The following is a 144,179-nucleotide window of genomic DNA, read 5'->3' as shown; positions in this document are numbered from 1 at the left end:
AGATACAAAAATATTAGAAATGTAACATATTTTAGTAAAGTTAATGTATTAAATTTAAACATATTTCTCCAAACAGGAGCTTTTTTATTTACTTCTGATTGAACTTGCATCTTGTGGTTTCATCAATACCTCACTTCCAACCTCAGAAATATGAATTCATCCTTCATTCAAAAGGACTCAGTAGAGTACTGCTATGAAAATGTTAGCAGATCCTGCATTAAACTGTCCAGATCGGTTGGTGAAAGAGCAGCTATGTACTTTGTGTTTGTTCCTTCAGTGCTAATCACAGTTGGTGGCAATCTGGTTGTGATTATTTCCATCTCTCATTTCAAGCAGCTTCATTCACCAAATAATCTGTTGGTTCTTTCTCTAGCAATTGCTGATTTTTTCCTCGGGCTTTTTGTTCTGCCATTCAGCATGATCAGAATGGCTGAAAATTGTTGGTATATGGGATCATTCTATTGCAATCTTCATGTATACATTGAAGTTATGTTTGGCAATACTTCAGTTTTTCACTTGTGTTTAATTGCTATTGACCGCTACTATGCAGTGTGTGAGCCTCTTCGTTATGCAAACAAAATCAATATCAGAGTAGCCTGGATTTTTATAAGTCTTGCATGGGTATTGTCAGCATTATATAACTTTGCAATGTATTTCTCCTCATCCAATGACAAACGTTTTCAGGAACTGGTTGTACAATTATCATGTGAGGGTGCCTGTGTATTTATCTATAGTAAGATGTGGATACACCTGGATGTACTAACTTTTTTTGTTCCCTGTTTTGTCATGATTGGGATATATGCGCGCATTTACACTGTTGCCAGAAACCAAGCAAGACTGATAAAAATAATGGAAGACAGAACATTTACACTTGAAGACAGTAGAAGAAGAGCACAGCGCAACAGAGAACAAAAAGCTGCTAAAACACTAGGAATAGTAATGGGTGTCTTTATAGGTTGCTACCTCCCTTACTACATACGTATCATGCTTTACCTCTATTTCAATGTTATGATTCCAGGCAATGTACACGATGCTTTTTTATGTTTAGTTTATATTAATTCCGCATTTAATCCTCTAATTTATGCTTTTTTCTATCCATGGTTTCAAAAAGCAGTGAAGCTCATTGTTACTTTCAAAATATATCACCCTAATTCCTCTAGAACGAAACTGTACACAGAATAAAACAAATGTATAAATATAAACTATATATAGTGCTGCAAAGTTACATGTTATAACACATTGTGCTTATTTTAAAACTTTTTTTGAAATGTTACCATTTGCTTGCAAGTATATCTGTGGTATATCTGTCTTTTGTTAATGAGGATTGACAACCAATCTATATAATATATTCAAAATTGTACACTTTTGTGTTTACATTAATGTAGTAGTGTAAAACCTAAAGGGTTTTATTTTTATTTTTGTTCATGAACTTCCTCATTGATCTCTGTTTATTTCATAGAACTATATGGAAATGCAATTAATAAAGGGATTGCAATAATTAAATAGATAATTTGTTCATAAACCAATCAAAAGAAAAATAATAATCTTTGTATGTCATTTTATTACCAAGAATAACAAGTTAGTACACAATGAGAGGAGTTATTCACATTTTCATAATTCACAAATATGATTAATAATCTTTTGAACTGATTATATAAAAATAAGGCAATATCAATGTGTAGTGTTGATATCTTTGTCAATGTCTTCATTGAAAGGGTTGGTATTTCAGAATACAAAGTTACGAGAATGAATCTGGAGTCATTCTCTATACAACACACAGGGTTTCACAGTTTTAATGGTATTCCCTCAGCTAACGTCTATCAGCAAGGAACATAAATTCTCAATATTAAATATGTAGTTCAAACCATCTTATGTCAGATTTGAAATAAATAAGAATAAGAAATAATTGGCCAAAGTAAGGCAAACCTTTCCAAATTATTCATTTTTTGTCTTTTGTAATGACATGAAACCTCAGATCTATATAAACACTACTTACACACTATCCAGCTTTTCAGTTGTTTTGTAAAGAATTAATGAATAATTCAGTAGGGCACACATTTCATACTAATATTATTTATTGTAAATCGCATTTTAAAATTGAACATTCAACCAAAAAGCTGACTTTTATGTGCGTGGAATGTGTACCTTTTATGTGCAATTATGCTTGAAAAAGCAGAAGTAGAAGACAGGTAAAAATAAAATAAATGTCACAGATGTAGTCGTCTACACCACCTAGTTTTGAATAAGAGGGCTAGGACCTCTCTAGCAGGCTTTACTGCACTTCTTTCCTTTTACCCCACTGTCAGGTTTCTTGGATCACTGGTTCTGGCACACACAACACAGACAGGAAGCCCCAGTTATAATCTAATATTTATTAACTGACCACATTGGGACAGGGAGGATCTCCACAACAATATTCCATATAAAAAACAGACTTAACTAAAACCCAGTAACATTATACAATTTCCATGAAAGGAAATCTATTCCCTCCCCAACACAAACAATCCCAGAAATAGAAGCCAAAAAGAAATGGAAATGGAAATGAAATGGAACTTATTTTATGTATCTAACACAATAATCCAGTTTATACATACAACCTATAGTGCAATTCTAAATGTAGTGATACATTCCTGTCTGACGTTCCTCTTTTTCCCCCTACTGTTTGTAGTTTTACATTATGAAGAGTTTAACGGTATATTAAATGATGCATATAGTAAATAAAGCTCCCCTACTGAAATGGGCCTTGGCCTGTGATACAACCTAAAGGCTGCTTGCTCTGCCCTCTGCAGGGGGTTTCATCAGTCGCTACCCTCTTAGCTGACTGGTTATCTTTGAAGTCAGAAACACTGCCCAAGGGGGAGGGGTTTCTGCGCTCTTCCTTAGGAACCTGATCTAAACGTGACTCTATCAAAGCTGCCATTGGCTCCTGTGCCCGTCACTCAAACACGTCCATTTCCACTTCCTGTTTGTATAAAAGATGACATCTGCATAGGATCTTTCTTTTTTGCCTGTTCACTGGACTCCAAAACATGAGCTCTCTGTGTCTGTGTGTTTGTAATAGTCCCTTACAGCCTCGGTTTTAGTCCCGCTTCGGCTGGTGGCCTACTACCCTCAGCCCCTGGACCCCAGACCCACGTCACCTAGTGTCCCTGGAAACCCCGGCACACACGGTGTGACAATGTATCTGCATACACGACTGCATTCTGTCCGGCAACAGCAAGGTTGTGTGCGGTTTGGTGTTACAGTATCCCCATGTCCACTAGTGTGTCCAGGTGGAGACACACTTACAGTGGCCAGTCCCACTAGGTGCTCCATTTGTTGTGGCGGTGTCCCAGTTGCTCAGTTGCTGTGTGCCCCCTGGTACTCACACTGACCGCTGTACACTTCTGATAAATGCATGTGTGTGCACTCAACAAGATTTAGAGACCCCCTCCTCTTCTCGCCCCCACCGCTGTGCCGCTTGTGGCCACGGCACCCTCACTGCCTGGAGTGGGGAGGTCCTCTGCACTGTCTATCTGGGCACTGACTGCGGGGGCAACCAGACTGTGACTTCTGGCCCCCGCTACGGCGTGCCTGGAGGTGTGCCACCAAGGAAAACGCTATGTCTGGTGCAAACCCAACTTCCAGAGAACACCATTCCAGTGAAGCATGGTGGTGGCAGTATCATGCTGAGTGGATGTTTTTCAGCGGCAGGGACTGGAAAACTGGTCAGAATTGAAGGAATGATGGATGGCGCTAAATGCAGGGAAATTCTTGAGGAAAACCTGATTCAGTTTTACAGAGATTTGAGACTGGGACGAAGGTTCACCTTCCAGCAGGACAATGACCCTAAGCATACTGCTAAAGCAACACTCAAGTGGTTTAAGGGGAAACCTTTAAATGTCTTGGAATTGAGAATCTTTGGTATGACTTAAAAATTGCTGTACACCAGCGGAACCCGTCCAACTTGATGGAGCTAGAGCAGTTTTGACTTGAAGAATAGGCAAAAATCCCAGTGGCTAGATGTGCCAAGCTTATAGAGATGAACCCCAAGAGATTTGCAGCTGTAATTGCTGCAAAAGGTGGCTCTACAAAGTATTGACCTTGGGGCGGTGAATAGTTATGCATGCTCAAGTTTTTTGTTTTTTTGACTTATTTCTTGTTTGTTTCACAATAAAAACATATTTTGCATCTTCAAAGTGTTGGCATGTTGTGTAAATCAAATGATACAAACTCCCAAAAATTCCATTTAAATTACAAGGCAACAAAATAGGAAAAATGCAAAGGAGGGTGAATACTTTTGCAATGCACTGTAAGAGCGACCTGGGACCATCCGGCAATGGCCCCGCCCAGGCTTGGGGAGGCCTATGCCAGGACCCAGGGTGTGGCTGAAGTGGGCCTGGTCGACTTCCCTCACGTAAACTCCGTCATCACCGCGCTGGTCTCCTTACCTCCGCTGTCCACAGAGCCTCGTGACTTGGCCTGTCCCAACAGGCAGTGTCAGGCAGTGTGGCAGTGTGTTATGGAGACCCTGCTTGCCTACGTAACACATAAAGCCTGCTGGCCCTTTACCTGGCCCAGCTGGCTGAGCCCTTGGAAGCAGCTGACACATCACCAACCCCACTCCACATCGTGGAGATAATGGCAGCGGCTGACCTGGTCACTGTGACTGTCATGGGGCAAGGGTGATTAGGCAATCCTTGGCAGCCATTGTGGTGGCATGCCACCAGTTCTGGCTGTCGCAGACAAGGAGGGTTTCTGAGATGGCCAGGACCTACCTCACGGACGACCCTATTTCACCGAGCTTCACTTCTGCACCCTTTGAGGAGGAGATGCCTCCACCTCACCTGCCGCGGCAGCTGCGCCCCTCCTGCCTGCAGTGCCTGCGGTGTGCACCGATACGGCTGCGTGTGCCCCCCCACATGTGCACGTGACCGACAAGGAAGAGTGGCGGAGTGGCGTCCCTAGGCACCCTCCCCCTCTTCGGTGTAATCCCTCGCCTCCTCCCCATCACGCCATCGCCAACGGAGGTCTGGCTCTGAGGACAGGAAGTGCGATCAGGCCATCCTGGCTTTAAATAGTAGGATGGACCAGATCTGTGCTCTCCTGGTCGCGCAGGCAGTGCAGGCAGCGTAAAAGGTGCCTCCCTCCCCACACCATGACGCTCCACCGTTGGTTCACACCACGCCAGTGGAGACTGAGGGGAGTCTATCTGCCCCAACCCAGGACGAGGGCAGTGGACGGGCCACCTGGGAGGAGGACTGCCTGTCTCTGGGTCCCCACGAGGAGCCAAAGGCAGTTGGAGCCAAAGAGCCAACGCAGGCCGTCTGCGGCAGCTCGCCGACGGTGAGGCCCCCCAACTGCAGCTCCCAGGCCACAGCCCAGGCCACAAGCCAGTCCACAGCCCAGTTCACAGCCCTGCCCCTAGCAGCCCACGGCAGCTCGTTGTAGGAGGGGTCCGCATCCTCAACTATCTAGACGACTGGCTGGTTTCGAGGCCTTCGGGTTAATCGAGAGAAGAGCTGCCTGAGGCCAACTCAACAGTCACAGTTACTCTGACTGCACCTCGATTCCGTTGCTATGCTCACCACACTGGCGCAAGAGAGAGTTGCCTCCATACGCACGTGTCTCTCCCTCTTCCGAATGAGAGCTCGTGTCAGGGTGTCCTTTTGCCATAACCTGCTGGGCCTCCTAGCGGCTGCATCACACACCCTCCCCATCGGCCTCCTTCAGTTGAGGCCGCTGCAGTGGTGGTTCAGGTCTCTCAGGATGCATACTCGCCACGATTGAGCACGCCGGGTCACAGTTACTCCGGCGTGCTGGCAGGCGCTCTGTTGGTGGCGCAGCCCTCACAATTTAACCCTCGGTGTGCCCCTGGGGCCAGTCTACCACCGAGCAGTCATGACGACAGACGCCTCCAAGCAGGGTTGGGGAGCAGTCTGCGACAGATGTGGAGTCCGAGGCAGGTTGACGGAGCCAGCATGGGCCCTCCATATCAATGTCCTGGAGCTACAGGCCATACTCCTTGGACTGTCTAATTTACTGCCGGTCCTGCGGGACAGACATGTGCTGGTTCGGACGGATAACACAGTGGTGGTCGCCTATATCAACAGGCAAGGAGGTCTCCAGTCATGCAGGCTGTACTGTCTAGTGCGCCGTCTGCGTCCGTGGGCGGAGCCACGGTTCCGCTCCATCAGAGCAGTTCACCTCCCAGGCAACACGGCGACGGACCTCCTCTCTCGGGGAGGCTCCACGGTCTCGGAATGGTGCCTCCACCCGTTTGTGATACAGCAACTGTGGAGCCGGTTCGGCAGGACGGACTTGGATCTCTTTGCCTCGGCAGAGTCCACACACTGCCCAGTATGGTTCTCCATCCAGGAACCCTAGGGATCGACGCGCTAGCCCACACATGACCGCGCTGTCTCCTTTACGTGTTCCCACCGTTCCCCCTTCTCCGGTGTTCCTGGAGAAAGTCAGGAGAGAACGAGCAATAGTTCTGCTGATAGCCCCTCGGTGGCCTTGCAGATTCTGGTTCGCAGACCTGATCGCCTCCTCCATGGAGAGCCTTGGCAGCTTCCTGTGAGAGAGGACTTGTTGTCTCAGGTGCTTTGGCACCCCAATCCAGGCCTCTGGGCCTGGCCCCTGAGTGGGAGCGATTGATTGCCTGGGGTCTGTCAGATGCCGTAGTAGCCACTATTTAGTTGGCAAGAGCTCCCTCTACGAGGTTTGTAGTTTTCCTACCGCTGGCAAGACATTTAGCACCTGGTGCCAAGACAGCAGTCAAGACCCAATTAACTGCCCCATTGGGGTCATATTACAATTTCTACAGGAGCTGTTGGACCAGGGCAAGTCCCCATCCATGCTCAAAGTGTATCTGGTGGCCATCTCCGCATGTCATGTCCAGATTGATGGTGAGCCCCTTGGGTCTCATTTCTTGGCTTTGCAGTTTCTAAAGGGAGCTCGACGGCTGTGGCCTCCTCACACCTGGCAATCACCTCTGCAAAACGCGTGAGGGAGTTACATGCCCTGTCCGTATACTCGTGTGTCCATTTTGCAGGAGATGGTTCCAGTTCCAGGCTTTTCATCCTCCTCCCATTGCTTCAGAGCAAGAGAGTCGGCTTCACCTGCTCTACCCTGTGTGGGCCCTCAGGTGCTATTTGGAATGCACTAAGGTCATTTGGCGCTGAGACCAATTATTTTATTTTTAAAGTGATGATTTAACACTTTTGTGGTGGTTCCCATATACAGTGTTGGGGTCGTTACTCACAAAAAGTAATATATTACATTGTACTCTTTACTCATATAAAAAGTAAGTAAATACTTTACATATTACTCCCTGGGGAAAGTAATTCATTACTTTACTTTTAGATTACTTTGCATTACACCCCAAATGTTGCGTGACCTCATTAACAATTACAAAGTTACACCAACACAAGCAGTCGAATAGTGACAGAAACATACTGATATATTTTGTTGTTTTAATAAAGCACCACAGGAAAGTTGTATTGCCACATATCTCTTTAAACATTAGCATCAAGGCCCAAGTCCAACTACACATCTCCTTTCTAAAATTAAATATTAAATAAACATTAAATAGTTTCCTTTCAGTCTCGTATTTCTTACCTCCCATTTCCCTTTCCTACAATCATAGTCAGATATCTTACATGGGGTTGCTCTCTGAAGTGCTGGTATTAATGTTTTGTAATAACTATATGTTTTATATTAATACTAGCATTAGAAATAGCTTGTATACAGACTGAACAAATTAGATTTATCAGGCTAAGCAACAGTCAACAATGTACATTTGTTAGAAATTCCTGTTAATAAGAAAAAGATCACATTGCAGAGAAATAGCCCACAGCTGTTTGTTAAAAGTCTGTTTGTGGACTTAATTGCTTCCCCCAGATTGACAGGAACTGTCTTTGATAATGATTGAGGGACAATTGTAAAAGATGACCATGGGACCGGACCTCTGGATCTTCTTCTAGATGAAAGAATGCCACCTCTCCCCGGATCCAACATCTCCCCCCGGGAAAACAGATGATAAATGGATTCGGGCTTGCACCTTTTGATTGGATGAACGGCCACAACATTCTACAATTTTCAACAACAAGGTGCTGAAAGCATTCTTTAGAAATGTTGGCCCATATTGATAGGATAGCATCTTGCAGTTGATGGAGATTTGTGGGATGCACATCCAGGGCACGAAGCTCCCGTTCCACCACATCCCAAAGATGCTCTATTGGGTTGAGATCTGGTGACTGTGGGGGCCAGTTTAGTACAGTGAACTCATTGTCATGTTCAAGAAACCAATTTTAAATGATTCGACCTTTGTGACATGGTGCATTATCCTGCTGGAAGTAGCCATCAGAGGATGGGTACATGGTGGTCATAAAGGGATGGACATGGTCAGAAACAATGCACAGGTAGGCCGTGGCATTTAAACGATGCCCAATTGGCACTAAGGGGCCTAAAGTGTGCCAAGAAAACATCCCCCACACCATTACACCACCACCACCAGCCTGCACAGTGGTAACAAGGCATGATGGATCCATGTTCTCATTCTGTTTACGCCAAATTCTGACTCTACCATCTGAATGTCTCAACAGAAATCGAGACTCATCAGACCAGGCAACATTTTTCCAGTCTTCAACTGTCCAATTTTGGTGAGCTTGTGCAAATTGTAGCCTCTTTTTCCTATTTGTAATGGAGATGAGTGGTACCCGGTGGGGTCTTCTGCTGTTGTAGCCCATCCGCCTCAAGGTTGTACGTGTTGTGGCTTCACAAATGCTCTGCTGCATACCTCGGTTGTAACGAGTGGTTATTTCAGTCAAAGTTGCTCTTCTATCAGCTTGAATCAGTCGGCCCATTCTCCTCTGACCTCTAGCATCAACAAGGCATTTTCGCCCACAGGACTGCCGCATACTGGATGTTTTTCCCTTTTCACACCATTCTTTGTAAACCCTAGAAATGGTTGTGCGTGAAAATCCCAGTAACTGAGCAGATTGTGAAATACTCAGACCGGCCCGTCTGGTACCAACAACCATGCCACGCTCAAAATTGCTTAAATCACCTTTCTTTCCCATTCAGACATTCAGTTTGGAGTTCAGGAGATTGTCTTGACCAGGACCACACCCCTAAATGCATTGAAGCAACTGCCATGTGATTGGTTGGTTAGATAATTGCATTAATGAGAAATTGAACAGGTGTTCCTAATAATCCTTTAGGTGAGTGTATATTATATAAAGCAATATGCAAACATGTATCAGCAGTTAATCAGATTTGTATTTTAGTTTTAAATCTTATCGTGTGGAATTTACATTGTTTTGGCTTAATCTGAATACATTTTCGTTGTTTCTTCTCAGATCGGAATCAATATGTTTTCGATTATTATTGTATTGAACATGTGTGTTTTGAATAAAACCAAAGTATATTAAACTCTCTACATGTCCAGTACTCTGAATTGAAACAAGTTTTGACACTTTTGACCCGGCAGCAGTGCTGTGTGGGGGATGGGTTTAGCCTTGTGGCACAGCGTCTCTTCATTAGAATCCCTGTGTAAACAGACTGACTCTGGCAAAAATACTCAAAAATTTTCTGGCACACCTCTTATTGTCACGCTTATAACTGCCAAGTCCCAACCGATTTGCGTAAAAGAACTACAGATACGTAATACAGAAAGCACTTGAATATATCATGTGTTGGCTATGCGCAGATTGATTTACCTGTTTTAAACATGAGGTAAATGGAATAAATGGAATAAATGTGTTTTTTTATTTATTCATATTGGGCCGTTTCAATAGTGCATTCAGACCCATATTGGTGAAATCCTCTGCTTTAAATTGATATGCAGTTTATTTGTCAAATCATACTTCTAGTAGTGGGACTTTTCCCTTAAAGGAGGGGTGTGATGGGTGGACGAAATGGCTACTGCAGACACATTTCAGTCTGTTCAGTAGTAATTTTATTTACCAGACATTGAGTATATTGATGTATCAGTCATGAACGATTGATTTAATAGCAAGTTATGATAATCGGAGAGTGTAATATACATGTTTAGTTCTCCCATTGAGGAAGAAATGTGCATAGGTGTGTTTCTTTTTCAAAGCTGCAGTATTGATACAGTAGCATCTGCTTGATGAGCGCATCAGCATGGAGTACGTCAAGATATTTTGCCATATCGATTTTTTGAGCACAGTCCTAATATATATATATTAGGGCTGACAGATGCACGGCAGTACTTAATGAAGCTGGGGGCCACACCAGATACTGACTGTTACTTTTGATTTTGAACCCCCATTTTTTCAGGGACACATTATTCCATTTCTGTTAGTCACATATCTGTGAAACTTCTCAAGTTTATGTTTTGTTGTTGAATCTTTGTTTGTTCATACACAGTCAATGTTAAGTTTGCTGAAAATAAAAGCAGTTGAAAGTGAGAGGACATTTCTTTATTTGCTGAGTATACTTGATAACAAAAAAATAAAAAATAGGAATGTATATTTTAAAAAACACCAAATCATTAATCAGCAAACAAAATTATAATTGCTACAGTGATGGAAAAAAGTATTTGATCCCCTGGTGATTTTGTATTTGTGCCCACTGACAAATAAATGATCAGTCTATAATTTAATGTATTTTAACAGTGAGGGACAGAATAACAACAAAAAAATCCAGAACAACGCATTTCAAAAAAGTTATAAATTGATTTGCATGTTAATGAGTGAAATAAGTATTTGACCCCTTCGACTTAGTACTTGGTGGCAAAACCCTTGTTGGCAATCACAGAGGTCAGACGTTTCTTGTAGTTGGCCACCAGGTTTGCACACATCTCAGGATGCATTTTTTCCCACTCCTCTTTGCAGATCCTCTCCAAGTCATTAAGGTTTCGAGGCTGATGTTTGGCAACTCGAACCTTCAGCTCCCTCCACAGATTTTCTATGGGATTAAGGTCTGGAGACTGGCTAGGCCACTCCAGGACCTTAATGTGCTTCTTCTTGAGCCACTCCTTTGTTGCCTTGGCTGTGTGTTTTGGGTCATTGTCATGCTGGAATACCCATCCACGACCCATTTCAATGCCCTGGCTGAGGGAAGGAGGTTCTCACCCAAGATTTGACGGTACATGGCCCCGTCCATCGTCCCTTTGATGCGGAGCAGTTGTCCTGTCCCATTAGCAGAAAAACACCCCCAAAGCATAATGTTTCCACCTCCATGTTTGACGGTGGGGATGGTGTTCTTGGGGCCATAGGCAGCATTCCTCCTCCTCCAAACACGGCGAGTTGAGTTGATGCCAAAGAGCTCGATTGTGGTCTCATCTGACCACAACACTTTCACCCAGTTCTCCTCTGAATCATTCAGATATTCATTGGCAAACTTCAGATGGGCCTGTACATGTGCTTTCTTGAGCAGGGGGACCTTGCGGGCCCTGCAGGATTTCAGTCCTTCACCGCGTAGTGTGTTACCAATTGTTTTCTTGGTGACTATGGTCCCAGCTGCCTCATTAACAAGATCCTCCCGTGTAGTTCTGGGCTGATTCCTTACCTCCTTGGCCTCCTCCTGCTGTCACAATGTAGGATTGTGGTGTGTCCCCTATGTTGGTGACAACCGCAGGCTTCCATTTCCCATTAATGTGGTCCTGAAAACGTACAGAAAGCACTTCACCTCTCCTCAGTGGTGGTAGGTCTTTTGCTCCTCGGTCGAAGTAGGCTTTTTGTTGTCTGTTCTGCGCATTGAGAGCACTTCTAATCTCCTGTGGTGTTTTGTGAATTTTAGGCACGAGGAGTTTCTCAGTGCATGGTGGCAGAGACTTTAGCCGTCTGTTCATCAGCATTTGTGCTGGGGAGCCACATTCTCCAATGGGCATGTTACGATACTCCAGGAATCCAATGTAGGGGTCTGACCCTTCCATGTCATCTTTGTCCAGTATTCAAAAGAATTCTCTGTATTCTTGGTGACGTGCTGCTAAGTGGTTTTTTGAATATTGAGACCAGTGGTTTGTGGTCGGTCTCTATTTTTGTCTCTTTTCCGTATATGAACTGGCTGAATTTCTGACATCCAAATACTATGGCAAGTGTTTCCTTTTCTACCTGTGCGTAATTTCAGCTTTGGTTAGAGCTTTTGACGCATATGCCACTGCTTCTCCATTTTGAATTAGAACAGCCCCAAGACCTGCTTTGGAAGCATCCACTGACAGCTTCACAGGTTGTTTGACATTTGTGCTCTACTCACTAGTGTCTTAATGTTCACTCCATCTTCATTTTGCTCTTTCCAGTGTCATGCAATGTCTTTTTGTAGTAGCCCTCTGAGAGGTTCTGTGAGTGTGGAGAGGTGTGGAATGAACTTCGCTAGGTATGTAATAATACCCAGAAACCTCTCCAGTCCTTCTATATCCTTTGGAGTTTCCATCTCTGCTACTGCTTGGACTTTGTTGGGGTCTGGTTTGAGTCTGTCTTGACTAAGTGTGTGACCAAGATATTTCACTTCTCTTATGCCTATTTTGCTTTTTTCCTTGTTGAATTTCAAGTTCACATTCCTGGCCCTCTCCAGGATCTGTTTTAGTCTGTTGTCATGTTGTTTTTTGTCTTTAGCAAAGATCAATAGGTCATCAGTGTATGTGACCACGCCCCCTATATCCTCAAAAAACTGTGACATCCATTTGTGAAACACCTCTTGTGCACTGTTAATGTCAAATGGCAAGCGGAGATACCTGTACCTTCCAAACAGCGTATTGAAAGTGGTGAGGTATGATGATTTGTCTGTGAGTGGTATTTGCCAGGAACCACAACTAGCATCGAGTGTACAGAACAACAAGGCACCTGCCAGCTTGCTCATTATCTCATCAATGGTAGGTATTTGAAAGTGGTGCCTGTAGATGGCAGTGTTGAGCTCCTTTGGGTCCAGACACAGCTGTAGGCTGCCATTGGGCTTCTCAAAGATGACCATGGAGTTAACCCATTCTGTTGGTCTGTCCACCTTGGTGATTACTTGTAGTTTCTCCATCCTCCACAGCTCCTCTTTTAGTTTGATGGTGAGCGTCACAGGCAATTTCCGTAGTGCATGAACAACAGGGGTGACATCAGGTTTTGTTTGAATGTGATACAGTTCCTCAAGACAACCTAAGCCCTTGAAAACATCTTGGTAGTTTTCTATGAGGGGCCATACAAGCCATTATTCATTCTGGCCCTCTCACGTATATACATTCTCCTTTCACATACATATATTTTCACTCTCACATACATACATTCTCCTTTCACATACATATATTTTACACTCAAACACACACATACATTCTCCTTTCACATACATACACTCACCTAAAGGATTATTAGGAACACCATACTAATACTGTGTTTGACCCCCTTTCGCCTTCAGAACTGCCTTAATTCTACGTGGCATTGATTCAACAAGGTGCTGAAAGCATTCTTTAGAAATGTTGGCCCATATTGATAGGATAGCATCTTGCGGTTGATGGAGATTTGTGGGATGCACATCCAGGGCACGAAGCTCCCGTTCCACCACATCCCAAAGATGCTCTATTGGGTTGAGATCTGGTGACTGTGGGGGCCAGTTTAGTACAGTGAACTCATTGTCATGTTCAAGAAACCAATTTTAAATGATTTGACCTTTGTGACATGGTGCATTATCCTGCTGGAAGTAGCCATCAGAGGATGGGTACATGGTGGTCATAAAGGGATGGACATGGTCAGAAACAATGCTCAGGTAGGCTGTGGCATTTAAACGGTGCCCAATTGGCACTAAGGGGCCTAAAGTGTGCCAAGAAAACATCCCCCACACCATTACACCACCACCACCAGCCTGCACAGTGGTAACAAGGCATGATGGATCCATGTTCTCATTCTGTTTACGCCAAATTCTGACTCTACCATCTGAATTACTCAACAGAAATCTAGACTCATCAGACCAGGCAACATTTCTCCAGTCTTCAACTGTCCAATTTTGGTGAGCTTGTGCAAATTGTAGCCTCTTTTTCCTATTTGTAGTGGAGATGAGTGGTACCCGGTGGGGTCTTCTGCTGTTGTAGCCCATCCGCCTCAAGGTTGTACGTGTTGTGGCTTCACAAATGCTTTGCTGCATACCTCAGTTGTAACGAGTGGTTATTTCAGTCAAAGTTGCTCTTCTATCAGCTTGAATCAGTCGGCCCATTCTCCTCTGACCTCTAGCATCAACAAGGCATTTTCGCCCACAGGACTGCCGCATACTGGATGTTTTTCCCTTTTCACACCATTCTTTGTAAACCCTAGAAATGGTTGTGCGTGAAAATCCCAGTAACTGAGCAGATTGTGAAATACTCAGACCGGCCCGTCTGGCACCAACAACCGTGCCACGCTCAAAATTGCTTAAATCACCTTTCTTTCCCATTCAGACATTCAGTTTGGAGTTCAGGAGATTGTCTTGACCAGGACCACACCCCTAAATGCATTGAAGCAACTGCCATGTGATTGGTTGGTTAGATAATTGCATTAATGAGAAATTGAACAGGTGTTCCTAATAATCCTTTAGGTGAGTGTATATTGTCACTTTCACATACATATGTACTGTATATACTTGACGTGCAAGTATTTTGTCTCATCTTTTTTTGTATCCATTACTTTCACTGACACAGGAAGTTCCTACTTAAGCAGGAAGTCGCTCTCTAACCAGGACATATATGTGCAAGACTTGCTCAGCTTATCCTAACATGATGTTATTCAAAGTCATCCTATCAAGTTCAGTTTTTCATTTTGGTAGTAAGTAGCAATGAAAATGAAATTCGATTTTTTTAAATAATGTCTAAGAATATACTGAACAAATTCAAAGAGAAGCTACAGATTATTTCATTCATGAGAGGCTGTATGGAGAACTTTGTGATCACATTCAAACCATATCTGGATTTCTGTCAATCTCAAGATTTGTTGAAGATTCAAGAAATAGAGAAGCAGTCAATACATTAGAGTCCTTGTACAGATGTCTTTGTTTTTTGCTGTCTGCTTATGAAACCAGACAAAGAACCAGGTCTGAGAAAAGTTATGTCTTGTTCCCTCCACCTGTCATGACTGGACATCAAGGCAGACCTCAATACAGCATTTCAGGCGAGCAAATATCTAATTTACTATTCCTTGGAATGAACTGGCAAAGCATTACAACATGCTTAGGGGTAAGCTGTCAGACTCTCTACAGGCACAGACAGCGGCTTGGCATTCAGCCACTGACATATTCAACACTATCAAATGACAACCTGAACAGAGTTGTTAATGAAATTCTTCAGTCTACCACAAATGCAGGTGAACGATATGTGCATGGGAGCTTGAGGTCACGTGACGTGTTAGACAGAGTCTGCAAGAAATTGACCCTATTGGACGGTCCTTCAGAAGACGCTATGCAATATATTGATGAATTTACAGTGTTCCAATCTCCAATCAATCATGGTGAGTAAATAGCACAAACTCAGTAGTCAGTTTCTTTGATTTACTCCGATTTCCATTTCTCTTAGGCACATTATGGAAGCTGAGGAGTGCAAAAGCAAATCAAACTTGTTAACAGGACGTTGCAGCAACCACAGAAGAAAAAGGGCTGGTAACATTTGAAAAACGTCAGCAGCATTCAGAAAAAGGCGTTGCTGCAACCAGGAGAGAGAGGGGACGGTAACTTTGAAAAAACGTCAGCAATCAGTGGAGAGAAAGGAGTGGTAACATCTGAAACATGTCAGCTGCATTGAAAACAGCACCGACACATCCCAGAGAAAACAGCAGTGACATTTAGAAAACGCGTGGTGGAAATAGGATTGTGTGGCGGAAATAGGATTGTGTGGAACGTCCTATGATTTGTGGAGCCATTGTGACCCTAAACATAGCAGAAATTGTCCACAAACACCGAGAACGATGTGTCAAAATGGCAGAAATGGGAAACTAGACGAGGGTCTTGGAAAATGTCTTTTCTGCCACAGAATCCTATTTCCGCCACAGAATCCTATTTCTGCCACACAATCCTATTTCCGCCTCAGCTATTTCCGTCACAGGACCCTGTTTCCGCCACGCATTTTCTAAATATCGCTGCTGTTTTCTCTGGGATGTGTCGGTGTTGTTTTCAATGCCGTTGTCATTTTTCAGATGTTTCCACCCCTTTCTCTCCACTGGTTGCTGACGTTTTTTCAAAGTTACCACCCCCTCTCTCTCATGGTTGCAGCAATGCCTTTTTCTGAATGCTACCAGCCCTTTCTCTTCTGTGGTTGCTGCAATGTCCCGTTAACGAGTTTGATTTGCTTTTGCATTTCTCAGCTTCCGTAGCACATAGCTGGAAACCACAAACTCATGAGATGGAGATTTGTGTTCCACGGCTGTGTTGATGGTTTCAGTCAAACCATCATCTACCTTGCTTGCCTAGACAACAACAGAGCCTCTAGTGTTTTGTCACTGTTTATTGCTGGTGTTCAGAACTTTGGAATACCATCCAGAGTGAGATGCGATCATGGACTGGAAAACACTTGTGTTGCCCGTTTCATGCTTTACAGGAGAGGATTAAACAGACATAGTGTTATTACTCACAAGTCAGTGCATAATCAAAGAATTGAGAGAGTAATCGAGTAGTGTCATTTCATTTTGTTCATCTTTTCAACTTTATGGCACAGCATGGTGTCTTAGATTCACTTAATGAGCACCATTTATTTTGTCTTCATTATATTTATGTGGCACCTACCCTATTGTGGACAGGGGGAAATGTAGTACAACAACTGGTTTTCGTTATGTGGATTACACCCCAATAGACTACGCCACCCTTAATTTATATAGCGGTAAGGGACTTCTGAATCGTGACCAATAATATGGGTTCCCTCACACAAGTCCCTTCAATCAAATGAAAAGTCCTACAAAAATACAGTTTTGATTTTGCTTTTACAAACCAGTTTTATTAAATAAGTTAAAAGAGTACTAGTTCACTTTCACAATATCAGAATGAATCAAACAGATCTAAACTGCATTAATTTGAGCTACAACTGATGTTTAATAACCTGACCGTAAGTTAGAGGTTAAAACTAAAACAAAGAGACAACTACCCCACAGAATGCATGGAGGGCAGACTGTGAACAAGTAAGTAATATACAAGAAATAAATGAAAGTGAAAAACAAAATAAAATCAAAGCAAACCACAACAAGTGCAATAGTCATCTCAAACAATTAAAGTGATAAATCAATTCAAACCCCCGTATTCTATTAAAAACAGTGACCTAGTTATGAGTCTGCACAGTCCATGCAGACTGTGGGGAGGTTGTACTCTAATTATAGGTAAATGGTGCACCGTTTTATATTAACAAATAGCTTCCAATACTTAATACTTAATAGAAAAATAGACTAAGAGTACATTGACATTGAAAATGTCCACACAAGATAGTTACTCACTGTAGTTGTATAATCCAAAGACAAATGAAGAACACACTGCCAAACTTTATGGTAGTACAGCATTACACTTAAACATATTGTCATGTTCATGGTTGCAGTTTTCTTCCATTTCATGGATATTTGCTGTGTATGGGATGTTAAGACCTTTATCATTGTGTTTCTGTGACCTCAAGCATCCATGTTTACATTTTAAGTTTCTTACTTTAAATGTCCAAAATATAGTGAAACATGTTTGAAATCACATTTTATTGAACTTTTTGTTCTGGACAACCCAATAAATTGACTGAACTATTACATATTTTAACATATGATGTCCATTGTTGAATAGGATAACTAAAAATAAAACCATCAACATTAATACAGCGTCAGTGGAATCTGTAAGAAGTCAGGAGGAGCACAGGATGCAACACAAAGGCAGCACACAGAGAGCTACTGCCTACTTTAAATGTTCAAATTGTAACCAAAATATAGTGAAAACACATTTTATTGAACTTTTTGTTCTGGAGAACTCAATAAATTTACTGAACGTTTCAATGGTAATCACTTCAGTGACAATAAGGTTATGCAGCATTGACATTTTGGCCTGACAAGAGTAAAGTGAATGGATGCTCCAAAATAAAAGGGTGTGCCCTCAAGAGGGAAATAAAATGATGTAGACCATTCAAGGTGAATTTGATTTTTATACATCCTGCTTACATGTGTAAATCAGGGCCTGACCGTGGTTCTATAGGAAAATCATTGCAAATCATTCACTAAGTACTACAAATATACAATATTTGTAAATTCAGTTTGGTTTCAACATTCCTGGCAACCTAATCCTCGCTAAAAATACAGAGCCAAGTTCCAAACCCATTTTAAGCTTACTTCACAATCATAAGCTTACTCACAATACTTTCTGCATTAAAAGTTGTTGTTTTTTTGCCTTCATTCAACTTTCTGAATATCTGAACAATACTTAAGAAGGTGTTAGCACCTTTAAACAGAATACTGAGAAGGAGGCCTGCCCACCAATTAAGCTATGCCGAAACCATGGGTATTGCCCAATGCTAAGTCCATGTTTTCCTGAAACTCTCTGTAAGAGGTGTGCAGTGGTAACTTCAAACAATTGATGCAGGTGTTTGCAATGGGCAGTTTAGAGGTGGTTCCTGCGTCATGCTCTTGGTGAAGAAATTCAATTGAAGGTTGTGGAGAGAAGCCAATTGGTGGAACAGTATTGGCTCCAGTAGCAAAGGCGAGAATTGTCCCCAGCTTCTGTTTTCCCTCTTGATCTAGAGAAAAAGCAATACATCAGACATTAAAAACAAAATAAACACTGCACGCATCACTATAAACCCTGACACCACCATCACCAGGGGCAACGAAAGATTTTCGTGCAAAACACCATTTATGGAGATGATGTCCAAATTTAGTATGAGTTCAGCCTATTCGTGTGACACACCTACATAAAGCTAGGACGTCCAGCTAAAAGCTCATGCTAACCATTTTTACCTTAAGTTGCATTATTATCTGCAGGATCTTGGTTATAATGGTGATATTGCCTTTAGATTATATACTAGGCTAGGATAAAAATCTCATCTTTTCCTTTATTGCATCTCCATTAACTCTGGAATGGTGACATATTACTTACAATGGATCCATATTCTTTAGCTTCTGACCTATCAAAAGAGACCAGAAATATGCATATAGGCCTAATGGTTGAGGAGTTCATTTTGGGCATGTTATTTTAGGCTTTTTTTTCTGGGGATAGGGGCAGATAGGGGCAGTTTTAGACAGGTTACTGATATACAATGACAATGACAAGACACAGTGCATTATTAATTTCAAGTGAGAAAATATTTCAGTTCATACAATGCTTAAAACACTTCTACATTAACCTTCTGCATCTGTTAGGTAGTCTCTCCAGAAAGGAACAACAACTTCTTCAGCACGCCTTCTATTGCTGCCAACTGGAGATGGATGGTGAAGAGGCTGTCAACCAGGTCAGCTGTGAGGGTTGTAGGGGACCAGCATAGAAGAGGGCAAAAACTCTCTGGGTGAGCTTGGATTTTGTCCAGCACACCTAGCACACCTAGTGTTCTCAGCATTGACCAAATACTCTTCAAGTGGCTCTGTTGTTGCTAGCAGATCTTCAAATGATTCACACTCTGTGACCTTCCAGTAGATACAATAAACAACCAAATGTGTCACTAATGTAGAAACAGACATATATACACCACAAAATATTCTAAAACGGAGAACAAAATTTACCCTTTTAATTTTTTCGTGCAGGTCACTATCTGCAACATCTTCCAAAACTGGCTTAGCCAATTCTGGGCCATCAACAAGCAAGAGAAGAGAGTTGGGGACAGAAAGCCTGCAGGAGGACCACCATGTACAAGACTTACTGCGATGGCCCTGCCTGCAATGAAGTACCTGTCCTCTCTCATGGCTAGAGAAAATAAAAATATTTATTACAGTGCATGCGTACAAAGACTTGACAAATACCTGTACCATCATATAAAATGTAGTGATATAAATTAAATTAATTATTATCTGGCGTTCAGCATCTAAATTATGTGAGATTACAATCAATATATACCAATACTGTCAAGGGCCAAGTTCATTTTGCCTTCTTTTCCCTCAAACATGGGAGATTGGGGCAAAGCTTCCATTAGAAGTCATAGAAATTCTCTTCTTGGTCCACCCAAGTCCACAGCCTCTTCAGGTACTCCCATATCATCAGAAAACCTGACAGAAATAGTGTGACATGGATCGTATGTCCCTGGTTTAAAACCTCTGATGGCTTCATCCAGGATTGTGGATCGGTTAATCTTAAACTTGCATTTCTTCTGATGATTTATTTTTGTTGCAAGATCATGCAAAATATCTTTTGCTGGCACAGAGATTCCTGTGGTCCTTCTGAAACAAACAAGATGAATATAAGTTACACACACTAGTTTTAAAAGGGTGGCATTATGTGTGTGTTGTCCATGGTCATTGACAATTTTGAACTTCTACATAATTATTACGTACATAAGTATATCGGTAGGTATTTAGTATAGTACAAAATCAGGAGGTTGTGATATGTGGCACAATAAGCTAGCGAAGTTCTGTGAACTGCGTTCCCAAACATGCTCAGTGGCATCTGTCATTAAAGTAACTTCTGTCCTGACAGTAACAATCTTATCACTGTTATTAAGTCTTTGGTACAGTGGCCCTGAAGTGCTACTGCTGAAAAAATAAAACAGCTGCTGAAAAAATAAAGCAGGGGCTGTGAGATTTGCAGCCGCTGCGAGATTTAGAAGTGCTGAAAAAATAAAGCAGGGGCTGCGAGATTTGCAGTGGCTGTGAGATTTAGAAGTGCTGAAAAAATAAAACAGGGGCTGCGAGATTTAGAAGTGCTGAAAAAATAAAGCAGCTACTGCAGCATTTTCAGAAGCAATAACGGAAAGGGAGATACATTGTGAAATATATTTGAGTGATGCCATTGGACAGCAAGTAAGTCACGTCGGCCGAGCTGCTTCTCCAGAAGAGCCAACAGAATCTGAGAAACGGGCGCCAACTGCGCAGAGCACGAAGTATCATATTAATATTGTTGTGTCTTCTGCTCTCTATCCACTTTGTGGTGACATATTAACAGTTATAGGGCTGTCCTAAAATGTATTAGAAATTAATGAAAGCTTATGGAATCACTAATTAAAACATGTATATGTCCATATACAATTACAGTACTCAGCCTATATGTAAACTCTAAGAAGTGAAGGTTCTAATAAGAACCTTTTTGGATTCCCAGGGTTGATACTGTGGAGGATCCTTAAGGTTCTTATTAGAACCTTTTACCAAGGTTCCCTGCAAACAAGGATCCTTAAAGCACATTGAATGTGTGTTAAATCAATCACGATCATGATGAAAAGGGCTCTTAAATGCTCCCTTGTGTTTACCACGGAGCTCACGCTTCTTAAACTAACCCTTTAACTCACGAACAACCCAAAGGTTGGATAGAACCGCTGAAGAATCATATATTTTTAGAGTGAGTATGTACTCGGTTGGTGTTTTTTCTGTTACAGTTATTAATTTACTGTAGAAGCTTTATTTTCTGTTAACTGTATTTGAAAGATTTTACGTTTAAAAAGTAAAGTAGTCCTGATCCAATGTAAATTACAATGTCTGGTCACGCATAAGTGGGGCAGGCTAATTTGATAGCAATTCCAAAAGATAGAATAACACTCATTAATAATAATAATAATAATAATAATAATAATAATAATAATGATAATAATAATAATAATAATAATAATAATAATAATAATAATAAAAGATGTTGATGTTTATATCAATTAAATATACTTGTCTGTGTAAATGGGTTAATGTGTGTGTGTGTGTATATACATATATATATATATATATATATATATATATATACATATATATATACATATATATATATATATATACATATATATATACACTCACCTAAAGGATTATTAGGAACACCTGTTCAATTTCTCATTAATGCAATTATCTAACCAACCAATCACATGGCAGTTGCTTCAATGCATTTAGGGGTGTGGTCCTGGTCAAGACAATCTCCTGAACTCCAAACTGAATGTCTGAATGGGAAAGAAAGGTGATTTAAGCAATTTTGAGCGTGGCATGGTTGTTGGTGCCAGACGGGCCGGTCTGAGTATTTCACAATCTGCTCAGTTACTGGGATTTTCACGCACAACCATTTCTAGGGTTTACAAAGAATGGTGTGAAAAGGGAAAAACATCCAGTATGCGGCAGTCCTGTGGGCGAAAATGCCTTGTTGATGCTAGAGGTCAGAGGAGAATGGGCCGACTGATTCAAGCTGATAGAAGAGCAACTTTGACTGAAATAACCACTCGTTACAACCGAGGTATGCAGCAAAGCATTTGTGAAGCCACAACACGTACAACCTTGAGGCGGATGGGCTACAACAGCAGAAGACCCCACCGGGTACCACTCATCTCCACTACAAATAGGAAAAAGAGGCTACAATTTGCACAAGCTCACCAAAATTGGACAGTTGAAGACTGGAAAAATGTTGCCTGGTCTGATGAGTCTCGATTTCTGTTGAGACGTTCAGATGGTAGAGTCAGAATTTGGCGTAAACAGAATGAGAACATGGATCCATCATGCCTTGTTACCACTGTGCAGGCTGGTGGTGGTTGTGTAATGGTGTGGGGGATGTTTTCTTGGCACACTTTAGGCCCCTTAGTGCCAATTGGGCATCGTTTAAATGCCACGGCCTACCTGAGCATTGTTTCTGACCATGTCCATCCCTTTATGACCACCATGTACCCATCCTCTGATGGCTACTTCCAGCAGGATAATGCACCATGTCACAAAGGTCGAATCATTTCAAATTGGTTTCTTGAACATGACAATGAGTTCACTGTACTAAACTGGCCCCCACAGTCACCAGATCTCAACCCAATAGAGCATCTTTGGGATGTGGTGGAACGGGAGCTTCGTGCCCTGGATGTGCATCCCACAAATCCCCATCAACTGCAAGATGCTATCCTCTCAATATGGGCCAACATTTCTAAAGAATGCTTTCAGCACCTTGTTGAATCAATGCCACGTAGAATTAAGGCAGTTCTGAAGGCGAAAGGGGGTCAAACACAGTATTAGTATGGTGTTCCTAATAATCATTTAGGTGAGTGTATATATATATATATATATAGTTTGCTTTATAATATATATTGTGCAGGCACATTTGTAAATTGTTTATTTGAAGTAGACAGTACAACAAAGGTTAAGGTTCCCAACAGGTTTTGTACAGAACACTACAGACAGGACATGGTTTTAAAGCAGAAAAGTACATTCAGTATAAAACACATGTAGAATTAAGATAAGTTAGAGAGACAATGCAAAAGTCCTTAATAAAATAAAAATCCATCCATTTTCGAAGCTGCTTATCCTGGTCAGGGTTGTGGGGAAGCCGGAGCTGATCCCGGCAGGTGACGGGGTTCAGCAGGAATACAGGAACACACCCAGATGGAGTTTTGAAGCATGGAACATGGAAGCAGGTGTTTTCCTGTTGTGGCATACAAACTGCCCAATCTCACAGTTTTCTTTAACAATGAACAATGAGGTAATCAATCACTATAATGTAACATTTTCAGCCTTGAAAGAAGAACAGGAAACCCCAAACAAACACTAAGCAAACTGGTATCTGTAGGCTATTGATCTGTTTGGATGTTCCTCTTATCATAATGAACAGAAGTCAAAGTGGAGAGACCAATGTTCAGAGCATATCCTCTGGACAACTGCCTGTTGCTAGCTTGACAAATCTAATTTGCTCAGTCTGCATATTATTATTTCTAATATAAAACATAATACAGTTTATATAAAACATTAATAATGGCTCTACAGCTACAAAGCTGAAATTAAAAAGAGAACAGAGATTACAAAGGTCAGAGGTAACTGACAACATTTAATCTTCATGCATGCATGTTTATAAACTGATTATGGGTTGTTATTATTATTACAATGTTCTGTAGGTCAATTGAAGTATGATATAACATACCATAATTGTCTTTGAATGTTGGATGTATAGGGCTTTTGATTTATGTACTTTATGTATGAGTTTTTCAAGCAGCTCCTGTCCAGCCCACAGTTTGGGGCGAAATCAGTCTGTTGCAACATGCCATCAGAAACTCTGTACTGAAAAACAGTGGGTAAAATTGCAAAATTTTAAAAAAACAAATAAGTAAACAAACAAAATAAATTGTCCAAAAAGAAAGGATTGAGGACAAAAATGAACAAGAATGTCGGCGATACCACAAAATCCAATGTACTAGTATGAATAACTGGCTTAATAGTTTAGGTTTGGTCTATTGTATACATAATCTAATTTTATGCAACTTTCACCACTGGAAATAACAAGAGGTATCCTTTATATTTTTATTTTGAGTAGAATCATTATATCACAGTTTGGACTTGATGTAATAAAATAAAAGTGCTTAACTCACATCAGCAGAGAGTTTTTCTCCGAAGGCATCCCTTATTTGTTCAGTGACAGTCCTCTGGTCCCAGGATTTCTGGAATTCAAATCCATTCAATATACGTCCCTGTTCTAACTGTTGCTTTGCGCGGTGCTTGACGACAAGACCGCTTGATGGTCTCGGAAGAAGGATGACTTCTTTGTTGAAAGTATCATGATAACTTGTTTTGGTCCTACAAGACAAAGCAGACATTATATTTGATATTTATTCATCCTTAATTGCATTCTGTCCAATCCATAAAACATGGCAACATTTTGTATGTTGTGTTTTAAGAATCTTACCACAGCTCTTTTAAAAAAGTTGGCTCATTCATTTCATCATGCATGAACAGAACTAGAAAACAGAAAAGGCTATCCTACAACAAACTACAATAACACCATTTTTTACTTAAAATTAGGCATTGTCAATATCTTAAAATGGTTGCTAATGTTACTGTCACTTGGGGCTGAACAATGTGACAATGATCTGTAGTTGTGGTCTACATTGCATGGTCTACATAGTTCTGAAAATATTTTGACCCTGCTACTGCTTTAAGCTCTTCACTTTACCTGCTTGAGCTAGCGTTAACATTAGTCCACAGCCGACAGGACACCCGTGTGGACACACTAACTTTCACCTCTTTTTCAGCGCGATCTGTTTCTATCTGTTTCTATCTATCTATGATGTCTATGAACGTCTCATCCATATGTTTATGTAGTATTAGCATGCTATACGCTAACAGTCTGTACACAAACACCGTAAACACCTGTCCAGCCCAGTGCTAATAACCAGAAACACTGCAGGAATTGCCAGGTCTGAAAAGTTCTCTCATCTCACTTTCTGCCTTGCTATGAGTAACGTTAGGTGTAAATGAGCCTGTGCCCTGCCACTCAAGGGAAGAGGGCAAGTATGTGACAGTTTCAGGGGATGATAAAATATTTCTTAACACCCCAATGGCTTGCTGCAATACTCGCATCTCATCTTCCCCTTCCATGCTGATCATGAACTGAACATGACCCAGTACAAGCTTCTCAGCCAATCACAGCGCAATAAATGACCTGCCTTCCATTTCCACTATTCTCCTTCCATTTCTACTATACTCTGTCTCACACATGTAATAGTCTGGAGTAGAGAGAGAATCTCTCCATCCTTTTCCCTTTAACAAACAACTGTACCTGCTATGCTGCTATTATCCTCCAGGGTTTCCCTATAAAAAGGAGGGGGTAAAGGAATAGGGAGGAACTAAGAAGTAAGTGGAGATGGGAACTGGGGAACTTTTTCCCGGCTGGACTGTTTAGTTCATGGACATGCAGGCAAGAAGGTGAGGTGGCGTGGCTGTGGTATTTTGTCGGGAGTGTTTTTCCATTCTTTTCTTGGAGATGTGCTATTGTGTATGTTGCTAGCAGTGGACATTACTACTAGTCTTTCGAAGAGGATTGCGTATGTTGCTAGCAGTGGACATTACTACTAGTCTTTTGAAGAGAATTGCGCTGTGCTGTCTACAGCTGGAAGTGGACCGGAATTCTGGACTGGCTCCTGCTGCAGTTGGGTGACTGGTTTGATTTTTCCCTTTCTGTATTGTTTCCCTGACTGCCTCTACCATTCCTGGCACCCCATTCTCATTAGTGTTTATCATTGGCGGTTATTATGGTTATTGCTATTATCCTATTCCTTTGTTTCTTTTCTTGCTTGGTTTATTTTCTAGTTAGTATCACTATCCTTTAGTTTTGGGGAAGCTGGGCTCTTTTGGCTATTTTCTATTTCGTTTCGTCTTCCTTGTTTCTTGTTATAGTGCATATTCTACTTTCTAACTTATTTGTATTATTGTTTTATTATTTTGTTTGTATTCTTTGGAGTCCAGCTACTTTCTTTATTACTATACCCCAGAAGCTTAACTAGTTTTTATTTTTTCATTTTCTTCCCCAGCATTATCAATATTTTCTTTTGTGTAATCCTGATTCATTTTCATATTTACCAACTTTGTATGTCTTGTCTACAACGTTTTTTTTTTTCTTGTTGCTACTATTGCTAGTTGGTTAATCTTTTGTATGGGTTATTACAGTTTATGTTGAGCTCAACCAAGGGGAGAATAATATGTAAATGTATACCTAAACTGAAATTAAAGGTATTTGGTTATTGTGATCACTTTGTTTTGTTATTCCAACTATTTATCATTGAACATTTTTGTTTGTTTTTGCCGGGACATTTTTTGATAGGATGTTGATTTTCGGATATATTGTATTTATTGCATTTGTGTTTTTTCACTTAATTAATAGTTTGTTATACAGTGCATGTTGTGGACTTCACCTCTGTCTACAATTATTGACCCTGTGGGTCTTATGCTCTAGTTAGCTGGCACAGGGTCCAGGTTATGTGATCTTTACTCTATCTCTATTTTCTATGTCAGTGCTCTTACTACCTGTGCCCTGGTGACATTTCACCAGTTGGCTGTCATCCAGTTGGCTGTCATCTTTACTTATTTCTTTTTCGTTCGATCTTTTTTTTGGTGTGCTCTTTCCACACCTGGCGCCCATCCGATTGGAACCGTTACATAAAATAGCACCCAATGTGGGGCTGAGGTTCTGATCTATTCCCTCTTCTTTCTTCTTTTTGGTGCCTGCTTGCACACTTGCTTTGTTTGCGTTATTTCTATGTGCCTATCTTGTTTGGTATTGTCTCTTACACTGTTACTGTGTTTTTGTTTTCTGCATCTTTTTTTTTTAATAGCAATAATCAATAACGGCGGCAGGGAAGACTATTCCAGAAGTTCTAGGGTTGGGACAAGACTCCACATACTCCGGTCCTGGATCTCCAGCCAAGGAGGAGGAACTGTCACTGATTGATTTGGAAATACTTTCACCATTATGTCTACAGTTTCCAATCGAATACCTTCTCCTCTGCAGTTACTTCTTCGGCCCCTGCCTACTCCAGCTACCAATGTAGGTATGGCCATCCTGATCAGGAAAATGTATGCCATGGACAAGTCAGTGGCAGAAATGCAACAAACACAAATGGCCATGTACCAGGAACTCAGGCAGAAACTGCTTAAACCTGAAGAGGAGGATAGAGTCAAGCTCAGCACTTCTGCTTTGGACCAGCTGCAGGAAATGGTAACTACCTGGTATGAGAATGGTAGAACCGCTGTAATTCAAGCAATAAACTCCAAAGCACAAACTCAATCTACCCAGTTCAGAGAAGAGTTACAGTGGTCAATACAACAGCTACAGGCCAGGTTCCACCAAGAATTGGAGCAAAACCAACAAATGCGTCTAACACAAGTGAGCAAATTACAGAATGGTGTTTCAAACTGTTTACAACAAATGCAATCTACTAGTACTGAGTTATGTGCTATTAACCATAAGTTGGCCACAAAACAGGAGAAGGAAGACCTCACTGCTCCTGGGAAGCCATCTCTTGCATCCTATCCTCCATTCCTTACTTGGGGATGCAGTGGGGTAAGTGAACTACCACACTGACCAGATGCTTTTCTTCCAGAGTACTCCAGATTATCCGAAGGTTTGAGACATGTAAGATTGCAGTTTCCTACTTTTGGAGGGCCTACAGATGATGATGATCCTCTGATTTTTATGGAAAAATGTCATGATTTTGTCGCCCTTCTACCTCTTACAGACGTGGAGATTCTTGCTACACTCCGTACAGTTTTATATGGAACTGCTCGTGATTGGTGGGAAGACGCCAGAGAACATGTGAGTACTTGGCAAGAATTTGAAACACAGTTTTTAAATGCTTTTCTGTCAGAAGACTATGAAGATAAACTGCTGGAGACAATAAAAACCTGGGTTCAGGGAGATCAAGAGACAATCCGAGATTTAGCTTTTTTATATAGAGTTTTATGCCATCGATGGAAACAAATGATTGAAGAAAAACACATAGTGAAACTCATCTTGAAAACATTAACCCCTACCTTGCTAGTCAGTTACGTGGCAGAGTCACCACTGTGGAAGGGCTGGTTCAGTTAGGGCAACAGTTGGAAAAAGATCAGAAATGTCAGAGAGAATATGAGAAAAGGCATTCTCAGTGCTCGAGTGGTAGACCACCACCTGTCAAAATCAGACCTACAGGATCTGCACCCCACCCTGTCATGGAGCCAAACCTGTATTGTTGGCGATGTAAACGGCAACATGGGCCAGGATCATGTTCCTTTTTTAACCCCAAAAGTAGATATGCCGGAGGACAAGACCCTATGGAGAACTCAAAGGATAACCCTGACTTTGTTCAAGGCCTGAGTATGACTATTGTTACCCCAGGGTTGAATTCTATTCGGGACAACCAACAAGTGCAATCCTCTATATCTCAAACAAACACTTCCCATCCCCTCATTTCCATCCCACAGCAGCTAATGGTGCCGTTATTACTCTGTAACTGGTCTGGAAAAGCCATTTTAGACACCAGATCGACGTATACACTGTTACATGAGCAGCTCTGGCTTCAGTTAAAGCAACCGGAGGAGACATTGAAAACCTGGACAGGAGGACCATTGTTTTTAGCGAATGGATAGGAGACCCACCCCCTTGGTTGGATTGAGCTGGAATACACTGTTCACCACCATACCTGGACCATACCTACTGTAGTTCTTGCAGGTAACACTCTTGCATTTGCAGTTGTATTTGAACTGGACTTTTTAGTGGTGTGCAAAACCATGTGTACTGGTTCCCCAATGATGGCAATGTGAGGCATTCCTTCCAAGATGAAAGTGTGGATGTCAAGGTATAGACCTCTTCAATCCCCTTAATGCCTCCCAATCCATTGTTTAATGCTCTGATTACTGCGGTGAAGCCTGTGCTGAATTTTCTTCCTACAGCAAGCTCCCCTTTGGATCTTTCTACTGTCATTGATCATTCTGTGTTGGCATCTAGTGTGATGGGCGTCCAGAAAGAACAAATAAGGCGAATGCTGCAGGACAATGGCAATGTATGCACAAGGACAAGAGGATGCACAAAGGTACTATTTAATCAAATATACACTTCCTGTGAAGTGCTCATTAAGATGAAGCCGTATCATCTGTCTCCATTCTAACAGGCTATTGTTAAAGATCAGATTAATGAGATGCTGGCAGATGGGATAATTGAACCTTCTCATTCAGGTTGGGGGTTTCCCATCATGCTTATCCCTAAGAAAGGAGGGGGACACCGGTTCTACATCGACTACCGCAAGTTAAATGCCATCATGGTCAACTATGCATACCCACTGCCGACGATCACTGAAATCCTGGAATCTCTGTCAGGAGCTGCCATATTCATTACCCTGGACCTCAATAGTGGTTATTGGCAGGTGGAGATGTACCTGGCCGACAAGCCCAAAACTGTCTCACCCTATTGTCTCTTCCAATTCAGGGTGATGCCCTTTGGATTGAAGAATGCCCCAGCCACCTTCCAGAGGTTAATGGAGCTCGTTTTGGGTGATCTATGGAGACAGAACTGTTTTGTGTATTTAGATGATATTATTATCTATTCTTCAACCTTTCAGCAACATCAGATCAACCTTCAAAGTGTGTTTGACAAGCTGAGTGTTGCCGGACTTACACTGAACATGAAAAAATGAAAAAACTTCTTCCAGACTCGGATCCAATACTTGGGACATGTGGTCTCTGCTCAAGGGATTCAAGCGGAACCAGAGAAGAATAAAGCCATACAGCACTTTCCAGTCCCCACCACTCTCAAAGCTGTGCAAAGGTTTTTAGGTATGGCCGGGTGGTACCACCAGTTTGCCCCTCACTTCTCGCAGATTGCCGTTCCCCTTAACAACTTGAAGAAGAAGGGAACAAAGTTTATCTGGACTCCAGCATGCCAGCAAGCCTTGGATGAGTTGAAAGAAACTCTCATTACACCTCCCATTTTGGGTCATCCTAACTTCCAGCTACCCTTTGTGGTTTACACGGATGCAAGTGATGTGGGACTTGGAGCAGTGTTGGTACAAACTAGTCAGGCATCTGAAGAAGTACTGGCATATGCCAGCAGGACTCTGAAACACGTGGAACAGAACTATTCTGCCACGGAGAAGGAATGCATTGCAGAAATGGTGTTACTATTTCTAAGGACAGTTATTCACTGTAGTCACTGACCATTCTTCGCTGCTATGGGTTTTTAAAACACTCAAACCCAGCACTGAACTTATTCATTGAGATTTAAGACTACAAGAATTTTCCTTTAATGTGGAGTACCCTAAAGGCAAACTAAATCTCCTGCCTGATGCCTTATCCAGAGCTCTGGTGGATTTTAGTTCTTCACCTACTGTTCCCACTTGTGCTGCTGTCTTGGCAGATGGTGGATTTTCTCTGCTTTTCCCCATCACTGATTAAACTCTATGGAAAGCCCAGCAGGAAGATCCAGAGATCCAGAAAGTATATGAGACTCTTTGCTTGAACGATCAACCAGCTGAGGAGTCATCAGCTCACTTTGTTCTTACAGAGGACAAGGTATTTCAGAAAACTCAGCAGGGGAACAAGACCTACTACCAAATCTATGTTCCTCACTCCTTGCATGAGCAGGTCCTGGCAGCTTATCACAATGATCCTCTAAGTGGTCACTTTGGAAGATACAAGACCCTTAAATGTTCAAACCATTGCTTACTGGCCAGGAATGTGGAAGGAGGTCCAACGGTATGTTAAGTGTTGTATGGTGTGCCAGGTCCATAAACCTGAAACCAAAAAACCTGCAGGGAAGTTACAGCAAACTATCATTCAGAGACCCTGAGAAATGGTGGGCTTGGATCTGATGGGCCCTTTGCCTCGCAGTTCCCACCAAAATATATATCTTCTCGTGTTTGTTGACTACTTTACCCAGTGGGTTGAGCTTTACCCTCTACGGAAGGCCTCTGCTGCTGTCATCACATGGATCTTGGTTCAGGAAATGTTCACTCGATGGGGCACCACGGATTATCTACTGTCAGATCAAGTGTCTCAATTCATATCCTCAGTGTTCCAGGAAGTGTGTAATCAATGGCAGGTCTCCCGTAAGACTACCACTGCCTATCATCCCCAAACCAACTTGAGAGAGTTAACCATACCCATAAGTCCATGCTGTCATCCTATGTAGGAGTGAAGCATCAGAAATGGGATCAGTTTCTCCCGGAATTTCGGTTCGCGATTTTACCCCTGCAGAGCTCAACTTGGGTAGACGCCTCAGAAGACCCTTAGACTGCATTCTTGAAGGGCATTGCGTTACTCCTAAGTCTGGCAGTTACAAACTCCTCTCCACACTAAGCCAATTCCATGAACTAGCATCTGACAATTTGGAGAAAGCCCGGAAATGACAGCGGGACAATTACAACAAGCAACACCGTGAAGTGCAGTTTTTAGCCAAGGATCGCGTGTGGATCTGTCATTAGCATTTATCATTGGCGGTTATTATGGTTATTGCTATTATTCTATTACTTTGTTTCTATTCTTGTTTGGTTTATTTTCTAGTTAGTATTGCTATCATTTAGTTTTGGGGAAGCTGGACTCTTGGCTATTTTCTATTTCTTTTTGTCTTCCTTGTTTCTTGTTATAGTGCATATTCTACTTTCTAACTTGTTTGCAACTGAATTTCCTTTATTATTTTGTTTGTATTCTTTGGAGTCCAGCTACTTTCTTTATTACTATACCCCAGAAGCTTAACTAGTTTTGTTTTTTCTCTTTTCTTCCCCAGCATTATCAATATTTTATTTTGTGTAATCCTGATTTGTTTTCATATTTTCCAACTTTGTATGTCTTGTCTACAACGTTTTTTTTTTCTTGTTGCTACTATTGCTAGTTGGTTAATCTTTTGTATGGGTTATTATGGTTTATGTTGAGCTCAACCAAGGGAAGAATAATATGTAAATGTATACCTAAACTGAAATTAAAGGTATTTGGTTGTTGTGATCACTTTGTTTTGTTATTCCAACTATTTATCATTGAACATTTTTGTTTGTTTTTGCCGGGACATTTTTTGATAGGATGTTGATTTTCGGATATTGTATTTATTGCATTTGTGTTTTTTCACTTGATTAATTGTTTACATTATACAGTGCGTGTTGTGGACTTCACCTCTGTCTACAATTATTGACCCTGTGGGTCTTATGCTCTAGTTAGTGGCCACAGGGTCCAGGTTATGTGATCGTTACTCTTTATCTTTACTTTCTATGTCAGTGCTCTTACTACCTGTGCCCTGGTGACGTTTCACCAGTTGGCTGTCATCTTTACTTTTTTTTTTTTTTTGATTTGCTCTTTCCACACCTGGCGCCCAACCGAGTGGAACCGTTACACACATGCATACAATCTTCTCTCATCCATATATTTTCTTCTTACATCCATATATTATATATAATATTACATGTATACATTGACTGCATGTGCATGAGTGCAAAAGTATGTATGTGAGAGGGCCAGGATGAATAATGGCTTGTACGGCCCCTCATACAAACATGGCACTCGCACACTGCCTTCATTCATCCACCTGCAGTCTCCTGTTCTTTTAATGGAGTGGCTTATTAACATATGGCAATGACTCATTAATTGGAAACATGAGATGCAAATGTATTCCAGGCTGACATTAAACATGCGCAAAGCACAATCGAATTTGAATTGCATAAAAGCCTTAATTAGACTGAATATACCAGTTTTTGCACAATGTTAGCATGGCGCATTCATCCAATAACCGCACAAAACTCAAATGGTGGGGATAATAGCGCATTGTAGAGTGGTGCAGGTGGGTTTGCGCGGTGCAAACGGGCTTGCGCAACACAGGAAAACAATGCTATATTCCAATGTTGTGTAAAGATCTGCGCCATGTTTGAATATCTATCCTTTTTTGGCCAAGTCACGTTTTTCTTGTGCCGCACTCAGGTTGAGCGAAAATTGCATGAAGTTTGAATATTGGCCCGTGCTGTCCAGTCAGCTCCAGTTCCTTTCCATAAACTCTTTATTTAAAATAGATACTGAAGAGTTGATGAAATCCAGAGAGATATTTCCAAACAAAGGTTTTTATAATAAGCAACTACAAGGAAGAGGTTCAAGGGGCAATCTCAAGAACAGACACTTTTATGCAGACCAGACAGGAGAGAAAGATAACAGGACCCACATGTCTGTCCCTTGATGAATGCAAGTTCAGTTTCTGTCTGACAACTCATTAGGAAAACCCATATATGGTTAAACCAGGGAAAATGTAAGGCATATGTAATGTTCAATATAAGGGGGGCTTATTGAATATACCAAGCCCAAATGACTGGAGAAAACGGGTTCTTGTGCACAGTACCGTAGCACAGCAAGGCCACGAGACAGTGACCTTGTTCACACAGACACACAGGGAAAGAAATGCAGTTCATCAGTCCCTCCTGCCGGTCAATGCCCCCCCATGCTTTTTATTGTCTATCTCTATCCCTGTAGTCATAGGGTGTATATCAGTAAGGCTATGTGTATGCAGTTACCCGATATGGTTGGCAAAGTATAAGCAGGTGCTTGATTGGTGGTGATTAAAGTCCATCATATAATAATGGAAAATGTGTGTTTAAGGGTTATAATAAGGTGTGGTCATTATCTGTATTTCTGACAGTCTGGTATAACTGTCTGGATTATTGGTGCAGAGCAAACAAGACATTGTAAATAACAACATTGACAGTTAGCAGAAACTCCAGGAGAGACCAAGAGCAGAAGAACATGCAAACGGTGCTCCAACTAATTGGAGGTCTTTGACATGTGCAGATCCCAGCTGCCCCTCATATTGTCCATGCTATATTTCCATCCTGGTTTCGAGCAAGGAATCAGGAAGAGTCTGTAACGTGTCAGCAAGCAGTCTATGTGCCAGGGCCACAAGTGTAATGTTCGTCGCTAATAGCCCATGCTACAAGGTGTGGTCAGTAGACCGCAGGGTGTCATTCATTGTGTTTTGTAGGGCACATCAGAGGGCCGAACCTGTATGCGGGAAATGAAGTCCAGGAGCACGATTTGTGTAGAAGACACATGTTTAGCCTCCTTGCCATCCTGTGGATAAAGCGCAGTGATGACGGAAAAGGGTGTGTTGCCCTTGGAGAGTGGAACATGAACAAGCCATGAGAGACAGTTTAGTGCAACAGTCAGTTGTTGTAGTCATGAAGGCTGCCTGCAAATGACAACATGTGGCTAGGAGTTCCGAAGCAATACACAGCCATTGTTATACTGATCATGTGGGTTTAAACCTAAAGTGTTGGAAAGGTTTGGGGAGAAATCATAAATTATCACCAGTGGAATGGAAACGCAATGTAGCATCAGCAGAGCTAAGTGTTATTGGGGAATCCCTCCAACAGACTCTCCCAATAGAGGCCATAGGGCAGTTCTTCCAAACACGTAATTGATTACAGCAGTAATTCGGGTTACAAAATCCTAATAAGAAATCAAGTGGGTTACGTTCGGTTGAGCAAAGCTAGTTATCTCAAGAAATGAAAATATCCATAAAGAAATTAAAAACATGGCAGACTGGAAAGTCCTGAAGGACACAAAGCCTAATCAGCAGAGTACCATGTGTAAAAAAACAAACTCAGACAGTGAGATGGAGGAAGGAAAGAAAGAGAGGAAAGGCCGATAATATTACTGCCTTAGCATGAACATACACAGAGCATACTCAAACACCTAGTAACATTTAAAACAATAATTCTGGGCACTTTCAGTAACGGAAGAGTCACAAACATATATAAACCCCTACTAAAATATAGATCTGTCTTACAGGAGGAGCAAGGTACCTTTGCTAATCCTTGGAGATAAGTCTCTTTCACCCCTTCAGCAGGTAACCAGGAGCAGGCAGCTACAGAATATAAGTAAATGTGTGCATGTAAACCATGAAGTGTAGTTTTAAAATGCTTGTCCTAAACAGAAACACATGCCTATATTGATTATCAGTATATAGACAGTATATAGATGGAGTTATGATAGGGGGGGAATATATAGATTCCCATGATGAATTAATCCAGGAGGCTGGCAATGTAGACCTCCATGGAGGTACCATGTGACAAGGGATACAACACACCACTAGGCACTAGATGCCTCACAACTACTACAGCCCTACCCTCTCGTCATGAGGGAGACTCATGGCAGCAAATCAGCAGTGGGCATAAGTGTGACCCCCGTCTAACCAGGCATGCAACCTGGAGTTCTCGACTATACCCATATTGTGGGACTGAGCTGCTTCCAGTAGGGCACGGCACTAAACTGGGCCTCAGTGAGTGAAATGAGATTGTCTCTGGGGAAGAGGGAAAACGATGTTGAGTCATAGCGTATTGTTCTAGAAAGGTGAATAATATAATGCTGCACAATAGGATTGACCCTTCTGTAGTGTGGAGAGGCACAATCTCTCAGGTGCAGAACTAACAAGTAGATCTCAAGCTAATCCTCGACAGGCTCATGGTCAACTTGTCTCATGTAGTGATATATGATGTGAGCTAATGTGTATATTGTAGTGTGAGTGCATCTAATGTTTTATTTCTGCCTCTGCCAACTCACAGAATCCCAAATCTGAAGTGCATACTATCTGTTCTGCATACTCCCTCCTGTACCCATCCGCTGTGCTTGTGACTAATGACAATCTGCATTGAGCTGTACTTGATGGAATCGGTTCAGAACGCTCGCCAACCATTTGCACAGCGTCTGATGCATAAAACATGAAACATTCAAAGATTATAAACATTACACAGTTATTGCATTCATTATAAAGAACTTCTAAGATGAGGAGTGGTTTCTGAAGTGTAGTTGGGCCTGATCACGTCCACTGTGCCTGAGGCGGTGGAAGTGGCAGAAGGTTGAAAAGCTGTCCTTCCATAGGCATTGAGATGTGTTCACTATTGTACTGGCTGGGAGTCAGACATGGACACATAATAGCAGGTGAGAAGGTAATGGGGATTGGGGTCTGTATATTGTTATCAAGTTATGATCTGTCCATTGGGAAGAGAGGTCGCTAGCAGTCTCTGTATCCCAACTATAGTGCCCAAACCACACACTGTTTTATATACACATTCAATTACAGAATGTTTGCAATCCCTTCATTAATTGTATTTCCTTGGCTTGCTCTGTTTTTTTTTTTGATAAATAAACTGAACTCTTAAGTGAGAAAAGTCAAAAACAAAACACCCACTTTTACATTACATTAGCAGTCAATCTGCTTACTCTGAACAGTATATTAATGTAAACATAAAACTTGTTTTTACTTAAAACAAAAATGTTAATATGTATCACTGCAGCCATGTGTGCTTTATGTTTGTATATATGTATATGTGTGTGTGTGTTTTATTCTGTGTACAGTCTCATTCTAGAGGAATTAGGGCAAAATATTTTCAAAGTAAGAATTAGCTTAAGTGCCTTTCGAAACCATGGATAGAAAAAAGCATAAATCAGTGGATTCAATGTAGAATTAATGTAGCCCAACCATATGAAAGCATCAAACACAGCTGCTGGAGTTGCAAATTTTAGATAGACGTCAATCATGATATTTATGATAAAAGGGAGCCAGCAAATTAGAAAGACACCCATTACTATTCCTAGTGTTTTAGCAGCTTTTTGCTCCCTGTTTTGCTGTGCTCTTCTTGTACTGTCTTCCAGTGAAAATGTTCTGTCTTCCATTGTTTGGATGAGTCTTGCTTGGTTTCTAGCAACAGTGTAAATGCGTACGTATATCCCAATCATGCCAAAACAGGGAGCAAAAAAAAAAACTGCATTAAGTAATGCCCACAGCTTATTAAGAAGAAGTAAACAGCCTCCCTCACATGATAATATTTCAATCAATTCTTCTAGTCCTTGCTCATTGGATTTGGTAAAAATAATTCCAAAGCTATATATTGCTGGCAATACCCACCCAAGCGTTATAAAACTCCAGGACACTCTGATTGTGATTTTACTAGCATAATGAAGAGGCTCACACACTGCATAGTAGCGATCAATAGCAATAAGACACAAGTGAATAATTGAAGTAGTGCAAAACAAAATATCAATAGATGTGTGAAGTTTGCAGAAGAATGATCCCATATACCAACAAGTTTCAACACTTCTGATCATGCTGAATGGGAGAACAAAAAGCCCGAGGAGGAAATCAGCAATTGCTAGAGAAAGAACTAAGAGATTATTTGGTGAATGAAGCTGCTTGAAATGAGAGATGGCAATAATCACAAGAAGATTTCCACTAACTGTGATTAGCACTGAAGGAACAAACACAAAATACATAGCTGCTCTTTCACCAACTGATCTGGACAGTTTAATGCAGGATTTGGTGACATTTTCATAGCAGTACTGTACTGAGTCCATCTGAATAAAGGATGAATTCATCTTGCTGAGGTATGTGAGATGAAACCAAATATGCAAATCCAGTCTGAAGTAAATTTAAAATTATTCTGCTGGTAGAAAGATATTTAAATGTAATACTTAAATGTATTACTTTAATACAATAGCTGCAACATTTTTTTTAATCCATTCACATTAAAATGTAAATGCCTGCAATGTAATCCCCCAAAATATTGAATTATAACTGAAGTCTTTAGCTTGGGTTATTAACTCTCACAATATTGTAATTCCGTAAAAGGCATTGCAATTTAACTACCCTAAAATATGTATTTAAAATTCAAATATGACCTCCTCCTTTAGTGCACCCTGTAGTAAAATATCACCTGCAGGAAATACTTTACCTTATCACTTAACAAATTCTTCATTGCAAATCACCCCATATACACTTCCTACTCTCTGTATTCCCTGGAAGTGTCAAGTCCTGATTGTAAAGCAGACTTATATACAGTGTGAGAGCTTCCTGGAGTTCAGTAACATTTGGATATCTTGGAGAATAATGTAATGTGATTGGCTATGAAAACCTAGGTGCACTTATCAATTATATATCATTTTCATGTCTTACTGGGAGACTATAATGGAACAATGGGATATGGGGGATTGGTATATGCTATGTGGCAGATTATGTACGCACTACTTTACGATAAAGGACAATATGAAAATATGCATGATTAGAATACAAGAATGCCTCAATAAGGAATGTTCTTTAATTTTAGAGTTGCCTATTAAGTTGCATGATGTGACAAATGGACCAGTTTAGAAAAACAGTCAATTTAATCTTCTGTAGCATACTGTATGGGATTTAAAAGTACCACATAGAAGAACAGTTATGTAAATTGCTGTATTATGTAGTTTTTATTATTAAAACTACTGCCTAACAACTTCACAAGAATGCATTTTTTCATTGTCATGTCCCTGCTTTATGTATATATTGTCTTTTGTTTTGTAATATCAAGTTTAGAAAGTGTACATCATACTCAGAAAGAGCTATAAGATCCACTTTCCTTCTGTAGAAAAAATCTAATTCAGCAAATATACAAATTCAGTGTTTAGCAAAACGATAGGTTGCGTATGCAACCCTGGTTATCTGAACTTATCTGAACTGTCTGCAATCAGCATATACAAAGTGGCACTACAGAGTTAACTCTTACTCCCTCTGCTTACAAGAGCAAGGCCGGCTGCTCTACTAGTGCAGCTAGGAGTGAGGCCGAATCTACTTGCACAATGTCTGGTGCGGGCAATCAAGCACTTGTGCAGCCTCCGCGCAATATCATGGCAGTGGACCCCTGATCCAATAGGAGCGGAGCCACAGACCCAATGAGAAAAATACAATATAATACATAGCTGGCTAGTCAACAGAGTAGCCGAGCTGAACACTATACAATACGTACATATCGCGTGACAGCAAGACCTTCATGCTGTCAGCTCGCAGCACAAGAGCATCCAACTCAACTAAACAGTACAGAGTGGAAGAACTCCATTGTGCTGACAATTTAGATTTCGTACAAATGAACTATATACACCACGGGGCGCAGGAACGAACTCATGCGCCGCCCATGGAACACAGGAGCAGTTGACGCCTGCTGGTTAGACCGGCTAACGCAGGGCAACATTAGCTCTACTGTGTTAACAAAGGAATTATATACACAGTGGAACACGAGAGCTTGCTCACGTACTTACCGCTGAGGCCAGCAGCAGCGGACTCTTGCTCTATGGCACACGGCCAGAGCGGGCCACAGACCTGCTGACCAATATACAGAGCGGGGTACAGGCCAACGCATGCACCACTGCAACACAATTATAATGAACAAACTATATACAGGGTGGCCTCGTAAGGCAACATGCCTGTAGGCCGCATGACAAGCCCTGGGAACAAATCGACAGGCCTGTCTGTACATCCAGGAGCAGCTCGCGTGGGCAGACTGGGAGAGGAAAAGGCAGGAGCCAGAGCCCGTAGGCTACTGGGGCTCGACTGCAGCCAACACCGGGTTCCCAATGGAAGGGACTGGTTCCGTCGCATCCAATCTGTAGAACCGGGCAAATGTAAGCGGCAAGGCCCAACCTGCAGCCGCACAAATGTCTGCCAAGGGGGTACTTTGAAAAAGGGCCCACAATGTGGCAGCACCTCGAGTCGAGTGGGCCACCAGGTGATCAGGCACCGGGGCCCCGGTAGACTCGTAAGCCATGGTAATGGTGTCCACAATCCAATGCGAGAGGCGCTGCTTTGACAGCGCCTGGCCCTGTGACCGCGCTCCATAAGACACAAACAGTTGGTCTGATCACCGAATGTCCTTAGTGCGTTCCAAATAGCACCTGAGGGCCCGCACAGGGCAGAGCAGGTGAAGCCGACTCTCTTGCTCTGAAGCGAAGGGAGGAGGATGAAAAGCCATCAACTCAATAGGCCTGTTGACATTAAATGGAGACAGCACTTTCAGGAGGAACGCAAGGGTTAGGCCATAGTGTGACCCTGAGCCATCTCCCGCAAAACGGACACACGATGGGTTTATGGACAGGGCATGTAACTCGCTCACGCGTTTTGCAGAGGTGATTGCCGGCAAAAACACAGTCTTAAGTGACACCAACTTCAGCTCAGCTGAGTTCAGTGGCTCAAATGGGGCTTGGGAAAGTGCGTCCAGCACTACATCAAGGCGCCATGCGGGCAGTGAAAGGGTTCGAGGATGCCGTAGCCGTCGAGCTCCCTTTAGAAACTGCACAGCCAGAAAATGAGACCCAGGAGGCTCGCCATCAATCAGAACGTGAGAGATGTGGAGATGGCCGCCAGATACACTTTGAGCCTGGATGGGGACTTGCCCTGGTCCAACAGCTCTTGTAGAAATTGCAATATGACCCTGATGGGGCAATTAATTGGGTCTTGACCGCCGTCTTGGCACCAGGTGCTAAACGTCCGCCAGCGGTAGGAATACTGCGACCTCGTAGAGGGAGCTCTCGCCGACTGAATACTGGCAACTACCGCGTCTGACAGACCCCAGGCAATCAATCGCTCCCACTCGGGGGCCAGGCCCAGAGCTGGAGGAGGCCCAGATTTGGGTGCCAAAGCCTGCCCTGCACCTGGGACAACAAGTCTGCTCTCACTGGTGGCTGCCAAGGCTCTCCGTGGAGGAGGGCGATCAGGTCCACGAACCACAATCTGCGAAGCCACCGCGGGGCTACCAGCAGAACTGTCCCTCGTTCTCTCCTAACCTTTTCCAGGACCACCGCGAGAAGGGGGAACGGTGGGAACGCGTAAAGGAGACCGCACGGCCACTTGTGAGCTAGCACGTCGATCCCCAGGGTTCCTGAGCAGTCTTGGACGGAGAACCATAGTGGGCAGTGTGTGGACTCTGCCGAGGCAAAGAGATCCACGTCCGCCCTGCCGAACCGGCTCCACAGTTGTTGTACAACAAGCGGGTGGAGGCGCCATTCTGAGACCGGGGGGCCTCCCCGAGAGAGGAGGTCCACCGCCATGTTGGACAGGCCTGAGAGGTGAACTGCTCTGATGGAGTGGAACCGTGGTTGCGCCCACAGAAGCAGACGGCGTGCTAGTACAGTCTGCGCGACCGGAGACCTCCTTGCCTGTTGATATAGGCAACCACCGCTGTGTTGTCTGTCCGGACTAGCACGTGTCTGTCCCGCAGGACTGGCAGGAAATGAGACAGTCCAAGGAGTACTGCTTGTAACTCCAGGATGTTGATATGGAGGGCCCGTGCTGGCTCCGTCCACCTGCCTCGGACTCCACGTCTGTCGCAGACTGCTCCCCAGCCCTGCTTGGAGGCGTCTGTCATCTTGACTGCTCGGTGGTAAACTGGGCCCAGGGGCACACCAAGGGTCAAATTGTGAGGGCTCCACCACCAACGGAGTGCCTTCCAGCACGCCGGATTGACTGTGACTCGGCGTGCTCGATCGCGGCGAGGGTGCATCCTGAGAGACCTGAACCACCACTGCAATGGCCTCAACTGGAGGAGGCCGAGGGGGAGGGTCTGTGATGCAGCCGCTAGGAGGCCCAGCAGCCTCTGGCAAAGGGACACCCTGACACGAGCTCTCAGTCGGAAGAGGGAGAGACACGTGTGTATTGAGGCAACACTCTCTGGTGCCAGCATGGCGAGCATGGCAATGGAATCGAGGCACAGTCCGAGGAACTGTGCCTGCTGAGTTGGCGTCAGGCGGCTCTTCTCTCGATTGACCCGAAGGCCCAATTCGGAGAGGCGGCCTAAAATCAGGTCCGTGTGAATCCGAACCTTTTCCCTCGAGTGAGTACAAACCAGCCAGTCGTCTAGATAATTGAGAACGCGGACCCAACGCAAGGGGGCTAGCACGACGTTCATGCACTTGGAAAAAGTGCGTGGCGCTAGCGACAAGCCGAAGGAGAGAACAGCAAACTCGAATGCTCGGCCCTCAAAGGCGAAGCGGAGAAACTTCCTGTGCACCTGCGCAATGGGGATGTGAAAGTAAGCATCTTTCAGATTCACCGTGGTGAACCAGTCTCCGGGCTTGATGGCCTGGGACATGGTGCGCAGGTTGAGCATCTTGAAGCGCAGCACCTTGAGGTGGCGGTTCAGGCGCCTCAGATCCAATATGGGGCGGAAACCGCCATCTTTCATGGGCACAAGGAAGTATGGGGAATAAAATCCCTCGTGCTGCCCCGGCAGGGGCACTTTGCGGATTGCTCGTTTCTCCAGGAGAGTGGCGATTTCGACGCGAAGCGCTGCACACTGCAACGGGTCCCTCACTCGCGTCCACACCACACCCTGGAAGGTAGCCAACTGATATAATTTGGAGCACCCAAGAGTCTTGGGTTCAATGTTGCCAATTGGAGAGTTGCTGGGGGGTGTAAAGGTGGGCCAGAGGCTGCTGGAACGCCTCAGGGACGGGGCTCGGGTGGTGGAGGAGGCGGGGTTGGGCCGGGTCCCCTCCTACCACAAGCTGCCCTGGGCCGCCGGGGGCCAGGGTGGCGAGCCTGGGGGGGCGCCTGCCTGCCAGTGAGACGCTGGCAGAGATCGGCAGGTGGGCGGGGCTGTGACCTGGGAGCTGTGGTCGGGGGGCCTCCCCACCGGCGAGCTGCCGCAGACGGCCTGCGTTGCTGAGCCTGAGGGTGGGGCTAGGGTGGGGCTAGGGTGGGGGCTGTTGCCGGATGATCCCAGGTGGCCCTCAGCTCATCAAGGAGGTCAGGCAGCAGCGGGAGGGCTCGTGTGGGCCGCTGCGCGCGCTGACCCCTCTCAAACCTGGAGCGCGGCGGGGCAGGATCAGAGTGCGCAGATTTGGTCCATCCTGCTATTGAGAGCAAGGATGGCCTCATCGCGCTCCCTGGCCGCTGAGCCTGACCTCCTTCGCCGACAACGCGGCGGAGAGGAAGCCAGCAAAGACTCGGAAGAGGGGGAGGGAGGGAGTCTGAGGGCGTCGCTCCACAGCTCTTCCTTGTCGTTCACGTGCACACGCGTGGGGGGCACGAGGCCACAGCGGCGCGCACCGTGGGCACTTCAGGCAGGGGGGGCGTGGCTGCCGTGGCAGGTGCGGAAGCGGCAGGTGCGGAAGTGGCAGCCAGCGTAGCAGCGAGGGCAGGAGGAGACGCAGGCACAGGGTGCGCGGCTGTCTCTACTCCTGCAGCCCTGGAGGAGGGGGCGGGGGGGCTCGAGGAGAGGCGGAGATCCAGCGCCCCCGAGGCCCCCCCGAGTCCCCCCCGAGTCCCCCCCGTCACTCGCCAGAGTGGGGAGTCGCCAGGCGCGGCGGCGAGTGTGGCGGCGCCCGGTAAGATGGCGGACTTCCGGTTGTGCCGTAGCGGACCTGGAAGTCGCAGCCAAATCGTGCCCGCTGTCAGTGCCCAGACAGACGGGGCATAAGACTTCCCCACTCCAGGCGGGCAAGGTGCGGTGGCCGCAAGCGGCACAGTGGCGGGGGCGAGAGGAGCTCATCGCTGAGCGCCGAGTGCACACGCGCGTGCACAGGGAAACGTGCAGCAGAGGCGCCGATCAGTGTTTGCACCGCTCGGGCACACAACAACTGGAACACCTCTGCAACAAGTGGAGTGCCTAGCGGGCCCGCCGCTGTAAGTGCGTCTCCACCCGGAAATGTTTATATACACGGGGGCGCTGCAACACCAACCACACGCAACCTTGCTGTTGCGGACTGAACACTGTGTATAGCCAACACTAGGTGCTGGAATACAAGCGCCGCGTAGGCCCGTAGGCTTAACCACACCGTGTGTGCCGGGGTTTCCGGGGACACTGGGTGACGCAGAGTCTGAGATCCGCGGGGCCGAGGGTAGTCGACCACCAGCCGTAGCGGGATCTAAAACCGAGGCATGCACGCACGGACCGGGAGGGCTAGCAGTGCTCGTTCTCGGCGAACCGAGAGAGCGAGATCTCCTACAGCCGCAGTAGCGTGCTGTAGTGCGGGTGCAAGCCGGCGGAGGTGCACCTCACGCGGGTGAGATCTCTTACGACACACCGCGGCTCCAGCCGGCAGCCGGGCCACGGATTTTACTGCCGCTGCTAGCGCTCCTGCTGTGGAGGAAAAAGCCCTGTGGACAAAAAACCAACACAGCAAGCAGTCGGAATATATATAGCACTATATAATCATGACTATTATTTTTAAAAGGCTCTTCTTGTGAACGAAACTGAAACCGAAAGTGCAGCCGGACCTCCGGTGCGCGGACGGGACAGAATCGGGATTAGCTATCAATAATAACTAAACACACACAAGACAGAAATTATGTGTAGCGAAAATGGTGGTGAACAACACTATGAAGTGAGCCAGCCAGCCGAAATACGCAGTTTGAATGTTTATTACAAACACAGACACAGAGAGCTTACGTTCCTGAGTCAAGCGAAGAGGCAAAAGAGGACGAACCTGCGCTGACGTCACGTTTTATAGAACAGGGAGTGGGAAGGGACCTGTTCTTAGTGACGAGCACAGGGGCCAATGGCAGCTTTGATAGAGTGACTTTTCGATCGGGTTCCCGCGGAAGTGCGCAGAAACCCCTCCCCCTTGGGCAGTGCTTGAAAGATAACTCTAGGAGAATAAGGAATCTCTTTCCCAAGAATAGTGGATAAGGTTGAAGCAATCTGGGTCCAAAATCAGTACAATCCCATAACATATGTAATACAGTGCCCACGGCACCCTGAGAGCAGAGGTCACACATAGGGGTTGATACAAGCTTCATCAAAAAACATTTCCGAGGAGTTAAGTAAATGATGATTGGGGTTTTTGAAGGCAAATCTCAAATCGTTCCATACAGCACCCCAAGAAATGTCATCCCCATCAAGAGACAGATCTTTATTCCAAATACTATGTATCACCAAAGGCTTGTAGGAATCTTTCAAAATAAGAGAGTAGAGAGAGGAAACCAAACCCATTGTTTTATCCCTCCTGTCCAGCATAGTGTGTAGTGTATGCAAAGGTAGATCTGTCCCCCAGGGCACCCCATAGGCACGCATTGCAGAACACAGACGCAGATAAAAAAAAAAAAGAGGTACCTGGCAAATCATATTGCAATTTTAAATCTTTAAACGTACGGAGGCAATTATCCCCAAAAACATCAGCAAGAATATAAATGCCCCTGTCTTTCCATTGTGGGAAGGAGAAAGGATGGCCATCAGTCAGAAGCACATAATTATGAAATATAGGGGAGTGAAAGTGCCATTTAGGTCTGAGTTTGGTATGTTTTTTAACCAAGCACCAAACAGTAATAAGGTAATAGATTATAGGGCCTAAGCGTAATTTACAATGCTTCAAAGGTACAGCCGAGTGAATCAAATCTTGAAGCTTCTGTGGGAATACTAAACTTCAATTGGTTGCCATGACACGCATGCATTGGGAATTAGCCAGGCTGCACAAGGCCGTAAAACAAAAGACCTCTTGTGGATTTCTCACGCTGAAGTATAGAAAATTTTATATGGGGACACTTCCTTTTCCAAAAGAAATCAGAGCATGAAGTTTGTCCCAATAACCAACATGAGGGGAAAGAGGCATCATAGAACTAAAAAAATGTATGCGTGGAAATACGAGCTTGCAACGAGTTGGGAAGATGTGCCCATTTGTTTAAATCAGTCTCAGTATGTTTAAAGATTTTATTGAAATTATTTGAAATTATAGAATGAGGGGTAAATGTCTACACCAAGATACTTAAAATTGTTAACTACTGGCATATTTGAAGGCAGAATTAAATCCCTCATCCCAACATTCAGGGGCATCAATGCAGATTACGACCAATTAATTTTATAACCCGAGAACAAACCAAACATATCAAAAATAGCTAATAGATGGGGAATTGATTCAGGGGCCTTATCAATAAACAACAACAAATCGTCAGCATATAGTGAAATATGATGATGAGTATTATTGATACTAATGGGAGAAATAGATAAAGACTGATGAACAGCCTGAGCAAGTGGTTCAAGTGACAGGGCAAACAAGAGTGGGGACAGCGGACATCCTTGATGGGTACCTCTGGAGATAGGGAACTGGGGAGAACACCTACCGCCCGTGAGTACCATAGCAGAGGGGTTGGCATATACAATTTTAATCATATCAATAAAATCTGACCCCAACCCCATATAATCCAACACTGACCACAAATATCTCCAATCCAAACGATCAAAAGCCTTCTCAGCGTCCAGCGAGAGGACAGCACATGGGGTGTCGACATCCTTAGCTGCATGAATTATGTGGAGCAGCCGACGGACATTATCAGACGCCAGCCATGTCTTGATAAAGCCAGTCTGATGGACAAGTTTAGTCATATAGGTTTCAAGATGATGAGACAGGACTTTAGCAAACAGCTTGACATCGGAATTCATTGATGAAAGAGGGCGATAACTTGCACAATTAGTGGGACCTTTACCCTTTTTCAACAGTAAGAATATAATAGCTGAATTAACATCCCTACGAAATGAACACTTCTCAATAGCAGCTTGAATCTTTTCCAACAAAAGAGGTCCTAACATATCCCAAAAAGTCAGAAAAAACTCAAGGGGAATTCCATCATAACCCGGCGATTTGCCTGTCCTCATGCTCTATAGTGCCTCCTTTAGCTCATCTAGAGAAACGGGTGCACCAAGTGCAGCTGACTCCTCAGAAGAGAGACGTGGCAGTCTGAGGTCTTGAAGAAAATGTAAAAACTTATATATATAAATATCACTGAGGACATCAGAACTGTACAATGTAGAATAAAAAGAGCGAAATTCAGAATTAATTTGAATGGGGTCAGTTAAGGATTTACTCTGCTTTGACTTAATAGACAATATATCCGCAAAACGTTCATTACTGCGAAGTCTAAGAGCTAAGAGATGACTAGGTTTAGAACCATTGAAGTAATAGTTCTGCCTAGCCCTGTGAATCATACATTCTGCCCTCAGTCATAGCAACACAAGAAGTTCACTTCTAACAATGTCAAGTTCACACGCAGTAGTATCTGAAAAAGAAGACTGTTGACTGTGCTCCAACAATGCTAGTTTGGTTTCCAGTTCTTTGACTGGGGTCAAATATCGTAGGTGCATAGACTGATATGAATGCAATTTTCTTTCCCGAGATAACCGTCTTCAGACATGACACTCTACCATCCTGAGTTCCCTGCAAATTCCAGCACCGTTGCCTGCAAGCTGCGTCGCAATACTATCAATGAACCATTAGATTTGGAAACAGCAAATGCTGCGGCCACAACATAATGTTTGTTAGCGAATCTAGGTACATCAGATTTTCTAAGATGCGCTTCTTGAATAAATGCAACATCTACACATTTCCTTAGAAGAAAATCCAAACACCGTGTATGCTTGTTAGGAGAATTAAGCCCCCGTTCGTTTAAAGACAGGAGTGTAACATCAGTCATTGGAATCGAAAACAATCACACAGATCAGAAACAAATGACTAAGATATCTGACAAATAATACTACAATAGTTGACGGCACTGTGACACCAACCCTCGTGATCAGATACGAATGGTGTAGCTCAAAAAAATTAAACTTGAATCGGCAAAATAAAACGGTAGATAGATTACCAAAATCCATCTCACCCAACCCACCCTAACTGCCACCATTTACCCACCCGACAAGAAGCAAAAAAGAAAAACAGGAAAAATATGTATCGTAATGCCATCCCAGAATGCTCTGAATATGGTGCTGGAAAAAATAAAATCCCGAACCCCCCACCCAAAAATGTGAGATCCGTGACCCTGAAGGATTCAGGCAAAAAGAACTCCATCCTTCCATGCCCCCACCCACCCCTTCCCATACATTCTAGTAGAAATAAAAATAATAATGGCATTGAATAACCATTACATGTAAATAAGATAGTGAAAACCCTTACTATAGAAAACATTGTACATATCTAAAGATACGTAAAAAAATACACACAGATATATTGTACATATATAATATAATAATAATAATAATAATAATAATAATAATAGTAAACATTGTATTGATCTCAGCACTGATCAAACAAATGGACAGCCCTGCTAAACAGGGCAGTTTAGTTCCAATTACTGATGTACATTACAACGCAAGTACTTCAGGTGCAAAAAAAAACCCTGCAGAGAATGGTGCAATATCCTCAATATTAAAATATACCACACAAAAACAAAAACATAAATGACTAAAGAAGAAAATTAAAAGAAAATAATGAAAAGAGTACTTCAGTAAAAATCAAGTCCCAGTCAGATCTACTCCAACTACTCCAACTTCACGCTACGGCGGTCGGTTTTCTGCCAGTATCCATTTTCTCGGGAAGAGGAGAGTGACTTCGAGCTCGGACCGGACCAGAAACCCCCAGCGCGGACAGGAACTCCGTGGTGTCTGCAGGTGTTTTAAACAGGTGCGCTTCGGAGTTGTGGATGATTTTAAGTGTGGCTGGATAAAGCAGGAAAGCTTGCATACTTTGAGAGCGAGCCCAACCAATCTCTTCAGAGAATCCCTTGCGAAGTTGGGCGATGTAGTTGCTATAATCAGTAAAGAATTTAACATCTTTACCCGAGATAGACAGTGGATTCTTCCTTGCCGCTTGCAGGATAGATTGCTAATCTGAGTAGCGCAGGAGGTTGAAAATTAGGGTCCTTGGCCTGTCGCTTGATTTTGACCATTCGCTGTAAATGCGGTGGGCCTATTTCAACTTTACTACCAACCAGAGACGGAAACCACAAAGGATGGGATTTGTTTAAAAAAGCCACTGCATCCGAGCCCTCAGATCCCTCCTCCAAGCCCACAATACAGAGATTGGACTGTTTCTGTCCTTTTGATCCGCTAGCCTGGCCTCCAGCTGCTCGACTCTGCCATTGCACGTAGAGATTGCCTTTGTGTTCTTATCGACCCGGGCATGGATACCAGAGAGATCTGTCTTCAGGTCTTTCAGGTCTTGGGAGATATTGCCAAGTTCTCCCTGTATCTTGGCATCCAAAACATATCCACCAGGCGACTAAACTGAGATTCAAAATACTTCTTTTCTTCTGCATGCAAGCCTCGACAATGGCGGCGAGCTGCCCCTGAGAGCAGCATTTTCCCTCCTTGGATGGAGATGCCAGCTGGGAGGAAAGCCTTTTTTTCTGATTCTGGGCCATCCCAAGGTGGATAGAAATATTTTAAGGAAAAGTTAAGAATAGAAAGAGTAAGTTTCCTTACTTAAATATTGAAAGGTGAAGGTGAGGGTTATGGATAAAAAGCTCTAAGCAGCCATAACTCCAGCAGGTCACGTGACTCTTTTATTGGTAAAAAATGAATTGAAAAACAAAGATTAATAACTGCCATCATTTACCTAATAACTATTAACTATGTTGTTGAAGGAGCTGCTGTAATAATTATGAAAATGGTCTCAGATATTTAAGTTAGATAATAAGGAAAGAGATATGCACATTGTTTTGAAGGTTTGACAGCTCCACACAAAAACAGTATTTACACTAGGAAGTAAAATTGATTCAGTAAACACAGGAGATATGTTGACGACAGCTGAGTGCTATACTGAAATAATTTGTGATTAATTGGAATCAAGATCATTATTATTTTGAATTGTCCTTATACTGGAAACAATAGATTTGTGTGAGTGTCAACTACTGTCCATGTGATAGAGATGCCTTTTATAAGGAGGGTCTCTGATGTTGTGTGAACCACACATTGTGTCTTCAGATGACCGATTTATTCCACATGGCAGATATGCACATTATGAATTGCGTCCTGAAGGAACAGATGTTTGACCCATAGTGGCAGAGGTGCATATGGAGAAGACGCTGGTGTTCTTGTTGAGACACAGTAGGCCGAGGATGCGGCTTTAAAGACAGCCACACGGCATCTTGAACAGACTGATGTTGAGGTCCACAACGCCAAAGTGATGGTTGACTCAGTGGAGACATGCTTTCCTGATTATAGGGATCTATAAAACATTGTGAAACAGCTCAAATGACGTCCGCAGTAGCATATATTCTTGTATTGATAGTTTAAGTTATCATGTACTTTTGGTGGAGATGTCAAATTATTCAAATGAATAGAATAAAAGCCATGAAGTAAGAATAAGTCCATTGCCCTTCTCTTAAGATTTGTAAAATGTACAATGTTTATAAATCAAAATTCAAATTCAACAGAAATATATGTAAACTGAATTTGTAAAAATAACATTTTGCTGTATTCTCTTAGAAGCAACAAAATGTATGTATTATGTAGGTAGTAACTGGGGATTGACCTTTATGACCTGGGGCAGGATGCACTGTAAATTTGAGATGCACTGTAAAGCTCCAGGAAATTGTAGGTGGCCACTGCAATTTCCATGAGAGAGCCCTACACATTCCTGTCAATAATAAAAGGATCAAACTGCAGAGAGAGAGAGGGCTCACAGCTGTTTGTTAAAAGTCTGTTTTTGGACTTAAATTGCTTCCCCAGATTGGCAGGAACTGTCTTTGTTAATGATTGATTGACAGTTGTTAAAATACGATTTGTGGGATCGGACCTTTCCCAATATATCAAAGGAAGACATCTGTTCTTTGGATCCCACACCTCTCACGAGGAAGACTACCGTGAACTATGGGTCTATGCCAATTTGGGTCAAGGGTCAGAAATCTGACCTCAAGATAACACCTCGCAGGCCTGGCATGTTAAATAAATACATGTTATCATCTGTGCATCAAGACTGGGTTCTTCAGAAGGGATCTCCATTTAGGGGTCCTTTTCTCCTTTTGGGATTTGCTCGTGGGTAGGGAGGGTTTGTTTACTGGGTTACGGGGGTTTGGTGGTACCCTGTTCGGGAACAAGATCTTGAATTTTGATTGCTTCTACTACTACTACATAACAAGCTTTGTTTGTTTATCCCTGGCATTTGGTCTGATTTTTGATACTCATGACTAATGCTTATGTGTTATCCTGGAATGTGTGTGGGCTGAATTCTCCTATGAAACGTACCAGCTGCTTAGATTTACTGCGTAGGAAAAAGATAGATGTTGCCATGATACAGGAGTATCATTTAAAGCAGCAAGATGTTTCTAGATTTGCCAATAAGTGTTATTATGAGGTGGCCTTCTCTACTGCAGATAACAAATCTAAAGGAGTTTTGATTGTATTAAGAAGGAACTTCCGAATTACCATATTGGGGTCAGGCAGTGATAATTCAGGACGACTGACATATCTGAAAACCTCTATTTCGGGAAACAAATAGCTTTTGTCTCTGTGTATGCCCCTACAGTTTTTGAACCAGAGTTTTTTGATTCTGTTACTACATTTCTGCTGGAACTGATGAAGTTTGATGTAATACTTAGTGCAGACATGAATGCTGTCATGAATAGTGTACTCGATAGGTCATAATCGCAAGAGCTGAAAGTCCAAGCTTTGGCATCTGCAGCATTTAGAAAATGTGTTTCTGACTTGGCCCTTGTGGACATATGGCATGTGTTTAACCCCTCAGTTAAAGAATTTACCTTTTTCTCTGCTAGGCATAAATCATATTCCAGAATTGATTTCATTTTTGCCCCCCTGGCTCTGTTCTCCACAGTCCACTGTATTGAGATTCTCCCCATGTAATTGTCAGATCACCATACCAATTTCTGTAATTTTGATCTAACTGATAGGTCTCCTTGGGCCCCTCATTTTAACACTAGAAGCGACGAGCCGGTCAATTTGACCGATTTGGTTATTAAAATTTGAATTACAGCATTATACACTCACCTAAAGGATTATTAGGAACACCTGTTCAATTTCTCATTAATGCAATTATCTAACCAACCAATCACATGGCAGTTGCTTCAATGCATTTAGGGGTGTGGTCCTGGTCAAGACAATCTCCTGAACTCCAAACTGAATGTCTGAATGGGAAAGAAAGGTGATTTAAGCAATTTTGAGCGTGGCATGGTTGTTGGTGCCAGACGGGCCGGTCTGAGTATTTCACAATCTGCTCAGTTACTGGGATTTTCACGCACAACCATTTCTAGGGTTTACAAAGAATGGTGTGAAAAGGGAAAAACATCCAGTATGCGGCAGTCCTGTGGGCGAAAATGCCTTGTTGATGCTAGAGGTCAGAGGAGAATGGGCCGACTGATTCAAGCTGATAGAAGAGCAACTTTGACTGAAATAACAACTCGTTACAACCGAGGTATGCAGCAAAGCATTTGTGAAGCCACAACACGTACAACCTTGAGGCGGATGGGCTACAACAGCAGAAGACCCCACCGGGTACCACTCATCTCCACAACCAAAAGGAAAAAGAGGCTACAATTTGCACAAGCTCACCAAAATTGGACAGTTGAAGACTGGAAAAATGTTGCCTGGTCTGATGAGTCTCGATTTCTGTTGAGACATTCAGATGGTAGAGTCAGAATTTGGCGTAAACAGAATGAGAACATGGATCCATCATGCCTTGTTACCACTGTGCAGGCTGGTGGTGGTGGTGTAATGGTGTGGGGGATGTTTTCTTGGCACACTTTAGGCCCCTTAGTGCCAATTGGGCATCGTTTAAATGCCACGGCCTACTTGAGCATTGTTTCTGACCATGTCCATCCCTTTATGACCACCATGTACCCATCCTCTGATGGCTACTTCCAGCAGGATAATGCACCATGTCACAAAGGTCGAATCATTTCAAATTGGTTTCTTGAACATGACAATGAGTTCACTGTACTAAACTGGCCCCCACAGTCACCAGATCTCAACCCAATAGAGCATCTTTGGGATGTGGTGGAACGGGAGCTTCGTGCCCTGGATGTGCATCCCACAAATCTCCATCAACTGCAAGATGCTATCCTATCAATATGGGCCAACATTTCTAAAGAATGCTTTCAGCACCTTGTTGAATCAATGCCACGTAGAATTAAGGCAGTTCTGAAGGCGAAAGGGGGTCAAACACAGTATTAGTATGGTGTTCCTAATAATCCTTTAGGTGAGTGTAGGTGTTTTCTTATAGCTGTAGTCAGATTGAGTGGATACAGTGATTACCTGCAAATAAACAAGGATTGGAAACGGAGACTGAAGAGAGCGAGTTTTGGAAATGCCCTGTATATGAACATGACTGATTCAGGGGCATCAGTGATACTGGGAATGACAGATCAGTCGTGGGTTTGTGCCAGTGGTGTGAAAACACTGCGAGTGAAATGCCAGTTCCAAATGGCACCGAGTGCTTTTACTCTACTGATCAATACACGATTGCTACTGCACATAGTACAGATTTCAATAGCGCAGCACATCCACCAAAATAATGATTCAGCGGAGGAGCATTTATTGCAGTTTTATATTCGTGGAGTAAAAGTATTAACCTGGAGAGGCTGTCAAAATGCAGTGTGAGGTATGAGCTCATGCAGGGAAAGTTCAGAAACGTGTCCTGTGTGGATTGTCCCGAGCTGTCAGGTATGCATGCTATATATAGTAAATTGCTTCTTGAAATACAAAGCTACAGTGAATAAAAGCAGTGTATGTTGAAAACAAAGTTTACACGGTGTTGAAAATGTTTACTTTAGTGTACAATTATGTTTTGATAAATGCAATAGTTATTTTTGAACTATAAAATATTGCTTTTGAGCATTATTCCAATATTTACATTTACACTTGTTTCATTCCATTATTGTATGCCGTTTTTGAGCTTCTTGCTCATTGTAGGCTATATAGTTATTCATGTTTTGACTGCTGTGTGTGCGTTTAGAAAAAAGTATGTTGTTATGTATAGCAATAATATCAATGTTTTGTGATCATATTTAAATTGAAATACTACATTTGTGCTATGTAAATGTTGGATTTGAAATTCATGAAAAAACCTTCTGAGTTTTATACGATGGTTTGCCTTAGATTGTCATATTGCAGCTGTTAAAGAGCTATCAGTTACAATGACCAGCTATGGCGCTTGAAAGTAGTTCGAAATGAAGGCGCTTCTAGTGTTAATACCTCGACATTGCAAAATGATGCTTTTCGGACTTAATTTAAATCTAAATTAGCTGAATTCCTTGAGTTTAATCGTGGCTCGGTGAATGATCCCCGTATTTTATGGGATGCAGTTAAAGGTTTTATTAAAGATAATTCCACAGTATTTGCCTCACAGTTATACAGATCTCATTTACACAAAATTACAGAATTAGAAACTAAAATTGCATTTTTAGAACATGCCCAACAATACAAATTTTCAGATTCTACTGCATTGAAAATTAATCTTCTTAGGAAAGAACTAAATTCATTACTGAGACATCGCGCAGAATTTCTTATACACAGGTTGAGACAAAACTATTATTTCAACGGTAGCCGACCTAGTCATTTATTAACTTTGAGACTCCGTAGCAATGAGCATTTCGTCGATGTCCCAGCTGTCAGATCTTCAGAGGGCTCACTGATGTCAGATCTGGTGAAGATTAATTCAACATTTCGCTGATTTTATTCCAAATTATACAGTAGTGATATTCCTTATGATCAGGGAAAATGTATAAGATTTCTTCAAAATCTTCAGCTTCCTCATCTTTCCTCTGTTGAGGCAGAAGAACTTGGTACACCTATATCCCTAGCTGAACTGAAGGGGGTGCTACAAAGACATGAACAAGGGAAAATCCCCTGGCATTGATGGCATTCCCCCTGAATTTTGTCTTTTTGGCCTCAGTTAGGTCCCCTTTTACTTGATATGATACACACTGCTGTTGAGAAGGGCTCATTTCGGAGAGACGTTAATGTTGCAGTTATATCCTTATTATTGAAAGCAGACAAAGATCCCATTTTATGCGGAAGCTATCGTCCTCTGTCTCTGACTGGTGGGGATGCTAAGCTGTACGCTAAAGTGTTGTCACGTCGGCTTGAGACATATATGACCATGTTAGTACACCACGATCAGGTAGGCTTTATTAAAACCCATCTTGCAGCTGAAAATATTCATAGCCTCCTTCATATTTTACATGCGGCCATTGGCATTGTATCTCTTTCACGGGACACTGAGAAGGCCTTTGACTGACTTGAGTGGGAATATCTGTGGTTGGTTTTGGATTACATGGGTCTGGGATCAAATTTTATTAACATGGTTAAAGTTTTTTATGCAAATCCCTCTGCCATGGTATTGATGGGTAACAAATGTTCTTCCCAATTCGCTATTTCTAGGGGTACTCGACAGGGCTGCCCACTTTCACCTCTTTTGTTTGCTTTATCTCTTGGACTGTTAGCTCAGTCCATACACCAATCAACTATGTTGAACCCTTTATCTGTCAATAACAGGCAACAGAATATCACTCTATGCTGATGATATTTTGCTATACGTGGACAATGTCCCCCAATCCCTCCCCTATTTGCTAACTCTATTTGATTACTTTAGTGCTCTGTCGGGGTAGAAGATCAACTGGTCCAAATCTGCACTGATGCCCTGAATTCTGAATTGGAGAGAATGGTCTTGCCCATTACTGTTCCAATAGTCAAGCACTTCAAATACCTTGGAGTTGATATCTATCCTTCATTACACAGCATCACAGTAAATAACTTTAACAATATTTTTAAACAGGTGAATGCAGATTTAAAAAGATGGATGTGTTTTCCTAATTCACTCTGAGCTCACATTTCCATGGTTAAGATGAATGTGCTTCCTTGAATTAACTTTTTTAGCTCTATGATCCCTCTCCCTCCCCCATCAGGATACTGGGACAGACTCCACACTAAAATCTCTAAATTCATATGGAAAAGGAAACGGACACATATTAAGTTCTCCACAAATCTGTGGGGGGCTTGGCCTTACCAAATTTTAAGCTTTATCACTACTTTTGTTTGCAATCTATCCCTGCTTGACTTGGCTCTGACACTCCTGTATTTTGGTATCATCTTGAAAAAAGTCTGGTCACTCCATACGATCTGCAAGATTTAGTTTACTCTGGTATTCCGTTAAGATACTGCAGGTTACGTTTTGGACCCATAATCACATACACTCTCAGTACTTGGCGGTTAACAGAAAGACTCACAAATTCTGTAACAAAGTGGCATTTTCATTCTCCTATTTTCCATAACCATAAACTTCTTACAAACAATACCCCTTTCTTTTTTCCAAACTGGAGAAACAAAGGAATACAAAGATTAGGAGATATCTTTAATAAGGATGGCCTACGTACATTCCAGAATTTACAGCCTCAATATGACTTGCCAGGATCGTCTTTCTTCTTTTATCTGCGTCTTCATTTGGCAATGCGTGCCTATGGCGTTCCATGGAGAGTAGAGCTCCCTTTACACCCTCTTCACAATTTACTTGATACTAGGAACAAAACAAAAGGAATAGCTTCTGCTATCTATGCTTGTCTTCTAAAAGCTTCATATAAACCTCTTGCAGCTATTACCATCTGGAATAGGGATTTGAATTTCACAGGTGAGGGGATCTGCTGGGACTTTGTCTGGAATAACATCACTCTAGCTTCCAAAAATCCTTATCATCAAATGATCCATTTGAATTTTATCCATAGAATATACCTAACCCCTAGGAGATGTTATCAAATGAAACTGCTATCTAGTCCTTTGTGTACACTCTGTTCCCAAGGTGCAATGGGTACCTTTCTACATATGTTCTGGGATTCTCCAGCTGTAGCTCACTTTTGGAATCAGATTGCTTTATCTTGATCTACTATTCTTAATATGAATAAACCTTGCTCTTGTCTATTGTTCATTCTAAACAATGATTCCAATTTTGAGTTTACATTACAACAGAAGTGCATCTGGTTGGCAGGCCTCACTGCTGATTTAAAGATGCTGGCACTATGATGGGAGCCTCCTCATTTTCTTTCTTAGCATCATTGGGTTCTGGCCTTTCTTGATATTATTCATATGGAATGCTCTATAGCTTGGATCCATGGTGCTGAGGGGGGGGACAGTGGAAGCTTGGACTGCCGCTGGTGAGGTGGTGAAATCTCTCTTGTATTCTACTCCTTTTGCTGTAAATTGACTGTATTATGCAAGGTCCCCAGGGTTAAAATGAAAAGGGTTACCACCAGGAGGGGGCGGGGGGTGGGCGGGCTGTTGTGCTTATGTGCTTTATCTCTGTTTCTTTAAATAAAAAACATTTGATCACCAAAAAAAAAAAAAAAAGTTTTTAATATTTGTATACTTGTATTGGTATTAAAATAATTTGTTTATTCATGTGTTTGGTGATATAATATAATGTATATAATAAAATAAAAACAAATGGATTATGAACTAGTTGATGTATAGGAAATTAAGGGTGTCGATAAGAGGAGTTGCTTCTAGTGAGGTTGTTAGTGGAGTTCCACAGGGATCAGTATTAGGGGCTGTGTTTTGTGTAATATAGATTAATTAATTATCTGGACTCAGGGATAGTTAGCAAACTTGTCAAATTTGCAGATGATACTAAAATAGGTGGCTCAGCAGATAAAACTCGGCAGCTCAGATTATTCAAAGGGACAAATATTCAGTTTTGGGCAGACACATGGCAGATGGAATTCAATGTGGACAAGAGCAAGGTATTAGATGAAGGTTATACAAATGTCCACTGTATTTACACTATGGGAGGAATAGAACTGGAAGAAGTAACACATGAGAAAGACATAGGTGCTTATGTGGACTCCTCACTTTCTCCATCCGAACAATGTGGGGAAGCAATACAAAAGGCAAACAAAATGCTAGGGTATATTGTCAAAAGTGTAGAATTTATATCAAGGGAAGTAATGTTAAGACTGTACAATGCACTGGTTAGACCTCATCTGGAATAATGTGTACAGGTCTGGGCTCCACACTTCAAGAAGGATATCGCTGATCTAGGGGCAGTTCAGAGGTGAGCAACCAGACTTATTCCACGTCTGAAGTAAATGTCCTACTCGGAGAGACTGAGGGACCTGAACCTTTTCACCCTGGAACATAGGAGACTATGTGGGGACTATATCCAAGTCTTCAAAATAATGAAGGGCATCGACCACATCAAACCAGAGGAGCTTTTTCAGATCAGCAGGGACACATGGACCCAGGGACACAAATGGAAATTGGGCTTCAAGGCATTCAACATGGAAAACAGGAGACACTTCTTCACACAGAGAGTTGTTACAATCTGCAACACACAGTGGTGTGGTTGAAGCTGAAAACTTCGGAACATTCAAAAATAGACTGGATAGGATCCTTGGATCACTTAGATATTAATGGACACCAAACAAGGACAATGGGTCGAATGGCCTCCTCTCGTTTGCAAACTTTCTTATGTAATTCTTATGACGAGATTCTAGGACATGTTGTCAGCTTGGACTGCATAGCCACTGACCCAGCTATGGTGACTTCAGTGCGGGACCGACTGACCCCCAGGAGCGTGGCCATGCATAGAAGTTTCCTGGGGGCTTATTCATTACCAGTAGTTCGTGCAGGCCCAGCATTGCCAGCCCTCTGTACCACCTCATGGAGGGATGGCAGTTTGACTTGTGACTGGGCTGTGCCACTGCCTTCTCACAGCTCAAAAAGATGCCGTGACCCCCAGCAGCCCTTCATCCTAGACACCGACACCAGCAACACAGAGGTTGGAGCTCTGCTGTTACAGGAGGGATTGGACGTGCTGTTGGATGGGATGTTCATCAAGCTGGGGGCCCGGAGGAACTACACAGTGACCAGGGGTGCTTCGGCAGGGTGTGCCAGCATCTAGGGGTATGGAAGACTTGGACCATGCCCTTGCGGCCCCAGAGTGATGGGTTGGTCGAGCGATTCAACAAACCCTGTATGAATGTGCCCCTGGCACTGTGGGCCTAACGGACAATGGTCAAGGAGTCCACAGGGTGCATCCCAGCCAAAAAAATGTTAGGGCACAGACTGAGGACCACGGTTAGCTCCATACTAGCCACAGGTGAAACTCGGCCCCACCCCAGACCCCAAGAGTTCTGTCAAGTCAGGCAGCCCACCAGTAGGCCAGCCCCCACAACGGCTTCAGGACTTTGTGTGCAACTTGAGGGAGTTGTCTGAGCCACCCAGACATCTGGCTCTTGAGGTGGGGGCAGTGTAAAGCCCTCTGCTGGTGGCATGGCATGGCGGGTGGCGGTGGATGACTGGTGCTCGGCATAAGCAATTGGGCACAGGTGCATGCTGGGAGCACCCCCCCCTGCGCAGACAAATGGTGGAAGCAAGGGACAATGGGGAGGGGAGCCTGATTGTATGTTTTGTACAATAAAACTATGATTTCTCAATAATTCCTAACCAAAAAGACATGACTGATAGAAAAAGCAAAGCCCATTAGCATGGAAAATGCTGGTTTAAACTGTTCGGGTCCAGAAAATAGAATTCAACAGAAAAAAATCTACACAAACTGGAAAATAACATTTGTTAATGCAGCTGTTTTAGAGAGCCTGTCAAAGTTAGTAAGGTAGTTAAGCTATAAAATGTCCAGGACATCAGAGGTAAAGGATATGCCTATCTATTCACCATAGTAAATAGACATTTGTTGTGACAGTACATGTTATTGTAGATCAAACTCATGGTACAAATTCAGCCAGGTACTTTGACTTAAATGATAAATAATGAAGTTACAATTGTCTACTTGTTTTTCACACTAGTTCACAACCAAAGTAAACTGGTCCAAACCCATGCCTGCTGATTAGTTTATCTGGTACTAGCATAAGTTAACTAGCAGTACAAGGAAGTGGCCTGCAGGGATTAAAAAAAAAAAAAAAAACTAAGACTCGTTGTTTTTGGTTACAAATTACACACATTCTATGCAGAGTGACCTACACTTATTATGTTGCACCATATATGAAATATCAAGCAAACAGCTATGGAATGTACATCCTTTAGTAAAAACCAACCAATACTTACACATGTCACCGCCTAGTGGGTGATAGGGGCGACACGCTATGCGAACACGCCACCTCTTTTTTATAAGAGAGAGGACCTCATGAAACCCACTCTCTCTACCCAGGCAGGATTGACAGGACCCCAAGACAACTCCACATGCATCAGGTAGGAGAAACAAGGTTTATTTAACAATCAAAATCCAGGCATGGCACAAAGACTGTCCTGGATTAATAACAGTTATATTATCTACAGTTAAAACTAAAACCACCTTTAATGAAATTGGCAATAATATACTATAAAAACCCTACCCACATTATAACCAAAAGAAAATAAGAAAAAGGACAACGGTAAAAGATTATAAAACAATATTTCTTGTACAACAATACATAAGAGAGCATCAACACATTCTTTCAGATACAGTCAGCACGATGACACCCCAGGTAAGCGTGACATTAAACAAAAGACTAAGACTCCTTCTCAAAGCCTTTTAACTGTGTCGTCCTCTTTATTCCAGAAAGCTAGACTAGCGCCCCATTGGCCGAACAGGACACCGGCAGGCTGCAGCTGAGAGCGTTAGTTCAGGGGTAGTCAATTATTTTGTGTCTGGGTCCAAATTTCTTGGTCAACATATAGTCAAGGTCCAGACATAATGGTGGGGGGGGTCACACCTTCAAATGCCCCTTTCCAACACACACACAATTCTGTGAATTAGTAATATACCCCGTTGCTTATATATAGTACATTCATTTGACAAAGTACAAAAGTAAAATGTTTAAATAAATTTATATATTAGTATTTAAACAGTTTCAGACCACTTACATTTTAATTTGTTAAAGATTATTGTAGTCATATAGATAAACATAATATAAACTTTCAAGCATTTTGTGTCTTATTAAATTCAAGTATTTACCATTTCCCTTTGTCCCACTGTGCACTGCACAAAAGATGTGTTGAAAAATGAGGGCAAAGATGATTGAGTAATTGAGGGTGTGGGGTCTGGGGGTCAAGATTTTGACAACTGGAGATCTGAAATGCGTGATTCTGAGTCATTTCAAAGTCAGAAAACGTAGCTCAAAATCTCCATGAAATCAGACAAATTTACTCAAACCTATCTTTGCTTCACAACCACATGTCACCAGTGAAAAATCTCATATCAACCAACATTATATATGCAAACTAGATGCGGTTTCTGGTGCTTGTCAATCACAGATCTATTTCGGTGGGTCTCTGTAATTGAAATGGGTGAGGATGCACGGATTTGGCCCGCGGGCCACCTATTGACTACCCCTGCGCTAGTTAGAATAAACCTCAAAATAACCACTCTTCAGCCCAGTCAGGACCCACAGATCGTCACAATCACACACTAGATCTAGTTAATACCCGTGAGGTAGAGATTCACAACCTAATAATATCACCCCAAAACCAGATGATACAGTAGCTCCTTTAAGGACAAATTAAACCACCAAAATGCTCACCATGGTTTAACAAGCTCACTTAAAACAATGCTGTAGATAAGTAAATGGAGAGCAACACAATTAGAGGTCTTGCACATGGCATGGAATGACAGTATAATAAGATACAAGCAGGCCCTGTCCTCTGCTAGGTCTGCCTACTACTCTAATTTAATAGAGACGCACAAGAATAACTAACATTTTCTTTTTAAAACAATACTGACACATACTAATCAGCAGGTTTCTCTCTCAGTGATGTGGGACAGTGCCCTGTCTGAATGCCAAATATATTATATTCACACCATTGTTGCTGCAAGACTGTGTAACCCATGTATGAATGTAAGCTTTGTGTATTGCTCCGGAGAGGACAGATGCAGTAGTTCTGTGTAGCTGATTTTTAGAAAAATATTTGGGGTACTTCATTGACGTCATGCAGTTACCCAGTAACCAAAGGGAATCATTTGTATATGATAGCACGTTCTTTTGAAAAATGTTAGATGTGTCTTGCCGACTGAGCATCTACGGAGCGCTTCGTTATAGCTGAATAAACTATTTCAGTATTATGTCAGTTAAATCGGGTCCTTAGTATTCCTTGTCCGCCTATTTATGGAGGCAGTCAAATTTTTCCCTATCACTCAGCACATAACTTGACACCTGCCATAGCATCACCCACAGGCTAACTTAGAATTTAATCTCCATTCAAGTTGATGGCCTGAGTCTACGGTGATACAGCCATGGATGCGGACAGGTGGAGCCTCTAGCTGGCTCACAAACATTCCGCTATTCCGCACACCAGCAATCTCCCAAAACACAAAGACCCTTCCCCAAAGATTTCAATAACTATCTGTATATTTGAACTGCACTTCTCTAAATTCGAAATGGTGTATTGTGCCCAATATGTAATTCTGTACTGTATTTAGCACTTTTGTCTTGCTCATAATAATGTATTGTACAGACCACACAGCGCATAGAGCCTTTGCGATTTTATGTCTTGTGAATCAATCCTAAAAACAACAATAGACCTACTCACTGCTTTGAAATCCTCTTCATACATATTGAAGAACCCAGTCTTGATGCACAGAGGATAAATGTAGGTCAGGCCTGAGAGGCTCTGACATGGAAGCTCTCCACCTGAGCGGAGTCTCTCTCTGAACAGCAGAAGTGAACAGCTTTTATACAATCCATGACATGTGGTCTGTGGACAGGGACAGTCACAGGTTTCCCAAAGTGTTGTCTTGAGGTCAGGTCCCTGACACTTCTAATGTTTGTGGTTGTCTTCCTGAGGAGGGGGGTCATCATGGAAGCAGGTGTTTTCCTGTTATGTCATACAATCTGCCTAATCTCACAATTTTCTTTAACAATGGACAATTAGGTAATCAATCACTATAATGTAACATCTTCAGCCTTGATAGAAGAACAGGAAACCACAAACACACACTAAGCAAACTGGTATATGTGGGCTATTTATCTCTTTGGGTGTTCCTCTTATCATAATGAACAGAAGTCAAAGTGTAGAGATGAATGTCTAGAACTTATGCCCTGAACAACTGCCTGTCGCTAGCTTGATAAATCTAATTTGCTCGGTCTGTGCATACTATTATTAATATAAAACATTATATAGTCTCTTCAGTCCCACCTGTTGGCAATAAAGCATAGTGAAAAGAAGCCAAAAGAATTGTGTTTGTCAGTTACAATAATTTCTTCCTCCTGAAGGGTAGGTGGTCTGGGGCTGCGTTTTCAGCGCCCATCCATCCCAGTCTGCCACCTACGAGGTGTGTATGTATGTATGGTGAGGTATTCAAATAATCAGGGGATAGGAATGTCCTTTTCTTTGCTTGCTCAAGCAAACAATGAGTTCCTAATTACACCTTTCCAAATATTGAGCTCTCTTATGGAAATTGCAGTGGCCACCTACAATTTCCTGGAGCTTTACAGTGCATCTCTAATTATCTTTCATCCTGCAACCAGGTCATAAAGGTCAATCCCTAGTTAGTACCTACCTAATACATACATTTTGTTGCCTCTAACAGAATACAAAATTCAACAATATCTGTTATTATTCAAGTTCAGTTTACATATATTTATGTTGCATTTTAACTTACAAACATTGCACATTCTACAAATCTCTTTTAAGAGAAGGGCAATGGACTTATTCTTACTTCATGGCTCTTATTCTATTCATTTGAATAATTTGACATCTCCACCAAAAGTACATTATAAATTAAACTATCAATTCAAAATATATGCTACTACGGACGCCATTTGAGCTGTTTCACAATGTATTGTAGATTCCTATAATCTGGGAAACCTTCAGTTTAATATTTAATTATATATATATAATATTTTAATATTTTAACTTATTTCTCCACTGAGTCAACCATCACTTCGGCGTTGTGTACCTCAACATCGGTCTGTTCAAGATACTGTGTGGCTGTCTTTAAAGCCATGCCCTCTGCCTACTGTGTCTCTACAAGAACACCAGCGTCTTCTCCATATGCACCTTTGCCATTATGGGTCAAACATCAGTTCAGGACATGATCTCCCATGTGGAATAAATCGGTCATCTGAAGACACAATGTGTGGTTCTCACAACATCAGAGATCCTCCTTATAAAAGGCATCTCAGTAGTCAGTACTTGACATTCGCACAATCCATAAGGTTTCCAGTATAGGGACAATTCAAAATAATAATAATTTTGGTTCCAATATATCACAAATTATTTCAGTATAGCACTCGGCTGTCATCAGCTGCATCATACACCAATTAACCATAACATTATGACCACCTGCCTAATACTGTGTAGGTCCCCCTTTTGCCGCCAATACAGCACTGACCCGTCGAAGCATGGACTCCACTAGACCTCTGAAGGTGTGCTGTGGTATCTGGCACCAAGACGTTAGCAGCAGATCCTTTAAGTCCTGTAAGTTGCGAGGTGGGGCCTCCATGGATCAGACTTGTTTGTCCAGCACATCCCACAGATGCTTGATTGGATTGAGATCTGGGGAATTTGGAGGCCAAGTCAACACTTTGAACTTGTGATTCATCAGACCAGGCTACCTTCTTCCATTGCTCCGTGGTACAGTTCTGATGCTCATGTGCCCATTGTAGGCACTACTCAGCCCCATACGCAACCAACTGCGATGCACTGTGTTCTGACACCTTTCTATCAGAACCAGCATTAAATTTTTCAGCAGTTTGAGCTAGAATAGCTTGTCTATTGGATCAGACCACATGGGCCAGCCTTCGCTCCCCACGTGCATCAATGAGCCTTGGCCGCCCATGACCCTGTCTCCAGTTCACCGCTTTTCCTTCCTTGCACCACTTTTGATAGGTACTGACCACCGCAGACTGGGAACACCCCACAAGAGCTGCAGTTTTGGAGACGCTCTAACCCACTCGTCTAGCCATCACAATTTGGCCCTTGTCAAAGTTGCTCAGATCCTTACGCTTGCCCATTTTTCCTGCTTCCTAAGTTTGAGGACAAAATGTTCACTTGCTGCCTAATATATCCCTCCTGGGTATATATATATATATATATCCAGATAGCACAGCAGCATTGAGCCATCAAATTATTATTAATTCCTCTAGAACGGAACTGTAGAAATAATTAAAAGGATACATATAAATATAAACTATATATAGCACTGCAAAGTTACATATTAAAACAGATTGTGTTTGTTTTAAAAATTATTTTTTTTAAAATCATGTAACCATTTGCTCACAGTATATCTGTGGTATATAATTATTTTCTTAATCTGAATGACAATGAATCTATGTAATGTGATAACTGTTAAAGTTTTGTGTCTACCAGAATGTAATGTGCAGAGTAAGCTGATTTTGACCACTAAATTAGTGTAAAATTTATTCAGTGTTTTTAGTTTTCTTTTTTTGTGACTGAAGAACCCAGTAAAGAACTGAAGTCTTGAAGTCTTTGATATACTACAAGAACTCTGGTCCCACGGTCTTTATTAACAACTGTCAATCAATCACTATGATGTGACCTCTCCAGCCTTAAGATAAGCGATAGAAAACCTTGAACCAAATGCTGGGAGAGACTTCTGCAGATTCAGCACTCGTAAAAACAGCCTTGCTAAGATTTGCTTGCTTAACAATTAATACAGTTGGCTCTGTTGACATATTAGTATTTCAAATATTAATATAAAACATTATACCAGCTCATAAGTGACCTTCCTCAGTGAGTTCAGTTTATTTTTCAGAAATATATGGTAATGTAATTTTATAAAGGGATTGCAAGAATTCAATAAATAATTTATATATTAAACACATTAAAAAAAATACAATTAGAAGAAGTATTCATATCATTTATGACAATGATTATTAATAATATGTTGAACTGGCTATATATATATATATATATATATAAAAAAAAAAATCTTAATGTGTAGTGTCGAACTATTTTAAATAAAGTCTTAATTGAAAGTGTTGGTTGGTTTTGCAGTTTTAAGGGAATTCCCTCAGCTACATTAAATATGTAGTTAAAATCATCAGATCTGGAAAAAAAAAAAAAAAAAAAATATATATATATATATATATATATATATATATATATACATGCAAGAAATAAATTGCCAAAGTAAGGCAAAACTTTCCAAATTATTCAATTTATTCTTGTGTTGTGTAATGACATGAAAACTCAGATCCAGCTTTTGAGTTATTTTCAGGCACACATTTCATGCTAAAATTATTTATATTAAATCACATTTTAAAATGGAACATTCAACAAAAAAGCTGACATTTGTAATTTTTCTGTGCAATTATACTTGAAAGAGCAGATGTGGAGGACAGGAAAAAATAAAATAAATGTCACAGATGTAGACGTGCATGTCACAGATGTAGACGTGCATGCCACCTAGTTTTGAATAAGAGGGCAATGACCTCTGTAGCAGGCTTTACCACACTTCTCTCCTGTTACCCCACTGACAGGTATCTTGGATCACTGGTTCTGACACACACAACACAGACTGGGAGCTCCAGTTCTAATCCAATATTTATTAACAAACAAAAAAGAAAAAAGAAAAAGATCAGTTGACCACAGTGGGATGGGGAAGATCTCCACAACAATATACCATATACAAAAACTACTTGCATATACTAAAAAACTGATTAAACCTGCAAACATTATAACATTTCTATGAGAGCAACCCTATTCCCTCCCCATAATCCCAGAAATAGAAGCCAAACAACAACATCAACAAAAATCTGACTGACTGCCCCTGGCAGTGTTGCCAGATCCTTAAAAAAAAAAAAAAAAACTTCTGTGGAAGTTATGAAAAACCTCTAGACCTAAATGTATATTTTTACAAAACTGACATGAAATGGAAAATGCCTGGTGGTTTGTAGGTCAATCTGAAAACAGATCTTAGTATTGTTGTATGGGAATGAAAAAAACAAGAAAACATAATTAGGGAAAAACTAAAAATTGGACTTACATTTCAGAGACCCTCTGGCCACTTCTCCTCTGCATCCTGCGGGTAGATGACATCTGACATGGGATGAAACTGCTGCAGTCCTTGGTTTAGACGCAATAGACAAAATCAGACTGTAACACCTGTGCCCTGACTGTTCTCCGCTTTCACCGCTAGAGGCCACCCTAGCCACACTTTCCTCAGACTCTGTTCCAGGACTCTGATCACTCCATTATTCAATTATCATCGCTGCTGTTCTCATTAATCATCTCCACCTGTTTCCAATTCCCACACTCATTACAACCCTTATATATTCTCCTTTGTTCCCTCCGCCAAATGTGAAGTCTTGCCTAGCCTATCTGCAGCAATTCTGAGTCTTGTTTCTATTATCATATTTCCAGTGTAGCAACCTTTTGCCTGTCTTTAGTTTTACGTCTCCGGATCTTCCCCTGTATCGTTGATCAACTAACCTTATGTGACCCTAACTACTTTTTGATATAACCCTCTTGGCCTTCTAGACTCTGCAACTGGATCCTACATTCTTCAGTCTTCACTGTTCCAGCTACTGTGGGCACATAGAGCTTATTTTGGTGCTCAGTTTTCACAATGGCCATCTGCAAGAATGCACATTCAACTGCATTGGAAAAGGACTGTTCTGCTCAGCAAATCCAATACAAGTCGAGAAACATTTGAATAGTCCCCCCAAAGCATTAGTTTCACCCATTGCCCTTTTTTGCAGAGCATCTTCCGAAACTGAGTTCTTCTGCAAGAGTGCAAAACTCATACCTCATTTATTTATGAAGCTTCTTATTATTTAGAATAACATACTCATTGCAGAAATTGGCATGAGGTGGTGCTCAACTTCAAATTGAAGAAGTTAATTATTCTTGACTCTCTGCAGTTCAGAAGGTACAACAATCTGCTGCAGAAGGGAAATATAATAATTGACAGTCTTGTGAGTTTGGATGGATCACAAATATCAGCTTCAAACATGTGTTGATGGTACAGATTGTCTTCAGTTCATGGTGGAGAAACGTAAGGTAGAGGTGGTTTCTGGGGTCAGATAGCATGCTCCACAATTGTTCAGCTGTGTAGCAGCTCTCCTTTGTTTTCCTTTGATGTTGATGTATGGCTACTGAATTAAGACAACCAACCATAGTGTTTGTGCCATCAACACCAATGCCCATCAGATTACAGAGTAGCAATTTGTCCAAGGCATTCTTCAGTGCATCACTGATTGTACTGGCTGTCCCATTTTGGTCTAGTCTCAATTTTCTTCTTGGATTAACTGAAATGCTGAATCATTGTGGCCAGGCACTTTTTCTTGGTGATGTTGGTTGACTCGTCAATAATCAGGCTAAAAGCTCTAGATCCAAAATCAGCAATAAGCTCTTCATGAACATTTGGGCCCAATACATATTTTATCAGACCTGTGTACTTTGTATGATGCAGTCAGATTTTTGGCAGCACTGTTGCATTCTTATCAAGGCATGGCACAAGGTGAGATAAATGGTCAATTGTTTGGATGGCAGAATGTTCAGCCACATGCACTGCTATCTGCAATTCGACAATTTTAACAGCAGTAAACAAGATAGTACTTGTGAATGAGAGAATCTTGTAAGTGACGATACATGCTTTTTGGTCTTTGAATGGTCAATTAAGTATTTTTTCTTGGCACAGGTAGAAACTTTGCATGGCTTACAAAATGACTGGAATGGCTGTCCTGTGATATCTTGTAACCAGCCTGAAATTAATGAAAATAAAATCTATAATAACTGCACTTTGTATTGCGCTTATATTTTGTAAGTCGCCCTGGATAAGGGTGTCTGCCAAGAAATAATAATACTACTACTACTACTACTACTAATAATAATAATAATAATAATAATAATAATAATTGTAGCGGTTTCAGCCCAGTGCACGTTTTGCACTTTGATTACTTCCATTACATACACGCATTTCACATTTGCACATTTTAATTTGTGTTCTCCTCCTCCAGTCCCTGTGCAGTGCATGGTTTAATGGAATTATTGGGTGGATTATTTAAAGCCCCTGTGTCACCAGTTAAGGGGTGGCGACTCCTGGGATAGTGCAGGTGAGAGGACGATCTGAAGAGAGAGACAGTGGGGAACGAGTTGCAAGAGCGGATAAACGAAGAATGGTTTTGGTTTTAGAATCTCAACTGCTGATCCTCTCGCCTGCACTGCTCGCTGGTTGTTTGTGTTTTGTGTATTTTAATCAATTTTAAACTATGTATTTTATATGATTCTGTATTTATTTTATAGAACAAAACAAACCACATATATTTAAAAGGTGTCTGGCTGCTCTCTCCAACAAAGCCGCTCCCCTCATTCACACTAGTAGCAGCACTACATAATGAACTGCAAATATATAATGTTGAGTATAATAATTTAGTTGCAATCATTAAAAAACTAAAACTTCAAAGAAATACACAAATTATTTTGTTCAGAAATATCCTAATATAAAAGTTGATTAAATAACTGTAGTTATTAAAATATTATATTTTTAAAATTTACATATAATGTAATATACAATTGATTAAAAACAGTTATAGACCTCCTGGTCTGGAAGGGCATAAGCTTCAGGCCATTTTGTAAAAGGGCCACCAGCATGTACCTGTTCCCCCGGGTGCAGCATGGAAATGGGGGCCCCATCTACCAATAGCTACTCCGCTAGTCGAGGGAGGAGAACCAAGTGGAGCTGGCACTCAAGTCCAGCGACTCACCTTGTTTAGCTGCCGGGGGCAAGTTGTACTAATGGGATCTGATCCCGGATCTGGGATCCAATCTTGATCTTTATCTCAATTGTGTTGTACTAACGGATCAGGGTTCAATCTGAGCTCAGATCTGAGATCAAAAATGATCCTGCTTTTGAGAAGGATCAGAGTTTGATCCGACTTTTTTAAATGCAGGAACTCTGTATACTTCATCTAGTTCGCCGGCTTCAAACATGCAGACCGTGGGTATTTAAAGACAGGCAAAACCCTTTAAAGGTTTTTTGGGAGGAAGATGTATGAAAGCAGTTTAGATTAACAGCATGAAGCATATTAAATCTCACAGACATAATTGATCCTGTTTTAGGACCTACATCGAAGCGCAGTCATAATTACCAACACATTTGAAGCTGCGTTTAGCGTAGAGATATTTTGCAACTGGCAGATTTCAGCAAATAGTAGGTAACATTATTGATATACAGTGAGGGAAAAAGTATTTGATCCCCTGCTGATTTTGTATGTTTGACAAAGAAATAATCAGTATATAATTTTAATGGTAGGTGTATTTTAACAGTGAGAGATAGAATAACAGGAAAAAAATCCTGAAAAATGCATTTCAAAAAAGTTATAAATTGATTTGCATGTTAATGAGGGAAATAAGTATTTGATCCCCTATCAATCAGCAAGATTTCTGGCTCCCAGGTGTCTTTTATACAGGTAACGAGCTGAGATTAGGAGCACTCTCTTAAAGGGAGTGCTCCTAATCTCAGCTCGTTACCTGTATAAAAGACACCTGTCCACAGAAGCAATCAATCAATCAGATTCCAAACTCTCCACAAGGGCCAAGACCAAAGAGCTGTCCAAGGATGTCAGGGACAAGATTGTAGACCTACACAAGGCTGGAATGGGCTACAAGATCATCGCCAAGCAGCTTGGTGAGAAGGTGACAACAGTTGGTGCGATTATTCGCAAATGGAAGAAACACAAAATAACTGTCAGTCTCCCTCGGTCTGGGGCTCCATGCAAGATCTCACCTCATGGAGTTTCAATGATCATGAGAACGGTGAGGAATCAGCCCAGAACTACACGGGAGGATCTTGTTAATGATCTCAAGGCAGCTGGGACCATAGTCACCAAGAAAACAATTGGTAACACACTATGCCGTGAAGGACTGAAATCCTGCAGCGCCCGCAAGGTCCCCCTGCTCAAGAAAGCACATGTACAGGCCCGTCTGAAGTTTGCCAATGAACATCTGAATGATTCAGAGGAGAACTGGGTGAAAGTGTTGTGGTCAGATGAGACCAAAATCGAGCTCTTTGGCATCAACTCAACTCGCCGTGTTTGGAGGAGGAGGAATGACCCCAAGAATACCATCCCCACCGTCAAACATGGAGGTGGAAACATTATGCTTTGGGGGTGTTTTTCTGCTAAGGGGACAGGACAACTGCACCGCATCAAAGGGACGATGGACGGAGCCATGTACCGTCAAATCTTGGGTGAGAACCTCCTTCCCTCAGCCAGGGCATTGAAAATTGGTCGTGGATGAGTATTCCAGCATGACAATGACCCAAAACACACAGCCAAGGCAACAAAGGAGTGGCTCAAGAAGAAGCACATTAAGGTCCTGGAGTGGCCTGGCCAGTCTCCAGACCTTAATCCCATAGAAAATCTGTGGAGGGAGCTGAAGGTTCGAGTTGCCAAACGTCAGCCTCGAAACCTTAATGACTTGGAGAGGATCTGCAAAGAGGAGTGGGACAAAATCCCTCCTGAGATGTGTGCAAACCTGGTGGCCAACTACAAGAAGCGTCTGACCTCTGTGATTGTCAACAAGGGTTTTGCCACCAAATACTAAGTCGAAGGGGTCAAATACTTATTTCCCTCATTAACATGCAAATCAATTTATAACTTTTTTTTAATGCATTTTTCTGGATTTTTTTGTTGTTATTCTGTCTCTCACTGTTAAAATACACCTACCATTAAAATTATAGACTGATCATTTCTTTATCAGTAGGCAAACGTACAAAATCAGCAGGGGATCAAATACTTTTTTCCCTCACTGTAGACAAGTCTGATTAAGCACAGATAAACAAAGAAAATGTGACTTTATTTACAAAGATTTTCACTTTCAAATAAACAATATAATGTTTCTATTGCTAATGCTGTGTTGCCGTGTTTGATCTTGTCTGTTTTGACTGATTGACTTGTAGTGCTGGGTATAAGAAAAGCACATTATGAATACAATTGATTATTGGATTATTATTATTATTATTATTATTATTATTATTATTATTATTATTATTATTGTAGTTGAGGAGTTAACGAAACGCACACCAGTGCAATAAACTAAAAGTTGTGTACTTTGTCAGGTTTTAACGGATCCAATTTACCATCCTTGATGGACAACTTTTCGGATGACAGACTACAAATGATCGTGTTGGATCCAGTGGCAACGATAAGCACACTGACATTAACATGCATTGGGAAATGTAGTGAACAACTAAGCTTATTTAATTAATATAATCAGCAATAGTACAGTATAGTTTTCTGAAAGGTTTATGATTGTCATTGTGCCATTAGAGCAGTAGATGTTTAAATAGCCACACCAGAAACTGACGAGACGGATTATGTCAATAGGAAACTCCTTAGTTACTGCACACACTGCTTAATAATTGGATCAAACAATTGAATCAGTGGAGCTGGATCTTGATCTGCTTCGTAGAATGCTTTTTCATGATCTAGATACAGTAAGCCCGGATCTGATCCTGTTTCTGATCCTGTTAGTACAACTGGCACACGTTCCATCCTTCTTCAGGACAGGACTACTGGGGAGGTCCAGGGACTGTCTGGTAGCCTCCATCTCTACTATAGTCTGGTCAGCACGGCTGTTTGATGGGGTGGGCATCCCCTGTATCAATGTGGTGCTGGACAATGTGAGTACTGCCAGCATGAGCAGGGGTTGTGGCGAAACTGTGGCAAAACTCTTGCAGCAGGGCCCACAACTGTTCACCTTGTTCCACCTGCAGGCCTTCTTGGTTTGTGGACCACACCTGTCTCACGATTGTGGTGGCAGTGGCATCATCAGCAGGTGGGGGTCCCGGAGGTGGCATATTGTGCTTGCTTCCTGGCTTGCTCGAGGTGTGGTCCCCCAGCCTGGAGAAGGAGGATCAGTCCCTCCCCAAAGCATAAGGTGCAGGCCCGAATATCCAGCATCCCTCCAACTACCTGCAAAAAGTCCAATCCCAGGATAAAGGGCTCTTGGATGGCAGCGACCCAAACTTCATGGAGAAAGCTACAGGCCCCTATGTCTAGGCACATCTGGGCCCTACCATGCATGGTAGCCTGTTCACCACTCGCAGTAGTGAGGGCAGCCTGTGCTGGTTGCAGTCGCTTGCCTTCCCTCAGTAGGCTGGGCTTAATAAAAGTGATGGTGGAGTCACTCTCCAGCAGGGCGCAGAAGGTGACACCGTCGACACGAAGCATGACATAACAATCGTTACATCCAAGGGACTCAACAGGTGACTGGGCAGGGCCACTCTGGGAGCGGAGGCTGTTGACCCAGGGCTTAACTGGACCTGGCATTGCTGACATGGTTGGAGAAGATGGCGAAAGTGAGGAGGACACGACTGGGGAGGAAGAAGAAAAAATTTAAGAAGAAAAAGAAGGCAGGGTTGGGACATCCCTCTGGGCCGGCAACATCCCTCTTACACCGAAAGCACAGGTGAAACCATACAGCAGTCACGGAGGATGTGCCCTCTTCGTCCGCATTGCCAACAGATAAGGGTGTCGGTTTCCTCAGCACATGGACGACGGGTGTTGCCAGATTGCGGGGGCCTGGATGCAGCGAGCTTTGAAGTGGAGCAGTGTTGGGACACGGTGATTGTTCTCCCAGGATGACCTCCACAAGCTTGGCCTGTTTAAGCGCAGCAGGCATTGGTGCAGAAGCAGAGCAGGTTCAGCCCCCCCAAAGCAGTAGGTTAAAGCCTGACTGACAGCATCATAGTGGAGATGCTCTTCATCGCCAATGTCCAGTAATATCTGCAGAGCCTCCCTCTCCCTCTGCCGAAAGTTGGGTTGCTTTTTATTCTGGACCCCAAGCATTGGCTCAGCTTGATGATCTGTGCTGTGTTAGTGATCTAGAAGAATTAGTCAATCAGCCTATGGGAGAGATGGTGTGCACGCCAAAATCTAGGAGATTTGAGACCTTAGAGCAGGACAACGTAGAGAACTGCTGGATTACAGTACATCTTAACTGCAGAAAAGGTCATGCACAACCCTTAGAGACATCCTAAGTTCTAGAAATGCCCAACAGGTTCTAACTGCTGGACACCGAAATGGACAGTGACAGGTCAGAGGGTGATGGGAGAGCAGTTGAGCACCAGAGCACCATGGTGCCCACTCCCCCCCAGAAGAGGGAGGTAGTTATAGTAGGAGACTCAATTCTTAGAGGCATAGATCACACAGTGTGTTCTAGTGATAAGGAGTCCCACATGGTATCTTGCCTGCTTGGTGCTCAGGTTGCAGATCTCCCTAAACTAGTAGACAGGCTACTGGCCAAAGCCAGGGGGAATCCACTGGTCATGGTCCACATTGGAACCAATGATATAGGAAAAGGTAGGACAGAGGTTCTGCAAGATGAATTTAAAGAGTTAGGAACAAAACTAAAGAGCAGAACCTCCACGGTAGTTTTCACTGAAATACTTCCGGTATCACATGCATGGCCAGGGATAGAGACTGAGATTACAAAGTTTAGCATGTGGTTGAAATCTTGGTGTAGGGAAGAGGGTTTTAGGTTTATGGAGCATTGGTCTTTCTTCTGGGATAGATGGGACCTGTACAAGCCGGGCGGTCTACATCTAAACAGAAGGGGGGCTAATGCATTAGGAGACCGTATGTGCAGAGTAATTGAGAATCTTTTAAACTAGGGACCAGAGGGACAGGGAGTTTTGACAATGGGAGATGTTCCACTATGGAAAGAAAATCAACGGAAACTCCTAGCAAGAAAGCCCTGAAATGTTTGTACCTCAATGCCAGGAGTATAAGGAACAAGATGTTAGACCTAGAAGCCATAGTGCTGGCGTGTGACTATGATGTTGTAGGAGTGACAGAAACATGGCTTACAGAAAATGATGGGGATGAATACAAGTTGAAAGGATACACACAGTTTAGGAGGGACAGGCAAAATCGAAGAGGTGGTGGGGTAGCAATTATATGTGAAAAATTACATTGAGGCAGAATAACTCAAATTAGATTCTAGTAACAAAACAGAGTCTTTGTGGGTTAAACTTCTGAACAAAAGATCTGGAGGATTAGTGGTAGGAGTGCATTACAGACCACCCAACTCAGATATTCAGCAAGATGTTGCATTGTACAGTGTAATCAGGACTGCATGTAGCAAGGATGTGACTGTTATAATGGGGGATTTCAATTTCCCAAACGTAGACTGGAAAAGCCCTGTCGGGACTACAGAAGCAGAAATAGAAATGGTTGAGATGGTAAATGACTGCTTTCTAACTCAGTTTGTCAGGGAACCAACCAGGGAGAGTGCATGCATTGACTTGATCTTTTCAAATGACCAAGATAGAGTTAGAGGGACACTAGTTAGAGAACCAATGGCAAATTGTGATCACAATATGGTTAGCTTTGAGGCATTTTTTCAAAAACAAGGACCAAGTCTAAAACAATGGTCTACAATTTTAGAAAAACAAACCTTGAAGATGTGAGGTGGCATTTAGAAGAGGTAGACTGGAGCACACTGGATACAGATTCAGTTGATAATGGATGGTTATATTTTAAGAATATACTACTTGAGGCTCAGGAGATATTTGTACCAAAACATTGGCCAGAATGGTTTTATAGAAGTATGCAAAAAAAATATCAAGAGAAAGAAAATGTATAGCGCATACAAAAGGGATAGATGTGAAACAAAATACAAAGAGCTCTTATGAAAGGGATCAGAAAAGCAAAGAGGGAAATAAAAAGAAACAAATCTCTTGGAGCTAAAACTAATGCAGACTTGTTTTCAATACTACAACAGCAAGAGGTCAATAAAGGAGGAAGTGAAACAGCTAAAGGGCAAAAAATTAATTATTTGGAAAATGAAAAAGATGTGGCAAATGTTCTAAATGAGTATATCACAGAGGTTTTTACAAAATAAAAATAAAAAGATAATATGTCACAGGTTAACAACTAATGTAAGTAGATGGATTTTGAACTGGTTGATATATAGGGAACAGATGGTGTCGATTAGAGGAGTTGCTTCTAACTGGAGTGAGGTTGTTAGTGGAGTTCCACAGGGATCAGTACTGGGGCCTTTGCTGTTTCTAATCTATATTAATGATCTGGATTCTGGGATAGTTAGCAAACTTGTCAAATTTGCAGATGATACTAAAATAGGTGGCTCAGTGGATACAATCTCGGCAGCACAGGCTATTCAAAGGGACTTGGATAATATTCAGTTGTGGGCCGACACCTGGCAGGTGAAATTCAATGTGGACAAGTGCAAGGTATTACATGGATGTAACAAAAATGTCCAATATACACCGATCAGCCATAACATTATGACCACCTGCCTAATATTGTGTAGGTCCCCCTTTTGCCACCAAAACAGCCCTGACCCGTCTAGGCATGGACTCCTCTAAACCTCTGAAGGTGTGCTGTGGTATCTGGCACCAAGACGTTACCAGCAGATCCTTTAAGTCCTGTAAGTTGTGAGGTGGGGCCTCCATGGATCGGACTCGTTTGTCCAACACATCCCACAGATGCTCGATTGGTTTGAGATCTGGGGAATTTGGAGGCCAAGTCAACACCTTGAACTCGTTGTTGTGTTCCTCAAACCATTCCTGAACAATGTTTGCTTTGTGGTAGGGTGCATTATCCTGCTGAAAGAAGCCAATGCCAATGCTCACGTGCCCATTGTAGGTGTTTTTTTAGTGGCTACACAGCCCCATATGCAACAAACTGCGATGCACAGTGTTTTCTGACACTTTCCTATCAGAACCAGCATTAACTTTTTCAGCAATCTGAGCTACAGTAGCTTGTCTGTTGGATCGAACCACATGGGCCAGCCTTCACTCCCCACGTGCATCAATGAGCCTTGGCTGCCCATTACCCTGTCGCCGGTTCACCGCTTTTCCTTCCTTGGACCACTTTTGAAAGGTACTGACCACTGCAGTCCCAGAACATCCCACAAGAGCTGCAGTTTTGGAGATGCTCTGACACAGTTGTCTAGACATTACAATTTAGCCCTTGTCAAAGTCGCTCAGATCCTTTCACCCTAACCTCTCCATCTAAATCCCCTTGGAATCTACGACATTTGGTCCCTCTTCTTCCACTAAGAACCTAGTCACCCTTGATTCTGTGCTCTCCTACACACAGCACATCACCACGCTGACACGCACCTGCAGATTCTTCTTGAGCAACATACGCCGAATCCAACCCTTCGTCACCAACTACTTCCTCTCCCGCCTAGACTAATGCAACTCCCTCCTGGCCGGCCTGCCTGCAACTACTACCCACCCGCTCCAGCTCATCCTGAACTCTGTGGCTCGTCTGGTATTCTCTCTGCCCCATTTCACACACGCTACTCCACTGCTCCGCTCCCTCCACTGACTCCCGATACCGGCACGCATTCAGTTCAAGACACTGACCCTCAGCTGCCGCTGTCTCAACCAGACTGCACAGAGTTACCTTCAGACCGTAGTCTCTCCATACATCCCCTCCAGACCACTGCGGTCTTCTGGTTGCATAAGACTAACCTTGCCTCCTCTCCACTCCTCTTCCTACAGAGCCCACTGCTTTTCATCCCTGGCCCCTAAGTGGTGGATTGACCTTCCCACTGAAGTCAAAACAGCAGAGTCCCTGACCCCTTCTCAACATTCTAAACTCAAAAAACAAAAAGCTGTTATCAAGATCATTGCTAATAAGAAGTATTCTATTAAAAGAAAAATAAAGAAGATTAATCAAACTGGGGGGTTTATTGGCCCGCTCTTGAGCATAGCTGTGCCTTTCCTTACCAGTCTTCTGGCTTCGAGATCGGTTTAATAATGGAACATGCTCAGAAAATGTTTTTGGTCCCTCAGGAACAGCTTGAAAAACTGAGAAAAAATGTTGTTGGGCCAGAAACCCTCAGACAAACTGTCGAAAATAACTTGGACTCAGATTCTTGAAATGAAAGCTATATCAGCCAGGGGTGATTTAAATCAGCATTCCAAAGCTCAATTGTATAGTGCCACATTACAACGATATCTCAATCTGGGAGGGAAAAGATTACAACACCTTAACTTTAAACATGGCCTCTCAAGAAAACGGGGTTGCGGATGTGGTGGTTGTGGCTGATAAAGGTTTTGATGCTCAGGCCGCAGTGATTGCGGATACGAATCCTGTTGAGGGCTCTTCCTCTTCGCCAGAGGTTGATGTTTTAACCGATGTTTTGAGAAACATGCCTTCCAGAAGCAAAAGAAATGCTGAATATATCCTACACAAAATGGTTCAGAAACTGCGGGTAACGGCTTGGAATGAACAGGGGGAATTTGTTTTTAAAGGGCAATTGATCAAAGGATCACATATGTTTGATCTGTTGAAGAGTGTCACTAGCACTAATAAGATCCCTGCTAGCTGCAGACCTGTAGGCTGGAATTCTTTCCTACATGCGATGCCCTGTCTGAACATCCCCCAATCAACAGTGCCTAACCAGGAGACATGCCAAAAAATCCACCTGTGTAAAGAGGGGGAGGCTGATTGGGGAGCTAAAACCCCAACTGCTCATTACTCAACCAGTGCTAAGCAAAGGGCCTCAGGACCTACCACACATTGGGTCGCTTATTAATAGCCTGTTATTATTTGTAAAACAGTGAATAAAGGCCGACAACCGATTGTAATTATTTATTTTATCTTTTATTTTTCAAATGTTATACAGATGTGTTCTTTATAACATACACCATGTCTTGTATAATAAGTGTGTTAAATAAATGATTTGCTTCAAAGACTGATTCCTATTTTTCTCCTTAACATGCGAGACATCTTTTAAAATCCTCACAAGAGCAGCCAGTCTGTATACAAGGGTGGTTAGATCCATAAGTAACAGGATTATAAGGGGCAGGATACATTGTCCTGACAAACTCTGTCACTTTTTTATCATTCTGTTCTAAATCATCGCTGTACAGAGTCATAATGTCTGGATATGTTCGGCCTTTAGCTCTATGATATAAGAAAAACACACAATGTTGTCCACAAGTGGTGGTCTGCAGACTTTGTACTTGACGCCCATTGTAAAGGGTTTCTTGACAGTTGTTGAGCAAAAAGTTATTGATCCTCCGGGGGAAAGGTCTGAAATCTGGGGGGTGGCCATAGGAATCAAAAAATTCACCACGGTGCTCCTCCCTTAGATAAATAGCCAACCAATGTTCTCCAGGCATATTTTTAGGGTGAGTATTGATATGTACATTGCAGGTAAATTCTTGATCTTAAATTTAGGCAGCTGGTCGTAAACATAGGCCCCTTGAAACAGTTTGCAGGTACAGGGTGTAGCCATCATGGGTTTGTTGGTGTTCATTTTAATAATAATCATACAGAATGTTTCTTCTCTGATTCACCTCAATAATGTCAAACACAGCGTACACGATCATATTTACAGTGCGGTGTAGAGGCTGCTTAAAATGCATCTCCAGACGCATGTTGCCCGTTTTCACCAGTGAAAAATGTTGTCCACACTCTTCGTCGGGGGTCAGGTTGAAGCCGTACAGTGTGTAGCCGCTGCAGTATTCCTGGCGATTGATCATCAGAGGTTGATACTTGAGATGGCGACCCGTAGCGAATACTAGACTGTAATATTCCCAAACAGCATTGCTGTTTTCAAAGTCCGGTTGAAAAGGTTTGGACGGCACCTGCACTCCGTCGACGTACAACGCTATAAATTCTCTACATAGATGCTTTTATCTATACTCATTTGGGTGTACGAGACTGTAAACAGGTCCAGTTCTGACTTAATGCATTCTTCCGATAGGCTATGGACAAAAGACATGTTTAAAAGATGTAACCTGAGGCTCTATTGGTCTTTCTATGAGACTTTCTTTTTGCAGGTTTTTTCTTCTGCTGCTTCCTTCTCTGCGGGTTTCTGCGGTGTGTTGGAGAATGAGCGAGTCTTGGTTTTTTGTTAGCCGGGGGTCTTCGCCGCCCTGGTGGACGTCTGCTGCTTCTTCTTTTACCCCCTCCACGAATGATACGTTGATATTCTGATCTGATTTTACTTTGATCGTGATGTTGTCAAAGTGTGTCTTTGAGATCGGTATGTAGTGCGGCTTGTCATAAGTAATTGTGATCATGTCATTGCTTTTACCTTTAATACAGTGAGGTAAAAAAGTATTTGATCCCCTGGTGATTTTGTACGTTTGCCCACTGACAAAGAAATGATCAGTCTATAATATTAATGGTAGGTGTATTTTAACAGTGAGAGACAGAATAACAACAAAAAAATCCAGAAAAACGCATTTCAAAAAAGTTATAAATTGATTTGCATGTTAATGAGGGAAATAAGTATTTGACCCCTTCGACTTAGTACTTGGTGGCAAAACCCTTGTTGGCAATCACAGAGGTCAGACGTTTCTTGTAGTTGGCCACCAGGTTTGCACACATCTCAGGAGGGATTTTGTCCCACTCCTCTTTGCAGATCCTCTCCAAGTCATTAAGGTTTCAAGGCTGACGTTTGGCAACTCGAACCTTCAGCTCCCTCCACAGATTTTCTATGGGATTAAGGTCTGGAGACTGGCTAGGCCAATCCAGGACCTTAATGTTCTTCTTCTTGAGCCACTCCTTTGTTGCCTTGGCTGTGTGTTTTGGGTCATTGTCATGTTGGAATACCCATCCACGACCCATTTTCAATGCCCTGGCTGAGGGAAGGAGGTTCTCACCCAAGATTTGACAGTACATGGCCCCGTCCATCGTCCCTTTGATGCGGTGCAGTTGTCCTGTCCCCTTAGCAGAAAAACACCCCCAAAGCATAATGTTTCCACCTCCAAGTTTGACGGTGGGTATGGTGTTCTTGGGGTCATTCCTCCTCCTCCAAACACGGCGAGTTGAGTTGATGCCAAAGAGCTTGATTTTGGTCTCATCTGACCACAACACTTTCACCCAGTTCTCCTCTGAATCATTCAGATGTTCATTGGCAAACTTCAGACGGGCCTGTACATGTGCTTTCTTGAGCAGGGGGACCTTGCGGGCCCTGCAGGATTTCAGTCCTTCACGGTGTAGTGTGTTACCAATTGTTTTCTTGGTGACTATGGTCCCAGCTGCCTTGAGATCATTAACAAGATCCTCCCGTGTAGTTCTGGGCTGATTCCTCACCGTTCTCATGATCATTGAAACTCCACGAGGTGAGATCTTGCATGGAGCCCCAGACCAAGGGATACTGACAGTTATTTTGTGTTTCTTCCATTTGCGAATAATCGCACCAACTGTTGTCACCTTCTCACCAAGCTGCTTGGCGATGGTCTTGTAGCCCATTCCAGCCTTGTGTAGGTCTACAATCTTGTCCCTGACATCCTTGGACAGCTCTTTGGTCTTGGCCCTTGTGGAGAGTTTGGAATCTGATTGATTGATTGCTTCTGTGGACAGGTGTCTTTTATACAGGTAACGAGCTGAGATTAGGAGCACTCCCTTTAGGAGAATGCTCCTAATCTCAGCTCGTTACCTGTATAAAAGACACCTGGGAGCCAGAAATCTTGCTGATTGATAGGGGATCAAATACTTATTTCACTCATTAACATGCAAATCAATTTATAACTTTTTTGAAATGCGTTTTTCTGGATTTTTTTATTGTTATTGTGTCTCTCAGTGTTAAAATACACCTACCATTAAAATTATAGACTGATCATTTCTTTGTCAGTGGGCAAACATACAAAATCAGCAGGGGATCAAATACTTTTTTCCCTCACTGTTAGTACATTTCTCAGAAGAGGCAAGTAACTATCCCCGACCCTCTGGTGTGCAATGATGTCTGTATAGATGTAAAGAGTGTAAAAACCAACCCTGATGTCGGTCGGGAAGGGGGCCACCACGTCTGAGATGAGTTCTTTGTGTCGGTATAGAAGCCTAATATACGCCCCAGGGCCCCACTGGTTTGAATACTAAGGCTAGGTTTTGACACAATGTACACTCGGTTTTTAATAGGACTAATAACTTGAGGGAGGGGTTCCGTCTTAGAACTGCTTATTTAATCTCATCTAATATTTTATCCATGCTGTCATAATAACCTCCTTGTATCGTGAATGTCCATTGACTCTTTTTAACATGATCAAAAACTGAGAAGTTGGCATCCTTATCTTGTAAAATAGACCAAGTGTAAGGATACTGTATTTCCGCCAACCCCACTTCCCACGAACCCCTTAGATCTATAGATTTTCCAAATTGCACCGTGTAACTGGATATTTCATTTTTAAGATATATATCAAGAGAGGCGTTACTGGGTAGAGTCAAGTAGAAGCCGCCTGATTCCATCTTGAGAAACGAAAGTAATGCCCCCACCACATCCGCGGTCATCTTGTTATAAGGCTTGAATATCGCAAACCTGTTGCTCCGGGACCCAAGTATTGAACTTTTCAGGCCAGCCTCTCCATTTCACTAACACATATTTTTTCAGTTTTTTTTTTGTTTCCGCTATTATCTTTTCAACTCTGAATACTCTATCTTTACCCACAATTATTTTTTGTAACTCAGCAGCGTAAAACGTCCCTTCTATTTTCTCCCCGTCATAGTCTTTTATCCGGTACACGGGGGGTCTCTAGCCAACTGCTCGGTAACTGTAAAATATTCATCGGAAAATGTTTGTTCATAACCTTTGGCAAAAGGGTTGCCCAGCTTTGAAACTCTCACCACATCACCGACACAGAACTCATAAGTAGTTTTTTCTGTCATAATAAAGGGACCGTATACATTTTTATAGACCTTAAAAGAATTACTCTTGTCAACATCTATAGGCTTCATTTTAATATTGGTGTGATATCCTCGGTTGTAAACATTGATAAAATCCTGAACTTTATCAACTTGAACGTGTTGACAGCTGTAAAATATCTCCACATTTTGGTCTTTATGGTGCGGTTAAACCTCTCCACAACCGATGCCTTAAGCTCATTACCAGTGGTGAAATGATGAAAACCTTTCTTACCAGCCAAACCACCGGCCTTGACCGGGTTGTAGTACAGATCCTTCATCTGGGGAGCTTGCTGAGTCATTCTGTCAGATCACACGACACAATGAGCAAAGTTTTTATACATGTTTTTTTTTAATTCAATTTCAGGCGAACAAACACATCTTTTTAGACAATTGAGAAAAGTATAACATACACACACAAAATTTCTATGGTCCAAACAAAAAGAAATCAGATGATTGGTTACTTGTTCTATATCGACAATGACATGGTTTTTTAACTTGTAGGCACACACATCGGTTACATACACAAATAAAACAACAATATGGGCTATTTTAAAAGTAAACAACGGTTTGTTACATGATCAATAAAAGTTCATACATCCTTCTGGGCACCCTCGACCATCTCACTCCAGTTTTCGTACCCCCCAGTCTCTGTTATGGCGGCCATTAACTTTTCCAGGTTTGAAAGTTGGTCCTCAGCGACTTTTTTGTCAAGCACATGGTGTAATTGAGCTCTCAGGCTATCCACCGAGCATTGATGGCAGAGCCAGTTGCAGAAGCAGTCCAGAACATTTCCCATCTTTAAGGTCCCTCAGTTCAGGTCAGAGTCTGAATTGGTGGCGTAGATCTCAAATTCTTTGCAGGTCTCAGATTTAACTTCTGTATGGAAGAAATACTCTTTTAGCTTGCCGGCGGTTTTTCTACATGGCTCATCAAGGTCGTTGAACAGCTGATCAAGTTTCTCTTTTATATATGGCTCATTTTTCAGCTCCAGCAAAATCTCATCTATGATTTTCTGGACTTGCCCAGGGGTGGGAGTAAGATAGCGCCTTGATTAGCGCCGGCTTCAGCCACGGTTTGTTCAGTCTTCTGTAAAACACATCGAAATAGAACCAGAAATACTAGGCGTCTGGTTCAAACAGACAGCTGTGCCTCAACTGGCTGGGGTGATTCACTTCACAACCCTGACAGACTGATTTCAGGGATCGGTCGATGAGAGCCTGCAGAATATACACCAGGGCGCTTTTAACAACTCTGCTTACATCGACCCACACACCGGGCATAAATCCTTCGTCTTCAACACGCCCCTGGGGTGGTTCGGCGCTCATTGGGTTGCTCTGTGGGTTGTGGGTTGTTTCTACAACCGCTGGAACACCCCCATCCTGAGACAAGTCAGCGATAGACAGTGCAGCAAAAGCGGATCTGTCCAGGATCTCCTGAGCCTGTGGATCCCAGAGAGTGGCTTCGACGTCCATCGCAAAGCATCCTGTTTCGTCTTGCGGAATCAGAGGTTGATCGGGGGCCGCCGTCAGAGGTTTCAGGTATGTATACAAAATCGGGTGAATAGAACCAAGGTAGATCCCGGGATTGAAGAGGGTTGTAGAGCCTATCAACATCCATCGCTTTTGGGTAAGACATTCTCTTTAAGCCTTGATCGGGGTGTTGCGCTTTTTACATGGTCTCTTCACTACGTCACGATAGCCTGCCCTCTGGCCACTGCGGCTCTGGCCCCACCACCAAACCCCCACAAACTCATAAACACATAAACTCTGCTACATTTCTAATAATGTTTGTATCTATTTAAATATTAAAATATACATTCATGTAATATTGAAACAAATCTTAAAGATGGTTGCATTATAACTTAAGTTTTTCCTTTGGTTATTCACTCTCAGGATATAGTAATTCAATATAAGACAATTCAAGTTACTGCAATCTACATACTATACTTCAATTACAAATATAACGTCAAATGTTTGTGCTCCCATTAGTAAAATACATTACATTATCGCATAACAACTTCTTCATTGATGAAGACCCTATGTGTACTTCCCATCTTCTGGATTTCCTGAATTTGTCGAGTCCTGGTTGTAAAGCAGACTTACATACAGTGTGAGAGCTCCCTGGAGTTCAGTGACACTTGGATATCTTGGGAGATAAATAAATGTGATTGGTTATTGTTGAATCCACTCTTATCGGTAAATGGATTTATCCCAATAAGTCAGACCGATTAACCAGAAGTATGTGAAGATAGAAGTTTATTTCCAATACAAGCAGCTTGGAAGAATATGATCACAGAGGCAGTCTCTATGATAGCAGATTCTTAAAGGCACTTTACACACACATATATTTATATGATATAGTACATGATGCGACGGACTCTCTTGCAATCTCCTCAGACATGTAAGTTTCTCTAGGACATATTACAGCATTACAGATTATGTTGCTAGGCAGACAGGGAGTTATGTCCATTATCACAACACATACCACGAGCAGCAGTCCAAGATAATTTTTACAGTTTCTCTCAAGAACCACAGACAGAGAAGGACAGAGTTGGTCACATAGCATTCCTCATCTTAAATTCCTCAATATGGAGGATTTTTAGCACTCAAAACTATTTCACCCTTTGAGCCCCAGCCTCTTCAGTTATGAAGGCCAGTTGTACTCATCATTTCAGACCACAGTGAAGAAATGGGTTGTGGGGGAGTGGTCAGTAATGTAACAAATGCACCACATTAGCAGAGGAGTTAATGTAACGTATTGGTTTAAAAAGTACCACAGAGAACAAATGTAAAACGCTTTATATAGTTTTTATAATTCGTAACTACAGGATTGTTTTTGATAAATGTAGAACCGTGTGGGAAATAAGTGGAGAAGTCACGGAGATAAAGCAAATAGAACTTTAATCGAGCCGCTCAGAAGCCCCACGTCAGGAATAATTCCTTCAGTGAGACTTAATGTTTACAAACATGAGTACAACTTTATAGGAAAAATTACATAACATCTTATCCATCCAATCAGAAGATACAGGTCCGGGTCTGTTTTATGATCTGTACTCCCGTGAAGAGGTGATGGATCCAAAGCAGATGTCCGTCTTTGATGTGCACTAGAAAGATGCGATCCCACGGTCGTCATTTACCTAGTGTCAATCGCTCATTAACAGAAACAATTTCTGCCTATCTTGAGAAACGATTAAATCATAAACAAATTCTCAGCAGACATCTGTAGGCTATTTCAGCACTGTGTAATCTTTCATTACTGACAGGAATCTCTAACAAATAGACCTTGTTGACCCTTTACTTTTCCTGCTAAATCTAATCTGCTCAGTCTGTATACAAACTACTTCTAATGCTAGTATTAATATAAAACATTATATAATTATCACAAAACACTTTCTTCAACATCCTATACAGAGTCTTCATTCCCTCCTTTTTGGCAATAGAGCGAAGCGAATAGAAACCAAAATAATTGTGTTTGTCAGGGGCAGGTGGTATAGTGCTGCGTTTTCAGGTTCCATCCATCCCAACCTGCCACCTACGAGGTGTGTATGTATGTACGGTGAGGTATTCAAATAATCAGAGGATAGGAATGTCTTTTTCTTTGCCTGGTCAGGCAAACAATTATATCATAACTATACCTTAATGAATATTGAGCTCTCTTATGGAAATTGCAGTGGCCACTAGTTGTTAGTTGTTAGGTAAATGATGGCAGTTATTAATCTTTTTCTCAATTCATTCTTTATAAATGAACCATCATTTGAAATTATTTCCATAGTTTCATTAGGAACAACTCCTATTATTCCTATTTTCATTATTATTTATTTCTGTAATATTAATTTCCAACAATGCCAGTGTCTTGATTTGTATTTTACGCATTAATGGACATTCATTGTCTCAATATATAAATTTACTTTGAATAAACCTTCATCTTTAAGAATAAATTATATAATTCCTTGTATAATTCCATCCTTATTCTACTAAACCTTGTAATGACTGCTGTACACATCGTTGCATAAACATTATCATTATATTTCCCAAAAGTTAAAACCAAATTGGCACTGCTCTAAAGCCAATTCTATCACCCAATAGACTTATGCAATAAAACCTTTTTTTTTTTTTTTAACTAGAGCAAATATCTATTATTCGTTCATTTCAAAGCATTGGCTTTGTTATCACATACAATTTTTAGAACTAGTTTTTCACTCAATTCCCATATACAATAATACAATACACCATAGTAGCATTATTCAGTGTGTATCCACTTACATCACATTGAAACATCACATATCATTTCACACTTCAGTCACACATCCAAACAGCACAATTCTTTAAATCCAGTAGTCACTCTAATAAACTATGGAAAGGATAGTTCATGAAATGCCCATAGTCCAACCAGACTCTGAATCCTTCAATTGCGCTTAGATTTAAAAGAGGTTGGAGTTGTATGACTATTCATGTTTCTTTTCAATCTATTTCCATATTGTTTCTTCAGGCCTTTCTCCAACTTTTCCTGAAAGATAAAATTATGTTATATTCAGCACCTGAAATCAATCAGAAATGAATTGTTAATAATCTGTCCACCTATTCCTGGACATCGCCACCCTCCTGTTGTCAATTGGAATCAGCAGAGTTAGTTAGTTTATCACTTTCACAATATTATGGTAAGCATCGTATGCTTCCACCATCCCCCTCCCTCCTGTCCGTACACACACACTGGCATCAGTGGCCATGAGGACGGATTATGGGCCGCAGCACTTAGAGTGGAGGCCAGTGTGAGAGGGGAGACTATGCACTGATGTGTCATGGCATGTGAGTAGGGAACCTGTGGACTAAATGTGAGGGAAATTCATTGTTGCTGGTTCCTGTGAAGACAGATAATAGTAGTTATTTTCCTATTCATCTATATCAACATCAGTATTATTAGCATTAGTAATGTAACTATTCTTGATTTCCCAGGACATTACTGTCGGTTGACAATGTTGCTTGGTTTGTAGTAGTACATCTGTATTTAGTTACAAGGCAGCTCTCTTATCTCTCTCAGTGGGGAGCTGACCTCACAGACACTTTCACTGCCCCAACCCCCCCCCCCTTTTTTTTAGTTTTTTTTGTTTGTTTGTTTGGGGGGGGTGAATCCCTTCCTGATTAATAGGGTATTTCTGTTTGTGAAGCAGTATTTCCATTCAGTTTCAAGACTTTAGATTTTAAACTATATCTCATTCAATTATTTATTTATTTTACATTAAGTTATACCTTAAGTAACTTCCTTATTTTCCCTCATATTCCATTCAATCGCCATCAAAACTCTTGTGCTGAAAGTGGCAGCACATTTCTTTCACACATACCAAACTCCCTTTTTACAGCTTCCCAAGCCTCATCAACTTTTAAACCCCTTGTCAACTTCCTCAAACCTTCATCAACATCGCTCAGACCCTCTGAAAACATCACTCTGTATCCTAACAGCTGTTCTTTCTCCTTTTCCTAATTTCTTACTAGACAATTCAAGTTATATTTATTGACATGTATCATTACTATTTATACACATATTTTGCTCCATTATTTGAGTTAATAAATTAAGATATTTTCCTAATAAAATATATTTTTTAGAAAATAAGCATTTTAATTGATTTCAATAATGATTCCCAGATACCTCAGGAAAACTAATTTTTTTTAAATGTGTTCAGTCAATGATTTCACCAATGAAGAGCCTGCGTGGGCACTAAGACTGTCTGCCTGTGCAGCTCATATATGTCCTTATTGTGTCAACTTCCTCCTATTGAAGTCCAGTCTACACCGGTACAGGTTCAGAAGAACTATTCCCAAAGCCAGATTGAACTGATCAATAGTTAATTTCTTACCTATACCTTGTATTTAGGGATCTTATATCTGGGGATTTCAAAAACTCTTCATTGTGGAACTCACAGCTACCAAATGACCACACCTTTAATTTCCTGGAGTATCTGGTTATCTATGTATTCATATCTTCACCAAATTTCACTGTTTCCTCAGATTCCCATTTCAAAAATTAGCTCTAATTCAATTTTCAACATTTAATTTTTTATTTCTGGTTCGTAAAACTCATTCTAATAGTATTTTTATGTTTTATTTTCTCCTTCAAAATTATGCAATACTAATTTTAGGTCACTTATTCAATGCTCATAATTTATATTTCTATAGTATCCTTAAAATTCTTACCCTTTGACTAATTCACTCTTAGAATCTTAAATCCAAGGTCTAATTTTAACTTTTATTTCAGGTATTTTATGCTATGCACCAATAACCAAATATTTTCTAAAATAAGACTATAATATGTCATTATACTGTTTACATTCTCCTGCTATGGATTTTACATCAGGCTGTCACTCAGGGCTGCACCAGAGTGCTGCTCCTGTGGATTCCAGCCTTTAGTTTTCCTTTAATTTGACTTTACAGAGTTTGTCCATATATGATTTTTAACAAACAAATTCTTGTTCTTCTGAGTCTTAGAGGACACCATTACTATTTATTTACTGTATTATTATTATTAATCTATGTATTTTGTGTATATTTTGTATTACTTTAACATTATTCTTATAATAGAATGCATTATTCATTTCTTATTTCTGATGCTTTATGCACTCTGTATACAGTTAAATGTCTAAATTCTCATTAATCTGTTGTTAAAACATCAATAACTGCGTAATTGTAAATATAATTCTGAAATTATTGGTTACTTCCCTTCTCAGTCTTATTCTGGACTATGCACAATATTAAAAATACAAAGCATACAAAACAGACATTTACCTTACATAACCTTCAGACTATTATGTTTATATATATACATAAACACACAAAGCACATACAGATTGAAATCCAAAGATAATTCAGATATTAGATTAGTGGCGTGTTTTGTTGACCCTGCAGTGTCTCAAACAGCCCTTAGCATTTATTTATTTATTATATAGTTATTATTAAAAATCAGATCTAAAATAATCTTTGAATTACACTACTTTGGTGTTTTCTTGATCTATTATGATCAATTTCTTCTCTAAATTCTTATTATTCAGACAAAGAATTATAGAAACTTTGTAGGTTTTTTATCTTGTCTTTACCATTTTAAGTTTAACATTTTTAAACTTCTCTTATCATTTTAAGTTTAACATTTTAAACTTGTAGGAATTCACATACAGACACGTATTTTAACGCCATTATGCCAATCCTATCTTTGCCAACGATGGGGCTATATCGCTGGACTTTATGTACCTCAGGTTCCATCTGGCTTTGACTGCCACTGACTGTCTCAGCGTATAAGGGTTTCCTTGCTTAACCTGGTGCTCAGCAGGCCTCATTGTACCTTTAGGTTCCCTTGGTATCTCTCCCCGCAGATCTGTCTTACCTGGAGTTCACCCTACTGTGAACCTCCGCTGTACAGTCAACCTTTCTATTTGTTTTACCTCTGCCTCTCCAGAGGTTCTCTTTAAATTACAATCTGAGAGCCTCACACAATCCCGAGATCAAATCTAAATATACAGGGTGGTCATTTTTAAAGCTACTCACCCATATTTTGGTCCCGGGAGTGGAGGCAAGTTCAGATCCTCGTTCGTGACGCCAAGTTGTAGAACCATGTGGGAAATAAGTGAAGAAGTCGTGGAGATAAAGCAAATAGAACTTTAATCGAGCCGCTCAGAAGCCCCACGTCAGGAATAATTCCTTCAGTGAGACTTAATGTTTACAAACATGAGTACAACTTTATAGGAAAAATGACGTAACATCTTATGGCCGTTCATCCAATCAGAAGATACAGGTCTGGGTCCGTTTTACGATCTGTCCTCCCGTGAAGAGGTGATGGATCCAAAGCAGATGTCTGTCTTTGATGTGCACTAGGAAGATGCGATCCCACGGTCGTCATTTAGCTAGTGTCAATCACTCATTAACAGAAACAATTTCTGCCTATCTTGAGAAACAATTAAGTCATAAACAAATTCTCAGCAGACATCTGTAGGCTATTTCAGCACTGTGTAATCTTTCATTACTGACAGGAGTCTAACAAATCGACCTTGTTGACCCTTTACTTGTCCTGCTAAATCTAATCTGCTTAGTCTGTATACAAACTACTTCTAATGCTAGTATTAATATAAAACATTATATAATTATCACAAAACACTTTCTTCAACATCCTATACAGAGTCTTCAATAAATAATTCATTTTTTAACTCATGCTTCATTGCCATGTCCCTGTATATTACTTACTTTTTTATTAATTGCATATTAAATAAAGAAGTCTTATTTGGTAAAAGGTGTCTTATGTAAATTCACTGCATACAAAACAAAACCAAATAAATTCACAACCTAGGTTATTTTTTAGCATTAGTTGGTTTTCTACATTCCATACCTGTTTGCTTGATATTGAATCTATGGTGTAAAATAATAATGGTTTGGAGAAGTCCTCCTGCCTCAGGAACTGTCTGCATATATAGAAGGTCTGGATGAAGAAGATATTGGAACATATCTCTTACTGTCTGGGATGAGGCCGAAAGGGGCATTTCACCAGTGTTCCGGGTGCCAGGGCAAGCTGCCCTTGGACGATGGGCACGACCTCTGTGGGAGACAAACACACCAAGAATGCACTGAGGGGAGAAGTGGGCTGTGAGCACTGCACAGCCTTTACAGAGGCCACGCGCCGCAGCGTAAGCTCTGCCCGCCGCTCATCTGTAGGCTCAGCTCCACGTAGACTATCCCCACGGGTCTGTCTGCGACAACAGGTCAGACTGCGATCCTCTTCCTCCAGGGCTTCACCTGTGAGAGTGCAGTACGCTTACTCCTCTCCACCTCCTTGCAGGCACTCACCGGAAAGGAGGGCATGTTCCCCCAGATGGAGGGAACCAGACAATCCCACCCCAGATCTCAATCGCCCAGATGCTCCACTCCGCGAGCTTCACCACACCATAGGAGACAGGAAGGGGATGGGTTTAGAACAATGGGAAGGTTAGAGAGATGCTAGCCACTCTGTAGTGTATGCTAAACACCATGTTGGCACGGCTACCACCAGCAGAAGACGCCCCGCTTCCCCCTAAGCTACCACCACCACTGGATATCTCAGGTCCTCTATCCTACACTTGGGAGACCGAGGTGTCTTAAAATGTTGTGGTCTCGAGGTCTCGACTCGTTGGACTCGGTCTTGACTCGGACTTGGACAGTCCCGGTCTCGGTCTCGACTCAGACTTGGATATGGTGGTCTCGACTACAGCACTGCTAATCTCAAAACTGCATTTTTTATATTGTTTTTCTTCATATATTTAACAAATATTTTAGAGCTGTATATTATTATTATTATATATATTTTTTTAAATTATTTATTTCTTGGCAGACGCCCTTATCCAGGGCGACTTACAACATATGCTTTATATGCTTTACCAGCATGAAAAATGTTCTTAAATACTTCAGTTTGTACCAACATTATTATGTTAGTATTTTGGTTAGTTGATACAGAACAGGCAAGTCTAGTCTGTATTCTGCAGTAGAATCTGCATTTCTTTATGCACTTCATACAGCAATTAAAGTCCAGTATTTGTTGCAAGTAAATAAATTAACAGTATTTTAATAGTATTTAAATCAAAAGTAAACATTGATAAAGTATGGAAGATCTTATGCTGTTCAATACAAACAAATGAACAATTAAAAATGCACAGTATCTGTCCCTTAAATATGAACACCTGTGTTTATAGACAAGACTTTCCAAAAATAACTGATTCACTAAAACAATAGGTTGCGTATGCAACTCCAGTTATCTGAAAAAGGATGCACTGCCCAAGGGGGAGGGGTTTCTGCGCACTGCCATAGGAACTTGATCGAAACGTCACTCTATCAAAGCTGCCATTGGCCCCTGCGCCCGTCACTCAGAACAGGTCCCTTCCCACTTCCTGTTTGTATAGAACACGATGTAAGTGCAGGTTTATCCTCTTTTGCTGGGAGCAGGACTCCCACGCGACCTTGCAACCCTTGGGCAGTGCTTCTTTTTCATTAATTTGCATTCGCAACCTATCATTATCTTTCAAGTTGGAAGCACTATCCAAGGGAAAGGGGTTACTGTATAACAAAACTGCAGTAAGGGAGGAGGCAGTGAGCTGATAAGGGAGCCTGCCCTGAGGTGACCACTAGGAGGCCTCAGCAACACAACTCCAGACAGTAACCGCAGGGGCCCCATAGGGCCCAGGAGCGAGGACCGTAGTCACACTCTTACCGGGAACTGTCTAGAATCAGCATATACAAGGCGGGGTTTACAGAGTGTCAACTTTTATGGCCTCCGCAAACAATAGCAAGGCCAGCTGCTCTACTACTGCAGCTAGGAGCGAGGCCGTATCTACTTGCTCAATATCTGGCGGTGGCAGTCAAGCAACCTGTGCAGCCTCCACACATTATCATGGCAGTGGACTCCTGATCCCATTGGAAAGGGGCCACAGACCCAATGAAAAACACAACATAGCCTGGTAGTCAACAGAGTAGCCGAGCTGAACAGCAATATACAATATGTACATATCGCGTGACAGCAAGTACTTCATGGTGTCAGCATGCAGCACAGGAGCATCGAACTCAACTAAACAGTACAGAGTGGAAGTGATTGTGCTGACAATTAGATTTCGTACAAATGAACTATATACACCATGGGGTGCAGGAGCCAGCTCATGCTCCACACGTGGGACATCAGAACGGTGTCCGCTTGCTCCACTAACACAGCTAAGAGCGAGGCCGAACCAGCTCTATAATGTCATCACAAATGAAACTATATACATTGCAGGGTGCAGGAAACTTTTCATGCACTTCCTGCACAACCACAGAAGCGATGGCTGCCAGACCTACTAGCATAGCTAGGAGCAAGGCCACACTAGCTCGACTGTGTCATAACAAACAAACTATATACATCATGGGGCGCAGGAACAGGCTCACGCGCCACATGCGGAACACAAGAGCAGTTGACACCTGCCGAATAGCGCAGCTAGCGCAGGTCAACTACAGGTCTTACCGTGTGAATAAATGAACTATGTACACAGCAAGGCACTGGAGAAGCTCAAGTGCTCTCTGCTGGAGGACAACAGCAGCGGTCCCCTGCTTCATGGCGTAACACAGCCAGAGTGGGCCACAGACCTGCTGACCAAGGAACTATATACACAGCGAGGCTACGAAACTTGAGTGCCAACAGCTAGGAACAGTGGCAGTGAGCTCCATTCTACACCTTCCCATAATGGAGCCACAGTCCTGCTGTTTAACACATATTATATATACAGAGCGGGGTACAGGCCAGACACATGCACCACCGCAACATAATGCATAATGAACGAACTATATACAGGGCACCCTCGTAAGGCAATGTACCTGGAGGCTATATGACAGACCCTGGGAACACATTGACAGGGCTGTCAGCAAGTCCAGGAGCAGCTCGTGTGGGTGCTCAACTGGAAGCCATAGCCTGGTGGAAGGAAAGACACGGTTCACTAGCTCCCTCAGGATGCACTTAACAGGGGCCGACTGGGAGAGGAAAGGCAGGAGCCAGAGCCCTACTGGGGCTCAACTGCAGCCAACACCGGGTTCCCAATGGAAGGGACCAGTCCCGTCACGTCCAACCTGTAGAACCGGGCAAATGTAAGCGGCCAGGCCCAAGCTGCAGCTGCATAAATGTCTGCCAAGGGGGCAGTGTCTTGAAAAAGGGCCCACGATGTGGCAACGCCTCGAGTCGAGTGGCCACCAGGTGTTCAGGCACCGGGGTCCCGGTTGTAGCGTAAGGTACACTTATAAATTTCAATTAAAGAAGTGAATTTATAGTATCACCTTATCACGAATCCTGGAATCTTGTAGAACTCAATTTCTGTAATAATTGGACGCAGACACCAATTCCAAAGATATACATTGTCAAATGTATTCAAAAACAAAGACTAAATATAGCACTACACTAATTATACAAAAGGGAAAAACTAATTAAAATCAAACTGTAGATCAACAAATCAAAGACAAATCACTTCCGTGACCAAATCAAAGACCATGGGATCGCATATGATAACACACAAATCGTTAAACAAAAAAGGTTATAAACACATTGACTACAATACCGGTTAGTAAGACGAAGGTGAGTCTCTCATTAGTATTGTTAGTCGGACATTAAATAACTACGCAGGTTAGTATTTATGTCAGGTAACTTCTCGTTATATATATATCAGTCTCATTTACATTTAGGTGCCGAGAAAGATCCTATCATTACTTGTTACCACAATTTCCCTTAACTGATTATTATTCAATGATTAAGGATAGGCAGGGCCACCAATAATCTAATGTCTATTAACTTGTGTCAATTTCAGACTAAACAGTTAAACAGGAATGAGAAGATATTTCTCAGCGTTGACAGATTTTATTTCTAAAATTATCAACAAAACAGTTTAATGCAACACACATTTATATTTAAGAACTCTAAATGATATTACACATTCTAGAGTTATGAATCACAGATTAACATTTCTAATTGATTTCTCAAATGTCATGAATCACAAACTCCAAACTGTTAAACTTATCTGAACTTCGTCGCAGAGAGGGCTCTCTGCCTTCGGGCTCAGATAACAGCACACGGCACGAGGTGCGTGTGGTTTGGAACAAAGTCAGTCCGGTTCGGCTTTGTCCAAGAACTTCCACTCAGTCGATGCACCTGGAAGTTGGGGTTTCGCGAATGTAGAGTCTTTTCCAAACAGATTTTCCACTGGTTTGAAGGCTCCAAGGTTGTGCACAAAATCTTCTTTGTAAGCAGGGTTCCACCATAGTTACTTGAAGACAAAGTCTTTGAGGAAAGCAGGGCCCTGTTCGTTCCAAGGGTCAAGTTTCTTAAGACTCAAATAGCTATTTAAATGACTGACACTTTCGTATTCAGTCGACTTAGTCAATTGTCCAGCTGTAAAACTCCACTGATCAGGTGGACACAGGCGGGCATGCGCAGTCTGTAAAGTTCTTTACTTAATAAAGTCCTTTAAAAGAATTCTTCGTACGGCTCAATCTCCTTCTCCCAGTTTAACTCTTCTGTTGCCGGCAAAGACTTAGTTGGTTTCTGGTTCTGGTTCTGGCAACAGAGCTACAGGTTGAGCTGTGGCAGCGAGTTTCTGGTTCAGGTGAGAGAGAGAGAAAGAGACTGTGCGCTGTTCTTTATAGTCTGTCAGATCAATAGGTTTTTGGTTCTTGAGTTTTTGAGATTGGATTTCGGTTTCAGCCCCCAGTGTCCTATTGGAGGGGGGCTTGATTTATGACTGATGTCAATCCATGCCATCTTTTGGAAATGCCGGTTGGCCCGGGTTCGTAGCTCTATGTCGGGATTTCGGCTCTCGTCCATTTCAAAGAGTTTTTATCACCTACAGGCCCCTTTCTCCAGACATCTCATAGCAGGATTCCAAACTATTTGGCCTATTCTCGGTGCCATCCTCCCCAAAACTGTCACTTTGATGTAAACCAGTTCCAAGCTGATGAGTTAAGGAAATCTGATAACTTTGGGGGGGAGAGGTCTTCTTTAGATCAGTGCTTCAGCTCAGAGCTAAAATGCTCTTATCAAAATACACCCAACATAACGCTACACGGTGGACTCGTAGACCATGGTAATGGTGTCTACAATCAAATGCAAGAGGCACTGCTTTGAAAGCACCTGGCCGTGTGTCCGCGCTCCATAAGACACAAACAACTGGTCTGAGCGCTGAATGTCCTTAGTGCCTTCCAAATAGCCCTGGAGGGCCCACACAGGTGTAGCGTTATGTTGGGTGTATGCTACACAGGGCAAAGCAGGTGAAGCCGACTCTCTTGCTATGAAGTGAAGGGAGGAGGATGAAAAGCCATCAACTTAATAGGCCTGTTGAGACAGCACTTTCTGGAGGAATGCAGGGTTAGGCCGTAGCGTGACCCTGGAGCCATCTCCCACAAAAGGGGCACACGATGGGCTAACACGATGTCCATGCACTTGGAAAAAATGTGTGGGGCTAGCGACAGGCCGAATGGGAGAACAGCAAACTTGAATGCTCGGCCCTCAAAGGCGAAGCGGAGAAACTTCCTATGTGCCTGCGCAATGGGGATGTGAAAGTACGCATTTTTGGTGAACCAGTTGCCAGTTGGGACATGGTGCGCAGGTTGAGCATCCTGAAGCGCAACACCTTGAGGTGGTGGTTCAGGCGCCTCGGATCCAAGATGGGGTGGAAACCGCCATCTTTCTTGGACACAATTAAGTATGGGGAATGAAATCCCTCGTTCTGCCCCCAGCGGGGGCGCAGATTGCTCGCTTCTGCAGGAGAGCAGCGATTTTGATGCGAAGCGCCACACACTGCAACGGGTCCCTCAATCACATCCACACCATGCCCTGGAAGGGGGGTGGACATGTTTGAAATTATAGGGAGTAGCCTGGCGGAGATCGGCAGGTGGGCGGGGCTGTGGCCTGGGCTGTGGCTTTGAGCCCTGGTCGGGGGGGCCTCCCTGTTGGCGAGCTGCCACAGACTGCCTGCGCTGCTAGGTCTGGGGTGCAACGGAGTAAACCTGGGACTGCTCCCTCTCTTGGAGGGTGAGTGTTAGCGTCTCCTCCACAGAGGGGCCAAAGGTGAAGCCCGCCAAGATAGGGTCGTCCATGAGGCGAGTCCTGTCCGCCTCAGGAACCCGTCATGCCTGGGACAGCCAGAGCTGGCGGCACACTGCCACAATGGCTGCCAGGGATTACCCAGTTGCCCTTGCACCCTGGTGCATTACTGTGACATGCTGGTCAGCCGCTATCTCAGAGATAGGGGGCGGGACTGGTGATGCGCCATTATGCTCCGAGGGCTGTGCCAGCTGGGCCAAATACAGGGCCAGCAGGCTCTCAGTGTTCCTGAGGTAAGCTGCTTGGGCTCCTACCTCATAAGCCCTCCAGAGCAGTGTCTCCGTGACGTGACACTGCCTGTCGGAGGCAGGGAGACGAGCGCGGCAATGGTGGAATTCACTCGAGGAAATTCCACCAAGCCCGCTTCTGCCGTGCCCTGGGTCCTGGCATAAACCTCCCCTCTCCTGGCTAGGGTGGGGGCTGTTGCCGGATGGTCCTAGGTGGCCCTCAGTTCCTCAAGGAGGTCAGGAAGCAGCAGGAGGGCCCGTGTGGGCCGCTGCAAATGCTGACTCCTCTTGAACCTGGAGTGCGGCGGGGCAGGATCAGAGTGGTAGGGGAGCAGGAGAGGCTCCACAGCCCTCAGGATCACTGCCAAGAACTCCTGGTCCTGTCCCATCGGAGCAGGAGGGGTGTCCAGCTCCTCCTCCGTGAGCTCCGCCTCAAGCTCTAAGTCCGCGTGAGATCCAGAACCCCTGAGGCCCCCTCTCACTTGCCGGAGTGGGAGACCTTCGGGCGCGGCGACAATTGCAGCAGGGCCCAGTGGAGCGGTGGACCTCTGGGCGTGCCGTAGTGGACCCGGAAGTTGCGGCCAAATTGCGCCCGCTGTTGGTGTCCAGACAGACGGGGCAGAGGACCTCCCCACTCCAGGTGGGCAAGACGCATTAGAGTTCAGTTGCCCCAGAAATCTAATGTCTGTCAAATACAATCATACAGGAGCTTTTAAAAGCTGTTTTTAATGATGTACACATATGTCGACCTGCAAATATAAGTTTTGGACTATTTGGATTATTAATTGCCTGGAACATGTTAACTGTAACTTTTTAGGATACATTAGGTACATCTTTTCTGAAGCCATCCATTGGTTTCTATGAAGTGGCAGTGCAATGTTTATACACTCCCCTCTTTACTGTTTCCACCAGGCTGAATCAATGTTTAATAAACTGAAAAACATAAAGCTTTCCATGTTTATGGCTATTTATACACTACACAGGACACATTTTGTATGTATAAATACTACTATTTTTATGTCAAGACCTCTCTTGTCTTTCATAATAACAAGTTGTTGAAGATGAGTGATACAAATAAGTTCTCATGAAGCTTTTACTGCTTTACTTAACACCTGACATGACAAAACACTGATTTTCCCTTAGGGGAAGTACCTTATGAACAGAGTGCCTATAAATAATCAGCCCCTTTCTTTGTGCAATGTATTTGTTGCTGCATGAGGAAAGAATGGCAAAAGGAATCCACCTAAAAGACTCGAATATAGAACAAATGTATTAATTATTATTCAGTACTGGTAAGCAAAGTATTACTTCTCTAAACATTTCTCCTTTGGATTTGTTATTGGGAGAAGACCAACAAAAAACAATGGATGTTTCTACACATCAAGATCTCAACGAGGAGCACTTTTGCTATCCAGTTAATGGATCCTGTCTAAAGGAAGTTCACTCCCTAGCAACTTATATTGCATTGTACATGTTGTTTGTGGTTGGAATGCTGGTCACAATACTTGGAAATATGGTCGTTATTATTTCCATAGCACATTTTAAACAGCTCCATACACCAACAAACATGCTTGTACTGTCACTAGCTGTTGCAGACTTCCTTTTGGGGATTAGTGTCATGCCTTTCAGCATGATCAGATCTGTTGAAACTTGTTGGTATTTTGGAGACATGTTCTGCCTTCTGCACTCCAGTTTTGATATGTTTCTGACTTCAGTTTCAATTTTCCATTTGATATTGATTTCCGTAGATCGTTATCAGGCTGTGTGCAATCCACTGCATTATGTTTCAAAAGTAACAATCCCTACTGTATGGCTGATGATTGCTGTAAGTTGGGGTTTAGCAGCACTATACACATATGGGCTACTTTATTCCAGAGCCAATGTAGAGGGGTTGGATGAATATGTGTCATCTATATATTGCTTAGGAAGTTGTATACTTTTGTTTAATGCATTTTGGGGGGCACTGGACCCCTTGATTGCATTTTTTTTGCCCTGTTCTATTATGGTGGGTTTGTACACAAAAATATTTTTGGCAGCTAGGAAGCAAGTTAGAAAAATTGCAATTACAGACCAAATTTATTTCAGTGAAACAAATCAGGAAAGACGGTCTCAGAATTCAGAAAGAAAAGCAGCAAAAACATTGGGTATTGTTGTGGGCATTTTCATTCTTTGTTGGATGCCTTTGTTTGTTAACTCCATTATTGATCCCTATACAAACTTTTCAACCCCTGAAATTCTGTTTGAAGTGTTTCTCTGGCTAGGTTACTTTAATTCAACTTTAAATCCATTAATCTATGCATTTTTTTATCCGTGGTTTCAGAAATCACTTCAGCTTATCATTACCTTCAAAATATTTAGCTCAAATTCTTCAAGCAAAAAATTATTTTAGGTATAAAATACTACATTTATTTTCATTTACATTTCATAAGAATGGTTGGATTTTGAAAGAATATTGAAAATGTATATTGTATTTATCAATGTCCTTTAAAATTTTAAGGAGTGAAATGCTTAACTTTGAATTGGTACTTTTTGGTCATTTGAATAGGTAATTTATTTTTACAACATAGTCAACATCATAAAAATATATTCAACATTATACCAATGCATTAATGTATCCATTATTCCCAAACAATAACAGGGTGATACCAAAGCAAAATAATATATATCAATGTATCTCTAAAATTGAACTTAGAAATCAGAAGGTTAAGAATATGAGACAGGGAAACATAAGTTCATGTAGGGTTAATATTGATCAGTTTCACAAACATTCTTATTTCGTCATATTGAAATGCATGTATAAGATAGTAACCTGCTGTGCAGAAAACTCATCTGTTTAACTGTAAATTGACCATGGAAACAGTGCCTTTTACTGTGCCTCATACAACTTGCTGTACAACTAGCTGAAATAAAATCTATTTGTTGTTTTGCGACAGTGTAAACTTGTTTTTGCTAATATAATAAAATATATATTTACAAAGCTTGATCTGAACTCCCTGTTGCACCATGCTCTGGTCAGGCTATACTGGAAAGGAAGGCTCCTCATGTCTGCTGGCACCTGTTTGCTATCCCTTTAATTCAGGTATACATCAATGGGGATGTGGAATTAATAACTGGCAACTGTCCTCCACCGTGCAGACAGGTGCATCTCGTCAGGCTGCCAGTGCAGCTAATTGGTGATAAACATTTAACAATGTAAAAGTGTGGATAATGCAATCAAAGCAATAAGCTTGAAATTGTGAATATAAACATAAACAATGCATTTATGAAATGCAATAATGCATTTCATTCAATTAAATACAAATGCTATTTATTGGCAGATCCCATTACCTAGGCCAACAGTAGTGTTATATGAATTGGGCCCTTGGACTCATAGACTATGGGCTTATACGGTAGTTATCACCTGGTAAATATGCAGAACATAATGTTAAAAGGGGTGCTAACAGTAGCATTTGGTGTCTACTGGAAAAATGCAATTGGTTCCAGTATTTATAATTTAACAGAAACTTGTTTACATTCTGTTAATACATATTCTCATGTAAAATGTATTAGGTATTAAAGCCCTCTGGCAAATGGAAGAAATTCAAAATATATGTTTTTTTGTCAGTTACATATGACATACAAGGTGGTATTTAGTGCAACATTAATGTTCCTAATAGAGGACTAGTTGACTACTGATTTTGCAGGTTTAGAACACAGCCAATTAGTCTAGTTCTAATCTAGTCAACTAGTTCTTACAAGACAAAATCGTATTTTTACATATACTGTTTTGTATGAAATTAATACATTCATTAAATGCAAATTACATACACCTCTACTACTGAAGTTCTACGGAATTTAGTTGATTGATACTCATATTCTGCAGTTTATAAGATTCAGTTAATTTATATTCTTATTACTCAGCATTGCTTATTCCCTTAAGGTTTCTATAAATAACTCAGTATAATTCACTGGCCGCTACTGCACCTGCCACGGCAGCTCCCCCCCACCGAGTCAGCCATGCCCCTCCTTCCTGCTATGCCCGCGGTACACGCCGCTAATGCCGCATGCTCCCCCATGCGTGCACATGACCGAGGTCAGGCTCTGTGGACAGGGTGCTCCGAGCCTTTGCGCTCGAAGTAGGCCTCCATAAAGTCGCGATAGAAGATTTCCCTCCCGAAACCTGCCGGTTTATCTGGGCTAACGCTACACATGTTTGCCTCACAAACACACAGAAAGATGTCTCCTGGATGGCCGTGAGTCGGTGTCTTCCCACCAGAGTGTTCATGCATAGAAGGGGCCTGACCCTTTTTGACACCTGCCCCTACAAAGGTTACCTGGGAAGGGAGACAGAGGTTCATGTCTTTAGGGATTGCCCCTCCACTTGCAGGGTCTGGCTCCTGTTTTCTCCGTTCCTCCGCAGGTTTGCCGTTCCTGTGCGGGCGACCAGCAGATCCTTTATGGACCAGCCAAGGGACTGTCATCTCTTACCTTGAAGTGCTGGTGGCGTGTCGTCTGCGCAATGAAACAGGTCCTGTGGGAGGGACGGAACATCTGCTTGTTTAACAAGCAGGAGCTGGACCCAGTTGTCATCGTGCGGAGGGGCATGGTCCTAGTCAGGGACTATGTCAATCTGGAGGTCCATCAGAGGGGCAAGGATGAAGCCTTCAAGAACTGGCATCTCCAAGATCTGGGGGAGCTCAGGATCCCGTGATGGGACCCCACCTCCAGGGACGGCCATCTCCCCCTGCTGGAGCCCGAGTCTAAGATCTTTTAACCTTTTATTGATATAATTGCTCTTAAAAATGAATTTAAAAAGAATTTTTAATTGCTTTTAAAGAATGTTTTGATTTTAAATGCACTTGTTTTGCTTTGGTTTTTTGGTTGTTTTTGTTCTGTTCCTTTGTCAAATGATGCAATTTTAAATGCATCAGATTGTTTTGTTTTTGTTTTAATTGTATTGCTTTATTTGTTTTTTGATTTATCTGGTGCATTTTCAGTTAATTTCAATGCATTTGACCTTTTTTGTTGGTTTGGTACTTTGCCTTGTAAACTCATCTTTTCTGAATGATTTATTGCACAAGTATTTTGAGTTCTTGTATTTTTTGGTTTAATTTAAATCACGTTTAGATTTAAAAACGTTTTAAGTGATTTTAGAATTGTTTTAAAACATTTTTTTATCATAAGTATTAAAATTTTGTATGTTTTTATTTTTGAAATGTAAAATACTTCTCCAATAAAAACAGTATCTGTGGACAGGGATCATGATGAGCCTATCCTTGCCTTAAGGATGAACCAAATCTATGCTCTCCTGGCCGTGCAGGCAGCACAGGCAACGCAACAGGTGCCGCCCCTCCCACACCATGACACTCCACCACCGGCTCACACGGTGCCGTTGGAGTCCGAGGGGAGTCTGTCTGCCCCATCTCAGGATGAGGGCAGTCCGAACCAACAGCTGGGAAAAGCGGCAGTGAGCTCCACGCTGCAGAGATCAGACGGAGCCACAGTCCTGCTGTATTATATATATATACAGAGCAGGGTACAGGCCAGACACATGCATCACCGCAAAACAATGCATAATTAATTAACTATATACAGGGCGGCCTCGTAAGGCAACGTGCCTGTAGGCCGCATGACAGACCCTGGGAACACAAGGGCTGTCAATAAGTCCAGGAGCAGCTTGCGTGGGTGCTCGACTGGAAGGCATAGTCTGGTGGAAGGGAAGACACGGTTCAAATAGCTCCATCAGGGTGTACTTAACAGGGGCAGACTGGGAGAGGAAAGGCAGGAGCTAGAGCCCATAGGCTACTGGGGCTCAACTGCAGCCAATACCGGATTCCTAATGGAATACTGTTTATTAGGTTAAGTATTTTACATTTCTTAAAATAATAACAATTCAATATTTTTTTTAATGCTTGTGATTAAAATCTTTAAAATCAATCCTTAAAATCACTTAAAAAATTTTAAAATCTTTGTGATTTTAACAAAAACTAAAACAATTAACTTTAAAATAAACGTGCTCAAATCAACAAAACAAACGTGATAAAAGCAAAAACTGCACACCAACGAAAGGGTCAAATACATTGAAAATAACTGAAAATGCATTGAACAAAATAAAGAAACAATTAAAAAGTAAAAATAAAAAACAAACAAAAAAGGTCCAATGCATTTTAAATTAAACCCAAAACGGTCAATGTATTTGACAACAAAATATAACAAAACTATACCAAAAACCCTGAACAATGTGATTTAAAAACAACTAAATCTTTAAAAACAATTAAGATTCGTTATTTAAAATCTTTTTAAAAACAATCATTCGTAAAATCTTTAAAAGATCTTGGACTCGGGCTCCAGCAGGGGGAACTGACCGTCCCCGGAGGTGGGTCCCATCATGGGATCCTGAGCTCCCCCAGATCTTGTATGCGCCAGTTCTTATAGGCTTCCTCCTTGCCCCTCTGATGGACCTCCAGATTGACATAGTCTTTTACAAACACCATGCCCCTCCGCGCGATGACGATCGGGTCCAGCTCCTGCTTATTGAACAAACAGATGTTCCGTCCCTCCCACAGTGCCTGCTTCACTGCGCAGACGACACGCCACCAGCACCTCAGGGTAGATGAAGAAATTCCCTTGGCCGGACCGTACAAGATCTGCTGGGCGGTCGCCCGCGCAGGAACGGCAAACCTGTGGAGGAACGGAGAAAACAGGAGCCAGACCCTGTGGGCGGAGGGGCACTCACTAAAGATGTGAGCCTCCGTCTCCTTCCCCAGGCAACCCTTATAGGGGCAGGTGTCATAAGGAGCTATGCCCCTTCTGTGCATGAACACTCGGGTGGGGAGACACCGACTCACAGCCATCCAGGAGACATCTTTCTGCGTATTCGTGAGGCAAACGTGCGTAGCGTTAGCCCAGATAAACCGGCAGGTTTCGGGAGGGAAATCTTCTATCCGGCTGGTCTCCTGGGCAGATCTCATCTGACTACAGATGGTCTTATAATCCCAGGAGGCCAGCACGACTTTATGGAGGCCTACTTCGAGCGCAAAGGCTCGGAGCGCCCTGTAGAACGGCGGGGGATCCCACGAGTGCGGCCTGGTGTTATCCATGGCGCAGAGGCCGAATGGTCTCAGGCTGCTGGCAAAATAAAAGCGGTTCATGAAACTCACTTTCTTGCCAGCAGCCTGGATGTTCTTGACCACATAGGCCAGCCCCTGCGCCTTTATCAGCCGCACAACGTCCGGGACCCCCCTGCCTCCATCCAGGGTACCCTTCACCATCTGCACTCTTTTCAGCCTCTCCATTTTGCTCCCCCAGACAAACCGAAATATAATTCGGGTCACTAGTTTTGCGATGACCTTGTCTGGGGGGAAGATCATTCCTACGTAGAGGAGTATCGGGAAGAGGATGGCCTTTACGACCAGCACCTTACCAGCCATCGTCAAGGTCCTTGTGCTCCAGCCGTGGATCTTCCTTTGGACCTTTGCTATGGCCTCCTCCCAGCTCCGGGTGCCCGTGTTGGTCCCGTCGATCGTGATCCCCAGAACCTTGATAGACGGCTTCACAGGGAACACGGTCGGCGGGCCCCGGCCGACAGGCCATGCCCTGGAGAGGTAGACCTCGCTCTTGGCCTTGTTCACAGCGGCCCCCGTCGCCCTGCAGAAGCCGTCCAGCAGTTCCTCGACCCTGGCCACGGACGGAGCGTCCGTGCAGACCACGGCCACGTCGTCCATATAGGCCAGGGCCTTCAGTTGCTCTCCGCCGGAACCCGGGAGATGGAAACCTGTCACCCGGACGTCCCGGCGGATCGCCTGCATGAACGGCTCCAAGCAGAGGACGTACAGCAGGGCCGACAGGGGACAACCCTGCCGGACCCCCGACCTGACCGGAAATGGTTCGGTCAGGTGGCGGTTCACAAGGACCCTGCTGCTTAGGCCGCTGTAGATGATCTTGACCCACTTCCTCAGGCCAAGAGCGAGACCCATCCTCTCCATGACAAGCTGCAGGTATTCGTGGCCCACTCTGTCGAAGGCTTTCTCCTGGTCCAAGCTGATTAGGACCAGGGGAAGCCCTCTCTCGTTCGAATAGGCCACGACATCCCTGAGCAGCATGGCGTTGTCGGCCGCCGATCTCCCCCGGGCACCACAGACCTGGTCGGAACCCACGACTTGAGGGAGTGGCCGCTGCAGCCGGAGCGTCAGTGCTTTGGCCAGTATCTTGTAGTCGGTGCACAGGAGGCTGACTGGCCGCCAGTTCCTCAGATCTTTTGGGTCTCCCTTCTTGTGAAGAAGGGAGAGGATACTATTCTTCATCGAAGGGGCCAATCTGCCCTCTCTGTACATCGACCCCAAGACCTGGCCCAGATCTTCCTTAAGCACCTCCCAAAAGATCTTATAGAACTCAGCAGGGATCCCGTCGGGACCCGGTGTCCTTCCAGAGTTAAGACTCTTTATCACCTGGGAGAGTTCAGTGGTGGTGATCTCTGGATCCTCCTCCTCCTCCTCGTCCCCCTCATTGCGGGACTCCAACAGGGACAGAAAGTGATGGATCAGATTTTGATCCACCACCTTCTGGTCGTACAACTCCCTGTAGAAATCCCGCACCACTGTCTCAACAGCCTCTCTGCCCTCCACCTCTTGCCCCGAGGAGTCGATCATGGAGGACATTGCAGGCCGCCTCTCCTTCGTTTTCTTGAAGAAGAAGCGGCTGCATTTCTCATCGTCCTCCATGATGCGGACCCTGGAAAGGACCTTGATCTTCTCTTGCTCCTCCCGATAGAGGGCGGAGAGACTCAGTTTGACCCGGGCCACCTCCTCAGCTAGGTCGAAGCCTCTGAGCTGTAAAAGACTCAGGCGCTGGAGGCGGGCGTTTAGATGGGAATATCTCGCCCGCCTCTCGCGAGCTTTCCGTTTCCCCAGCTGAATGAAGTAGCCCTTGGTTCTTTTCTTCACCATCTCCCACCACTCTATGGGAGAATCAAAAAGGTCCTTCAGGGTCCTCCACTCCTCGAGGCGTCTGCTAAAGGTCTTAATCACACGAGGGTCATCGAGCAGAGAGGTGTTGAGCTTCCAGACCCCAGGCCCCGACTCCCGTGTGCTCGGAATGAGCACCTCTGTCGTCAGGAGCCTGTGGTCTGAAAAGAAGACCGCCTCCGAAGACATGGCGGTCCTCACCAGTGGCTTACTGAGGAGGACGAGATCTATCCTGGAGAAGGAGGAGCCAGAAGAACTCACCCAGGTGAACAAGGGGACCAGGTCCCAACCTGCGTCGCAGAGTTCAAAGTCCTCCACGAACGCAGCGAGGTCCCTGCTGGATCTATCGTTGCGGGGCTTACTCCGGTCTACATCCCTCAGAGCACAGTTGAAATCACCTGAAATGATAACTGGCAAGGTGCCGATCAGGAGCGGGCGTAGCTGAGGGAGAAAGAGGACTCTCTCTCTCTGGCTGGTGGGGGCATAGACATTGACCAGCCTCAATACAGCCCCCTTGTATTTAAAATCGAGGCTGGCCAGTCTGCCCGCCTCTATAACCTTAAATGTTTTTACTGTTAAGAAGGGGTTTTTCAGGAGTACGGCAATCCCGTCCGCTCGGGACACATTGGACCCCGACCAAAAGGATTCTCCTAGGGTCCAAGTGTCCCGGAGATCTTTATATTCTTTTTGGAACGGGATGCCGCACTCCTGCAAACAGATAATATCCGCCTTCATTCCAGCCAGAGAGTTTAAAACATCGGTCCTCTTTTTCACCTCAGCAATGCTCCTCACATTTATTGAAATAATGGTTAATGCCATAATGGCTGTGAGGGCAATTACCCGCTCCGTAACAATCATGTAAAGAAACCTTTCTCTTCCCCACTCCTCTCTTCTCCCTCACCTAGCTTAGCGCTAGCACCCATCATTTCAATCATTTGCCTCACCGCTTGATTCTCTAGGAAGACTATGGGGGGGGCTCGGCTCCCGCCACCCGGTAAGGCTGGCAAAACTCCACTGGGCTCAGGGCCCGTGGTGCTGGAGGTTCTCCCTGGTTCCTTTGAGGCCGAGGCCCGACGAACAGATGGCAGGGCAGAGGCTTTATGTACAACTGGGGAGAAAACTGTGTAGACCCCGCTAGTTGTTCTTTTAACTAATGGTGGGGGAGGGGGTGGTCTCTCCCTTCCCGGCTGTCTGCCGCCGCAGGCCTCCTCCCCCAGCGCCAGTGACCTTACCATCACGTCCCTGATGTCTTTCTGGGAAAGGGCACTGGCGCCGACTCTCATCTCCTGAGGACCTGCGGCTCTCCCACTACTGCCGGGAGGGCATACCTGACCCCTCCCCTGGGAGAGTCTCAGTTGTGGGGCAGGAGGAATGTTATTTCTAGGGGGCCTCTCATCTACCAGGCTGCCCACTCGGGGCAGTGGAGAAGGCCCACTACTCTCCTCTCCGGAGTCAGAGTGGGGCGTGTAGAAATTAGAGGGAGAGGACTCTGCAGCGGGGGAGGAGCCGGCAGGGGGGGGAGAATCTGCAGAATGGATCCTTTTTTTCATCATACCCCCCCTACCCATGCTCCTCTTCTCTGCCCTCCTTCTCTTCCCCGCTACCACTGTCCACTCTCCCTCTGCCTCCACTTCTGACCCAGAGTCAGAGAGGGAGCCTATGAGGCTCCTGAGGATTGTTTCCTCTCTACCCCCATCTTGGGGTATCACCTTTGGAGGAGCCTCCGCTTGATTTTCTCTCTCTCCACCACCCCCGAGGGCCCGCGCCCTATTTGCATAGGAGGAGGGACAATTCCTAAAGAGATGCCCTCCCCCACCGCACAGGTTAAGGGCCCTCTCCTGCTTGCAGGCCCTGGTCTGATGTTCTCCGCCGCAGACCTTGCACTTGACAACAGTACAGGCTGCGGCTAAATGACCCAGGGCCCCGCAGTTTCTACATAATTTGGGCATGCCATGATAAAAGACAAGCCCCCTATTTGCTCCTAATACCACGGTGCTCGGCAGATGGCGTACTCCGCCGATGGCGGCCACTTCCACCTGCAGGCGCACCTGCCACCGCCGAGCACCGGTCCAGACCCCATCCTCATCATTAACTCTCCTACTTTCAGACAGGATCTCACAGTGTCTCCTCAGCCATACTTCTACATCGTACTCTGCCACTGCTTCGTTATAAAACTGAATAGTTTCAATTTTAATTTCTCTATCTGTCAGGGCGTCGACCACAAAGTCATTCAGGGGCATGCTGTCTTTTTTTTTCCCTATACAGGTTCCAAAAACTCTCCAGCACTTGAGGGTTCTTAAAGCTCACCTCGAACACGTCCCTAGGTCCAGGCAGTTTTACCACACAGTTCATCTCAGAAGGGGCAAAGCCCAGGCCCCTCTGCAGCACGGACCTGCTGAACTCCAGCCGGGTGAGGGCCGCGGTCTCGGCTCCAGCCTCACGGCTGAAGCGCACCGCATTATGGCGCCTCACACCGGCGGTTCGCTGGGCCATGCTGCGCTTTCCTACCTGGGAGAAGGGTCGGGAGGCTCTCAATCCGGAGGTCGGGGCAAGTCCACCTGGCTGGGGAGCAGCTTCCACCTCCGGGGCTCTTGCAGGGAGCGGGCCTTGCGGGGAGAAGTCCGGGCCCTGGCTGCAGGAGGCCTCCCTCAGGGACGTTGCCGATCGGCCTGGTCGGTCCCTGGAATCCGAGGCCTCTCCTGGATCCTGGCTGGTGACGTCAGCGGGGAGCAGTCCTGGTCAGGCCGGGCTCCGGGTAGATGGTCGGCTGGGCTTCTGGATGGGACCCACTCCGTGAGGAGTCCTCCGACTCCTCTGGCTAGGTCCCCTGTCGCTCCCGGTCCGTCCCAATCTCCACTCGCCTCGGCCTCCGGACCGCTCCAAGGACCCAGGACTCTGCAGCTCTGTCAACCGGCACCTCCCCGTCTCGTCTGGTCTGGCCTGATGGATCAGCTCCCTGCAAGGAAAAAAGAAAGACTGTCAAATACAGCTCAAAAAGCCCCCTGCTGGACAAAGGTTTCTCTCACTATTGGAGGGAAACCCGAGTCCAAGATTCCTAATGGAAGGGACCGGTCCCATCACGTCCAACCTGTAGAACACTGCGCAGTTGAAGTCTGAAGGGAGTCTGTCTGCCCCATCTCACGATGAGGGCAGTGGACAGGCCACCTGGGAGGAGGACCACCTGTCTCTGGGTCCACATGCGGTCTCAGAGCTTGAGATGGAGCTCATGGAGGAGGAGCTGGTTGCACCCACCCCTTCTCCTCTGTTGAGCGCGGACACCGTTCTTGCTCCTACAGGACAGGACTGGGAGTTCTGGGAAGTAATCCAGAGGGCTGTGGAGTCTTTCCAACTCCCCTGGACCTCTGATCCTGCCCCGCCGCACTCCAGATTCGAGAGGGGTCAGCGTTCGCAGCAGCCCACACGGGCCCTCCCGCTGCTGCCTGACCTCCTCGAAGAACTGAGGGTTACCTAGGACCATCCGGCCACAGACCCACCCACCTGCCAATCTCCACCAGCGTCTCACTGGCAGGCAGGCGCCCCCCCAGGCTCGCCGCCCTGGTCCCCGGCAGCCCACGGCAGCTCGTGGTAGGAAGGAGCCTGGCCTGACCCCACCTCCTCCACCACCACCACCCAAGCCCCGTCCCTGAGGAGTTCCAGCAGCCTCTGGCCCACCCTTACACCCCCCAGCAACTCTCAAATTGGCAACTCCACAACCAAGACTCTTGGGTGCTCCAATTTATATCAGTTGGCTACCCCCTACAATTTCAGACACGTCCACCCCCATTCCAGGACATGGTGTGGATGCGAGTGAGGGACCTGTTGCAGTGTGCTGCACTTCGCGTAAAAAACGGCGCTCTCCTGGAGAAGCGAGCAATCTGGGAAGTGCACGCGCCGGGGGGCAGCACAAGGGATTCTATTCCCCATACTTCTTTGTGCTCAAGAAAGATGGCGGTTCCCACCCGATCTTGGATCTGAGGCACCTGACCCGCCACCTCAAGGTGTTGCGCTTCAAGATGCTCAGCCTGTGCACCATGTTCCAGGCCATCAAGCCCGGCGACTGGTTCACCACGGTGGATCTGAAAAATGCTTACTTTCACATCCCCATTGCGCAGGTACACAGGAAGTTCGAGTTTCCAAGTACATGGACATCATGTTGGCCAGGGGGTCCGCATCCTCAATTATCTAGACGACTGACTGGTTTGTTCTCACTTGAAGGAGTAGGTTCAGAAACACACAAACCTGATTTTAAGCCGCCTCTCTGAATTGGGCGTCCAGGTCAATCGAGAGAAGAACCGCCTGACGCCAACTCAGCAGGCACAATTCCTTCGATTCCGTTGCCATGCTCGCCACTCTGGCACCAGAGAGAGTTCATACACACGTGTCTCTCCCTCTTCCGACTGAGAGCTCGTGTCAGGGTGTCCCTTTGACAAAGGCTGCTGGGCCTCCTAGCAGCTGCATTACAGACCCTCCCCCTTGGCATCCTCCTATTGAGGCTGCTGCAGTGGTGGTTCAGGTCTCTCAGGATGCATCCTTGCCACGATCGAGCACACCGAGTCACAGTTACTGCGGCGTGCTAGAAGGCACTCCATTGGTGGCAGAGCCCTCACAATTTGACCCTCGGTGTGCCCCTGAGGCCAGTCTACCACCAAGCAGTCATGACGATAGACGTCTCCAAGCAGGGTTGGTGAGCAGTCTGCGATGGACATGGAGTCCGTGGCAGGTGGACGGAGCCAGCACGGGCCTTCCATAACAACGTCCTGGAGCTTCAAGCAGTATTCCTCGGACTGTCCTATTTCCTGCCAGTCCTGCGAGACAGACATGTGCTGGTTCAGACGGACAACACAGCAGTGATTGCCTATATTAACAGGCAAGGGGGTCTCCGGTTGCGCAGACTGTACTGTCTAGCACGTTATCTGCTTCTGTGGGTGCAGCCACAGTTCCGCTCCATCAGAGCAGTTCACCTCCCAGGCCTGTCCAACACGGCAGCAGACCTCCTCTCACAGGGAGGCCCCCCGGTCTCGGAATAGCACCTCCACCTGTTTGTTGTTTCCACAACAACTGTGGAGCCGGTTCAGCAGGATGGACGTGGATCAGAGTCCACACACTGTCCACTATGGTTCTCCATCCAAGACCGATCAGGAACCCTAGGGATCGCCGCACTAGCTCACATATGGCCGCACAGTCTCCTTTACGCATTCCCACTGTTCCCCCTTCTCCCGGTGGTCCTGGAGAAGGTTAGGAGAGAACGAGCGACAGTTCTGCTGATAGCCCCATGGTGCCCTTGCAGATTCTGGTTCGCAGACCTGATCGCCCTTGTTCACGGAGAGACTTGGCAGCTCCCAGTGAAAGCGGACTTGGGCCAGGCACCTGATCAGGACCGATTGATTGCCTGCAGTCTGTCAGACACGGTAGTAACCATTATTTAGTTGGCAGTCTACGAGGTCGCAGTATTCCTACGGATGGTGGACGTTTAGCACCCGGTTCCAAGACGGTGGTCAAGACCCAATTAATTGGTCCATCGGGGTCATATTTAAATTTTTACAGGAGCTATTGGAACAGGGCAAGTCCCCTCCCCGTCCACGCTCAAAGTGTATGTGGCAGCCATCTCTGCATGTCATGTCTGGATTGATGGCGAGCCCCCTGGGTCTCATTTCTTGGCTGTGCAGTTTTTAAAGGGAGCTCGATGGCTGCAGCCTCCTCACACCCCTTCACTCCCTGCATGGCATCTTGATGTAGTGCCGGACACACTTTCCCAAGCCCCATTTGAGCCATTGAACTCAGCTGATCTGAAGCTGGTGTAACTTAAGACTGCGTTTTTGCTGGCAATCACCTCTGCAAAATGAATGAGCAAGTTACATGCCCTGTCCGTACACCCATCATGTGTCCGTTTTGTGGGAGATGGCTCCAGGGTCACGCTACGGCCTAACCCTGTGATTGTGGACACCATTACCATTGTATTTAACATTCTAACAAAACAACATAAACACTTTCCTTCACAACTGGTTAATGGTCAGGGTAGACTACCTGGACCTTAAGAGTCTGCTATTCTGCCCCTTACTTGACAATCAGCTCTCTATTCTATTTACATTCACAGTTCTCCTTACTCTATTTTTCACAAGTCCAGTCTAAGTGGTGCTCTGGAAATTCTCCCAGATCTAGTCACTGTGCCTCCTGGCTGAAGCTGAGGACTCTCTGGAACTACTCTCAAATGTGACCGGTTTCTGCGAAGACTCCCCTGTTCAGTTGCTATTTTGTAGGACCGTGGAGTACCTGCTTGACCTAGGACTGTTCCTTCAGATTTTGTATTTCTTATCCAAACACTCTACCCTGGTTTGATGTTTGTAATTTCTTTTGTGTTGTGTCTTCTGTTATAATTTCTTGCTTGACATTCCTTCAACCTCCTGTCTTTCTCTCTTAATGCTCTGAGATCAGGCCATTTGGGTTTCAGCTGTTTAGGTGGAGTTGGAACTGGTGTTCTTATTGTCCTTCCCATCAGCAGTTGTGCAGGAGAGATGCCATGCGCTAATGGAGTGGACTGGTATGCCATCATTGCTTTATGAGGATCCGTTTCTTTGTTCAGTAGCATTTTGACAGTCCTCACTGCTCTCTCTGCCTCTCCATTGCTCTGTGGGTAGCGGGGACTGCTTGTTGTGTGGGTGAAATCATACTCTTTTGCAAAGTCTGCAAATTCTGAGGATGCAAACTGCGGCCCATTATCTGTAATCAGGGTTTCTGGAATGCTGTACCTTGCAAAGATGCATTTGAGTCTTTCTAAAGTCGCAGATGTTGTTGTTGAGAACAGTGTAGCATTAAGTGGGGTGTATTTTGATAAGAGCATTCAGAACCTTAGCTGAAGCTCTGATCTAAAGAAGACCTCTCCCCAAAAGTTATCAGATTTACTGAGCTCATCTGCACATGAACTGTTGTATATCAAAGTGGCAGTCTTGGGAGGATGGCACCGAGAATGGGCCAAATGGCTTGGAATCCCTGCTGTGAAAATGTCTGGGGAATATGGTGGGGAGGTCATAAAACTCTTTGAAGTGGACGAGAGCCGAAATCCCGAAACAGAGCTATGAACCCAGGTCAACCGGCATTTCCAAAAGATGGCATGGATTGACATCAGTCATAAATCAAGCCTCCTCCAATAGGACACTGGGGGCTGAAACCGAAATCCAATCTCATAAACTCAAGAACTAATCGTCTATTGATCTGACAGGTATAAAGGGTAGTGCACAGCATCTATCTCCATCTCTCTCACCTGAACCAGTAACTAGCTGCCACAGCTCAACCTGTAGCTCTGTTTCCAGAACTGGAACCAGAAACCAACTAAGTCTTTGCCGGAAACAGAAGAGTTAAACTGGGAGAATGAGATTGAGCCGTACGAAGAATTATTTTAACTAACTTTATTCAGTTAATAACTTTAGAAACTGCGCATGCCCGCCTGTACCAATCAGATCAGTGGAGTTTTACAGCTGGACAATTGACTAAGTCGACTGAATACGAAAGTGTCAGTCATTTAAATAGCTATTGAGTCTTAAGAAACTTGATCCTTGGAAACGAACAGGGCCCTGCTTTCCTCAAAGACTTTGTCTTCAAGTAACTACGGTGGAAAATCCTGCTTGCAAAGATGATTTTGTGCACAACCTTGGAGGCTTCAAACCAGTGGAAAATCAGTTTGGAAAAGACTCTACTTTCGCGAAACCCCAACTTCCAGGTGCATCGACTGAAGTTGAAATTATTGGACAAAGCCGAACCAGACTTCCTTTGTTCCAAACCACATGGACCTCGTGCCGTGTGTTTTTATCTGATCCCGAAGACAGAGAGGCCTCTCTGCGACAAAGTTCAGATAAGTTTAAAAGTTTGGAGTTTATTATTCATGACATTTGAGAAATCAATTAGAAATGTTATTCTGTGAGTCATAAACTTTAGAATGTGTAATATCATTTAGTATTTTCTTAAATATAAATGAGTGCTGCATTAAACTGTTTTGTTTGACAATTTTAGAAATAAAATCTGTCAACGCCGAGAAATATCTTCTCATTCCTGTTTAACTGTTTAGTCTGAAATTGACACACGTTAATAGACACTAGATTATAGGTGGCCCTGCCTATCCTTAATCATTGAACAGTAATCAATTAGGGAGAATTGTGGTAACAAGAAATTATACGATCTTTCTCGGCACCCAAACGTAAATGAGACTGATATATGTAACGAGTTAAATACTAACTTGCATTAGTTATTTAATGTCCGACTAACAACACTAATGAGAGACTCACCTTCGTCTTACTAACCGGTATTGTAGTCAATGTGTTTGTAATTTTGTGTAACATTTTGTGTGTTATCATATGCGATTCCATGGTCTTTGATTTGGTCAAGGAAGTGATTTGTCTTTGATTTGTTGATCTTGAGTGAATTTTAATTCGTTTTTCCCTTTTTGTATAACTAGTGTGGTGCTACATTTTATCTCTGTTTTTAATAAATTTGAGAATTTATATATTTGGAATTGGTGTCTGTGTCCAATTATTGCAGAAATTGAGTTCTTTAAATTCACTTCTTTAACTGAAATGTATAAGTGTACCTTACGCTACTACAGATTTGCAACTTCAATGTACCTTGAGTAGTAGTCCACTACTACTAGGTAGATCCCATTTTTCCAGTGGAAGATATCTGCTGCTACACACTGCCATGGCCTAAAGAACATAAGAAGTCTCCTGGTTTCCATTTTGAATGCATTGAAGCCCAATTTCCATTTGTGTCCCCGGGTGCTTGTGTCCCTGCTGATCTGAAAAAGCTCCTCTGGTTTGATGTGGTCGATGCCCTTCATGATTTTGAAGACTTGGATATAGTCCCCACATAGTCTCCGCTGTTCCAGGGTGAAAAGGTTCAGGTCCCTCAGTCTCTCCGAGTAGGACATTCCCTTCAGACCTGGAATAAGTCTGGTTGCTCTCCTCTGAACAGCCTCTAGAGCAGCAATATCCTTCTTGAAGTGTGGTGCTCAGAACTGTACACAGTATTCCAGATGAGGTCTAACTAGTGCATTGTACAGTCTTAACATTACTTCCCTTGTTTTAAATTCTACACTTTTGACAATATACCCTAGCATTCTGTTTGCCTTTTTTATTGCTTCCCCAAACTGTTTGGATGGAGAAAGTGAGGAGTCCACATAGACTCCTCTGTCTTTCTCATGCGATACTTCATCTAGTTCTATTCCATAGTGTAATTATAGTGGACATTTTTGTTACCTGCATGTATTACCTTGCACTTGTCCACATTGAATTTCATCTGCCAGGTGTCAGCCCACAACTGAATACTATCTAATTCCCTTTGAATAGCCTGTACTGCCGAGATTGTATCTGCTGAGCCACCTATTTTAGTATCATCGGCAAATTTGACAAGTTTGCTAACTATCCCAGAGTCCAGATCATTAATATAGATTAGAAGAAGCAATGGCCCTAGTACTGATCCCTGTGGAACTCCACTAACAACCTCACACCAGTTAGAAGCAACTCCTCTAATCGACACCCTCTGTTTCCTATACATCAACCAGTTCATAATCCATCTACTTACATTACCCTGAATGCCTGCAGCTTCCAATTTGTGTGGAACCTTATCAAAAAATCTAAGTATATCATATCATGTGCTTGCACCTGATCTACAGCTGCAGTTGCATGTTCAAAAAATTCTAATAAATTAGTAAGACATGATCTGCCTCGTCTAAACCCATGTTGACTATCTCCAAGAATATGGTTTTCATTAAGATGCTCCTCTATTTTCTGTCTAATCATTTTTTCCAACATTTTACAGGTGATACAGGTGAGACTGATTGGTCTGTAATTTCCTGACTCAGTTTTGTCCACTTTCTTGTGGATTGGTATGACATTTGCGGTCTTCCAGTCAGTGTCATTTGGAATATTTGATTTAGCGGCCTATAAATAATTTCCCTCATTTCTTTAAGTACTGTTGGAAATATATAATCTGGCCCAGGTGATTTGTTTGTTTTTAATTCTGCTAGTCCCTTTAGTACCTCCTCCTCATTTATCCTGATCTCCTTTAGGATTTAACTGGACTGATTGTTAACCTGTGGCATGTTATCTGTCTTTTCTTATGTAAAAACCTCTGTGAAATACTCATTTAGAACATTTGCTACATCTTGTTCGTTTTCCAAGATACTTCCATTTTTGCCCTTTATCTGTTTCACTTCCTCCCTTATTGTCCTCTTGTATTGAAAAAAAGCTCTTTGCATTAGTCTTAGCTCCAAGAGCTATGTTTCTTTCTATTTCCCTCTTTGCTTTCATGATCCCTTTCTTAAGATCTCTTTGCAGCTCAACATATTCTATGTATTTTGTTTCATCTCCGTCCCTTTTGTATGCGCTATACAACATTTTCTTCCTCTTGATATTTTTTGCATACCTCTATTAAACCATTTTGGCCACTGTTTTTTGGTGCTCACTTTGCTAAGTTTTGGTACAAATTTCTCCTGAGCCTGAGTAGTATATTCTTAAAATATAACCATCCATTTTCAACCGAATCTGTATCCAGTGTGCTACAGTCTACCTCTTCTAAGTGCCGCCTCATACCTTCAAGGTTTGCTTTTCTGAAATTGTAGACCGTTGTTTTAGACTTGGGCCTTGTTTTTTGAAAGAATGCCTCAAAGCTAACCATGTTGTGATCACAATTTGCCATTGGTTCTCTAACTAGTGTCCCTCTGACTCTATCTTGGTCATTTGAAAAGATCAAGTCAATACATGTGCTCTCTCTGGTTGGTTCCCTGACAAATTGAGTGAGAAAGCAGTCATTTACCATCTCTACCATTTCTATTTTTGCTTCTGTAGTCCCAACCGGGCTTTCCCAGTCTATGTTTGGGAAATTGAAATTCCCCATTATAACAGCCACATCCTTGCTACATGCAGTCCTGATTACACTGTACAATGCAACATCTTGCTGAATATCTGAGTTGGGTGGTCTGTAACACACTCCTACCACTAATCCTCCACATCTCTTGTCCAAAAGTTTCACCCACAAAGATTCTGTTCTGTTACTGGGATCTAATTTTAGTTCTTCTGCCTCAATGTAATTTTTCACATATAATGCTACCCCACCCCCTCTTCGATTTTGCCTGTCTCTCATAAACTGTGTGTATCCTTCTAACTTGTATTCATCCCCATCGTTTTCTGTAAGCCATGTTTTCGTCACTCCTACAACATCATAGTCACATGCCAGCACTGTGGCTTCTAAGTCCAACATCTTGTTCCTTATACTCCTGGCATTGAGGTACAAACATTTCAGGACTTTCCTACTAGCGGGTTCCCTTTGTTTTCTTTCCTTAGAGGAACGTCTCCCATTGTCAGAGCTCCCTGCCCCCTGGTTCCTAGTTTAAATGATTCTCAATTACTTTGCACATACGCTCTCCCAATGCAGTAGTCCCCCTTCTGTTTAGATGTAGACCGTCCGGTTTGTACAGGTCCCATCTATCCCAGAAAAAAGACCAATGTTCCATAAACCTAAACCCCTCTTCCCTACACCAAGATTTCAACCACATGTTAAACTTTCTAATCTCTGCCTGTCTCCCTGGCCATGCACGTGGTACCGGAAGTATTTCGGAGAAAACTACCTTGGAGGTTCTGCTCTTTAGTTTTGTTCCTAACTCTTTAAATTTGTCTTGCAGAACCTCTGTCCTACCTTTTCCTATTTCATTGGTTCCAATGTGGACCATGACCAGTGGATTCCCCCAGGCTTTGGCCAGTAGCCCGTCTACTAGTTTAGGGAGATCTGGAACCTGAGCACCAGGTAGGCAAGATACCATGCAGGTCTCCTTATCACTAGAACACACTTTGTGATCTACACCTCTAAGAAGTGAGTCTCCTACTATAACTACCTCCCTCTTCTGGGGGGGAGTGGGCACCATGGTGCTCTGGTGCTCAACTGCCACCCCATCACCCTCTGAGCTGTCATTGTCCAACTCGGTGTCCAGCAGTTGGAACCTGTTGGGCAATTCTAGTTCTTGGCGTGTCTCTAGGGGTTGTGCACGTCCTGTTCTGCGGTTACGAACTACTGTAACCGAGCAGTTCTCTACGCTGTCCTGCTCTGAGGTCTCAACTCTCCTAGGTTTTGGCGTGCACACCATCTCTCTCATGGGCTGATTGACCAATTCTTCTATATCCCTAATACAGCGCAGATCAACAAGCTGTGCCTCAAGATCACAAACCTTGATCTCTGAGATTTCAACCTGTTGACAATGTTCACAAATGAAACCTTCTTGGATGAGTTCATCCAGGAAGGCAATCATTCTGCAAAACTGACACTATAGTGGCCACATGCTGCAACAGAATTCCTGCTAGTCCTAGACAAAATCTCCCTTCTACAACCTTTTTACTTTCACCAACTCAGCAGCTGAACTGAATTGACTTCAATTTAGGCAAACTACAGACAATGCTAACTTCAATTAAGGCAAACTTAAAACAAAATGAGCAATGCTAAAACTGGTCTGAAACTAGTCAAACAACAAGATGGCTGCCTCTCACGTGTACGTTCCTGTGTCTCTCTGTGGCAACTTGTAAATCTGCCAGTAAAGGCTTTGGTCTGGCCTGTGATTCTCATATGCAGATCTCACATCTTTCCACTAGTTCACGCACCTGTCTTGCTATTCCTGGCCACCAGATGGACTCCTTAGCTCTTGCAATGCATTTATTTATTCCCTGATGACCTTGATGAAGCTTATCCAGCATTTCTGGTCTTAGCTGCTCTGGAATCACAATTCGCTCCCCTTTTAAAAGCGAACCATCTGCTGTATGTATGTCCATTCAGCCAGAATTGCTGGTGAACTTAACTATTTTTTAGGGTGTTCAAATGCCTTCTTTTGTTGAGCATCCCATGTCCAACTACTGTCACTTTTTAATAAATCACGGATGGGTTTTGTGAGGTTTGGCAGGTTTGGTGAGAACTTGCCCACGAAATTCACCATGCCCATGAACCAGCGAACAACTGCCACATCTCTGGGTTCTGGCATGTCTAAGATCACTTTGATCTTTTCTGGATCTGCCTGTATACCTTCAGAACTCAGCCTGTGAACCAAGAACTTCAGCTGTTTTACTGCAAACTGGCAGTCCAGCCTGTTGGATTTTTTTCACTACTTCATGTAGTCTTTTGTCATCCTCCTCTCTGTCTTTGCCATAGACCAGTATATCATCAGCATGACACACTGTTCCTTCAATTCCATCTAAGAGCTGTGACATCCTCTTCTGGAAGTGTTCAAGCGCTGAAGAGATTCCAAACGGCAACCTCTGGAAGCAGTATCGTCCAAAGGGTGTGATGAATGTGGTCAGTGGTGCAGAGTCTTCATGTAGTGGTATTTGCCAAAATCCTGAAGTGGCATCGAGCTTTGAAAAGACTGCAGCTCCTTCCAACTGTGCTAAAGTTTCGTCGACTGCTGGAAGGATGTGTCTTTCTCTGCAGATGTTTTCATTTAGTCTGATGAGATCTACACAGATTCTTATGTTCCCATTTGATTTTGACACCACCACCATGCCAGCACACCATTCCGTAGGCTCTTCAATTCGTTCTAATTCCTCTTTCACTTTCCCAAGTAGGGGCAACGGAACACATCTTGTTGCAGAAAGGGCGTATGGAGTTGCTGCATCTTTCATTTTTATTTTATATTCCCCCTGCAGTTTTCCTAGGCCTGTAAACATTTGGGGGTAACAATCTTTAAACTGTGTTTCTACATCTTGTATGAGATGGATCTGTTTCAAAAGGTGCAAACTTTGTATTGCAGGTAGTCCTAGCAGTGGCATTACTAGACCTGCCACCAAAAACACATCTTCTTGGACCTTTCTCTCTCCACGGCTCAGGTTGGCAACAAATTGACCTTTAACCTGCAGTGGTGTATTGTTTGGACCACTGAGAATTTTCTATGGTCTCTGTAATGCACCATCACGCTCACTGGTATACAGGGTCTCTGGTATGGCTGTTACTGCAGCTCCCATGTCTGCACAAGTAGAGCAGCTGGCCTTGCTATTGTAAGCAGAAGGCGAAAGAGTTTACCTCTGTAGCCCACCTTGGTATATGCTGATTCTAGAAAGTTCCCGGTAAGAGTATGACTACGGTCCTCACGCATGGATGACTCAGGTGTGGCCCTTACGAGGCCCCTGAGGTTACTGTCTGGAGTTGTGGTGCCGAGGCCCCTAGTGGTACACCTCAGGGCAGGCTCCCTTATCAGCTCGCTGCCTCCTCCCTTTGAGACGGTTTTGTTATACAGTAACCCCTCCCCCTTGGGCAGTGCTTCCGACTTGCGAATGCAACCCCGGTTATCTGAAAAAGGAAGCACTGCCCAAGGGTGCAAGGTCGCACGGGAATCTTGGCTCTTGGCAGAAGAGGAAAACCAGCACTGACGTCAAGTTTTATGGAACAGGATGTGGGAAGGGTCCTGTTCTGAGTGACGAGTGCAGATGCCAATGGCAGCTTTGATAGAGTGACGTTTCCATCAGGTTCCTACGGCAGTGTTTCCTTTTCAGATAACTAGGGTTGCATTCGTAACCTATCGTTAAGAGGTTTTAGTGTCTGAAAACACTGAAAACTGAAAATCAATTATATCAACCCTTTTGACTTCTATGTTTGCGACTTCCTACTGGTTTTGTGGTAAAGGCCAAGCATCACATATTTTCTTTTAACTTTTTCAAACATTCAATGTATCAATTAATTATCACATTGCAGTGACATTTAGAACTAGTGAGCAGGTAATTCATTTTGGTATTGCTCCTTAACATTTGGTTGTTTGGCTAGTTATCTACTTACATGATATGTTATGTTGATGTCAAGGCTAACTATTGATTCCGATTAAAAATTAGTTCAATAATAGCTAGCTTGTTGCATGAATTGAGGTCACACACATGTATCACTCGACAGATAGAAAGAAGCAGTAAACAGTATATCTAGCTTTATAAGGTAATATTAAACTATATAGGCATTTTATACATACTACTTGTGGCAAATACATTATAATATCTTTGTTAAAAGATACAGAATTCCCATGTATATCCATTATGGAAACATTTATTCCGTCATAGTATTCTTAAAAAGAAAACAATCAGGTTGCATTTTTTTTATTTGGAAAGTATATTAACACGGGTTATAACTACTTTATTGTTACAATTGTTTAAATCAATTTTTATTCATGAGACGTAATAATTAAATTGGAGCAAATACATTACTTAGCCAGGTGTATTTTTAGGTGAAATGTAAGCCAAATTAGATAGGAATAGATAGTCAATCAAGGTCAATAACAAATGACAAATAACATCAGACCATAATAAATTAAATGTATTGAGAACTATTATTACTAGTAATAATAACAACATTAACATAACAAAAATATTAAATATTATATAAATATTAGCAAGTTATTTCAAGTGGAACTTTAATGTTATGCCAGCAGATGGTAGTGTTTTATAGCTTTGCTACAGGTATTATTTTTACAATGATGTATACTTCTAAACCCCCCCTCAAAATACACACCCGCATTAATTGAAGTATATATTTCAAAAATATATTTCACACTCAGGAACTGGTTATTTGTGTGCATATTTTGTGGTACAAATGTTTTCTAAACTTTGCCGCATAGGCTAGGTTCTTTTGGTTCTCACGGGATACATCTTCACTACGAAAGAGCATGTCGAGTGACAGTCACTCAGGCGTGCTGGAAGGTGCTCCATTGGTGGCAGAGCCCTTCAAATTTAGCCCTTGGTGTGCCCCTGGTGCTAATCTGCCACCGTGTGGTTCTGTCAACAGACTCCTCTTAGCAGGGTCGGGGAGCTGTCTACAATGGACAAGGAGTCCCAAGCAGTTGGACGGTGCCTGTAAGGGCCCTCTATATTAATGCCCTGAAATTACGGGCTGTGCTCCTCGGTCTTCATCACTACATGCTGGCCCTTCTGGTCAGTCATGTGTTAGTTTGGATGGACAATACATATATACATATATATATACCATTGTTAAATTAGTACAATTAAGCCAATTAAGTCATTATGAGCTGAGGTGGAATGAAAACCACAATCATCTCAGACCTCCAGGAGTACAACTGAGGTACAGTGCTCCAGATCAGGGGTCTCTAGTTCTGATACTGCTGGGCTGAAGTTCAACATGTTTTCTAGGTCTCCCAAAATGACCAACACCTTCTAAACTGGAAAGAGTACTTATATTGGTTCAATTAGGTAATTAAGCACACAGGTTTAATTAAAATCTGCAGACACTGCAGCCCTCTAGGACAAAGATTCAGAAGCATTGGTGTACAGTGTCCCTCTGGCTGTGATGGGTAGAGACATACTTGGCTGGACCCCTGCTCTACACCGTTGACATATTGTCATTGTAATGTATCCGTCTCACTTTTCTTATGTTACACCTCTTTTGCATTTTACAGTGGCTTCCTATACCTGTTCTCCTCACCATATCTGCTCCTTCCTAACTCCAATCTCTCATCTCTCCCTCTATCCCCTCTCACCCTCTTTGTTCCTTTTCTGAATGCCAACTGTTCATGCCTTCCCTTAAGTGTTCTAGTGCCCATGCTCATTCCTTTCCTTTTTTGCTCCCCAGTGGTGGACCTAGCTGCCTGTGAGCATCAAGACTACCTTGTGTCTCATCACATTCCACTGTCTTTTCAAAACTCACCTGTTTAGACTCCACATTTCTCTATGTTGCATTCTATTTATTTATGTATTTACTGTATACTTTTTTATTGTCCACTGTTGCCTGTTGCTGAATTTGTTATGGTAATGTGACAATGTTACATTGTAATGTTGTTTTTATAGTAGATAGAATTGTATTGCTTCTTAAACGTTTTAAGTTGCCTTGAACCCTCCCAAACTGTTTGAAATGTTTGATAAAACATTTAATTCCTGTGTCACCCTTTTACAGAACAAAATCAGGAAACTCATTTGTGTTTTTATTACATTTTCTGCAGTGTCCTGAGTTAAAAAATTCAACCCTAACAAACAAACTGAAACAATACATGAAAGGGGAAAATCCAGATGCCTACAGTGAAGAAATATCTAGTAATTGTAATTGGGCAATTTTCAAATAACTATGTAGTTTGTGCTGAAAAACAGTAATAATTATTTTTAAAATGTGCTTCTTATAAATACTGCAATGTCCAGCAAACTTTTGTATCCAAATATTGCCACAACAAAATTCAATTTATATAGATTTTGACAAATGAAACCCCCAGAATCTCAAATTCGCCACTTGATATAAAAACCTGTTAAAATTGGTGCTTCTGAAAAAAGTATTCTTATGCAAGTGTTATATCTACAATGTTTTTCATTAGTCTATATAACGTACCATGTCTAATTTAAATATAACCTTTTTATATATTGTTTTATTTTAGGTTTTATTGGAGCAGTTGCAGTACACTGACAGACTTTACCAGGGTCATACCCTGGTATCAGAAACATTGGGCATTGTTTGTGCAGTGGCAAGGAAAAAACATAAAACTATGTTTGTAGAAAATATTACATTATTTTATTTATTTACCAATGTATTTATTTTGTATTAGTGGCTCTAAAGAACTATTGGTGAAATATCCTGAGGCAGCATAATGAAAAAGGCATCTGGGGCACAGACAGATGGAGGCAAGCAAGAGAGATGTAAGTTATGCTTTTCCCAAGAATACCAGTAATATTTGGCCGTATTGATATTAAAATGGTATGCCAAAGTAACAGATGAATAGAATACACAAAGTATTATTTTAAGAAATAATAATAAAACAGAATGCAGATACACACAATTTTAAATTAATCTTGCCCAATTGTTTTCTTTTCTTTGTTTTGTTTTTAGAAATGCCAATGTCATTTACAAAGGGGTCTCTCACTCTTCTGGGAATCAAGTCAATTTAGAGAGTGCCATAGGGCTTGCGATACAGTGTTTAACACGATCAAAAAGAAAAGGAAATGCAAAATTCTTCACAAAAGAGGTTCTTTTTCAGATTATAATAAACTAGATTTAGTTGAAAAAAAGCAAGTATTGTAAAAAATAATAATAATGCAAGGAAAAAAGGTTTTCAACCGTTTTTTTAAGTAAGCTGTTTAATTTGTTAACAAAATTCTGTTCAGTACAACCTAATTTTTACTATTTCTATTTTGGCATGTTTTTTTTTAAATCCTAAATGTTACATAATGTTTAAATATTATTTTGATGTTCAACTGCACTCAGGTTACAAGTTATTGCTCACTTATCTTGGGAAGGTAGTGCACGAAAGTAACTTCTGTTGTATTTCCAGTCATGGTCAGTGTGACCTCGTCTTATGCCCCGTTTCCAGCCCCGGACGCTTAAACGGGTGTTTCCACTGGCTAAGCATCTGGACGCATCCGGACATGTCCATGTTTTGTGGACGGTTAACTTGCTGGTGCTAGACGTGTCCGGGAGCGTCCGTCCCGCCCACTGAGGACATGATTCGCTTTCAGAATTGGAGGTGTGTGCTTGACTTGAGACACAGGGAGGAGATCAGGTACATTGTGTCGGAAGATATAATCTCAAGTGCCGTGTGCAATCATGAAGAAATTGTAGTTTTATTAGCAGCATGTGAAATCCACCTACAGAAACAATGACTGCTTACAGTTAATATCTGAGTGCATTAAAAACTTGGATTTCACAGGACCAATGCAGTGCCGTGACTAGTTAAAAAAAACTGAAGGATAATAATCGGAGCGGTAGCAATCGATATTCTTAATATTTTAGGAATAACTGGCCGGTGTTTTGTGAATGGTGTGCAGGACAATCCGCAGAGACAGTCAGTGTGAAGGCGAACACGATTTAGTTAACGTGTCCATTTACAATTTAAAATAATGAATAAATTAATACAGCAGATCTGGGTTCCCTCTGAAACATTAAGGACTGGTAAAATAAATGCATCATAAACGCCTTGACTCAGACACGCAAACACTTTAGTTCAATTATAACCGGCTATATTATAGCTGGATGATTAATCATGAAACGTGTGTATTTTGTTCGAACTGTAACTTGCACTGGTTAAGGACGTCAGATAAGAAAATTATAAATAATATGGCAAAAAGTATCGTTTGCAGTTACAAATCTGTAGTAAGAGTAATAAATTAAGGGAGTCACTCTGTGCCGTTTAAAATACAGTGAGGGAAAAAAGTATTTGATCCACTGCTGATTTTGTACGTTTGCCCACTGACAAAGAAATGATCAGTCTATAATTCTAATGGTAGGTGCATTTTAACAGTGAGAGACAGAATAACAGCAAAAAAATCCAGAAAAACGCATTTCAAAAAAGTTATAAATTGATTTGCATGTTAATGAGGGAAATAAGTATTTGATCCCCTATCAATCAGCAAGATTTCTGGCTCCCAGGTGTCTTTTATACAGGTAACGAGCTGAGATTAGGAGCACTCTCTTAAAGGGAGTGCTCCTAATCTCAGCTCGTTACCTTTATAAAAGACACCTGTCCACAGAAGCAATCAATCAATCAGATTCCAAACTCTCCACCATGGCCAAGACCAAAGAGCTGTCCAAGGATGTCAGGGACAAGATTGTAGACCTACACAAGGCTGGAATGGGCTACAAGACCATCGCCAAGCAGCTTGGTGAGAAGGTGACAACAGTTGGTGCGATTATTCGCAAATGGAAGAAACACAAAATAACTGTCAGTCTCCCTCGGTCTGGGGCTCCATGCAAGATCTCACCACGTGGAGTTTCAATGATCATAAGAACGGTGAGGAATCAGCCCAGAACTACACGGGATGATCTTGTTAATGATCTCAAGGCAGCTGGGACCATAGTCACCAAGAAAACAATTGGTAACACACTATGCCGTGAAGGACTGAAATCCTGCAGCGCCCGCAAGGCCCCCCTGCTCAAGAAAGCACATGTACAGGCCCGTCTGAAGTTTGCCAATGAACATCTGAATGATTCAGAGGAGAACTGGGTGAAAGTGTTGTGGTCAGATGAGACCAAAATCAAGCTCTTTGGCATCAACTCAACTCGCCATGTTTGGAGGAGGAGGAATGACCCCAAGAACACCATCCCCACCGTCAATCATGGAGTTGGAAACCTAATGCTTTGGGGGTGTTTTTCTGCTAAGGGGACAGGACAACTGCACTGCATCAAAGGGACGATGGACGGGGCCATGTACTGTCAAATCTTGGGTGAGAACCTCCTTCCCTCAGCCAGGGCATTGAAAATGGGTCGTGGATGGGTATTCCAGCATGACAATGACCCAAAACACACAGCCAAGGCAACAAAGGAGTGGCTCAAGTAGAAGCACATTAAGGTCCTGGAGTGGCCTAGCCAGTCTCCAGACCTTAATCCCATAGAAAATCTGTGGAGGGAGCTGAAGGTTCGAGTTGCCAAACGTCAGCCTCGAAAACTTAATGACTTGGAGAGGATCTGCAAAGAGGAGTGGGACAAAATCCCTCCTGAGATGTGTGCAAACCTGGTGGCCAACTACAAGAAACGTCTGACCTCTGTGATTGCCAACAAGGGTTTTGCCACCAAGTACTAAGTCGAAGGGGTCAAATACCTATTTCCCTCATTAACATGCAAATCAATTTATAACTTTTTTGAAATGCGTTTTTCTGGATTTTTTTTGTTGTTATTCTGTCTCTCACTGTTAAAATACACCTACCATTAAAATTATAGACTGATCATTTCTTTGTCAGTGGGCAAACGTACAAAATCAGCAGGGGATCAAATACTTTTTTCCCTCACTGTACATATATACTAGCACAAATGATGACGATAATAACTATACATATTCAATATTTAGTATTATTGTTGCACATGGAACCGTATTCTTATGGGACATGCTTGTCTGAATGTAATGTTGTCTCTACACGTTTAGCTCTTCCTAATATCTCTGAACAGAAACGTGTATGTATTACGCTGTTTACAAACATTTAAAGCACAAATAATAAAATACTGTTTTATTGTTTGAAGTATTTTACATTTTATGAATTAAAACATTCAAAATTTAAATTCTTGTGATCAAAATCAAATCAAAATCAATTACTAAAATCACTTAAAATTTTTAAAAATCTCAAAGTGATTAAATTCAAAATAACTGAACATGTGCATAAAAGAAAAACAAATGTGCTAAAAGCAAACCTGCTAACCAACAAAAAATGTCAAATACATTGAAATTAACTGAAAATGAATCGGACAAATCAAAAAATAAAATAAAACAAGAAAAATAAAAAACAAACCAAAACAGTCCAATTCATTTAAAATTAACACCAAACGGCCAATGCATTTGACAAAGAAATATAACAAAAACAACCCAAAAAACCAATCAAACTAGTGTTTTTAAAAACAACTAAATCTTTAAAAACAGTTCAAATTCATTTTAAAAATTCATTTTAAAATATAATCTTTCATAAAAGAATTAAAAGATCTTGGATTCGGACTCCAGCAGGGGGAGATGACCGTCCCAGGAGGTGGGTCCCATCAAGGGATCCTAAGCTCCCCCAGATCTTGTATATGCCAGGTCTTGTAGGCTTCCTCCTTGCCCCTCTGATGGACCTCCAGATTGACATACTCACAAATGAGTACCATGCCCCTCCGTGCGGTGACAATCGGGTCCAGCTCCTGCTTATTAAAAAGACAGATGTTCCGTCCCTCCCACAGGGCCTGTTTCACTGCGCAGACGACACGCCACCAGCACCTCAGGGAGGGGGATGTTATTCCCTTGGCAGGGCCATAAAGGATCCGCTGGGCGGTCGTCCGCACAGGAACGGCAAACCTGCGGAGGAACGGGAAAAACAGGAGCCATACCCTGCAGGCGGAGGGGCAATCCCTAAAGATATGAGCCTCTGTCTCCTTCCCCAGGCAACCCTTATAGGGGCAGGTGTCATAAGGAGCTATGCCCCTTTTGTGCATGAACACTCGGGTGGGGAGACACCGACTCACAGCCATCCAGGAGACATCTTTCTGTGTATTCGTGAGGCAAACGTGTGTAGCGTTAGCCCAGATAAACCGGCAGGTTTCTATCCGGCTGGTCTCCTGGGTAGATCTCATCTGTCTACAGATGGTCTTATAATCCCAGGAGGCCAGCACGACTTTATGGAGGCCTACTTCGAGCGCAAAGGCTCGGAGCACCCTGTAGAACGGCGGGGGATCCCACGAGTGCAGCCTGGTGTTATCCATGGCGCAGAGGCCTGGATGTTCTTGTCCACATAGGCCAGCCCCTGCGCCTTTATCAGCCGCACAACGTCCGGGACCCCCCTGCCTCCATCCAGGGTACCCTTCACCATCTGCACTCTTTTCAGCCTCTCCATTTTGCTCCCCCAGACAAACCAAAATATAATTCGGGTCACTAGTTTTGCGATGACCTTGTCTGGGGGGAAGATCATTCCTACATAGAGGAGTATCGGGAAGAGGATGGCCTTTACGACCAGCACCTTACCAGCCATCGTCAAGGTCCTTGTGCTCTAGCCGTGGATCTTCTTTTGGACCTTAGATATGGCCTCCTCCCAGCTCCGGGTGCCCGTGTTGGTCCCGTCGATCGTGATCCCCAGAACCTTGATAAACGGCTTCACAGGGAACACGGTCGGCGGGCCCCGGCCGACAGGCCATGCTCTGGAGAGGTAGACCTCGCTCTTGACCTTGTTGACAGCGGCCCCCATCGCCCTGCAGAAGCCGTCCAGCAGTTCCTCGACCCTGGCCACGGACGGAGCGTCCGTGCAGACCACGGCCACGTCGTCCATGTAGGCCAGGGCCTTCAGTTGCTCTCCGCCGGAACCCGGGAGATGGAAACCTGTCACCCAGACGTCCCGGCGGATCGCCTGCATGAACGGCAGCAGGGCCAACAGGGGACAACCCTGCCGGACCCCCGACCTGAACGGAAATGGTTCGGTCAGGTGGCAGTTCACAAGGACCCTGCTGCTTAGACCACTGTAAATGATCTTAACCCATTTCCTAAGGCCAAGAGCGAGACCCATCCTCTCCATGACGAGCTGCAGGTATTCGTGGCCCACTCTGTCGAAGGCTTTCTCCTGTTCCAAGCTGATTAGGACCAGGGGAAGCCCTCTCTTGTTCGAGTAGGCCACGACATCCCAGAGCAGCATGGCGTTGTCGGCCGCCGATCTGCCCCGGGCACCACAGACCTGGTCGGGACCCACGACTTGAGGGAGTGGCCGCTGCAGCCGGAGCATCAGTGCTTTGGCCAGTATCTTGTAGTCGGTGCACAGGAGGCTGACCGGCCGCCAGGTTCTCAGATCTTTTTGGTCTCCCTTCTTGTGAAGAAGGGAGAGGATACTCTTCTTCATAGAAGGGGCCAATCTACCCTCTCTGTACATCGACCCCAAGACCTGGGCCAGTTCTTCTTTAAGCACCTCCCAAAAGATCTTATAGAACTCAGCAGGGATCCCATCGGGACCCGGTGTCCTTCCAGAGTTAAGACTCTTTATCACCTGGGAGAGTTCAGTGGTGGTGATCTCTGGATCCTCCTCCTCCTCCTCGTCCCCCTCATTGCGGGACTCCAACAGGGACAGAAAGTGATGGATCAGATTTTGATCCACCACCTTCTGATCATACAACTCCCTACATACAAATCCCGCACCACTGTCTCAACAGCCTCTCTGCCCTCCACCTCTTGCCCCGAGGAGTCGATCATGGAGGACATTGCAGGCCGCCTCTCCTTCGTTTTCTTGAAGAAGAAGCGGCTGCATTTCTCATCGTCCTCCATGATGCGGACCCTGGAAAGGACCTTGATCTTCTCTTGCTCCTCCCGATAGAGGGCGGAGAGACTCAGTTTGACCCGAGCCACCTCCTCAGCTAGGTCGAAGCCTCTGAGCTGTAAAAGACTCAGGCGCTGGAGGCGGGCGTTTAGATGGGAATATCTCGCCCGCCTCTCACGAGCTTTCCGTTTCCCTAGCTGAATGAAGTAGCCCTTGGTCCTTTTCTTCACCATCTCCCACCACTCTATGGGAGAATCAAAAAGGTCCTTCAGGGTCCTCCACTCCTCGAGGCGTCTGCTAAAGGTCTTAATAACACGAGGGTCATCGAGCAGGGAGGTGTTGAGCTTCCAGACCCCAGGCCCCGACTCCCGTGTGCTCGGGATGAGCACCTCTGTCGTCAGGAGCCTGTGGTCTGAAAAGAAGACCGCCTCCGAAGACATGGCGGTCCTCTCCAGTGGCTTACTGAGGAGGACAAGATCTATCCTGGAGAAGGAGGAGCCAGAAGAACTCACCCAGGTGAACAAGGGGACCAGGTCCCGACCTGCGTCGCAGAGTTCAAAGTCCTCCACGAACGCAGCGAGGTCCCTGCTGGATCTATCATTGCGGGGCTTACTCCGGTCTACATCCCTCAGAGCACAGTTGAAATCACCTGAAATGATAACTGGTAAGGTGCCGATCAGGAGCGGGCGTAGCTGAGGGAGAAAGAGAACTCTCTCTCTCTGGCTGGTGGGGGCATAGACATTGACCAGCCTCAATACAGCCCCCTTGTATTTAAAATCGAGGCTGGCCAGTCTGCCCGCCTCTATTACCTTAAATGTCTTTACCTCTATGAAGGGGTTTTTCAGGAGTACGGCAATCCCGTCCGCTCGGGACACATTGGACCCCGACCAGAAGGATTCGCCTAGGGTCCAAGTGTCCCGGAGATCTTTATATTCCTTTTGGAACGGGATGCCGCACTCCTGCAAACAGATGACATCTGCCTTCATACCAGCCACAGAGTTTAGAACATCGGTCCTCTTTTTCACCTCAGCAATGCTCCTACATTTATTGATATAATAGTTAATGCCATAATGGCTGTGAGGGCAATTACCCGCTCCGTAACAATCATGTAAAGAAACCCTCCTCTTCCGCACATCTCTCTTCTCCCTCACCTAGCTTAGCGCTCGCACCCATCATTTCAACCATTTGCCTCAACGCTTGATCCTCTATGAAGACTATGTGGGGGGCTCGGCTTCCGCCACCCGGTAAGGCTGGCGAAACTCCACTGGGCCCAGGGCCCGCGGTGCTGGAGGTTCTCCCTGGTTCCCTTGTAGCCGAGGCCCGACGAGCAGATGGCAGGGCAGAGGCCTTGTGTGCGACTGAGGAGAGGACTGGATAGACCCCGCTAGTCGTTCTTTTAACTAAAGGTGGGGGAGGGGGTGGTTTCTCCCTTCCCGGCTGTCTGTTGCCACAGGCCTCCTCCCTCAGCGCCAGTGACTCTGCCATTGCGGCCCTGAGGTCTTCTTGGCAGAAGACACTGGCACCGACTCTCCTCTCCTGAGGACCTGCGGCTCTCCCACTACTGCCGGGAGGGCATACCTGTCCCCTCCCCTGAGAGAGTCTCGGTCGTGGGGCTGGAGGGATGTTACTATTTTGGGGCCTGTCCTCCACCAGGCTGCCCACTGGGGGGAGTGGAGAAGGCCCACAAATCTCCGCTCCGGACTCGGAGTGGGGCGTGTAAAACTGAGAGGGGGAGGTCTCTGCAGTGGGGGGGGGAGAGCCAGCAGAATTGAACCTCTTGCTCTTTGCACCCCCCCACCCATGCTCCTCTTCTCCATCCTTCTCCTCTTCCCCGCCACAACTGTCCACTCCCCCTCTGCCTCCACTTCCGACCCAGAGTCGGAGAGGGAGCCTATGAGACTCCTGAGGACTGTTTCCTCTCTACCCCTGTCTAGGGGAATCTGCATTAAAGGAGCCTCCACTTGGTTTTCTGTCTCTCCACCACCCCCGAGGGCCCGTGCCCTATTTGCATAGGAGGAGGGGCAATTCCTAAAAAGGTGCCCTCCCCCACCGCACAGGTTGCAGGCCCTCTCCTGCTTGCAGGCCCTGGTCAGATGTTCTCCGCCACACACCTTGCACTTAATAACAGTGCAGGCTGCGGCTAAATGACCCAGGGCCCCGCAGTTCCTACACAATTTGGGCATGCCATGGTAAAAGACAAGCCCCCTATTTGCACCTAAAACTACGGTGCTCGGCAGGTGGCGTACTCCGCCGATGGTGGCCACTTTCACCTGCAGGCGCACCTGCCACCGTCGAGCACCGGTCCAAACCCCATCCTCGTCATTGACTCTCTTGCTTTCTGACACGATCTCACAGTGTCTCCTCAGCCATACCTCTACATCGTACTATCGTTATAAAACTGAATCGTAACGATTTTAATTTCTCTATCAGTCAGGGCGTCGACCACAAAGTCACTCAGGGGCATACATTCTTTTTTCTCTCTATAGATATTCCAAAAACACTCCAGCACTTGAGGGTTCTTAAAACTCACCTCAAACACGTCCCTAGGTCCACGTCCCAAAAGTCCGCTCCACGTCAGGCTGTGTCGCTCGTAGTGTTGTTCTCTGTCTCTGTTTTTAAAAACGAAACACAAACCAAACCCACAGTTGCTGCTCCTCCCATCAGAGGGACGCACTTCACAACAGCATGGTTTTGCAAAAAAAGCTCTGGGACGCGTCTGAGGACGGCATGGCACGACACGGACGCTTAAGCCAGTGGAACCGAGGCATTAGCCTCTGCTGTACAAGAAAGGTCTTATATGTCTACTTTACTTTAGTTTTTATAATAAATATATGTTATTTCAATGTTTTGAACACTAATAAAGTGTATTTGAAATACAATTGAAACTTGTCTGTTGTTATTGATTAATGTATGTTACTATCGAACACACAAAACAGTTTTTACTAGCCAGTACAGTGAGGGAAAAAAGTATTTGATCCCCTGCTGATTTTGTACGTTTGCCCACTGACAAAGAAATGATCAGTCTATAATTTTAATGGTAGGTGTATTTTAACATTGAGAGACAGAATAACAACAACAAAAATCCAGAAAAACGCATTTCAAAAAAGTTATACATTGATTTGCATGTTAATGTGTTGAGACAAAGAGATTCTAATCTCTTTCTTCCAAACTTCTGATTGGTCAGGTCTGGGGTAATAAAATCGAATTTTGAATCAAAGCATTCTTTGCCATTCCTCTGCCTTGATTCCTGCAGAATGTGTATTGGGGGTGTGATTGTTTTGAGGAATGTGTGGTTCAAATGTTACCTAGATTTACTAACTGTCTATATACTCAATTACAGTTTCAAGTCCCTCAAAGCAGTTGATACCAAACAAGCCAAGTGTTTGTTCTCTGTGATGTTAAATTTGAGTTTTCTTGGAATTCCAGAGGGGGCTGGTCTGATGCCCATGTCAGTGGAGGAAAAATTAGGATTTGTGAATGATTCTCTTACCAAATGTTAATGTTGCATTGTATGTGAAATATAAATGGTCCAATGGTTGTTTTAGCTAATGGTCTTTCTTTTAAGACCAAACATGGCTTGAGAATGTTTTGGTTCTGATGTAGAATTACTTAAGTGTCATTAACTTAGTTTTAAGTCACCTTTTATTGTTTGTTATCAAACTGAGGAAGAAGCTGGGTAAATCTTCTGTTACCAGTATGTAGTTTGTATTTGGGTTTGTTGCCCTGGTCTATGGAATATATAAAGTACCTTGAATATCTGTGTTTCACAAAATAAATCTTCAATTGGAATGTGATGCTAGTGTAGCGTAAGGTACACTTATAAATTTCAATTTAAGAAGTGAATTTATAGTATCACCTTATCACGAATCCTGGAATCTTGTAGAACTCAATTTCTGTAATAATTGGACACAGACACTAATTCCAAAGATATAAATTGTCAAATTTATTCAAAAACAAAGAATAAATGTAGCACTACACTAATTATACAAAAGGGAAAAATTAATTAAAATTCAACTCTAGATCAACAAATCAAAGACAAATCACTTCCGTGACCAAATCAAAGACCATGGGATCGCATATGATATCACACAAATCGTTAAACAAAAAAGGTTATAAACACATTGACTACAATACCGGTTAGTAAGACGAAGGTGAGTCTCTCGTTAGAATTATTAGTCAGACATTAATTAACTACGCAGGTTAGTATTTATGTCTGGTAACTTCTCGTTATATATATATATATCAGTCTCATTTACGTTTAGGTGCCGAGAAAGATCCTATCATTACTTGTTACCACAATTTCCCTTAACTGATTATTATTCAATGATTAAGGATAGGCAGGGCCACCAATAATCTAATGTCTATTAACTTGTGTCAATTTCAGACTAAACAGTTACACAGGAATGAGAAGATATTTCTCGGCGTTGACAGATTTTATTTCTAAAATTATCAACAAAACAGTTTAACGCAACACACATTTATATTTAAGAAATCTAAATGATATTACACATTCTAGAGTTATGAATCACAGATTAACATTTCTAATTGATTTCTCAAATGTCATGAATCACAAACTCCAAACTGTTAAACTTATCTGAACTTCGTCGCAGAGAGGCCTAACAGATAACAGCACACGGCACGAGGTGCGTGTGGTTTGGAACAAAGGCAGTCCGGTTCGGCTTTGTCCAAGAACTTCCACTCAGTCGATGCACCTGGAAGTTGGGGTTTCGGGAATGTAGAGTCATTTCCAAACAGATTTTCCACTGGTTTGAAGGCTCCAAGATTGTGCACAAAATCTTCTTTGTAAGCAGGGGTTCCACCGTAGTTACTTGAAGACGAAGTCTTTGAGGAAAGCAGGGCCCTGTTTGTTCCAAGGGTGAAGTTTCTTAAGACTCAAATAGCTATTTAAATGACTGACACTTTCGTATACAGTCGACTTAGTCAATTGTCCAGCTGTAAAACTCCACTGATCAGGTGGGCACAGGCGGGCAGCGCAGTCTGTAAAGTTCTTTATTTAATAAAGTCCTTTAAAAGAATTCTTTGTACGGCTCAATCTCCTTCTCCCAGTTTAACTCTTCTGTTACCGGCAAAGACTTGGTTGGTTTCTGGTTCCGGTTCTGGCAACAGAGCTACAGGTTGAGCTGTGGCAGCGAGTTTCAGGTTCAGGTGAGAGAGAGACCGAGAAAGACTGTCCGCTGTTCCTTATAGTCTGTCAGATCAATAGGTGGTTGGTTCCTGAGTTTTTGAGATTAGATTTCGGTTTCAGCCCCCAGTGTCCTATTGGAGGGGGGCTTGATTTATGACTGATGTCAATCCATGCATCTTTTGGAAATGCCGGTTGGCCTGGGTTCGTAACTCTATGTCGGGATTTCGGCTCTCATCCACTTCAAAATGTTTTTATCACCTACAGGCCCCTTTCTCCAGACATCTCATAGCAGAATTCCAAACTATTTGGCCTCTTCTCGGTGCCATCCTCCCCAAAACTGTCACTTTGATGCAAACCAGTTCCAAGCTGATGAGCTAAGGAAATCTGATAACTTTTGGGGGGGGGGAGGGCTTCTTTAGATCAGTGCTTCAGCTCAGAGCCCAAATGCTCTTATCCAAATACACCCAACATAACGCTACACTAGTCTCTGTGGAGACGGGCATGGCAGCCCATTTGTCAGTTGGGGGGGTCTCTGTGTTATCTGTTGTACTTTGGTGAGCACAGGCCTGTTGTAAAACACAGAACTTCAACGCTGTCTCCTTAAGTCCTTTAACACAAGCCTAAATTTCTCAGTTAGGAAGGTATATGCATTTCAGTATATATTTGTCAAAATAAGGTTGTATGATTTACAACGTTTAGCACTATTTAGCATTATATGCATCTTTAACTAGAGCAGATATGCATTTTCCAGTCATTACAAAGCATTTGCCTTGCAATATGGCTTTGGCTTAAGATTATACTACCAAGGTTTCACAATATTCCAACATACAATACTTCAAAGTTACCATAGTAATATTATTCATTGTGATTTTGTGTTGATAGGGAGAAATTTTACTCCCTCAATAAACAGGCAGACAAGGAATACTCAGGACCCGATTTAACTGAAAAAATACCAAAATAGTTTATTCAGCTACAACAAAGTGCTCTGGAGATGGTCAGTCAGCAAGACAAATCGATAGGTTGCGTATGCAACCCCGGTTATCTGAAAAAGGAAGCACTGCCCAAGGGGGAGTGCACACTTCCATAGAAACCCAATCGAAACGTCACTCTATCAAAGCTGCCATTGGCCCCTGCACACATCACTCAGAACAGGTCCTTTCTAACTTCCTGTTCTATAAAACATGATGTCAGCACAGGTTCGTCCTCTTTTGCCGGGAGCTAGGATTGCTGTGCGACCTTGCAACCCTTGGGCAGTGCTTCCTTTTTCAGATAACCGGGGTTGCATACACAACCTATCGTTATCTTTAAAGTCAGAAGCACTGCCCAAGGGGGAGAGGTTACTGTATAACAAAACCGTTGCAAGGGAGGAGGCAGCGAGCTGATAAGGGAGCCTGCCCCGAGATGACCGCTAGAGGGCCTTGGCAACACAACTCCAGACAGGAGCCACAGAGGCCCCTTCGGGCCAAATTGGGCTGTCCAGGAGCGAGGACCATAGTCACGCTCTACCGGGGACTGTCTGCAATCATCATATACAAAGCGGGGCTACAGAGGTAAACTCTTATGCCCTTTGCTTACAATAGAAAGGCTGGCTGCTCTACTAATTCATCTAGGAATGAGGCCGTATATCTACTTGCACAATATATGGCGTGGGACATCAGAGCGGTGGCCGCTTGCTCCACTAGCACAGCTAAGAGTGAGGCTGAACCAGATCTATAATGTCATCACAAACTAACTATATACACCACGGGGCACAGGAATGAACTCATGCGCCAGCCATGGAACACAGGAGCAGGGCAACATTAGCTCTACTGTGTTGACAAATTTACAATATACACAGTGGAATACGAGAGCCTGCTCACATACTTACCACTGAGGGCAGCAGTAGCGGAGTCTTCCTCTATGGCACACGGCCAGAGCGGGTCACAGTCCTGCTGACCAAGGAACTATGTACACAGCGAGGCAGCAAAATCAGCTGGGAACAGCGGCAGTGAGTTCCGTGCTGCACAGGTCAGACGGAGCCACAGTCCTGCTGTTTAACATATTATATATATAGAGAGAAAACAGGGTATAGGCCAGACGCATGCACCACTGCAACACAATGCATAATGAACAAACTATATACTGGGCGGTCTTGTAAGGCAATGTGCCTGTAGGCAAGTCTGGGAGCAGCTCACACAGGTGCTCAACTGGAAGGCATAGTCCGGTGGAAGGGAAGACACGGTTCACTAGCTCCCTCAGGATGCACTTAACAGGGGCAGACTGGGAGAGAAAAAGGCAGGAGCCAGAGCCCGTAGCCTACTGGGGCTCAACTGCAGCCAACACCGGGTTCCCTATGGAAGGGACTGGTCCCGTCACGTCCAGCCTGTAGAACCGGGCAAATGTAAGTGGCGAGGCCCAAGCTGCAGCCGCACAAATGTCTGCCAAGGGGATGCCTTGATAAAGGGCCCACAATCTGGCCTCATGCCTCATGTTGAGTGGGCCACCAGGTGTTTAAGCACCAAGGTCTCGGTGGACTCGTAGGCCATGGTAATTGTGTCCACAATCCAATGAAAGCACCTGGCCATGTGTCTGCACTCCATAAGACACAAACAGTTGGTCTGAGCGCCGAATGTCCTTAGTGCGTTCCAAATAGCTGAGGGCCCGCACAGGGCAGAGCAGGTGAAGCCGACTCTCTTGCTCTGAAGCGAAGGGAGGAGGATGAAAAGCCATGAGCTCAATAGCCCTGTTGACATGGAATAGAGACAGCACTTTCGGGAGGAACGCAGGGTTAGGCTGTAGTGTGACCCTGGAGCCATCTCCGGCAAAATGGACACACGATGGGTGTACGGACAGGCCGTGTAACTCGCTCACGCATTTTGCAGAGGTGATTGCCAGCAAAATTGCAGTCTTAAATGACGCCAGCTTCAGCTCAACTGAGTTCAGTGGCTCAAATGGGGCTTGTGTCCAGCACTACATCAAGGCGTCATGCGGGCAGTGAAGGGGTACGAGGAGGCCATAGACATCGAGCTCCCTTTAGAAACTGCACAGCCAAGAAACAAGACCCAGGGGGCTCACCATCAATCTGGACATGACATGTGGAGATGGCTGCCAGATACACCTTGAGCATGGTTGGGGACTTGCCCTGGTCCAACAGCTCCTGTAGAAATTGCAGTATGACCCGATGGAGCAATTAGTTCGGTCTTGACCATCGTCTTGGCACCAGGTGCTAAATGTTTGCCAGTGGTAGGAATACTGCGACATCGTAGAGGGAACTCTCGCTGACTGAATGGTGGCTACTACCGTGTCTGACAGACTCCAGGCAATCAATCGCTCCTGCTCAGGGTCTTGGCCCAGAGCTGGAGGAGGCTGGGATTGGGGTGCCAAAGCATGCCCTGCAACTGAGACATCAAGTCTGCTCTCACTGGGAGCTGCCAAGTGTGATCAGGTCTGCAAACCAGAATCTGCAAGGACACCGTGGGGCTATCACCAGAGCTGTCACTGGTTCTCTCCTGACCTTCTCCAGGACCACCAGGAGAAGGGGGAATGGTGGGACAGCATAAAGGAGACAGCATGGCCATGTGTGGGCTAGCTCGTCCATCCCTAGGGTTCCTGAGCAGTCTTGGACGGAGAACCATAGTGGGCAGTGTGTGGACTCTGTTGAGGCAAAGAGATCCACGTCCCCCCTGCTGAACCGGCTCCACAGTTGTTCCATCACAATCGGGTGGAGGCGCCATTCCGAGACTGGGGGGCCTCCCCGAGAGAGGAGGTCCGCTGCCGTGTTGGCCAGGCCTGGGAGGTGAACTGCTCTGATGAAGTGGAACCGTGGCTGCACCCACAGAAGCAGACGGCGTGCTAGACAGTACAGTCTGCACAACCGGAGACCTCCTTGCCTGTTGATATAGGCGACCACCGCTGTGTTGTTCATCCGAACCAGCATATGTCTGTCCTGCAGGACTCGTAGGAAATGAGACAGTCCAAGGAGTACTGCTTGTAACTCCAGGACTTTGATATGAAGGGCCCATGCTGGCTCCGTCCACCTGCCATGTGGACTTCATGTCCATCGCAGACTGCTCCCCAACCTTGCTTGGAGGCGTCTGTCGTCATGACTGCTCAGTGGTAAATTGGCCCCAGGGGCACACAGAGGGTGATATTGTGAGGGCTCCGCCACCAACAGAGCACCTTCCAGCACGCTGGAATGACTGTGACTCGGCGTGCTTGATCTTGGCGAGGGTGCATCCTGAGAGACCTGATCCACCATTGCAGTGGCCTCAATTGGAGGAGACTGAGGGGGAGGATCTGTGATGTAGCCTCTAGGAGGCCCAGCTGGCAACATAGGGGCGTCCATGAGGTGAGTCCTGTCCACCTCAGAAACCTGTCGTGCCTGGGACAGCCTGGGACAATGGCTGCCAGAGATCGCCCAGTCCCCCTTGCACCCTGGCGCATCATTGTGACAAGCTGGTCAGCTGCCGCTGCTATCTCAGAGATAGGGTTGGTGATGTGCCATCATGCTCCGAGGGCTCTGCCAGCAGGCTCTCAGTGTTCCTGAGGTGGGCTGCTTGGGCTCCTGCCTCATAAGCCTTCCAAAGCAGCATCTCTGTTACGCGAAACTGCCTATTGGGGCAGGCCAGGTCATGTGGCTTCATGGACAGTGGAGGCAGGGAGACGAGTACGGCTATGGTGGAATTCACCCAGGGAATTCACCGGGGGAAATTCCACCAAGCCCACTTCTGCCGTTCCCTGGGTACTGGCATAATCCACCTCTCTCCTGGCTAGGGCAGGGGCTGTTGCCGGATGGTGCCAGGTGGCCCTCAGTTCTTTAAACGTTACAAACGCTGACCCCTCTCGAACCTGGAATGCGGCAGGGCAGGATCAGAGGGCTAGGGGAGCTGGGGAGACTCCATAGCTCTCTGGATCACTGCCCACAACTCTCAGTCCCGTCCCATAGGAGCAGGAGGCGTTGGGTGCAACCAGTTCCTCCTCCATGAGCTCCGCCTCAAGCTCTGAGTCCATGTGCAGACCCAGAGACAGGCGGTCTACCTCCCAGGTGGCCCGTCCACTGCCCTCACCCTGAGATGGGGCAGACAGACTCCAGTGGCGCGGTGTGAGCCGGCGGTGGAGCGTCATGGTGTGTGGTCCATCCAGATTTGGTCCATCCTGCTGCTTAAGGCAAGGATGGGCCCATCACGTTCCCTGTCCATGGAGCATTACCTCCATTGCTGACAGTGCGGCGGGGAGGAGGCAAGGGATGACCCAGAAGAGGGGGAGGGAGCCTGTGGACGTCGCTACGCCGCCCTTCCCTGTCAGTCACGTGCACGGACAGCTGCTGTGGCCAGCGCGGCAGCCGGCACAGCAGCGGGTGTAGGTGGAGACGCAAGCGTGGGAGGCGCAGATGTCTCCATCACCACAACCCTTGAGAAGGAGGCGGAGGGGCTCTGGGAGAGCCAGGGATCCAGCGCCCCGAGGCCCCCCCGTCACTCGCCAGAGGGGGGAGACCTTCGGGTGCGTCAGCGATTGTAGCGGCGCCCAGTGGAATGGCGGACCTCCGGGAGCACCGTAGCGGACCCGGAAGTCGCGGCCAAATTGCGCCCACTGTCGGTGCCCAGACAGACGGGCAAGGTGCATTGGCTGGAAGCGGCACAGTGGCGGGGGCGAGAGGAGCTCATGGCCGAGCGCACATGCACATGTACAGGGAAACGTGTCAGCGGAGGCTCCTGTGAGTTTTTGGACCAGGGGCACACAACACACCGGGGACCTACACGCACCGGCGGGGAGAGCTAGCATTGTTCGTTCTCAGTGAACTTAGAGAGCGAGATCTTCTACAGCCGCAACTATAGGCTGTAGTGTGGGCGCAACCCGGCGTGGGGGGCACCTCACACAGGTGAGATCTCACACGACACACCGAGGCTCAGGCCAGGCAGCCGGGCCTCGGATTTTACGGCCGCTGCAAGCGCTCCTACTGTGGAGGAAACAGCCTGTGGACAAAAAAACAACAAAGAAAGCAGTCGGAATATATAAGGCACTATATAAACATGACTATTATTTTTAAAGTGTGCTATTTGTAGCCAAAACTGAAACCGAAAATGGCACGGAAACCCAGGGCATGGACGGATCAGAGTCAGATTAGCTATCAATAATAACTATTGCAAGACAAATAGTCACAGACAATAATAAACGGTGGTGAACAACACAGCCATGAAGCCAACCAACCAAATAATAATTGTTAAATAACAAAAAGGGTCTTATGCAAAGACAAGACACAGAGAGCTCACATTCTCGAGTCCAGTGAAGAGGATGAACCTGTGCTGACATCACGTTTTATAGATCAGGATTTGGGAAGGGACCTGTTCTGAGTGACGAGCACAGGGGCCAATGGCAGCTTTGATAGAGTGACATTTTGATCGGGTTCCTACAGAAGTGCACAGAAACCCCTCCCCTTGGGCAGTGCTTACGACTTGAAAGATAACTATGATTTTGCAATAATTCCTAAGCAAAGGGGGCCATGACTGATAGAAAAAAACAAAACAAAACCCGGCATGAAAACTGTTCTAGTCCAGATAATGATATTCAACAGTAAAAAAAACTGGGCTGTGCCACCATCTTCTCATAGCTGCTGGAGGGGCCATACGCGCTGTTGGATGGGATGTTCATTAGGCTGGGGGCCCCAGAGGAACTATACAGCAACCAGGGGTGCAATTTCGAGACCCAAGTCTTCGGCAGGGTGTGGCAGCATCTGTGTGTGTGGAAGACTTGGACCACGCCCTTGCAGACCCAGAATGATGGGTTGGTCGAACAATTCCACCAAACCAAATCTGCCCCTGGAACTGTGGGCCTACTGCACAACGGTCCAGGAGTCCAAGGGGTGCACCCCAGCCAAACCAATGTGAAAGTTCACAAATAGTGGACCCGGTTAGCTCCCTACTGGCCCCGAGTGAAACTCAACCCCACCATGGAACCCAAGAGCTCCGTCAAGTAAGGCAGCCCACCCAGCAGGGCAGCCCACCCAGCGTGCCAGCCCCCACATGGCTTCAGAACTTTGTGTGCTAACTGAGGGGGTTGTTTGAGTCACTGAGATGTCTGGCTCTTTAGGTGGGGTCAGTTTAATACCTTCTGCCTGTGGCACGGCATTGCGGTGGTGGGGACTGCTGCCCGGCATTAGCATATTTGGGACAGAGCACCCCCCATGCGTGGACAAATAGTGGATGCAAAGGACAAAGGGAGCCTGACTGTAAATTTTATACAGTTAAACTATGATTTTGCAATAGTTCCTAAGCAAAGGGGGGCATGACTGATAGAAAAAACAAAACCCCTTAGTATGAAAACTGTTCTAGTTCAGATAATAATATTCAACAGTAAAAAAAACTACACAAACTGGAAAAGAACATTTATCAGTGCAGCTGTTTTAGAGAGCCTGTCAAAGTTACAAAGGTAGTAAAGCTTTAGATTTTAAGGACATCAGAGGCAAAGGATACTCTTGTCAGTTTGTAGTAGTAAATATTTAATGTGACAATAAATGTCATTGTAGATCAAATTCATGGTACAAATTCAGCCAAGTAGGTTGACTTAAATGATAGGTAATAAAGTTACAATTGTCTATTTGTTTTTCCACACTAGTTCACAACCTAAGTAAACTGGTCCAAATCCATGCCTGCAGATTAGTTTATCTTTTACTGGCATACGTTAACTGCACTACAAGAAAGTGGTCTGCAGGGATTCCAAATAAATTAAAAAAGAGCAACATAATATACCTCAGTTACTCAGCAAACTAAGTTGTGTACAGTCACAAAATACACACATTCTATGCAGACTGACCTACACCTATTATTTTACACAATAGAAACATCAAGCAAACAGGTATGGAATGTACTTCCTTAGAGAAAACCAACCAATGCAAACAAATAACCTAGTGTTGGGGTGGGGGGCACTGCTGTTGCAACCTTGAATAAGGTACTTTACCTAGATTGCTCCAATAAATGCCCAGCTGTATACATGGATACCAATGTAAAAATAATGTTATATGTTGTAACAATGATCTGGATAAGGGTGTCTGCTAAGAAATTGGATGATAATAATAGTGTTATGGAAATTAGCTATATATAGGCTGCCACCTAGTGACACAATCTTTTATGTTAGTTAGCTACAGCAACTTTCCTTTGACCTGGTCATTGTTACATTGTTGTTATGAAGTGCAGCTCTAAATAACATGGCTACTGTATAAATGCAACATGCATATGTCTAATACACCTAGGTTGTAAATGTATTTGTTTTTGTTTTTTATAGCAGTGAATTTGTAAAAGAATAGTTTGCTGACTAAGAGAAGACTTCTTCATTTAATATGAATATGCAGTCAATAAAAAAGTAAGTAATATACAGGGACATGACAATGAAGTATCACATTCGCATTATGTTGTTAGGCACCAATAAGAGTTAAAAACACGTACAGGGAAACGTACATGAATTATACAAACTATAGTGGTGCTTTTGTTACATTACACACTACTCCCCCACAACCCATTGCTTCATTGTGGTCTGAAATGATGACTACAACTGGTTTTCATAACCAATCACATTTCATTATCCCCCAAGATATCCAAGTGTCACTGAACTCCAGGGAGCTCTCACACTGTATATAAGTCTGCTTTACAACCAGGACTCGACACATTCAGGAAATCCAGAAGATGGGAAGTACACATGGGGTCTTCATCAATGAAGAAGTTGTTATGTGACAAGGTAATGTATTTACAATATGCAGTGACTTGCTTTGTCTTTTACTGAATTACAATATCCTGACAGTGAATAACCTCAGGCAACACTTAACTTATAATGCAACCATCTTTGTGACTTTTTCAATATTATAAGCATTTATATTTTAATATTTAAATAGATTAAAAAAGAATTCGAAATGTAGGAGATTTTATTAAAGTAAATGCATTCAATTTAAAAAAATTTCTCAACAGATTTTTTTAAAATTTACTTCTGACTGAACTTGAATCTTGTGGTTTCATCAATACCTCACTTCCAACCTCAGCAAGATGAATGCATCCTTCATTCAGATGGACTCTGTAGAGTACTGCTTTGAAAATGTTAACACATCCTGCATTAAACACTCCAGATCGGTTGGTGAAAGAGCAGCTATGTATTTTGTGTTTGTGCTAACAGTGCTAATCACAGTTGGTGGCAATTTGATTGTGATTATTTCCATCTCTCATTTCAAGCAGCTTCATTCACCAAATAATCTGTTGGTTCTTTCTTTAGCAATTGTTGA

At 43.6% G+C, this 144,179-nt stretch overlaps 3 protein-coding genes and 2 pseudogenes across 3 annotated transcripts in view; 2 read left to right on the top strand and 3 right to left on the bottom strand.

The window, feature by feature from the left end:
* Positions 1-18,380: 18,380 nt before the first annotated feature.
* Positions 18,381-27,769, bottom strand: LOC136758818 (G2/M phase-specific E3 ubiquitin-protein ligase-like; annotated as a pseudogene).
* Positions 27,770-36,590: 8,821 nt separating this feature from the next.
* LOC136759892 (trace amine-associated receptor 13c-like) lies at positions 36,591-37,520 on the bottom strand. The gene has a single exon (XM_066715011.1). The coding sequence runs from the start codon at positions 37,518-37,520 to the stop codon at positions 36,591-36,593; it is 930 nt and encodes a 309-aa protein (XP_066571108.1).
* Positions 37,521-40,628: 3,108 nt separating this feature from the next.
* Positions 40,629-82,631, bottom strand: LOC136758808 (uncharacterized; annotated as a pseudogene).
* Positions 82,632-98,532: 15,901 nt separating this feature from the next.
* LOC136758803 (trace amine-associated receptor 13c-like) lies at positions 98,533-99,558 on the top strand. Its single transcript, XM_066713483.1, has one exon. The coding sequence runs from the start codon at positions 98,533-98,535 to the stop codon at positions 99,556-99,558; it is 1,026 nt and encodes a 341-aa protein (XP_066569580.1).
* A 44,388-nt stretch (positions 99,559-143,946) lies between these two features.
* Positions 143,947-144,179, top strand: part of LOC136758796 (trace amine-associated receptor 8b-like) — a 3,682-nt gene continuing 3,449 nt past the window's right edge. Inside the window, exon 1 of the mRNA XM_066713470.1 lies at positions 143,947-144,179. This exon is cut by the window's right edge and continues 323 nt beyond it. Coding sequence (XP_066569567.1) covers positions 143,947-144,179 — 233 coding nt within the window.

The sequence above is a fragment of the Amia ocellicauda genome, chromosome 1 (assembly GCF_036373705.1).
Source record: "Amia ocellicauda isolate fAmiCal2 chromosome 1, fAmiCal2.hap1, whole genome shotgun sequence".
Lineage (NCBI taxonomy): Eukaryota > Metazoa > Chordata > Actinopteri > Amiiformes > Amiidae > Amia > Amia ocellicauda.
The sequence above is the reverse complement of the archived record's forward strand: the minus strand, read 5'-3'. Positions and strand labels throughout refer to the sequence as shown.

Coding starts and splice junctions, on each gene's coding strand:
- LOC136759892 (XM_066715011.1), bottom strand. CDS start 37,520: ATGTATTTTGTGTTTGTTCCTTCAGTGCTAATCACAGTTAGTGGAAAT.
- LOC136758803 (XM_066713483.1), top strand. CDS start 98,533: ATGGATGTTTCTACACATCAAGATCTCAACGAGGAGCACTTTTGCTAT.